The 141955-nt window shown below is 32.8% G+C and overlaps 8 protein-coding genes and 1 non-coding gene across 10 annotated transcripts in view; 5 read left to right on the forward strand and 4 right to left on the reverse strand.

The window, feature by feature from the left end:
- Nucleotides 1-205: 205 nt before the first annotated feature.
- On the forward strand, nucleotides 206-8134 carry LOC135681934 (serine-threonine kinase receptor-associated protein). Its single transcript, XM_065196600.2, has 8 exons — nucleotides 206-365; nucleotides 2039-2174; nucleotides 2332-2413; nucleotides 2985-3057; nucleotides 3842-3938; nucleotides 4421-4552; nucleotides 5698-5834; nucleotides 7193-8134. Exons 1-8 carry the CDS (start codon nucleotides 251-253, stop codon nucleotides 7393-7395), a joined length of 975 nt encoding a protein of 324 aa, XP_065052672.1. The 5' UTR covers nucleotides 206-250; the 3' UTR covers nucleotides 7396-8134.
- A 3719-nt stretch (nucleotides 8135-11853) lies between these two features.
- LOC135681940 (mitochondrial glutamate carrier 1) lies at nucleotides 11854-19859 on the forward strand. The gene is made up of 9 exons (XM_065196613.2): nucleotides 11854-12187; nucleotides 13520-13669; nucleotides 14654-14709; nucleotides 16084-16174; nucleotides 16860-16917; nucleotides 17392-17449; nucleotides 17898-18021; nucleotides 18784-18838; nucleotides 19512-19859. Exons 1-9 carry the CDS (start codon nucleotides 12177-12179, stop codon nucleotides 19857-19859), a joined length of 951 nt encoding a protein of 316 aa, XP_065052685.1. The 5' UTR covers nucleotides 11854-12176.
- Nucleotides 19860-22870: 3011 nt separating this feature from the next.
- On the forward strand, nucleotides 22871-44297 carry LOC135681900 (calcyphosin-2). The gene is made up of 22 exons (XM_065196546.2): nucleotides 22871-23348; nucleotides 24458-24523; nucleotides 25232-25269; nucleotides 25551-25596; nucleotides 25898-25962; nucleotides 26487-26553; nucleotides 27270-27389; nucleotides 28049-28123; nucleotides 28414-28448; nucleotides 29305-29365; nucleotides 30174-30241; nucleotides 32034-32123; nucleotides 33278-33352; nucleotides 33710-33802; nucleotides 34488-34581; nucleotides 35211-35329; nucleotides 35828-35937; nucleotides 37112-37266; nucleotides 37712-37831; nucleotides 38088-38184; nucleotides 38664-38746; nucleotides 40011-44297. Exons 1-22 carry the CDS (start codon nucleotides 23097-23099, stop codon nucleotides 40098-40100), a joined length of 2019 nt encoding a protein of 672 aa, XP_065052618.2. The 5' UTR covers nucleotides 22871-23096; the 3' UTR covers nucleotides 40101-44297.
- Trnag-gcc (transfer RNA glycine (anticodon GCC)) lies at nucleotides 30953-31023 on the reverse strand. Its single transcript has one exon. It is a non-coding gene; the product is annotated as a tRNA-Gly (tRNA).
- LOC148958169 (uncharacterized) lies at nucleotides 42292-45635 on the reverse strand. Its single transcript, XM_089113495.1, has one exon. The coding sequence runs from the start codon at nucleotides 45478-45480 to the stop codon at nucleotides 44899-44901; it is 582 nt and encodes a 193-aa protein (XP_088969621.1). The 5' UTR covers nucleotides 45481-45635; the 3' UTR covers nucleotides 42292-44898.
- A 177-nt stretch (nucleotides 45636-45812) lies between these two features.
- Nucleotides 45813-49045, reverse strand: LOC135681948 (uncharacterized). Of its 2 annotated transcripts, none has more exons than XM_089113496.1 (3): nucleotides 48928-49045; nucleotides 48367-48651; nucleotides 45813-47465 (listed from the first exon to the last, which is right to left on the reverse strand). In XM_089113496.1, the coding sequence occupies exons 2-3, from the start codon at nucleotides 48574-48576 to the stop codon at nucleotides 47112-47114; spliced, it is 564 nt and encodes a 187-aa protein (XP_088969622.1). In that variant the 5' UTR covers nucleotides 48577-48651; nucleotides 48928-49045; the 3' UTR covers nucleotides 45813-47111. The 2 variants fall into 2 exon arrangements, with proteins under 2 accessions (XP_088969622.1, XP_088969623.1); XM_089113497.1 differs by lacking the exon at nucleotides 48928-49045 and adding an exon at nucleotides 48776-48911.
- Nucleotides 49046-50696: 1651 nt separating this feature from the next.
- Nucleotides 50697-59231, forward strand: LOC135680943 (E3 ubiquitin-protein ligase TRAIP). Its single transcript, XM_065195200.2, has 12 exons — nucleotides 50697-51076; nucleotides 52637-52661; nucleotides 53078-53219; nucleotides 53636-53675; nucleotides 53979-54106; nucleotides 54686-54780; nucleotides 55329-55442; nucleotides 55969-56056; nucleotides 56885-56974; nucleotides 57313-57401; nucleotides 57748-57897; nucleotides 58261-59231. The coding sequence occupies exons 1-12, from the start codon at nucleotides 51010-51012 to the stop codon at nucleotides 58550-58552; spliced, it is 1320 nt and encodes a 439-aa protein (XP_065051272.2). The 5' UTR covers nucleotides 50697-51009; the 3' UTR covers nucleotides 58553-59231.
- Nucleotides 59232-60156: 925 nt separating this feature from the next.
- Nucleotides 60157-74288, forward strand: LOC135696045 (histone acetyltransferase KAT6A). Its single transcript, XM_065215315.2, has 19 exons — nucleotides 60157-60289; nucleotides 61740-62069; nucleotides 62244-62494; nucleotides 62747-62969; nucleotides 63307-63498; nucleotides 64074-64186; nucleotides 64725-64806; nucleotides 65271-65415; nucleotides 65749-65814; nucleotides 66314-66429; nucleotides 67260-67446; nucleotides 67936-68008; nucleotides 68213-68302; nucleotides 68494-68634; nucleotides 69023-69116; nucleotides 69797-69946; nucleotides 70500-70584; nucleotides 71275-71602; nucleotides 72060-74288. Exons 2-19 carry the CDS (start codon nucleotides 61796-61798, stop codon nucleotides 72666-72668), a joined length of 3219 nt encoding a protein of 1072 aa, XP_065071387.2. The 5' UTR covers nucleotides 60157-60289; nucleotides 61740-61795; the 3' UTR covers nucleotides 72669-74288.
- A 52151-nt stretch (nucleotides 74289-126439) lies between these two features.
- LOC135682494 (ras-related and estrogen-regulated growth inhibitor-like protein A) overlaps nucleotides 126440-141955 on the reverse strand; it is a 22560-nt gene continuing 7044 nt past the window's right edge. The window contains exons 4-7 of the mRNA XM_065197413.2: nucleotides 131433-131550; nucleotides 129675-129731; nucleotides 128966-129039; nucleotides 126440-128297 (exon numbers count right to left, since the gene is read on the reverse strand). Of these exons, the coding sequence (XP_065053485.1) occupies nucleotides 127812-128297; nucleotides 128966-129039; nucleotides 129675-129731; nucleotides 131433-131550 (735 nt within the window). The 3' untranslated portion in view covers nucleotides 126440-127811. The remainder of the gene's footprint in view (nucleotides 128298-128965; nucleotides 129040-129674; nucleotides 129732-131432; nucleotides 131551-141955) is intronic.

Genomic DNA, 141955 nt, shown 5'->3' on the forward strand with positions numbered 1-141955 from the left:
ATAACTGAGTGTTTTGATGGAGGGGTGTCTTAATCACTTCGTAATGACTTGTAATTTTAGCACACTACCCTCATCCGTGCCTTTTTAGCCATTTGTGCTGTATGGAGTAAAAATGACCGAGGCTTCTGGCTAAAAGACAGTCGATGATATTTTAATGTGAGGTGAGACATTCCTATGAGGAGGTTATGACATCCTGCATATTCTCAGCACCAGACCTTTCCGATATTGCGCGTCCTACGTGGGAAAGAAAATGGCTGCCATCAGACAAGTACCTCTAGTTTGTGGAGGGCACGAAAGACCCGTCGTAGACCTAAAGTTTTCTGGTATTACTGAAACGGGCTCATATATGCTAAGTGCATCCAAAGGTATTTTACGTTTTATGTTCTTCCTTCGTAATCTCCACGAAATTTACGATTTAATCTGGCGCAGTAGGCCCAATATTTTTTACATTCATTCAGTTTGAAGCTCAGAATCAGTTGTCCTGTGTTAGTATCGAATGCAAAAATAAAATATAAAATTTCAGGCATTATATCAACAACAAAAATGTGCCTAAGTACGATGAATTAAGATGAATGTAAAATAAATTAAGATGAATTAGTTTGTAAGTGTAGGCCTATTAATTAGGCTAATTAGGCTAGTGTAGGCTATTTTTTTTTCAGAAATTTTATTAGCTATTTTTTAAACAATTAAGCTAAACTGTTTCTTTTCTTTCATATTCTTGATTATACTATTATCTTCTGGTGTATAAGTTTGTTCTTTAACCATAGAGAATGCCATATTTTGTATTATTTTATATCACTAGGTCATTCCATATGTAAATTCAACAGATTTGAGTTAAGATTAACATCAAAATAGTTGCCAAGAATTTCATAAAACTGCATCTAAATCTGCTTAAGCATCAATTTTTCAAATTTAGGTATATTTTATGTAAAATCGTTTTGAGTTTTTTAAAGAAGCCAACAAAGTATGTTTTTCCTGCTTTCCTGTTTTGCTTGCATTATTACTCTAAAAGTTAGCAAACAAACCCTTTTATACTTACAAAAAACAAAGATGACTCAAATTTTGAAAAAAAAGATATTTTTCAGTTTCTGCAACATGAGATACTACCTCTATGTAGCTAAAAAATCAAATGGAACAATCCTGATCTTAATCAATTTTGACAGGCCTAATTTTTACAGACCTTTGAAATCTTACAAATTTTGCATGTGTCCCAGGCAATTGAAAAGCCAAAAACTATATAATGTGTAAGTACACAATAAAGAAGCAATATAATTAATTACGGTAGAACGATTAATCTAAGGCATCTGGAAATTTAAACTTGACAGATTTTAATTATGCATTGAGGTACAACATGGTGAAATATGGTGGCTGAGAATTAGCCAGAAACAAATTTGCTGGCAGATAGCTATAGGAATAGAAACTTAGAAGAATTTCATACTAATCACCCAAGTTTAATTCATAAGGTTACAAGAGGATTTGAAACCAATTAGCCTATAATAAACAGGCCAGTCTAGCACCAAATATAGAAATCTGCAACAAGTATGTTTGCAATGATATTTCCAGAGTTCTGTTACTATTAAAGTTAATTTCTTATTGGAGTTATGTTTATATCTATGATGGCCTGTAACTATGATGGCCTGTATTTGTTGGTGGTGGATCCCCTCTATGTAGGTGATGCTAGCATATGAGCTGTAGCATGTGCCAAAAAATGAGTTTTTTGTACTAGTGTTTTGCTGCTTTCTTTTAGATCTAATTGTTCTATGAAAACATAAATAAGTGAAACTCAACATAAAAACAGGAAGAAAAGTTTTAAAACCTAAAGCAAAAGTATTTGATGATAAAAGCTAGATTTTAAGGGAAAGATAAAAAATAAAAAACATGTAAAATAGGCACCAATTGTGGAAATTGAGCTTTTTGGGTGGTAAAGTCTCTTATTTGTTTTTTGCAAACAATTTTTTGTTGGCACAAAATTTAAAAAATTGCTTTGAAAATGAAGAAGTTTTGAAATATACTTAGCTTTTTTCTTACGTTCTTCAAGATGGCAAGCCAATGCTAAGAAAAGGAGAGACAGGAGACTGGATAGGTACATTCGAGGGACACAAAGGTGCAGTTTGGGGTGCCACAATCAATAAAGATGCCACCTTAGCTGCTACTGGGGCTGCTGATTTTTCAGCGTGAGTTGCTCATTTACTTTTAGCATATCTATGAAATAGTAAGAAGCATTTTGTAAGATTCTCTGAATCCCTTAGATTCTTCCCCTAAGACTATCACAAAATGGGGGTACTGATGCAAATTTCCTTGTTCCTCTAATGCTTTCTTATTTCTGTTTAGGAAATTATGGAATGCAATAAATGGGACCGAGTTGACAACATATGCACACAAACACATTGTAAAAGCAGTGGATTTTTCCCAGGTAAGGATGTCTAACCAAAGGGAAAAGACACTTCTTATCCCACCAGTTGACTGTTCACTTTGACAATAAGGTCTGTATTTTAAAAACAACAACCTCTTGTAAAATGCAGCCAATAGGAGTTTAGGTGGCCATCGGGACATCATGATTCCAAGCTGATACCAATACTCAACTGTTTCTGCTTTTCATGTGTAATAGCAGTGGGCTGGCACTATTTTTATAAATCCATAAAAAAGGTTCATTAAGAATGGTTTGAAAAATAATTTTGTCTGTAGTTGCTAAAACAAAACAGAATCAAGTTTAGCAACTTAAAAAAACTGCTTTGACATGCTTCAAGAAAAAAAACAATGTTCTTTTACATTGAACTGTTCTTATTCCTTACTCTGTAAAAGCTCATCATAAAAAGAATTTGGCTATTATTAAGTAAGATAGGTGATGAGATTGTCCAAAAAATGGAATATAAACCAACCCTGTAGTTTGACACTGGAAATAATGAGAGTAAAAAGATTTACTTTCTTTGCAACTTAACAGTTTTCAGGCTTTATTTATAATTTGTCACTTTGTTCTCTTCCAGGATAGCCAAAAGCTGTTAACTGCTTGTAATGACAAAAAGCTTAGAGTATTTTCGATAGAAAAAACAGATTCAGGTAATCTTATGATGATTTGTTTTTTAACCTGAAAACTTTGAGCATTTCCTTCTAATGTCAATCGGCAGAGTCAAGATATGTTTTCGAGCATCTTCTCGACATACTTAAGGCTCTGAAACCTTCTAAGAAAAGCAAGGATAAAAGGATAACGAGGATCCATTTTTAGCGTAGAATGTAAATTCCTATGTTCTGTGGTTTAAGGAAGACATGTTTACGATTGGTGCCAGTTTCTTGATGGCAAGAAGAAGCAGATTAATAACGTGTTTTACTAGGTTCTTTTTCTGACACTTTTTGTTTGGTATTTAATTATCAGATCATGGCTTAAAGAATAAACAGAATATATGTAGATGAAATCAAAAGTTACCAGTAAGAATGAATAATATTTTTATTTGCTTCCTTTTTTTGACTAGGCCTAATTAGCAACCGTTGATCCCTCCCAACGTTGTGAAGAGAAAGACGAACTCTTTGTAGATTCACAAATCAGGATTTTTATATTAATGTAGAAAGATCGCAAATCGCCTACATTGAAATATGACTGCGCTTGCCAGTTATTAGAAAAATGTTCATCGTTGAATCTTTAATTGCCCCCCCCCCTCACCCCGCATTCAGTAGCAAATTTTGACTTATGGCAAAATCACAATTCTTGGAAATCATGACTTTTGTAGAGATAACATTGCGCGGCATCTTGAAATTTTGAATTAAAGCTTTTTAACATTTTCTTTACCGAGGAGAATGCGAAGGAAAAACAAATGAAAGTTTTAGTAAAAAATATATCTTTTTTTAGACCCGCTTATTATGGATGGATTAACCGGAAATTCAAAGCGCTGTCTGTGGTTTAAAAACGATACTGTCTTCAATGGAGGTGAAGATAAAATTATAAGGTGATTGTACTAGTATATAATAAGTAGATGAAAAAATAATAAAGATTACGTTGACACTGTCATGTTTAATGTATACTTAAGAAAGTTTATGAATATGATATGGTGTAGAAGAGATTACTGGCGATAGTCTTATTTCACAGCTTCAATTGTGTAAAACCAAGCTAAAGTTCTTTGTAAGCAAAATAGAAACCTTGAAAGATTTTTTATAATGTTGTTGTGTGATGTTCAATGATGTGATGTGATGTGATGTGATGTGATGTGATGTGATGTGATGTGATGTGATGTGATGTGCTGTTACCACAGAAGTATTTTGATATTTTCACAGTATAAGAGTCCTTCCTCCGTCAAGGTTGAATCCCCCGAGATTGAATCAAAGTGGTTAATGTTTGAAATGGCTCGAATAATAAACTTTTGAACTTTTAACATAAATGTACCATGCTAGACCAAGTCACTTTTGTCACTCTTTCGTTTTCACATTTCAGTCAATGGGATGTGCGATCAGGGAGTATGGTACAACAGATACAGGTAGACTCAAAAGTGACAAATATGGAACTTTCTCAAGACATACTGATTGTCACATATGGAAAAACGACAGCTTTTTATGATCCTGAAAGGTAATCTGTTTTTAAGGGACCTTCCCGCTTTACGTCGCGTACCCTTGAGCGTGCAATACATTGCAGAAGTTGTCCAGCAACAAAGCATTTATATTTTCTATGATGACCAATTGCACTTTAATACTTTAATCTTGCATAATTCTTAAGAAGCTGCCGAAACAATCATAAATAATCATAAATTAATAGCTCAGTCAAACAGATGCTCATGAGATTGAATAAAGAAGGTCAACATGAGTGACGTAATACCTAAATAAGAAGACCGTACCCAAGACTTCTATGTGGTTCAAGGAGACTTCTTTTTCGTTATCTTCTCAAAAACGATTTTTATTGAAAGCCCGCCAATCCCAGTTTAATTTCTTCTGTATATATAATTGACACAATTGGATGTATTCGTTTGTTATTAAGATTTCTGCCTTCTTTATTTTTGCAATAAATCTGACGATTTTATCTCCTTGTCCTTGTACCGATAGTTACTTAGTTAGTGTCTTTGCAGGTATAATTTTTGTATTGTTTTATGAACCGTTATTATTTATCCTCAACCAATACCCTGACATGCTTTTTAGGCCAAAGTCGATTGGGGGCTGCCCTTCGCCTACATAGAACTTACTTATATCGAGGAGACAGCCATTGCGTGTGCCACGGCTGGTCAACCCTAATCCCTCCGTTACTGATGATGTTTAGGGGGCATCTCGCTGTCACCAAATTAAAACAAGCATTTGTGGCAAATTCAAGATTTTAGAAAATCTGCAATATTTTTAATCAATAGTAGGTTAATGTCCCTTTCCCTTCGGATTTGGTAAATCTGTAGCCACATTTGGCAGTTACTGGGCCAGATTGTGATGCTTATGTCATGCATTTGTTGCTAGACTCTCTTCATCGTCACAAGGAGACTGACTGATCTAAATCCCCGTACTAGTTAATACAATTTGTTTTGACTTTTTCCCATATTACTTTATTTGCCTAGATAAGATTTTATTTGCCTTGCTTCAATTTTATTTCATTCTCAAAATCTGTCAACAGCAACTGTTTCACTTTTCTGTAGCATTCGGTTTTTTTTGTTATTTTAAAGTCACTACTGGATGCATTGACGTATATAGAGTTGTTATTTAACGTTTTTGCCATAACTTCTTTTTCTTTAATTACAGCTTGGAGCTTATCAAACAGCACGAACAAAACTCTTTGGTATATGCTGCTTCGATGCACCAGACTAAGAAGTTCTACGTCACTGGTGGGGAAGATTTTTGCCTTCACAAAATTGACTATGAAACTGGAAATGCTCTAGGTATGTTTTTGCAAGTCAAACTTACAGATTTTCTCCTTTTTGCTTACAGTTAGGTTTTAAGTCCTAGCCTGAAATTGCTTTTTGAAGTAAATTGAATTTTGCTCTCATTAATGAGGAAAGGTGACTGCATTAACAGTCCGAGACTCGCAAGCTATTTTGCCACACGCACTCTTAGTAACAGGCGTTGCGCATGCTCGTGACCGGCGCTAGGGAACGCAAAGCATATTTAGGATTTGTGAGAGGGAGGGCTTAAAATATCTTTGGTCAAATTCTAAGGTCTGTGCAAACGGTTTAAAAGATGAACCAGTATTTGATCTCAGAACATCCCAGTTCTAAAGTTGCGTCGTAAACACACGTGATGTCGGGACACCTAACATTGTGTTTTGCGATGCTGGCGATGTTTGATCAAGGACAGACATTTCGCCCACCTTTTTATTGTATTCCTGTGTTAAGCGAACATACCGGTATGATAGGGGCTGATAAAACATCTTTGTTTTCGACCTCTTTTCTGTGATTACTCAATCCTTAAACTAAGACCCTTTTCAGCTTTTAAGCGGATGAAAAGCCCTGATTAGATGTTTTGGGATCTCAAACAGTTGTATTTAAATGCTATGTTCAGATTTTATGGGTTGCTGAAAGATAATTTTGTGACTTGTTTCAATAACCATTCGAAGGCGACGTTCTTCGTTCGTAGAGGAGCAAGTAAAATAAAGTTGTTGGAGAATGGGACTGAACTTCTGAATTCCACTAGAGGTGTTCCGTTCTCGCGCTGGCGATCACCATATAATATTGGCCATTCTTTGCACAGTATTATACACCAATTCGACTTACGACCTCGTTTTAGAAGTTTCTCCAAACTTAATTATACGACGAAGCTCAGATATGGTTTTATCGCCATAATTTTAGGCCGAATACATTTTTCATATGAGCTTGTATTTTATATGAGCTTGAGCTTGTTTGAGCTTGTATTTTAGATTTTACAAAGAAATGAAGTTTGAAAACTTGTGAGGGATTTGACCGCAAAAATCGTTACGGGGGGAAACTTTACCCCCCTAGTTGCCAATCACCGTCAAATCCCTTATAAAATCAAATGTCGTTATAAAATCAATTTCGTGAGCAATACCATTATGAAAACTTCTAAGTAGATTAAAATCATTGCTCTCAATCCGAATCTGACGTCAAAAATTATATACAAAAGAATTTGGAGAATTTTTCAAAATGAGGCCTCGTGAATTGGTGTATTGGTGAATTGGTGAGCCTCGTGCACGAACAAAATGGCTCAGGTGCAAGCCTTTAAACTTTGCTCCCAGACTGCTTGTTAAATTTGCCTGAAGAATAACCACTCTTTTTTAATCTAGAATCATTCAAAGGACATTTTGGCCCAGTACACTGTGTTGAGTTTTCACCAGACGGGGAGCTGTATGCATCAGGTTCTGAAGACGGCACGCTGCGTTTATGGCAGACAGTCATTGGTAAAACATACGGACTTTGGCGATCGTATGAAGATGACGAAAAGCCAAGCGTAGTCAACGGTGTTGAGGCAGTGTCGGAAGAATCTTAAACCATAATCTCCCTTAGTAAGAATTTCCTTTACTGGTTGCCACTCTAAATGCTTGGGGCCTTAAACAAATCTTTTTTGTCTTGAAAACATGTCCTAATATCTATGAAATCTCTTAACGCGCCTTGTAATACCCTACCTTAGTTCTCCTCTACTTGTAATACCCTACCTTAGTACTCTTGTTACCTTAGTTCTCTAGGCAAGTTACCATAATTTTGCCTTGTCTGTATTTACCATTTCAATGTGATAAGTACAGTTGTGTCTAAGTTTACCCCGAATCGATCTCCTCCATCGTTACAAGAAAGGCTCATATTCTGTCCATATTATCCGTTATCAATATTCCGTACATATTCTCCATAATTTCTTAGTTCCCTTGGATGTCCTGACTCTCGCTCGTAAAAGGGGACTGGAGGGTTATTAGTTTTCGAAGTCGGTAAACTGGACAATTTTAGTTTGTTTTTAAAAGTTTTTGTCCGGAATGCAAAACTCCTGGCGCTAGTTAGGCAAGAGTTTTCACTGTAACTTTTTTGTTTACCTTACAGTACATGACTAAAACTCTCAAAGGATACTTGTAACATAAACAATATCTATTACATTTCGCAATACTGTCTGTTTGATAGATACCCGTATAAAATAATCTTGTAAATGGGTCTACAAGAGACACGATAATTGTTGGAATATGTCTTTTTAATTGTCATTTAATTAGAGAGATAAATATCTACGTTGGGTAATTTTATGGGAACTTGAAGTTTTTTTTCTTGTTCTTTTGATAAGCATAAACTCACAATTAAATAGAATTCGAGGTACCTTGCTTGGTGGCCTTCTTCATTTCATTTTTCAGTACATTTATTGAGGGTACCCCCCTTCGATAAAGAGGACTACTATATATAGAGGACTGTGAGAATACGTAGAACAACAGTTTACGTGAAAATATTGTTGAACAAGTTTATCGAAAGCTAAGAATATATTTGTAATATTAAATAAAAAGTAAAAAAGTGACTAAAGCCAAGCTCATTTTCATTTTTCAGAACTATATTAAGTAAGAAAGAATCAGGTGCCAAAAGTTTCAGTAGATTAATTTTCGGTGGGAAAAAATTTGGTCATATTTTTGAAGTTTCGGTTTAAATTTCAGTGAGAACTTGAAAAATTTCGGTGGCAAAACAATTTCGGCAATTTCTGTAAGTTATTTTTATCTTCAACATAAAATTATCAGGAACGCAATCATAAAAAATACAAAAATCGAATATTGTGATATCAACCCAATAAATGAAACTGAAGAGTAGACAAGAACGTCATAAACTCTTATTTAGATGAGGTTTTTTATTTCATCTTTTTAACCCATATGGGAAATTAATTGGAAACGTTTACAGTCTGCAGTATTTTAGATCGCCAATCGGAATGAGTGGATTAGAAATTCTGATCGATTGTGAGTTTGAGGCATCATAAGATTGAGGCATCCTAATTGAAGCCACTGAAACGTTAGGAAGAAATTATTAAGGGAAATTATGAAGAGCCTGTAGAAGCTATTTTTGCTACATTGAAAGTCCATGGGTGTAAAACGAGATTTTTCTAGCGTTTGAAAATTTTGATAGGAAAAAGTTTGGGTTTATAGTAGATAAGCCATAGTTGCTGTTGGTGACACATCTAGCAGCGCTGTTTGACAGTTTTGATAAAGTTCGCAATGTTGTTTCGCCGCAGGATCCCCATTATATTTTAAATGTATTTGACATAAGTACAGCGAATCAAGTAATAACTTAGGCCAAATTTAATAGAGCTCGCGTGCATTAAAGGAATTGAAAACTGCTCATTTGAAACTGTATACAGGAAAACCCGGACAATTGCCAAAGATACTGCGTGAGAAAATGGTTGCTTGATTGAAGACTCTCGATAAACGATATTTATGATTTGGAAACGATCGATCGATTCGTAGCTTTTGATGAAGGCGAAGCAAAAGCTTTGTCCGCCATCTTGAACCACTGTGCGCTGCTCTGGGATTTCGCCGCTTTGTAGCCACTGTTTGTAGCCTGTGTTCCAGAGCCTCTACTTTCAAGTTAGGGGTCTGGAGCACAGGCTACCGCTTTGCAGAAGGGTGCAAACTGTTAACATGATTTTCTCTGTTTGTTTGGTCAACCATTGGTTATTTAGTGGCTGTAAGAAATATACTTCTCTCATCTAAGTACAGCATTAGAACAGAAGCGAACAGAAATGTCATGAGTATTTCAAAACAACATAAATTTTGACAAGCCTTACTGCTTCCAGTTGCAAAAACGCTACCCAACAAGTTACTGTTGGAACTTAAAAAGTCGATTACACGCTTTTGTATTAGAACATTTGGCTCCAGTTTCAGCCTGGCGCTTCTTATTTTTCGCATAATTTCGGCAAGGCGTGTTTTTTGTTTTGTTTCTGATTTTGTAATGGAATTTCATGTGCAGGGTAGTGTCCGGACATAACCTGTGCTTGATTAAGTAATTAGTGCTATTTTGCTTGTCGCTTTCCGTTTTTTCTGTTGCTATTCTTTTTTTCAATTTTTGCTTGTATTTTATTTCTTGAGTTTTGTTGAATTTCAGCCTGCATTGTTTCTTATTTTGTTCTTGTTTTTTGCAAATCTTAGCCTGATGTTTCTTATAAGGGTTGTTCCCTATAAAAATCGTGAATCTTTCTGTAATAGTCCCTATCATTACCCTTTTCTTAGGATGCAAAATTGAAAAGAGGACCTCAAATGTAGAAATCCATGACATCATAATTAAAAGAACTCTTTAGAAACAATGAGCTCAATTCCACTAACACACGACCCCCCCCCCCCCTCCCCTCTAAAGAACGACCAACATTGTTAGAGCTAGGGAATGATTGAGTTATCGGGGGCTCAAAAGTATTATATTGGGTATATCCCAAGGGAATGTCGTCGTTTTGCAAAAGAGGTTGAACTGTAAAATATCATAACTAGTTTAAGAATTAAACAGTTTTAAGCACAACGTGAAAATGTATTATCATTGTCTTGCCTTGATATATTTTCTGATTTTGTTTTGGATTTCGAATTGAACAAATATAAAACTTTTGTTCTAATTCACGCATGATTTATATAAAATATTTCCGCACACGTTCCAAAGTATAACACAAATTTAAGCAGCAGTCATAGAAATTTAGCCTCTGTTTCTCAAAGAACGTGATGTCGCGTTTTTCAATTCTTTGATCTTGGCTGTTGTTTTGATCATGATCTGAACAATCCCTCTTATTTCGTGAGGGGAAGTAGACGAAAAACTACAGTAGCATAATGAAATGTTTGTTCCTGAGCACATACCGCAACTAATTTCGATACCATTGTCTGGAATGATAACTGGCGAAATACTTCCTAGATAAACTCATCCACTTTGCTCTTATTGCGAAGATTGATACAATACAAAAACCTAAAGTATGTTTTCAGATTAAAGGCTCTATCATGTGCTTCTGGAATGACTTTGAGCATGTTGGAGCTGGAGGCTGAATGTTACTTCAATCCAGGAGATGACTGAAAAACAAAAACAAAACGAAACAAGTTCAAAGCAAGTCCAGGTGATTTTTATGATACTGTTATGTAATACAATGGCTTATTATTTGTGAAATGGTATTTCTGCCGACGTTAAGTGAGTTCTCAGCTTCGAAATTACAGTCAACGAAAACTAATAGAGAAACCGAGGGAAAAACTCGCCTTTGAACACAACATAGGGTTGCTTTAGCTTACTTGGGATTTATCTATTTGTAGTGCCAATCTTCAAAATGGCAGGCCTAAAACGGAAACATAACGCAATTTATGCTTCCAAACATCTAAAAACTTCAAATCCCTGTTGATAGCCGTACAAAGCAGTTTGTACCGGAAATCTTTAATAGACTACAGTAACCTTCTACATTGGTATTTATGAATCTTTTCTATGTATCTCTCCATAACAACCCCTTAATAAACATCTAGTCAATAAATTGTAACCTTGTTGCTGAATTACATGAGTTGGGAATTGTGCAATTCAACCGTCTACCGTTTTTGCCACTAGTATTTTTCAGCTCTTTTCTTATGCTAATATCGAATAGTCGTTTGCTAGCTGGCTTCCTATCAAAACAAGGCTACTTGATAAGCAAGGGGAGGCAGGGAGCATCGTTCCCCCAATTTTTCTGTAGGCTGTGCTTTTAGTGGTTGATAAAGGAACTCTTGTAATCTAGCCCCTTTATATTGAAGCCAAAGACGCAGATATTAGAAGTATATGCAGGTCCATATCAACATAAGCTGACTTTAGCGTAACCTGTAATAACAAATATCGCATGTATATATGTATATAGTTCTTGCAAGTTATTTTCGAAACAAATAAATTTTAGATAACTCAGCTATGCTTTTTTTAATAAGAACAATTTTATAAGAAAACGAGGGACAAATTAAGAACAAGCTGAAATTGAGGAACTGTAAAATATAATTTTGAACAAAAGGAAGAAAAATTTATGAAATCCAGTGATCTACATCAATCCAGGCTACTTGCCGGTAAATTAAGTACGGTGCACTCCCTTTGTTTTGCACAACTCCCTTTGAGCACGATTTGCCCACCCCAAGCTTTCGAAACATTGAAAATGACGTCACAAAAAGATCTGTAGAATCTTTTTGTGGCAAGTCAACACGAGACTGTGTTCACGTGATCACATGTGATGTTCAGTTCATTGAGTTATTACGCAACGCAATCTCCGGACGTTGGTGTCAAAAGGTCTTTATCGCCAAATATTTCGCAAATGCTTCAAAGAGCAGGCGACAAAATTACAAAGAATTCATAATGGAATCAAGGTAAAACTTGTTGGAAACAGTGTCGAATTGCAAAATGTGGTAAATTGTCTTTTGAAGCGCGACTTGGCCTAGGCCTGATGTCAACAAGCTGGGTATCCTAACAAATCGCTTATGAATTATTTATTTGACGTTTGTTATTAGAAATAATAGACTCACTGTATGTTAGCGTTTACTGTCGACGTGGTCGGTAATTTTTGGTAGACGTCTTCCGTAATTTTCCAGAAATGTATGTTGGGCAAAAAAATGTATTTTCCCACAGGATTGTCCTCGACCCCCAAACCTCAAACAGGAAGAATTGAACCTTATATCGATTTTGATGAATGATAGACAAAAAATACTTTAATGTCAGAAAAATATAGTCTTAATTGGATAAGCTTAGAGTATAAGTTATATCAGAGCAAGACATCATTTTTGCTTACTAGCTTATAGTTTTTCCTGAAAGAAAGCACTTTAGTATGAAATTTTTCCGCTTTTCTGGGTCATTTTTAATTTTGTATTCAAATTGTGAAAACTGCGTATTACGCGAAAAATTCATAGACACAACATTGTGTTAGGCAATTTGCTCATTTTCTGCTGTCCCAGAACCTAATTCTCACCACTGAAATATCTGCCACTTTTGAAATCTTGAAATTGGCATAGGTTAGGCGTTAAATGCAACCAGCCTGATTTTAAATGGCAGAAATTTACTCCCTGTTTAAATTTGGTGTCAATCCGGTACTTGCATCTGTGTCTTTTCAGTTAGTTAAAGCATCATAGATGCAGTACATTCCTCAGTTTAAGAAGCCTGTTTTTGAAACTCAGTGCTTGTTGAAATGCATTCTGCCCCTTTAACCAGGGTGCATTCCATGTAAACCTCACTCCAAAGGTAGGCCAGAGAAAGTCTTGGTAAATGCCAAGGTTCATTTGTAATCATAACGCCATCCAACCTCCCTGCATAATTCACAGGCCATTTATCAATACAATGGGGATGATGCAGAAGTACACACAAAAACAATCATAGAAGAGACTTAGTGCTCCACCAGTACAACATTTCACATAAATTTCTGTGTAGGCCACACAGCAACAGATGCTAGTCTCGCCAACACCATTCAAAGAGGAAAACTCCACCCCATAGATCTTCGAGATTGGCTATGTGGTCTGGCCTTTCAACAGCAAATAAGATATATAAGTGTATAATGACAGTTTAAGTAGCACATTAAAAGATTATCAGATTCAGAAATGAGATTTGAATCTCAGTTTATTAGCCCTTGAACCTAGAAGAGTTACAGAATTATATTCAGAAATGCTTATCACATCATTTCCTATTTGTACCTTATTCTGTTTCAATTGTAGCTTTGTTGCAAAGCTTCTCAATGGCGCAATAGCTGGATCTGTTGGTACAGCATGTATCTTTCCACTCGATCTTGCAAAGACCAGGTTACAGGACCAGAGAACAGTGGCCAAGGCTGGCTCTCAGCAAGTTAAGAAATTGTACAAAAATGTGTAAGCATGTTAGACTTAGTGGAAAATAAGTTTTAATGTTTTTTAATACAGTTCTGTTTGCTGGGAATAGGGTTCCAAGCATCCCCTTTTAGCCAAATTGGTTAATGGTATGAGATGGTAGTAAAAGAACCTCCAATAACATATATTGTAAAACCCTGGTATCCAGACTGTTTGGAACCTTCTGGACTTCTATTTTAGTTTATATCTATAACCCCTGCAGAGGACATTGGAATGTTCAGTTGCTTTATTGTTGTTTAGTGAAATTAACTGTTTCCAGACAAAACATCAATTCCGTACCCTCTCCCCCAAAAAACAATTTTGGTTGTAGAGTTAAATATCAAAAGCTGTCTAAATTGGATCCATTGGATGACACTAAACTTCTTAACTTGACATAAAACAACATTGATAGGGATATGAAGTATAGAATATTAAATCAAAGACTTTTGCTGTGCATTGTTGCTATGTTTCTGTATTTAAGGTTTATTTTGAAATGAATGATATGGTTAAAATTATAGTTGTTGATATGGTTGACTTAAATGAGTTTGAAAAGACATCAGTTTAAGAGACTTTCATTGGTTATCCTTTTATTAGATAATTGATTACAATCCTGGACTTTTTGCTCTTCACCAGCAAGTACAATGTTTGTAAGGATTTGCCAGTAATTGCAAGTAGGGCATTGTGGGATAACTTTCAATGTTTTGCTTTTCTGAGATGCTGTTTATAGGTTGAGTTAGGACTGTACAGTCCAAACATATCAAAAAAGTTAGAACATCCTATTCATTGGTCAAACAAGTGAGGTTACCAATTGTTGCTTACCAATCGACCTCTTCCAAAAAGAAGTTCTAGTCATCTACTGAAAAAGTTTGGTTTTATCTCCCTTAGTCTGTAATTTGCATTGTGGTCTCTTATTATACAACTGATAGAAAAACTGTGTAATGTCCATTTCTTTTGAGACATATTCAATTTACAAACACGTTTTTGCAGCTTTCATTGCATCTATGTTGTTGCAAGGACAGAAGGAATCAGAGGACTTTATAAAGGTGATTTCACTTCTTTCAGTATTAATTTGGAGCTTTAATTTCAATGGATTTTTTATTTGAAAGATTGATTCTTCTTTTCCATTTTTTCAAAGCTTATGATACCCTTTAAAATCTCTCACTCTCTAAAATTACAAGACTTGTACAACAAAGCTTTATAACCTATTTGTAAATTTACTCCAAGTACATTATGAAAAAAGCTGAAGTTAGACCATTTTGCAATGATACCATGACCTCCCCTTCATCCATTACTCATAGGACCTTTATTCCGTTTGCGTTATTCTTTGGCCCCCTTTTTATTGTCACACCATTTTAACAGCGGCACCCTTGGAGAGAAACAAAGTGATGCATGTCCATCCACACCTATGTTGTTGTTCCGATGCCTTGGAACCAGGAACCCAGGGAGATGTGTCCATCCACATATTTTCCCAAAAAAAATGCGCTCTGCCCCCTTTTTGATGAATTGTGCTTTTTCTATCTGTAGGTGGCATTTTTACATGAAATAACACTCTAAAACAAATGATGACTCTTTTTCACTATGTCCCCTAATTCTTAACACACCCCTACGCCCATGTTTGTGCCTATGGACAATAGAGTAAAATCGATTTAGAATATCGTACGAAAAGACACCAGATCCTCAGCTCAATTTGACTGCGATTGAAATGAAAATCAAGCACTCTGTGTAAAGTCCTGCTTGTATTTCCTCTTTTGAGTCCTGCTTTTACCCCCTTCTGATTAGATTCCATGTCATTAACTCGGGTTTCGAAACCAATCACCGTTGCAAGGATAATTACATTAATTTCTGACTTCAAAGTAGCTAAATAAGTACGAATGTTACGCGGTTCTGGCACACGATTTTTTCTCTGTCGGCGAAACGGGAAAAACCAGTCGTCGTCCCGTTTAGCCTGGTCAGGCATGTTTTTTACCTGCCCACCAATAACTGGGTTTTGGCCCTTAGCTTTCTAACTGAAGTGTTGGTTTCATTTTCCCACGGTCCTTTTTCAAGCAGTAAAACAAAAAATTCCGCTTTTCAAACTTTACCTTTTGAATCTGAACCAAAATAATCATTCCGTATTACATAGAATTACAGACAGTTTGACGTATATTTTAGTCAACTTACGGAAGTCACTGAAGGCTTTGTTTAATTTTTCTTATGTTCTACTTATTGTCTCCACAATAGTTTCGACCTGAAATCTTTTAAACGAATTCTTTGAGACGTTTATTGAGACGTATAACTTTACCCAACAGCTTCATAGAGCCGTTTTTTCGTTACATTTGTGACTTTCTTTGTTACCTTCATAAATGCCTCTCTTTAAATCCCTGACTTGTCTAATATCTGAGCCCCTGGATTGAAAATTGCTTGTTTGTTTATTTTAGGTCTTGGTGTAAATATCTTACTAGTAAATCCAGAAAAAGCCATCAAGCTTGCAGTTAATGATCAAACGAGAGTATTTTTTGGAGGAAGAACGTATGTATTTTGGTGTGCTTTGCTAGCATCGCTGTGTTTATTTCAATGTTTATGTCGATATACATCATGTAATATGACCCTAACCACATATTAACTTCTAACTCTTGTTAATATGCAAGTATTACTTGAGATCTTATGCTATTATCTATTCCAATCCGCCTAACAACATTACCATAATCCATTACATCACAGAATCTTACTTTGCTTTTCAATCGCTAGGATTTACATCATCACGTTGTCAAAGGAGCTAGGCCCCAGACCTCTGTAATTCAAGGACCCGAACCACGGGGTCAGAATCTTCTAGGGGCTTTAACTTGCGATTGGGTGTTTATATTACAGAGATAAAGTTATTTCATGACCTTTAGCATCTACATGATGCAAAATACGCAATAAGGGAATTCACGTCCATTTTAATGGCTGCCATTAACCAACATAAAACTGACAATAGAACAATTTTTTTTCGAGATATGTTCATGGGAAAATCACAAGGAATAAGCTGGGCATTTTCTTCATTTATCGTTTTTATACCTGGGGATAATATATATTGAATTTCGAGTAATGCAGCTCACGAAAGCATTGTTTAAAATGCTCTTGGGTCTGTGGATTGTATTGTTCGTCAAAATTATTGATACTATGCAGGGTAGCTTTGTGTGCTGTACCTGATGTACTTAAATTTTTATTGAAGGAGTTTCTTGCCTTTGCAATATGAGATGTTGGCTGGTGCTTTAGCTGGATTTTGTCAGGTGAGTTTTGCTAAGTCGTTGCTTTGGAATTTCAGAGCTCAAGCCCCTACATGACCATCCTGATAGTAAAAGCTGTGATAGTGGATCATGAAACTCGTAGCCCTAAAAAGGCTCATACTTCCTCTTGCCAAAGCAATGAAAACTTTCCTCAAATATACAACCAAAAGAAGGTGCAGTCTGTTTTGTAGTTTTCACGATTACTGGCCACGTCACCGCTATTTTTGCTTGACTATGGAGTAGGGGAAATTACAGAAGTTTTCCATTAATTGACGAGAAGTCAAACCGGAGTTATGGGAAGGAATTTAGAGCTGTTTTTATTGTTTAAGCAGCCTACTGCTATCCTATCCTAACAATAATTATTTATTTATTTATTTGCTTTGCATTTCAGTAAAATAAGCTGACCTTTCAACATATTTGATACCTTTTATTTAGTTTATTTCGATAATGTTTTAATCAGCTTTCTTTCATCTTCAGGTTTCTGTAACAACGCCAATGGAATTCTTAAAAATTCAAATGCAAGTCTCTGGAAGGAGTAAGTTTAAAATGCTTTAATATTCTTCTTAATTCAGTTGTTCAAAGTTTATAAAAACATGTTGAAGTAATTCTATGCTTTAGTCGCTTTGAGAGATGTGAATCATGGTCAATGTGCGTATAGACGATGTTTTTTATAAAAAAGGTTTTCTACAACTGGTATGACTAGCAATTGGAATACCAATGCACCCCCTATTTTATGCTTTTTCCTTGTTACCTGTTTGGTGTAACAATGGAATGTGATTTTCAATTGTCCTTCAGTGGTGGAAGATTTCAAATCATTGATGCTTCCTTGCCGTTTTCCAACTTAGGTGTTCCACTTTTTAAGATTACCACCGTAATTACTTTGTAGCCATAAATATAGCCTCCTACTTTCAAGTAGCATTGTAATCAATTAGTTTTTTTTAATGATTATTCTGTATAACGATGGCTTAATTTTTCTGCAACAGACAAATCAGTTTTAGCTGCAGATGGATCTGCTGTCTCCACGAGCGCCACCCAAGTAGCTGCTAATCTTATCAAACAGAATGGTATCGGTGCAGTTTATCGAGGCTTAGGTGCAACCTTTGCCAGGTATTTTTCCCGTGATTATAATTATATTAATGGAAACTGTTGGTTAAGTTAATTGATGTGGTCTCCAATATTGGTGTCATTTTCGATTTATTTATATTTCTTGTTTTTAAATTTTAATTTTTGATTTCTTGAGCAGGGGCTGCCCTTCAGCATAAGTTAGTTTAAAGTAGCCCCCAGATAAAAATCATTGATTGAAAAAGTAAATGAGGAAGGCCACCTTCTCTAAAAACTGTTTTTAAAACCAAGTCTCCTCCACATATTGTCATTATTATAGGATGGGCCCTATAACACCATGAACATCCCTGCAAAGGATAACAATGGGACAGATATCCTATAGGCTTCTTTCCTGGCACCGTTTCTTAGAAGCTGATTCAAATCAAAGCAGCTAAACTACCATAGCATGTAGCTAAAATAGCGGTTGGTGCATTCAATTTTGAATTTGTCTTTGCCGAACTGATACCAAATCAAACATTTGGAAATACAAACATGGCCTCTCATGCCTTTGGCCGAAATCGAGTGTTTTGAGTGGTGGGGCAAACACAGGGCAAGCACAATTCTTTTATACTTTCAAATTTTGAGGTATATTTTCCACGTCGTATCGAATTGCCCCCTCCCCCCAGCACCCGATAATTTGCGCTACTGTCTTCAATTTCGATTTTTTCTTCAATTTCGATTTTTTCCAATCTTATTTCAATGTTTTTCCGCCAGTAGTCTTTCAGGCCTGACGCAACAACCTCTATATCTTACTGCATTCTCTTCTAGGGACGTACCATTCTCTTGCATTTACTTTCCACTATTTGCCTACATAAATATTAAGGTATGTATTTAAATTTTTAGTAAGCGCATTTCGGTAACTTCGAACAGTTACAATCGTATCATGTGTTATTTAATTCGTCGGCATCGACGGATTTGTCTTTCAAGCTCATGTATCGATGTTTCGATCTCGCCCTCGAATCTTTGTATGATAGGACGACATATTTGTATGTCGGTTTACTTTGTAGAAATATTTCTCACAGTGGGTTTGATTCCTTACAAAATGGGCTTTCGTATAACCGGAGTTCTGACCCACCTATAGTAACCCCCCTGTCTAAAGTGGTGACCCAAAATGGAGTATCACGTGCAGGTTGACTGGCATCTTGGTTAAATAAGGTTTATAACTGAAATGATGTTGGAATTGCATATCTTTTGCTTTCCAACAAGACCGTATACCATGTACCAGTAAGCCAGGATTTATCATTGTTTTGGTGAACTCGGGTAATATCTGTTATGCAAATGCAATTGTGGGGATACAGATAGACAAAGTGACTTACAAACTAATACAATGCGAGTTCAACTCCCTTTTTTGATTCTTTTTTCCGTTTGTAAAAACATTCACCCTACCCCTAACCCACATCGTAGTGTCAATATTTAACCGTGCTCTCACTCCTGTCGCCATTCAGGCTCATGTGCTGTAACTTAGGTTGCAAAGGTATTTGTTTATTTTAATTTAGGGTTACGGAGCAGATGGATCAAGACCACACCCTCTTCATTCTCTCTTTGCTGGTTTATTTTCTGGAATGACTGCATCTCTTGCGGTGAATCCCTTAGACGTCATCAAAACACGTCTTCAAGTATTAAAGCGCGTTGAAGGCGAACCAACCTACAATGGTATCATCGACTGTGCCGTGAAGGTTTTCAAGCAAGAAGGAATTACTGCGTTTTACAAAGGAGCAATACCAAGAATAATCGTCATTGCACCTCTTTTTGGCATAGCACAAATGGTCTATTTCTTTGGAGTTGCAGAAACACTCATTGGGTACACGCAACCAAAGAAGATTGCCGGCAGAGATTTCAAGTGATTGTCCCTGAGGGTATGTTCGACTCACAGTTTGGAATAGTGACGAGGTTAGAATTCAGTTAGTGCCCTTGCTTGTTTATAGATTGTGGCGTCGAATTAGAATGTTTCTTCTTATTTCCTAGCCTTGCTTGGTGTCTGATGTGGTTTATTTTTTTATATAATGCTCTCAGGCCAAGTTTTCAAATATCATATTACCCACCGAAGTTTAAATTAGAGGATTGGGAAGTCATTAACAGACATTTTAATTCGAGCTCACTGATATGCTCATCTATAGAAAAATTAACCTCTGTTTTGAGCAATGATATGTTGCTATTTAATGGATATAGTTATCTCATATACCTTTCACACCGTAACTTGAACGATAGTTAAGAAACTATTTCCTATGACACTTCCTTGAGGGTTTTGTAAATTTTAAGAAGTTGTTTTCATATAATTCCTCTCTCTTTGATGCTTGTAATCAAAACAAAAAGGTCCTCCAAACTGCTTCATGTTTGCTTAAATCAAAAAGCAGTAGAAAGAATGTAAATTATGATCGCCTCAAAAGAAGAAGGTATTTTGAATTTAAGTGTAATCATAATTGAAAATTTGCCAATATGTTACGATGAAATGCATTCAATCATCGAGGCAGCCAATGCGACTTTTCCCTGTTTGTTCCCAAAGTTTTACAAGAATTCAGCATTCTTCAAACCCAAAGGCAAAACTTTCAAACCTTGGTAAAGGAACAGTAAAGAACTATCTTCTTCTTCTTCTTCATCTTCTTCTTCATCTTCTTCATCTTCTTCTTCTTCATCTTCTTCTTCCTCCTCTTCCTCTTCTTCCTCTTCTTCTTCTTCTTCATCTTTTTCTTCTTCTTCATCTTCTTCATCTTTCCTCTTTTGCAGGGCTGGAGGATATGGTAGCTCTCCATTCTTTTTGTCTGTGGCTGTTGTTACTGCCTTGCTGTATTTCATGCCAGTCCAAGCCATTATGTTCTGCCCACATCATTCTAGGTCTTCCCCTTTTTCTCTTTCCATTTATTCTCATTTCCATTTTCTCTTTCCTATTAGAAAACTAGACGTAGTCTTTGGGTGATTTCCAAAATATTTTTGATTCCAATGACTTTCCTCAGAAAACAATGAAGAATATAGGCTTAGTATTAGTTTTTTAACTTAATTATTTTTTTTTCTGAAGTACATTCTTCACTGTCACCAGTTCTGCAACCCCACTCTTTCGGACTCTGCTTATTTGTTTATTTTATTAGCACATCAAAGATTTAATAGGTTACCATTAAATTTGTGTCCCTTTCTGTTTGTCCTTTTTGCATTAAGTTTTATTAACTTTATCAATTAACATGAACCTATATTTTATCCAGGTAGATTTTATGCGTGGTTTTAGAATTTAGGTAGTTGTTGTGTTTTTATGTATTTAGGTGTTATGTATTAAATTCAGATGACTTTATATATTTTGATGCTCCCAGCTTATTTAGGTAAAGGTTTCGTTGTAATGCTAACCCCCCTTTTCGCTATCAAAAGTTGTTAAATACGTAAAGGCCATGTCTGAATGTTTAGAAATACATTGGCAAAGTTTTTTATGCTCATGGTCGAAATGAAATAAGCACCATAGATGTAAGATACGATTTCAGGTACGTTTAACTTCATAGATTTGTGCATCTGCATTATGGATGAAGCTCAATTTCTATTCAAGGTTGCCCAAATTAATTTGTGAAGACAGGATTTGTAGGGTCGGCGTAGGTGGGATTTTTGAATACACCAGCAATACCCTGTAGCTTGAAACATTTTTCAACAACCGCTGGCTAAGAAATTGTAGTTTGGAAGCTTTGATAGTCCCAAGAAAACTTTTTTAAAAGATGTAAGATAAATGACAATACCCTTTCTTATTTCGCGTTTTTCAGAGTCCTTTCCCCCTTTCCTATGAAATGATTTGAGTGTGATTCAGAAATGTATTATTCGGTGCATAGAAATTTAAAGTATTTATTCGTCTGCAGCAGTTTTGTCGTATATAAAAGTCAAAGAGAAACTCGTTACGTCAGCCTATTCGTTTTGATTTAATTAATATTTCCCATCTTTCGACCTTTTTTAGGCATATATAACTAATAATTCAGTATGCTTTTAAAGAAGAGATTCTGAGCTTTACACAAATTTTAGTTTTACCCATCCCCTTCTACCTTTCCCAAACCTTCTACCACTCCACCCTACCATAAACTGGTCCTTTTATAGTCAAGAAAACTAAATTGCCTTCTATCGAGAAAGTTACCAACAACGAAATCAAAGTGAGGTTCAGAATCTAAAAATTTCCAAAATTTGATTGATATTAATGCACAAAGAATTATGTTTATGAAATGATGTCTTGTGGAATTGAATAGTATTGTGATAAAAACAAAAATGTAATGTCTCATTTTTCTTCTATTTCTCTATCATTTATGTGAAGTTCAATTTGAATGTTTGTATGTTCAAAGTATCTTAGTAAATTACGCTAAGAATGATCCTAGTTTTATTATCCTATGGCGCCTGCAATCAAGGTGAAAGGATGTGGGGCGGCGTTTGGGGTTGGGGGCGAAGCGCAAGAAGATAGAGCAAAACAGTAGATGAAAGCTGCTAAATTTCATGAGATCAGGGAGTGGTCGTGCGAGCGTTATTGATGCCATTTATTTTTTATTTTTTTGACTAGCTTTGAAACGTGTGCCCAATAATTAGGCAGACATCAGAGCTTTTTGTGCCTTCAAGAATTTGTCCCGTTTGTCTGTCATTTTGTTTTTTTTAATACTAAATACTGTTATTGAAAGCAGTCAATCAACCAAATATATCAGGTTTCATACAGCTATGCAGGGCAAACGAGTCCCATCTAAAAATTATCCAACTTTATACTTTTGTTGAACCACTTATGTATATCGATTCCTAGCTGTTATTTACCAGGTCATTTTGAAAGGGCGAAATATGACAGCTTCTGCACAGGAGCTTGGCGTTCCGGAAGACTGGTCCGAGAAATATGCTTGTTCGCTTAGTATTTTGGTTTAGAGGGAAACGGCGTCAGTTACGAAGAGTTGAAATTGTTGTTGAACGAATGTAACAATAAAGGAATAGTTTGAATAATAGCACTTTATCTAAAACATAGATTACGCATAGGAAATGCTGGTCTGGCTTTCTGGTACATACATGGCCTAGCCATGTTCCTGCTGAAAGATATCTTCGCAATGTAACGTTGGCAACAGCAAGAATTAGGCCCAGTTTGAAGCATAAAAATGTCCTTTCCACTTGATCTAACGATAACTGGAAAGCCAACCCCAAGGACAAATGAAAGGCCTGGAAGCGGAAGAAAGCCTCAGAGGCCATTGAGTGCTAACAGAGCAAGAAGCACAAAGTCAAACATTTTTGGAGACTACGAAGATGACAGGAAAGTAGAGAAAACTGAAAGAAGGCCTACTGCAAGGGTTAAATCAGCACCATCACACAAAACAAAAGATGTCAAGTCACCATATGACTCCCTAAAAGGGGTAAGATTTGTTTGTTTCGAACATAATTATTTAAAATTGCAAATGTTTTTTAACCCGTAAATTATAACGCAGATGATAATGCTCGAATATTTTCTTTGGTTGACAAGCACTTTAAAAAACCTCCCCCTTTATATGCTGCCTGTTAAAGAAGAAAGTTTATTTAGTTGTAAATAAAGATGGCTGGATGCATAGCAGTCTTTGAAAACTCATGCAGTTTAGCCATCTTAAACTTGGTGTCCTTTTCTTACTTTGTCTGGATCTAACCCTTGTGATATTTCATGTAGCATCATTCCTCACAGATCTATGCCTGTATGTCTGCAGATCCTATTAGAACTAGCTTCTAACTGCCCTTCTTTCTTCCCTAAAGCTTGTAAATCTTGGCATGCCAAACCCTGTTTTTGCTTCCCAGAATAACCTGAAGAGGCAATTTTTCTCTGCATACAGTACAATTTATAAGACAACCATTTCAAAGAACTTTCCTTTCACGGTTGTTGGTATTTTCTTGTCACACAAGATTCAAGACATCTTTTTTCAGCATTTAACACTGACTGGACCTTCCGATCTACTCCTATATCTATTGTCTCATAAATTTGAAGAATTTTGTTACTTCTTGCAGGGGCTACCCTTAGACAACTACACCAATGTATCTCTTATGATTCTTTTATTCCTCTTCTCCCCAGAGCTTCTGTTTTGATTTTTCTTCCAGTCCTTTATTTGTTTGAAGACATATAACTAGTTGTCAAAATTCGTATATGTAATTAAAGTACTTTTTAACTTCCTAAGTTAGAATATCTGCAATCATTATTAAACGTAACGGTCTAAGAGCCAACTTTTGGTGAAACCATGGTTTCTATGTATTTTGGTTAAAAACACTGAATGCCTGCACAGTTGCCTTTTTTAGCATGTACTAAACGTTTTCACAACAAGGACAAACTGAATATTAAATAGCTTTTAATGCATTTAGCATTTAGCAAAATGCCTTCTATTTTGATAAGATCTCTTGGTTTTTGTAAAATCATAGTATTTGTATGAACCAAGATAACTAACCATTTGTTTAAAATCATTTATTTAACTTCACCTTTGATTATTAAAGTTTCATATACTTGCAGGCCTCTGTTATCTCTAAATCAGAGCTTGAGGCAGTCAAGTCAATCACAAGCACTGAAGACAATGAGGTAATTAGTTTTTCTGGCCTTATTAACTCTGAATAGAGTATGTTTGATGCTTACCTTCCCAATATTTAGCTTGGCAAATTTGGCTAGAAACCTAGTACTCATCAAAGCAGGCTTACGAAATTCAACCTGCACCCTTGGAAAATGATCTCAGATTTCAAAGATAGATGAAGGCATTAATTTGCTGATAAACCAACAATGATATTGATTAGATGGTAAAAATTATAGCAACATTGGAGTAAAGTAGGATACAACACATCTGAACTCTTTCCAGATTTGTTCCTGGCACTTTATTTTTGAAAATTGGTACAAACCAATACCAATTGGTTTCATGTCAAGAAAGACCCTTTCTAAGGAAGGTTTGAATTTGTCACTGTCCAGCCAGCCAAGCATTCACTAAGATTTGTCGGAATCTGAAGCCTTACATGAAGTAGTTAGCTTTCTGCCATTATCATTTCCCTAGCTGTGTCATTTGAAGAACTATAAAACTCACTTTAGCCCCCCACCCTATTAAGCCACCCTTTCCTAGAAGTATCTTGAAATAGATCCTTTCTCCTTGTAGAGCTTCCCCATATCTCATATGAAAATCTTCCTAATTAAAATCTCAAATCTTCTTTTCTAATACACCCCTTGTTTAGAATCACCGAATCAAGCCCTTTAGGGTTTATTAGGGATGTTATGGTATCTTTTTATGTAATATTCCTTTTTTAGGACAAAAGAGCTCAGATAAGGCACCCTGCACCTGAAGGGTATGAAATGGTTTTTTCATAAGTTCTCTACTATACCTGTAATTAAATTTTCTTGTCTCTATAGAAAGTAGAAGCACCTTTGTTGTAGCTGTTGCTCACCCATCAAGCTTTTCTCTCTAAACTTTTTTGGCACTTTCTGCACCCCATGTACCTTCTTGGTTGCTTTGATGTAGTTAACCTGATTTTCTTGGTTACTGTATGCATATTATTGTATTTATGTTTTGTTTCATTATTTCAAAGATTCTTTATCAAATTCTTCAAATTTTAAACAATTTTTCTAGTGTTCCAAAGCTTCAACTTGGAAATCTTATTGATAAGGATAACAGGGTAAGATGTTATTCTGGCTTTTTTGCAATTTGTTTTTCTTCATGTAATTATGTACTTGATCAGCCTTTAAGCTTTTTATTGTTAAAAAGTTGGTTCACATTGAGGTGTTATCTCTTGTTTTTAAACAGATAAGATGAAATATATCATCTAAACGATTTGAGACTACAAATCTTGCCATACCATGATGTACAGTTTGAAGTACAGTTTGATTTACAAATCATTATCATCAATCCATTATTAATACAAATTATCCTGCAACTTTTGAAATTTTCTTACTGCTTCAATTCTAATATTTCACCAGCTTCAGAAACCTGTTGACGATTACAAACCTTCAATTGCAACACCAAATTCAGCCTCCAGTGTTGAGTAAGTGATCTTTATGCTCACGAAAAAGTTATTCTTTTTTACTCTTTTGTGTGTATGATACATTAGAATTTGTTAGTCTGCAAAATTTAATAACATTGAATATGACGCAGTGTCATGTGCAGTTTCCCTCTCTTTTTGTATGCTTTTTATAACAAGTACCATTGACAGCTGCTAAGCATTAAATTTGTAGTTTAGATTCAATTACACACAATTTCTCTAGATTAACCAATTGGAAAAATTTGATACTTATTTGCTACTGTACAAATTATTTTGTACTACTTCTAAAGGCTTGTTTAACCAGCAGATTGGCCTTCAAATAAATCAACTGATTATAGCAAAACACAAGTATAGAAAGAGCTGTAAATACATTGATATGTAAGCAGGGTAATTCTAAGTGGTTTATTTGTATTTGCTACTCAGTGCCTGGTTATCGACCTGTAACCCAGATTGGCTTCATCCAGATCTCTTATCTTGCAAAGCTATAAGTTTCCAATTGTTTATATTTATCTAAGGATTTTTTGTAGTTGGGGAACTCCACTCAACAGCCGAAGACCCCCATCTGGAAAGAAGCCAAAGGGTGGTGGTTGGCAGGTTAGAATTGTAAACTTTAACATCTAAAGTGCAGTCCTTAATAGTTTCTGAAATATCGAATTTTTTTAAACAGGCTAGAATACCTTTATAACTCTCTGGTAAAAGTCGTGCTTGAAGAAGTAATCACGCACCAAGAACACTTAATTGTCGAAAGATGATTGTAGACTGTTGATAAAAAATTTGATGATAGTTAAATCCTTGAAAAATAGAATCTATATGCAGAAGAAGGTTATTAAAGACCTATCAACTTTATCCATGAAATAGTGGCAAAAGTCTGCATGAAAATGAAGCCTTGTAGACAGTAAGCAAAAGCAATTCAATTTAGTGGTTGCAATGCGAGGAGATGTGGCTTTGATAAAATGTACTTTTTGAATGGATTAATTTTTAACCTCAGTGTTCAGTGGTTCCTCAGAATAGCTATGTTGTAAAAACAGAGTTGTTATACGAGAGATTGTCGAGTACATAGGCCTCTCCAAAGTTTTTCCTTCTTATGGGACTGTGGAATCCGAATCATTGCGTAAACCCATTGGTTTTTAGATGCATTCGTCCGTTAAATAGGATCAAATTTATAACAATAATACGCATTTGGTAGTTGACAAAATATCTTGCCCAATTGACTTTGCTTAGAAAGCTACACTTACAGACTATTTTATGTATCTCGATTCCAAGCCATCTTTGTCCTCCAGTGATTTCTGTGTGTGTGCCTTTCTTTTCAGGTTAATCAATCAAGACCCGTAAAACCCATCTCTACTCCAAAACCTAAGAAGCACGACGATGTTCCAAGCTTAGACTTGCAACTTTCTAAGAGCAATGAGGGGTTAAAAGAGCTAACAAAGGTTTTGTTCGAAGATTGTACACATTTTTTATATTTGCATAGCTTGGGAACTGTTAAACAACGTATTCAGAAAGTCACTCTAGTCATTGTTGTACTCGGTCGTTATTTTTATTTGTTACTGCCACCGAAGATAGGTTTTAGGACACCGGGAAGTTTAACCTTTGAAAAAGGGGCAAATGTTTTTGATATTGCTGATATTCTCAGTTCTACGGAAGTTACAGTTGAATCTCGTTATGTCGCACCTTTAAGAGGGTAAGGGAATGGTCCGACTTGGCGAATGTCCGACTTATCCGGGGTTCTACTTTGAACTTGAAAAAGGTAGGAATACCCAATGGGAATCGAAAGTCAAGCTGAGTTTGTGAAAGCCCTTGTGATACGGGGTACAATTTTTGACTTGTGATACGGTGTAATGCAGTAATATGAAATAGGAATTAAAAATCAGTGTGACTAAGGTCTGAATTATCCGGGTACGACCTAACCAGTTTCAACATCGCATTATATTATTAAACACATTCTAGAAATCAGCTGGAGTCGATTACTATAGACTATTAGATCTAACAGTAGTTTCTGTGAAGAGCCATTTTATTCCCTTTATCCCCTTTTTCGTTAGTGTTTTTTCAGTCTCGGGTCAATCATCGTTTCGTTTCTTCACTGAAAAAGGTAGCAAGAATGGTGCACGAAGATTTGAAGATCGAGTATATGGGTGCCCCAAAGAAAGTTCAAGCAGCTCATGACGTAAGCACTATTTTTTGCGATCCTCAAAATAGATAAAAAACATTTCTTGATTACAGCGTTCTTATTTTTCGACTTGCTTAACCGACAGTAACCGACAGTAACCGACAGTAAGATGTTTCTGTTTGCTTCCGGTTAGAATCTGTAATCTGATTTGTGTTTCTCTTCAATCGTGGGTGTCTTGCAATGCAGCAAATATTATGAGGCATACATCGCATCATTTGTTGCTTGGTTTTTTTAATAGGTTGTGCTGTCGCGGCTGATATTACACCTTATAATGTTTTACATTCTAGGAAGAAAAAGTGCTGGAAAACCAGTTTGGAAACTTGTATGTACAAATTATGTCTGTCCTATAGTTTCATAAATGCCGTGAGTTCTCGATTTAGCCTCTCCCTCCTGGTAGCTTTTTTGAATCACGATGAATCACAGAGGAACTTTTTTCACGTTTCAATGCCCAGCGAAGAGTTCTATAGTGAGTCTAATTGTTGTGGTAATTATTTGAAAATTGCCATAAGAGTAGCTCCTTTTCAAACCATTTTTCAAGTTCACTTTGAGAAATGTTGACTATAAAGTCATTGTGAAAATGTTTTGTTAGTTTTTGTTTTTTCATTCCCCGTTGATTTTAGGATTCATTAACGAAAAAATGGTGTAGAATAGGCCATTTTGGTGTAAACTTATTAGCAATATTCGCTTGCAGCAAGGGCTAATTTGGCAGGGCCGTATTTGAGGGAGAGAATTCAAAAAAATTTATTTTTTCGGCTGGAGGTATTTTTTGAGGGGATGGAGGTACTCCCTGTTAAAGTCCTTCATGAAAATTTTAGAGGCTAAAAGCCCTTGACGATGTAAATTCGAGTTAACAAACAAAATTATCTTATTATGACAAATAGAGCATCTTTTTGTAAACAAAACCTATTACCCTTTATAGCATTATAATTATCATCACTTTAACTCGGCATGCTCTGCAATCATCAACGTAAGACCCATATGTATTGTGTCATATCAACAAATTAAACACAAAGCACCTATAGGATAGTGCCCTCTTCAAAGGTCAAAAAACTTCAGAGATTGTCATAATGCATTTTTGCGTGAATAGGTAGTCGCTTGGAAGCAAGAGCTATGGCTTCTAGCTTTTACCAGTTTGAAATCTGTTTATTGATCAGTGTTATTTTGACGTCTTTTTTTAGAGAGCTAGAAGATGATGAGAGGCAACCTGAGAATGACACCAAGAATGCTGCCATTGATTTAGTAAGTCCTTTCAGTTACATGTTTTTATCAAAGCAACATCTTATTGCTGTTTTTCTACTTATATTGCCCTTTCTACGTATTATCATAAAACGATTAAAATAGCTGTGACTTGTACCACATAGGCTATATTTTTTGCATGAATATTTTTTGTCATTGGTATATGTTTTTAACCAAAAATCTAAATTCTTCAGAGATGGCTCAAGAGTAGGGGCTCGCCCGGGATCATTTCTAGGAAAGAACTCTTGATTTTAAGAATGTGTACCTCGTTTTATTGTTCTTGTTTCATTTTAATAAGCATCAGTTCAAAATTGGAAACTACTTCATTTATTGAATGAAAATACGACCTAGAACGCTGTTGAAATAACAGATAAAGTTACATGACTTCTTTCCCAGCCTTGATTATTTTTCCACTAGAGTTATATATAAGAGTAAGCAAAAACTCTGTGTAGCAAATGCTAACTGAATTTCCTATCCCGCTGACGTGTCTTGTCCAGAAAAACCTATATTCATGGAGAAAACGACTCTGAGAAAATCTGAATTTCTTTTTTACTTCCACCCCCTCAATAATTTTTCACAATTTTAATCCAACAGTGTTTTATAAAACGTATAATAAATAAAGTTGTTTTTTTTAATGTCATATTATTGGTTTTTTGTTCTAGTCTAAATTCATGACTCCTAGTTGCAAAGCTCCACAACCTTTAAAAACTAACAGGTCTGACACGACACATTATGTTTTTAATTGACATTCCCTTCACTACAAGTCCTTGATAATGGTTGAAAATTTGACATTTGTAAATTTGTTTTGTAGAACAAGCTTGGAGAAAGCAGAAAGAAACATTTTGTCGAAGAAACTTTGCTCGTTGACCAACTTTCAAGGTAAGCAGAGCTCTACGTGCATTTTGGCTCGCATTTTGGAGCTTTGGCTCGCCAGTATGGGGTAGAATTGATTGATATGTTTATTGGGTGCGGTTCATATTCCAGCATTAGTGTTTTTATTGCGTTTCTTTTACTCAGACATGATACCAGACAGTTTCTTTTACTCAAACAATCAGAAAATGGGGTGCTTTTTTTCTATTAGTTAATCTATTAAGGGAGCCTCTCCTTAAGAAATTCCCCTTTGATTTATACAATTTTCTATCAATTTTCTATCAATTTTATTTATTTATTTATTTTTTTATTTATTTATTTATTTATTTATTTATTTATTTATTTATTTATTTATTTATTTATTTATTTATTTATTTATTTATTTATTTGTTTATTTATTTATTTATTCATTTATTTATTTATTTATTTATTAATAGCAATTTTCTGTTTCTCATCTTTTGCAATCTTGTTATAAAATCTTCGTTAATTGTTGCATATTAAATGACTTTTGTATTACATGTAGTGGAATTGTGGAATTAAATTAAATGATAAAATAAGTGAAAAACTATTTGGGCAATGTATTTATTATTTAAGCTTTGTTTTCCGAAAGAGTACAGAGAAAAAAACGCGAAAAAGCTAGAGAATGTAAGGTTTTATGTGCTGTCAGAATAAAAAGAAATAAATTGTTGTCAGTCATCACGAAAGGCGATAGAAAAAGAGTGCATTGGCGGGGAATCGAACCCCGGTCTCCCGCGTGGCAGGCGAGAATTCTACCACTGAACCACCAATGCGCTGATACCTAAAGCGACAATTTCGCCGACTTATATTTGATTTCCTAGACCACTGATGTGCAATATTATAAATATATATTGAGAATAAACTGAATTAAAGATTAAAGAAAATATACTAAATTCTTCTACATTTTTGTTCTTTATATCACAATTTAGATATAAAATCTGCTCATGAAGGTTTTATTAATCACGTAAACATTGTAGGAAACGAAACATGCTAGCACAATTAAAGTCATTCCTCAAATCTTGAATGTCCTGAAAGCCTGATAGTCGCACTTGTCTTGTAAAAAGCTCAGAAAGATAGATAAAATGTCAAATTTTCGATGAATCGCGAGTATAACTACCACTCTTATTTGATTCTTAAATTTCACCGATTTTGAACCTCGATATGTTTAATAGAATTTTTCGTATGAGAAAGTCTGCAATGATTCAGAACAGAACACATTTCACAAGAAATAGAAATTTACGCGAATTTAATACATCACCAATTTGAAATAGGTACAGAAACGGAAAGAGAACTAGATGATAGTAATGGCCCAATGGAAAATTTATCTCATCAGTAGAAGCTTCATCGGAAGAGCTCGGGAACAGAATATTGGAATTGAATAGGGCACACCGAAATCATTCGATCAAGCTCTCACGAATACTATATTAAATGTTATTTTTAAGAATATACACAAAGTAATGCAAAAGTACAGAGATACGAAAATAATCTTCATGTTGTACTTTTGCCTGTTTGACCCCTTCCCTCGGAAGTTTTTGCCCCAAATCCGTAATTTGCTCCACATCTGTGCCCCAGTCATCGAATTTTGAATAATTCCCTAAAAGATTTGTAGTTTGAATAAGCCCACCTCCATTACACTGGCTGTCATCTTGATAAAAATTCAAGTAAGATCATTTAAAGAGCCATTTTAATAAATTTTTGTTTGCTGCTGAATAGGGGGTTGCTCTCGCCCCGATTTATTTGTACGAGTACATTTAATTTGAACATTTTGCGTATTTTGTCTCAGATCAGCAATATCAGCAAAGCCATTTACTCCAAACACACCAGATCCATTGGATTCGAGGCAGAAACGACACAGAGATCTCTTCTCTTCGAGGTAAATTAAATACACTCTTCTTTTTATAAGAACAATTTTAAAAGAACACGTGCCTCAAAATTGGTCAAAAGTTAAGAACAAATTAAGAACAAGCTGAGGCTGAGACAAGCTGAATATTCAAATTTGTCAGCAAATTAAGGCTGTCTCACTCACTTTGTTGGCAAATGAGGCCTGAACACCTCCTTAGAGCGAAAAAGCTAGCAATAGCACTGCTTACACCCTATTAGATTAAGAAAATATTAAGAACAATCCAGCCTCAGATTTTCGAAAAAATTAAGAACAGTCAGCCTGAACTTAAATTTACTGGTTCTTATAAAAAAAGAGCGTATGCTACTGATTGAGTTTTTTCCATTTTTTGTGCTGTGTCCCCCAATTGGCTTCTAGCTAAATTTATTGCCAAAATTGATATTGTTTTATCAATTGGTTGATTTGTAGAAGCTAGATAATAAACTAGGATGTTGATGTAAAACTAGTCCAGTCCAATCCAGTCCAGTCCAGTCCAGTCCAGTCCAGTCTAGTCTAGTGTAGTCTAGTGTAGTCTAGTGTAGTCTAGTGTAGTCTAGTCTAGTCCAGTCCAGTCCAGTCCAGTCCAGTCCAGTCCAGTCCAGTCCAGTCCAGTCCAGTCCAGTCCAGTCCAGTCCAGTCCAGTCCAGTCCAGTCCAGTCCAGTCCAGTCCAGTCCAGTCCAGTCCAGTCCAGTCCAGTCCAGTCCAGTCCAGTCCAGTCCAGTCCAGTCCAGTCCAGTCCAGTCCAGTCCAGTCCAGTCCATAAAATAGGGTGGTTCTCTCTTTGAAAATTACATTGCTGTTGAATCAGTCAAGGCCCAGGAGACATTGTTGTGCACATGAGTTAGGAGTCTATGGATATTGCACAGTATACCTTATAGTGGCATCGTGCAATCATCCCATTAAGTAATCATTAATCTTGAATGACTCATACCACTGGTCAAATCTTCACGAGCCAATTTTTTTATAGGTTTTCGAGGACGCTGCTCTATCAGTCGCATGCTCCACTTTCAGACATGTAAAACAAAATGCATAAAAATTCTGTTAAGCCAGCGTATGTTTTGGAACAAGACAGTTTTGAATCAATTTAGAGTCAAGTTTCTCAAAGCCTTTGTCTTTCGGTATCTCAATTTGGATTTTTCTCTTCTAGCTCTCCAATCACTGGACCAAGCTCAGACAGTTCTCTATTAAAAAGATTACGATTCGGAGCAAGAATTTTAACCAGGTAATTCGAGCAGTATTTTTTCATTCTTAAATTAAAAAAATCACTTATCTGACTTAACCTTTGTATTAAAGGGTAAGGCCTGTAGTCTTCAGAAACCCAGATGCTAGGACAGCATCCTGTTGGTCCTCCAGCTTTGTATAATTGAGTTTGTTTTGTTTTAACCAATCATAGCTCCTGATGCTTATTACAAGATACTGATTGGTTAAAAGATAACCAATCAAATCCTGCTCCTGGTACATTCAATGTGGATTACGAGTAATGTATCCTTGAGACCAATAACTTTTTTCAAAGTTTAATTTACCTTTGAAGCTTAACAGCTATCATCTAAGAGCTGCATTTTTCTTTTGATCTTCAAAGAAATGGCCACGATGCTCACCGAGAGATCAATGGATTCTTTTTCCCTAACGACGGAACAATTACAATGTACGAATTTAGACAATTTGGCACAAGGTTGGTACATTTTTCTACACAGGGATTTCATTCAACAACTTCTCAATAATTGGATCATTTTTGGGTCAGCCTCTTGCCTATTTTTTCCAAAGATTTTGTTGTAGAAATTTTTGTCGTAGAACCATATTTAAATATAATTTGTGGTAAGAACATTTTAGCATCCTCATGGTACTCGTCACCTTTAGTACTCGCCACCTCAGTGTTTTCTCAGTCCTTGCTCTAGCAAACCAACCCATTATTTTGATGCATTAAATTTCAAATTATTATCATCAACGTGTATTGAAATCCAGTTGCAAAGAAAGCTCTGAACTACCCGAATAAGATAATTGATATTCGCTTGATATTTTGTATGAAAGTGTCAATTCTTCAGCAAAATAGTTGTTTTTGACTAAGTCCTTAAAGAATTCCCAATGTCCACTGCAGGTTGGCATTACGCCTTTTGTGATGTATTTTTATAATTTTTGACAACGAAGTCTGTTTGTTTCGTTTCATTTTTTTTCAAGCAATTCAATTGTTACATTGATTGTCTAAATACATTTTGTAAGATATATTGAGTTGCTTGGGGTACTTGAGAATCATTCAAATGAACTTTCGAGTCATTTACCCCTTGCTTACTCTATATAGGTAAGTCTGATAGAATTAGAATTTTATAATGAAGTTTAATGTTTGTTTGATTTTGTTTAAGGTCAAATGCCCTGCCCTTCATTCAGCGAGGATCTTACAATCACATCAAAGGACCGAGAAAAGGGAGACAGTTTACATTGCTTGATATTCAGCCAGTAAGAATTTTTTATTTTTCATCTTTGGCTCTTGCCACTTAAAGATATTTCAGTTTATTATTCTACAGAAAGAAACAGTTTTGTCTTCTAGACAGTACTCCATGAATAAGTAAATTGTCCCTTCCTAGCACAAGTGGTCGGTTGGTGTCCCAAACTTTCCTTTTCAGAATCTTTGAGAACACGTATGAGCCACGAGTTTAGCTCGATCCCACTTTCGTATTTGTCTACGATTTTGACAATGTTTTCCACCGAAAATTTACCCAATATTTGAAAATGTTTGAAATGTTTTTGGTCGCTTATTTTTAAGTGGAATTTGGAGGCCCTCGTCATCATTTCCTTGAATTGCTGTTCTAACTTATGAATGTTTTCCCACCTTTGGGATTTAATTTAATTTGGTATAAGTTCTTTATTTTTGGCAGCAAATCAGTGGCTGTTTTTCAAGGGATATGGCAAAACCTATGTACAATAAGTATTGTAAAAAAGGAATAATATGTTAAATTATAATAAATGAATTTATGTTTATCTTCTGAAAAGTTATCTTAATAAGCTACCGCGATGCTTATCTAAAATCAGATTAATTTTTTGTTTTTGAACTGATCATAATTTCCTGGTGCTACCTGTATTTTCAGGGCCGTGATCTACAGTTTCGTACAGAAAATCAAGCGTCGCTTCCGGATTCTTTGAAAGGAAAGCCGATTATTGCATTTAGAATTACCGAAGTGGACGGTACCGCCAAAGAAAAGCTATTGTGAGTTTCATTTGTAATTCTTCTCTTTTATGCAAACGATAGATGATTACTGGTAGAGGCAGTGATTGAAAAAATACCTGTTAATTGCCAAAACCAGGTATGAAAACACTCTTGGGTACAAACGGTTTTCTTTTGAAAAACAGACATAGCATCTTCTCTCTCCTAGAAATTGTTTGGGGAAGAATCCGCTACTAAAAGACATTTTTGACCAACATATAAGCAAAGGAAATCATATGAAGATATTTTTATCATAATGGAGAAGGGGTGTCATGTGTTAAGGTTAATCTAGTTTTTCGTTCTAAGAATTTTTGGCTGTGCTTTCAGATGGGACATCTTTGATATTCGTTTAACCGTGACATTTGCTAAGTTGAACAAATTTTTTTATTTTCCCTGGAGGTCTTTTTTCACGCGAGTATACTGTAGTTATCATTTGCTTCATTATAGATATAACATTTGGGATTTTATTTTTACAATATAAGTTGGTTTATAAAATTGCAGGTTTGATGGTTGCAGAACGCCACAGGAGCGTTCTGAGCGTGAATCTTGGATTGACAGCTACGAGTCTGCGGAGGAGAAACAGCGAAAGGAGATCTTGATAGCACTTAGAGGTAAGTAGTGTATTGTTGTATCATGTTCACTAGAGCCAAAAGAATATTGTTGTGCGCGCGGTGACCAGCCGTGGGGAGCCCAGTGAGAACAAAGGAAACTTAAGGACCTCATCCAATCCCTGCCTTGTTTTCACTGTTTATCTGAGAAGAGGTGTCACATGTTTTCTGGATTTTGCCTGGAGAAGAGATGGACACTGTTCTGGGCCCTTTGCGTCTTGTCCCATTCCAGCTTCGATCAATATCCTTGCATTGTTCTTGTACTAATCAGTTTCTGCTAAACCATCTTTTAATAACATATTTTCCCGGTTGCCTAGAATTTGCCGTATTTACATTAACTTCCATTGAATCTCATGATTATTCAAGGGTCAGATTCAAAAGCTGTTGACGGAAACCACTGTCGACGCTATTGGCAAATTCTTCTCAAAATCATATTAAAGATCCTATCTTTTTTTGGAATTTTTCGTGTTATCTGTCCTATTGTTTTTGTATTGCGTATTGCAACTGATGAACTCTCCAAAGTATGTACCCAAACCAAATATGCCTACGTGATAATTAGAAGCTGCATTTTTTCAAAAGGTTAAGGTTCTATGATTGATAAACCGATGGAACCAAAATTATAGCTTTGGAGTTTGTGTGTCATACTGTTTAGGATATAACCAGAATGGTTTCTTTGCATAACCGGTAGAACATGAACCATCTGATGTGGATTTCGTTGATTATATCGCCAGTATTACGATTTATAATCGCCTAATGTCATATGGGTCATTATTTAAAGGTTATGCGAATGTCTCAGAATCCCCGTATTAGTTAAGGACTTAAGTGGTAGATTTTCAGAACTTTTGGTCGAAAGTTACCATCAGCTTGGCATATTTTTGATTGAGAGCCTTCTCTAATAGCCAAAAATATTAATTGCAATTTTATTTGCTGTTACAACAATGAAAACTGTAAAATCAAATCAACCGTCGTCAGTAACTAGTCAATTAAAAAAATTTCAAGAACATATCCAGGTATTGGGTATGGAAATTACTGTTTGATATGTTCGTCATTAAGTACTCGATAGTATAGGCAGTGCTGTACACGCTTTTTATTTACAGAGCAGTGCGGTTGTAATTTGCGGTTCCCAGTTTCACGCTTATATGATGATCTGGAAAATATCTTTGTTCGTTTTTTCAAGGGTCGATTCAAAAGAAACTGAAAAAGCGCGCAGTAAAAACCGTTGTGAATCTTGGAAAGCACTTCAGAAAAATGAACAAATCTGGTGACGGTGCTCTTGACAAAGATGTGCTTATAGCAGCTTTGCATGAGTTTAGAATTGAAGTTCCTGAGGAGGTGTGCCTTGTTTATACATTCTTGTTCAAATAATGAGCTTAATTCAATAATAACATAGAATATAACAATAATTTACATCATTTGCTGCATAAAAATGTTCTTATCGGGCCTGTTTTAACACTGTTTAAGCAACCTTCATTTATTCATACCTGTTATCTCGCTTTCATAGTCAGTTTGATCTCTTCTGACGTTTCAAATCATTAATAATAACATAAAACTTAAGATGGTTCACATGGCTCGATAACTCTGAGTACTTCTATATGTTCAAAAGCTTTCTAGTTTATTCAGTTCATTATTGATCATGCATCGTGTACTTTACAGCTTCAGTATCAATAGATAATAAATTGTTATTTCTTCCTGCTTTCCAAAAAGGTATGTTTTTCATCCGAATCGAAATTTTCTCAAACATTTTATGTCGAATTTTGGAATTTTTCTTTACCTGCAGTGTCTTGATATTATTTGGCAAACAGTGGACACAAATGAGCAGGGAAAAGTTGATTATGGTGAATTTGTGAGAAAATTTCTGGGAGATATGAACGAGTATCGGAAAATGCTTGTTAGGAAGGTGAGATGATTTGCTTAAGTTTTCGTGATTTCGCTATCAGCATAGTTCAATAGTGTGTCGGAATGTTAATCATAAGGTAAAGAATATTAGGAATTTTTTGAAATGTTAAGTGAAAATGCTTTGTTTAATATTTTCTTCTTTAGAAACCTTTATTGTAGCATTTTGTTTTTGGAAATAGGGCATTGGTGATGCAACCACCCTTGATAGCATAATCCCATTATTAACCCATTAGACATTTTTGTTCCTTTATCTACAGGCATTTGCTCGACTAGATACATCTAAAAATGGCTGGACAGCAAAAGATAATCTGAAGAGATTTTTCAATGCAAGAAAACACCCCAGAGTCGTGTCAGGTGAGCCAGAGGCTCCTTAAAAGCCATGATGTATTTTTAACTGGCATTCATAATAGCTAGACTGTGAAGACATCAGCCAAAAAATTTATGATGAACTCGGATGGGAATCGCTAAACCACCGACGATGGAGTAGACGCCTTGTTTCTTTCTTTAAAATTATCAATAACTTGACACCAGACTTCACTGATAATTTGATACAAATTGATAAATTTTCACGGTTTTTTCATTTCCTGTTATATGCATCAATACTTATGTCGATGCACCGATCTTTTATCTGGTCTTTTTCTCATAATTTGCAAGACCAAGTTAACGAAAGGACTTTCTCCTTAACCACTGATATTGATTTTATTCAAGCTATGCTGTTTTATGTTTTGGACGTATATTTGTTCCTGCTTTACTTTTATATCGATTTGTTCTGTAGTTACATTCTTCTCCATACGTCAGAAGATGGCCTAATTTCACGACGTTTGTTTTTGCAGGGGAGTTATCTGAGCAAATAGTAATAAATGAATTTTTTTCGAATTTCGAAGAAACAGAAAAGAAAGGAGAGGTATCCTATTCGGTAAGTTTAATTCCTACTAATTCGTATCTTTACAGACGTTTGATTATTGTATGAGATTCATCAGTTTAAAATCAGTTTGAGAGGTTTTACTTGCCTTTCTCATCAGGCTTTTAACAAATCTTGATAGCATAAGGATGTGTGTTTCTGGGTGTATGGTGTATGTATACGGATGTGAGTCTAATGTAAGTTGTCAGGATGTGCGACAATCAGGGCTTCAGCGGTATAGGGATTTCTAGCCTGCGTACAAACTTTACTTTCCGTTGCGAAAGAGAGCCAGGGTTCTCCTAAGCAACGGAAAGTAAAGTCTGCACGCAGGCTGAGGGATTTTTTAGCTTTTTTAAGTATTCGGATTATATTAGTTATTGATTCCCTGGCTCAGTCATACCCTTTTCCTGCATTACCGGGTGCAGCTACCCCCCCCCCCCCCATGAACTTTAACGATAAATTTAATTCGCCTTGTAGTTGCCTTATTTGTTTTTTGCCATAAAATTTCCCATGAAATTATTTTGATGTATCTCAACATAGACTATTTTTAGGCATTCAGTCCCTTCTAAGAGAGAGCTAGCGTACGCCTTTCCTCAAAAGTCTTAAGGGTACCCTAATATTTATCTTGACAATTCAATATGTAATTTTTATTATGTTGGTAAACAAATTAAAACTGTGCTGGATGTATTAAAAAAAATTTAAAGTTTTACAAATGTTTTTAAAGAGTTTCATACTAAACTCATTCATAAGCTAATACCTTCACTGTTGTCTGATATACTTTTAATTTAGATCTTTTATTGTTGTTTGTACGAAGTCAAAATAAAAAATATCTTAGTAAAGAAGCCTAAGCAGCTTTTTGCTCGCACCATTACCCAAGATATTCTACCATAGAATTCTAAACGTGGAATGTACTTGTCTCTGAAAGTAACAACATGTTTATATCTATATTTAACGAGATAAAGAGCGCGATTCAGAAGTAAAAAATGTTTATCCAGTCAAGAAGGAACTAAAATCTAATGGTTTGTCTTAAATGTGAATGCTCGGTCTCTTTGTTTCTAAGGTGTAGTCTACGAAGACCCAGTAAAATTTGTAAGTTACTTACAGTGGTTAAAAGCAATTAATTCAGCCGGCGGAATTACTTGTAGTCCAAAAGGTATGAGGGGATCTACCAAGTCTGTTGAAGCCTAGAGTTGAAGCAGACCTGTAGACGTTAAGAGTCATATCTGAAAGGTTCACAAAGCTTTATTTTCCCCATATTTACCAAATGATTTCATTTCAGGAATTCGAGGATTATTATGAAGGACTAAGCATACAAGTTGACACCGACGAAGAATTTACCGCCATAATGCGAAGCAGTTGGGGGGTATGACATTTAATGATTGACCCTATTAAAAGATAAGCATGGAGATTACGTCATTCGTCCCAGACCTTCATATATAATAAATCAGTTTAGATATTCGTTATCAACTTCAGAACCTGTGCTTAAGAGCTTCGAATCTATGATCGTCGATTGTCTTGTAGCGTCTTCAGTCATCAGAGCCTTATCTCATTAGAGTCATCAGAGACGACAGTTTTCGTACTATAAAAATTTGCAAAACAGCCTTATGTGAGGTGATATAAGTATCACTTTAGTATTGCAATCATTTTCCCATCAAAACTTAGGAGACATGCTTCTTTGATAACCTCATCTTAGTATCGGTGGAACGAAATTCGGTCACTTCAGTTGCGTGCCATTGGGTATTCTCTTAAGGTATAACAGAGGTATAACACATCTATTATTTTGCCCCTGCCTCAGCTTATCATGTTGTCATGCTATCTTCGCAAATGTGTAGGAATCAAAGCTAAGGAAGTTTCTTGATGAATTATATACTATTGCAATTTAATTTTTGTTTAATTAGAAATCCCTCATTGGCATTATTTCAATTGATTTTCTCCTGCAAATCTTCGTTTACTGCATTTTCGAAATTTTGGGATTCAAATTTGTTGTTAAGAATCATATATATTCTGTTTGCTGGCATTTTTACCAGGGTTGGCGCTAGGGGGCTTTAGCCTTCCCTCAGAAGTCAAAAGAACAGACTCAGGAACAAGCCCCTTCCATGGCCTCGTATGAGGCAGATACTTAAATCAGTCAGCCCCTCTTTCAGATCAGTCAGCCCCTTTTCCAAATCTCAGTCAGCCCCCTAGTCAAAAATTTCCTAAGCTATTCGTACTTCTTAAATTATTCGATTAAATATTTGTTCCTATCATAGCGCACTGTAGTTGTCTGTCATCGATTTTATTACCCAACACTTCAAATCACCCATTATCAATGGATTTTTACGGTATTCTCGCAAAGATTCGCGTATGTTTCTGAACGTTCCAGTTTCTGACTTGCATGCACGAGTGGGATGGCGATAAAGAGAGGCATGTGTATATCATTTCCTTTTAACGTAATTGGTGAAGTATTATCGGGGATAAATGTCGAATACATTACGGTGTTAATTAATGGTAGACAAGGCCAAGTTGAATTAAGCTCATGTGTTGACTCTAATGCCCCTTTCATTCTTGGACTAATTTGAGACCTTATTAAAATTCACAAAATATCTCGAGATTGCTAGAAACCAGGGCTGGAAGTTTTGTCAGGGGGCGATATTGGAGCCCTTCACGGTGTTCTTCGTGATATTTTTGGGTTCTAGTGCCTTTCAGTTGCTCTTAGCTGTTCTTCTCTTTCATCTTTTTACATTTCCATGTTCTCGTTGCATTAAACTTAACTTTTTCTCTCCACCGAGCCATTCAGATGGTTCTCATCGCGATTTTTCCTGAATTCAGTACTGTTATCTCGAACAATATCCGCAATTTGATGAAATCTCTTTCCTGCCTGTAAGCGGCGATCATTTCATGTTGAATGTATTTTGCCAGTTTCCATCAGTATTTTCATTATTCATGAGCTGAAGTTCCTCGATTTAATTTTATTGAATGAAAGGATTTGATTGCAGTTTTCTTTAGCCACCAAATACTTGAAAAAGGACAGCTGTTTGCATATTGTACTTGGGAAAATAGCTTTTTCAGGGGTCGCGTTCAAGCCAAATTGAGTTCTGAATCCAATGCCTAAATATGGTAGGGTGTTTTCCCTTTTCATCTGCCTTGCAAGATTATTTGCAGGGTGATTAGAAAGTGATAAAGAATGTTTTGTGAAACGCGATATTGAAACGCAAAAAAATGTCTCATAATTCTGACCCCTTTCTGACCCTCTTTACCTATGTAATACTTAAAAGGGGTATTTAATACCCTTGGTTAGCAAGAAAATTGGGGGCCATGGCCCTCCAGCCCCCTGTGGTGTGTGCCCTGAGATATGGTTTTATAGACATAAACGATAGCAATGGTCTCAAAGGGGGGCTTCTCTCCCACTAAGACGTGGCATGTCTACATGAAAGTTTATAGGGATTAGCCCATAGCAACTTCTTAGATTGACTTTTCATTTGCCATCATTAGAAGCTGATAGCCCAAACATTCATGTAAATGGACTTATTTAAATCAATGTATATACATCTGTTTGAGATGTTTGAATGAAAAACGACAAATAATCATGAAAGTGATTTTAATACAATGTTCTAATTTACATCTGATAGTTTCAAACTTTCGTCTCTAAAGAATTTTTAATCGGATGAGATGTGAAAAGTTTTATACAACATACAATTGACAGTACAAGAAATACAACCAATATAATTCTTGAAAGACATTGCAACATTACTAGTGTAAAAAGTGCTTACAAATCTATGCTTTGATATTGTTTGGGAGTTTTTATTTTGATAGGGAAGATATGAAACATTAAGTGGGTAGGCAAATGGTTTTCAAGTCAAAATTTGAAGGAAATAGCAAGTAGCTTCTTACATGAAGCATTCCATTCTTTTCTGCACAAAGAACAAATTTGCAAGAGGGCCTACTCACATTTCCAAGTAGAAAATTAAATTGGTAAAAATTCTTACTCCAGGTTTCAAGAAAAGTTTTTTAAAAAGTTACATAAATGGCATTGAGATGGAAAGATCTCCAATGAAAAATAAGTATTCTTACATATCTTAGGTACCATTTTTTCAAATTATTTTGGCATTTGAATTTGCCACCTATCCAAGCTTATGAACTTGTGTTGGTCTTCCTGAATGGATTTGGTTTTTACATTAATCTCACGAGCCTATTACAGGTGAATGGATATTGATTGATAAAGTTTTGTGCACTGATATTATATAATCCTATAAAGATTTCACTCAAAATTATATCTCATGATTTCTTTTTGCACACCTACATACAGAGTAATCCTCTAACTTAAATTGATTCATAATATAATTTCTCTATAAACGATTCTACATAAAGAGCAAAGGAACAAAAAAGAAAGATTATCTACAAATGTTTGACCCAGGATCTCTAAGCTGCTTTGTTTTAAAGTAATTAAAAAGACTTAAAAACACAGAGCTTCAAGTCAAAAAATTGTTGTTGGATTCTCATGGAAATTTATAAATCATATCTCCCATGTTTTTGAAAACATAAATGGCATATCTGTCAAATTTTATGTAAAATTAAAACATTTGCAAACATGCAAACAACAATTTTCTATACAGCTTTAATAAAAATATGGGAAATTTTGTTTTACAGATTCTGGTTATAGATTTTGAAGCAGGGTTTTTTTTGTATGGAGATTGAGTTCACAAATGCTATTTAGATGTCAATATTGCTATCGCATAATATAATAAATCAGTCTAAAGCTCTTTTGATCAACCAAAATTAACTCTCTTAATTCCATTGAGCTACGATTTGTGAATAATCTACAAATGATAGCAATATAAAACAGATTTGTCTATGCAAAAATAAATTAATGAATAATAGCGACTCATGCTAAAAGTCCAATCAGCAAAAAATCTGTATAATTCTACCATTTGGAAATTAAAAAATTAATTCATAACAGTTCAATTAAAGACTAAAACTATATTGTCATAGATAATGGTATGCAACAGCCTTTGGCAAAATTTCAAATTGATTTTAGATTATTTTCATCAACAAAGGGGATTGTGCTGGTCTATACTACAGAAAGAATTTGGGTCTTGAAAGTATCAGGTCTTAAAGATGGATAAAATTTACTCATGCACAAATGCTATTTTGTGTCTGAGCCCTTGACATAGGCTGCATCTTGCTAACCATTCCATTTATTGTTCATTAACCTTCAAGAATGATAAAATATTATGATAAATAACTCAACAATCAAGCAGTCCACAAAGCTAAATTCAACTGCAATATTGTCTTTTTTCAACAAGAGTTTACCATAGCTACTGTATACCCATGTCATTTAATGCAAGTTCCTAATAAATATTAAACTACTGGAAACTATATCTTACTATCTATGTACCATTGACATAATAATCTATAGGAACTTTCCATTTCATTGGTTTTTCAAAATCTAAGGTAGATTTAATAGGGCACTTACTTTCATCATTTGGGTTTCAGAAGGAAACTTTAACTTAAATGTAATATAGCACTGATAAAGATGCAGACAGTGATTAAAAGGCAGACAGTTTATGGTATTTTTTTCTGCACAATGTTTGCAAGTCTGGTGCAGACTAAGAATCATAGACAAGTCTGCAGAGTAAGGCAAATGAAGGCACAAGGTCAGTCTAATGCTACAATCTGATATCTGAAATTGCACCATGTGGAAAACTTATGCTTGCATGCCACATTTTTGATAGAAGGATGTTTCAATTGGGAAAATGAGCCTGAGGTGACTAAGCAGATGTCAAGGCTTCTTTACTCTGCAGACTAGACCATTGAGTGTCATATGGCTTTTTATGACATGAAACATAACAAATACTGCCAAATTTCTTAGGCATAAACATAGCAGAAGTAGTCTGGGTGATTTTGACTGATTGACGCAAGCTTATTGTCTAGATGTCCAAAGACAGACCTTTAACAAAGACCGCCTGGAAGTAACCACAATCTTCTATTGTTTTCTGAGTTCAATCTTGAAAGGAATTTTAACAATGTGTTTATCCTGTTACAAAATGCGTTTTCCATTATAAGACTTTAACAGACATCTTCCACTGCAGCCAACCATATTTATAATATACAATTTACAGTGAAAGAATGTGGAATCTGGTAGACTTTATCCTTAAAAAAGACTTCTGACGATTCAGTAAATGAACAGTTTAAATCATCCTAGTATTAACACCATCTACCAGGTTTTCTCCTGTGACACTCAAATTATCATCAGTACTTTCCGACCTACGAAATCTCTTTCTGATAACTTTGAATATGCCGTCCGGAAGGCGCGAATACCATGCTCCACAACTTAGAGACCAAGTATGTCGCATCCGATCTTTAAACTGTAATTCGTTTGATCTGCCGCAATGCTCTATAACGAGCCTTGGTATCTCCCCATTTTGTCGCTTTTCAAAGTAAAACCGTACGCAAGAACCTGTGAGTTTGGAACCTTGCATTGAGTACTCAGCACCATAAACATCGGTAACGTGTTGGGCCTCCCAATACTTAATGCATTTCCATCGACTGATTTCCAAGTTTTCTGGAGACATGTTTATGTCTGGAGCACTCTCTTCGATCCATGAATTTATTTTTGCAACACCCTCTTCTCTGTCTGCCAAACTAGGATCAATTTCTAATATGGACCCGATAACAGTATCCAGATCTGGCTCGATGTCTTCGATATCTTTCGTGTTTGCGTGGTAGCGTGCATATGATGCCTCCCGCTCGAAACAAAGACAATTTCCCATTTGTCAATAGTATATATAATTCGCTAATAACTAAATTTGTAGACCATCACTTAAAACCTACTACTTTTCTTTGACAAACTTACGATTTCTAGACACCATTTCAAGCAACAAAACACCGTTACTACGCCATGTTTTCGTCCATACAATTTACACTTGAATACGCGTTTTGGGGTCTGGATCGAGAATGATCTTTCAACATCTTGTTTTGCATGTTATCAACGCCCCCCTTCTGCGGGGGATAAGACAGACATCAATATTTCATAGCTCGTGCTCTTTGGATTCATAAATGTGCAGATTTCAAAAGATAAGTAGCATTCGGTTTTATAACACCTAATGCTGAAAAAAGTTTTAAGTTGAACTATTGGGAGTTTAGTGCAGAAGTTTACCCTTAAAAACAGATCACATCACATATGCTTTTACCTTTTGATAGCTGCTTCCGAAAAGGCACGTTCCCATAATTATGAGACTTATGAAATCATTGATTTATTGTATCAAATTTTGGTTCAATGCATCATAGCCTGTTTGAAGGAAAATAGTTGCAGTGGCAAGCCTTTGTTTATATAAATGGGAGGACAATAACCTAATGTTTAAAACAATGGAAAATCAACTGGGGCTGGAGGGGCAATAGCCCCCCCTCCTAGTTAGTATGTTGAAAGGGACCCTGCAATATATGCAATAAAGCACACATAATAAAATATTCCAAAAACATATTAAGGGTCTCTGACTGCAATATCTCAAAATATTTTAAAACCTATTATCTCCAGACAACAAATTTCAAATCTGATGAAACGTGGGCTTTAAAGTACCAGAGTTGTTGCTCTTGATTTCAGAATATTGAGTGCCTTCTATTCAATTATAAGAGTTCACAAGCAGTTAGTTATATAGTTTATTTATATAGTTAGGCAAATGTTTACAAAATGCTGATTTAGGCATTTAGTGCGTTTGATGCTTTTTGTTTTCCTCAATTTTGTTGTTGCAATCTTGAATGGATGTAAGTTGAAGCATTTGGTTCAAATCTTCAAAAGGCAAAAAGCCAAATGAGAGGAAAAACACAAACTTTGTTGATATTTATTTACTTGAAATCATCATGCTATAAAAATCTACAAAGTCCCTGTTTAGATTACTTTTTTAAATGACATTAGCTGGCTTCCTTCAAATATACAGAGGGCAAAGTTATCTTTTGTTAAACAATTATCTAATTTTAAGAAATCAACATATTTACCATGAATTTAGCAGGCATTACAGCCTGCACAAAATGGGTTGAATGACTTTTGGTATAGAAATCCTTATTGAATATTGAATGGCAATGGGAATATTGGAAAGATATTACAATAGACAACTTTTCACCTTAACATGAGGGGCTGCCAAGGTTGCTAACATAACTTGGGTATTATTTTGCTGGATGAAAGGTTCAAAATTTTTCACTTTTTGGAGACATTGTAAATAAATGGATGCAATAGACAATGGATGCAAGAATCACTTGAACCTTTAACACTATTATCAGAATGTTCATTGCAGAATGATAACCATTCCACTGTTATGTACTTGTTAGTTTGATATCTAGGTGATCATTAGAACTGAAATTGTTCCCTGCAGAACAGTTAAAAACTAATTATTTTATTAAATATATACTATTTCAGCTGTTCTATTATGGCCCTTTTTGACTTATAAACTAAGCTTTCTGCCACTAGTTTTAGGTTTTCTGCAATATCGTCAATCATCAATTTCTTTAATCTTTCATATTCCTCAGTAGTTATAGAGTTTTTCTCCTTCAGTTCAAAAAGGTTGCCAAGCTGACTGATACGCATAGCGTTTCTTGAAAATGACATATTTTCTGCATTTTCTCTACTTGATTCAAGTTTTGCTTCAATGTTTTTCACTGCCTTTGCTAATGTAGCAATTTCATGTTCAGTGTGCTCATCAAAGTCACAGTCGTGTAAGTGGCTCTGTGGTTGAAAGTGTTCCTTGACTGTCTCTCCAGAGCTCTAAAAGATTGACAATAACACCAATGATAAACAATTACATTTACTTTTTACCCACAATGCAATGGTCAAGATACATTTTTAGCAGTTCATATTCTGATCTTTTGAGCTTATTTCTAGAATTAGTTCAGATAAGTTAATTTTTGTTTTCAAATCCATATCATATAACAAATAACTAAACTATAAGAATATCTGAATCAACATGAACTTGATGCTGCAAAACAGAAAATTGATAGTGATATATGAATAGAAATACAGGAACAAAATCATTAACAGGATAAGGTGTTACAGTAATTAGTTTTTAAAAGGAGAAGCTCTCTTAATAGGTAAACTAACTGGGAAGAGAGCTGTGTTCCTATTCTGAGACAATACTGATTGGCAAATTAGAAGTAAGTTACCTAATGTGCATATAATTTCAGAAAGTCAGAAACTGCAGCAATCTTGATTTATTCAAGCTAAACTTGAACATACCTCAATTTCCCAGTTAGAGTTGATTTTTACTAGGAGCTCATCTGAGCACCTACAGAGTTCAAGGTGCTCATTTTCTGAAGCAACTGATTTTTGTTCCCTACAATGCATGGTACAGGCAAAGAAGTAGTAAGCTTTGCTGGGGTACAAATTTCATTGTGGAAACTTTCTGAATATCAATTAAGATAGTCAATTGATATACTTTGTAGCCAATAAAAAGTGAATTTGATATACACTATAATTGCCTACACATTAAAACCCTTAAAAGAAATTGAGCCTTCTTGCTAATCCAGAATTGTAATTGATTTTTACAGCTCTTGATGTGAGAACCCTCCCCTTGGTCTTTTGATAGCACTTCATGCATGTAACATGTACATAAACATACAAAAAAGGTAAATTAAATAATATAAATAACTATTAAAATGGTTATACTCACTGTAAAAGCACTATAGACTGTGATGATGAAAAGTAGAGTTACAGAGATGTAAGTGAAAACAGCAGCAATGAAACTCCTTGGATGCATCATGTACCAGACATAAATCTCATTAAGTCCCATTGAGAAAACACCACCAAGGATAAGCACAGTGGAACATATCACCAATGCAAACTTTAAAACGTAGGCAGCTGCTCTCCAGAGCTGCGACATCTTTCACCTTTACACTTTGAAGGGTAAAATTATCCTGTATCATTGATCACACTTGATAAGATCATCGTAAGTTGCCTGCAATAAATGACAGTAGGAATTATACTAAAGACAGACTTCAGGCCTAGCCTGCTCAATAAATCATCAAGTTTTTGCTTACCCTGAAGGCACTTAGAAAGATACTAAATTTAAAGTTACTTACTTTTTCCATTCACACTGTACCCTCAGGGTCGGGGGCCCGGATCTACAAAACCAATGGACCTACAGGCCCAGGCCCAAGAGTTTTTTATATAGAAAATATTCCTTTTACGTGAAGTATTTTCATTAAGGCCATTAATTGGATATGCTACTTACTTGCGGTCCCTTTAGTCAAACAATGTAGTCTGTTTTAGTCGCCATATCAACATGTCCCCTTTTGTCAAGAGCTCAAACCTGGTATGGTTCGCGGTTGTTTGTGTTGGTTGAAGCTCAATGATTGAGGTGAATTGCTAGTTAGAGAATTCGGATGGAGGCTTAGTCGAAAAGGATGGGGGTAATCGACTTGGAGCATGCCTAGGGTTACCGAGGGGGAGCACAAAAAATTGTTTCCAAGTTTCAATACAAATATGGGCTTTTAGGAGACAAAATTTACATTTTAGTGTGGGGGCTTGCCAGAAGGTGGGGGTGTTATAGATAATTTTAGCTCCCAGGGTTGGGGCTTTTCTCGAGCTTTTTCGAAGAGGGCTTATACGAAGGGGCAAAAAAATGTTTGTCCAACTATTAAGATTAATAGTCGCTTAAATGATATCATTCAGGTATCAATTTTTGCTGACTTGATGTGGCTTATCTATATTAACGTTGAACCCAAAATTGCTATCTTGATAGATTCCTTTCAATGAGCTGCTTTAACCGGGGTGAGAGCAATTCCCTACATTGTTAGAAATGATAAATAATTTTGTTTACTGCGCGATCCCTCAAGCTTCAAGTTCGTGGCGTAACCCTGTCTTCAACTGTATCCTAATCTGGAAGATGGAAAATTATATGGAGATACAATAATACTGTAATTAAACTAGACTAAACACCTTAGGTTGAATTTTCATCGTTGTCATCTTTCAGAAAGCTATCTAGAACCTGTGAAGTCCTTCATAAAATCAGAAAGTATTTTCTCACAGATACCTTAAAGTGCATTGCATACTACGCGTATTTCTGTTTTGAGCCAAGTTGATAACGCATACAAAGAACCAATATTTAAGCTGTAAAAAATCAGGATCATATCTAATCAGATATTCTGTTCCCTTTCCCTGCCTTTATTTAAGAATTTTGATTTGCTCAGTTTATCAGAAACTTTTAAACTCAACTCTTAACCTTTGTCTATGAATAAGCGCAACTCCTAACACCACCCTGTTTCCACGGCTATTTCTCTTTTAGTTCAGCAATGCATAACTATATGAACACATCAATCCTACCGTGGTGATCTTAATTTAATTGGCAAAAATACACTTCGATACAATTTGGGCTCAAGCTATAGGGAATCCATCGTCTACATTTTCATTTAGGAGCAATTTGATAAAGCACCTTGACGCCATAATGAAAACTTTCGCGTTTTTTTACTTAGATATGGTACCCAAAATTAGAAAAAGGGAGTGCTTTCTCCTCGATCATTTTATCTACTAAGAGAGCCACTCTTTAGGAAATTCTCTTCTTTACAATTTTCCATGAAATTTCTGTAATTATTTTATTTATAGTAATTTTCTGTTTTACATCTTTTTTAACTTGTTATGTAATCTTCATTAATCTTTCCATGTTAAATGATTTTTGTATGTAGAGGAATTTTAGATTAAAAAGCAAAAATAGTGGTGGAGTTCTCTTGGCCCACTATTATCAAATACATTCTATATGCATTTTGTTACATTCCGCAATTAAGTTTGCATCTTCAAATTTACTTTCAGAATCTGTTTTTAATCCTAATTTTCAAATATGATTGATAAAAGTTACATCTGTTCCAAAATAAAAAGCATAATCAAAAGTATATTGTAAAATGCAAATAAAATGCAAAAATGTTTGATAACGCTGAGCCCACCCCATAGATCTCTACGGAAAAAATACTACTAACTTGTCTCGTTTTCGCTGATTGGATCTGTCTTCAAAACGAGGGATAAACTGGAACTGGCGGGAAGTTCAGTGACAGAAGATCGCAAGAAGCTAGAATCTTGTTAGAAAACGCTTGAATCTGAAATCAGTTCGTATCACAAGATTATGCATTGCATTACAAGACATTTATTTTTGGCATGTTTCTTGGGAAATTTTTTTTAGATAAATCAAGGAGCAGAACGTTTCCGATTTGCAGAATCAACAAGACCGACACCCGAAGGGCCTAAACTGATAGGTACGGTGCGTGAAAACAATATGGCTGAAATGATAATGATGTCTTGATCACGATATTGCTTAACAGATAATATGGATTTAGCGCAGTGTATTATTTGCCGAGATGTTCTCAAAATTGAAAATATCGTTGCTGGATCATGTATCCTTTCTATATTGTTCGCATGCCTATTCTCGCATGCCAGTCTGCAGAGTATATGGCATGTGCACACCGGAGATATTTTTGTGCAAAACCTCTTGCACACCAGGTATTTTTGGGTGTGGCAACTAAGATGGGTGTGGCTTGGTGTGGTCCCATAGAAAATGTCAGCTGATATAAACAAGCACAGTTGTGTATGAACAATTTGAGATATCATGAATCTTATTTGACAAATATACAAATAAAAACTTGCGCTATCTTCAACAGTATACTTCGCACGCATTTTTACGGTGAAATGCAAATTCACAAATTTTAACCACAACAGGGGAAAATAGTCGGTGCACACCAGCACACCAGACATTTTTGGTGGTGCACACCGGCACACCAGGCTTTTTGCTCGTGCACACCGGAGATCTCGCCGAAAAGTGCCATACTCTGCAGACCGGCTCGCATGGTGGTGTCTGGGTTTTGATTTGTTTAATGCTTAATGACAATTTCCCAAAAGAACCAAACCCGGTGCTAACTAGATTCAAACTAATTTTCTTATTGCCCAGGCTGAAAAGTGGAACACTTTTTGGCAAGATCATCAGTAGACCAAGCAGCAAATGTGCTACACAGCTTGTAAAAGTATATTTTAAGCAGAATGATCTTCAAGTCAATTATAAATTTCTCAATTCACCAAAAAACACTAAACAAAGCAAGGTAGTAATTACAGCTCTCATCCAAATTTTCAGATGTAATTTGCCCAAAATATAGCATGTGCCAGATTGGAAACTTTGCTGCGTGCCCGCAATATATTGCCCGCATACACATCTGCGTGCTTTTGCATATTGGCCGCGCAAAATCCCCTAGATCCCTAGACAATAGCATTTAACATTAATAACAATAAAAATAACTAAGAGTGCACGATTTCAGGTGCACAGTCTCAAATTTTCAAAATAAACTTGCCTGCCCAAGAAGCAAAGTTTCCAGTCTGGAGCATGTGCTTTTAAAAGCACAAAAACATTCTAGGTCATGTTGCCAAATTTCTGTGATTTTTATGAACTCAGATGTGCTCTTTGCAGACTTTCCTGTCTAGAATATTACTGTCTAGGAGGTTATCTAGGAAGTGGAAATAAGGTCATAGTTTTCTGTGTTTAATATTATACTTTGTCAATTTTGAAGTTTATGAGCAAGTTTAAATCTTTGTATTCTACAGTTGTATTTATATATTGGCCACAAGTAGAGGTGAAACAGGTGCCTCTTACGTAAAATGCCTCAATAACAACAGCAAGTATAGAAATTGGTAACCATTTGACATCAAATTTATGACAGTTTCATATTTTATTTATATGATAACTACACATTGTTCAACATTGTTTTACAGTTTGTTCATATACAATTGATATGTTTACAAAGCTACAAAACAGGACAAAAATCCATACAGATATAAACTTTAGCTTCTTATTTTTTCTTGCAAACACACTATGAAACAAGTTCAAGCATCAACAAAGTTACCAATCAATGTTTTAAAAATGTTTTGAATAACTTAATTAGTCATTTTTCTTAACCAATGTACCTCAGGTGGCCATACATTCCATCTATTATGGTGAGTATTTTCATTTGATATCTATTCTAATCTTAATTAATGTCCCAATGATTTTGCTGGCCATCTAAATTCCCATTGGTTAGGCTATTCAATAGACCTGTTGTTGCAAAGCAAAGTTGCCAATCTGCAATGCCTTCTTATAGAGTAGAGGAAAAATTATGCAAAAGGGTATAAAAATTATGCATAACTTCTTGATGGTTTGAAACATTTATATATTTTATATTTTAGTTAATAAGTAAGCAATTTTCTAGATTTCATACATTTTTGTAAATTCATCAAAATTTTTTGTATATATTTTGCTAAACAATGAAAAGACACCACTCCCTGGTATCAGGTATCAGACTAGGTATCATAGGTAGACTAGGCGAATAGATATCAGACTTGATTGCAATTTAAAGTAATCAATTTTCATGCAGCATCACTCAGTGGCAGAGAAATGTCAACAATTGTCCACAGTGTAGAACAAGCTTTGTAGGAAGACCCCCTATCAAACTCTTCTTTGACAGACCTGATGAAGAAGATAAGGAAGAATATTCTAATGATCCTGTATTTATGAAGGTATGAAGTCACAATTTTCAGTATACATTGTTAAGCTTTATGATAACAGCAAAATATCAAGTCAAGCTGTTTTTTGCAAGATTTCATAGTAAGTTTGAAATGCATTTTGAATATTCAAAATGTTTAGATACAGTTAACTTTGTTGTTTCAAAATTTTTAAAAACACTGGTATTACATCTACCTTCTGTGAATTTCAATCAGATTTTGACTTTCCAAATTGACTTATTTTCAGAGTGTTTAAAGAACTAATGTCATAATAAAGGGTGTTTTGTAAAATGCAAAATTCTTATATTTTTCAAATTTCATGTTCTTAATTTGTAAAAAAATATTGTAGCAGAAATAAGCAAAATTATTCCTCTAAAATTTTTTTTTCTTCTTCATATTCAATCTCGCTAATTAGAAACATGTTTTTTCAGTCCAAAATCAAGGATCTTAACTCACAACTAGAAGAAAAAGGTATTTTTAAAAACAAACTGTTATAAGACTTTCCATCTGTGGTTTATGTTATTTTATATGCATTGTTAAGCTATAACTGTAATTAACTTAAGTGAATACATTAATGCAAATTTAATGTTATAAAAATAATCACAGTTTACCCTCCCATTTAAGCATTCAGTGCAGGGACAGCAAAGGGTGTAGGTAAAATACCTTCAAATAGCCAAAAAGCAAAACTACTTCAATGGTTTGTTGAAAGGCAGATACAAATAGTTTAATTTGAATTTAAATGATAATTAGAAATGTGTGATTATTTTGTTTTAGATACAAAAATTAAAGAGGAGCAGGGCAAGGTGAAAGCCTCAAAGAAAGAACTGAAAGGAGTAAAATCAGAGCTGAATGCAGTTCGAGATGCACTTGACAAGTCAGATTCAATAAATAATGTTCTTAAGGTAATAGAGAGTTTTTACTTATTTTTGTTAACATTTTAAAAGAAATCTGGTTGATATGTACATACACTGATATTTTCAGAAGTTTTGCAATGTCAAAATACTTCACTCTCTTGTATGAGCTTGCCTTTGGAGAATTTTGGATATTATTGTTGGATATATTAGCCATGTTGGATATTGGCTGTGACTGACCAATCCTCTGTTCAACCTTTGCAGTTTTTTACTTGATTAGGTACTAGTTTTTTTTAAATTGTCCAGCTCTTGAGAGCCTACATTTCTCCTAACATATCTTCTTGCGTAAAAATGCAAGCTTTAGTTTGTCAAAAAACCCATTCCCATTCATTGTTTAAGAGAGAATTATCTTCAGTGTCCTTGGAAAATGACCTAATGTTATCCTGCTTTTTACACAACATATTATTTATCAATAAAGCAAGACATAGTGGAATAAAGGTATTGCATTTTCGAATAAGTTTTATTTCGAATTTTGAATTTCGTCACATGCGAGGATTGATGAAAACTTTGAACGCGAGTGGCTTGTTTTGACAAATAGCGGTAAATTTTTGGTATTTTAATATATTGCAGAAACAGTTGCAGTTTCTAGACAAACATAAGGAAGAAGCTCAACGGGCAAGAGAAACTGCAAGTGTGTTGCAGAGGAATCTTGATAACCTTCAAAAGTATGTTTTCAGAGTATTTATTAACTTGCATTGATTATCAAAAGGTTCTTGGAGACATTTAAGCAGCCAGTACACATAATGCTCGAATGGCCTATTTTTTGTTTACTGTTCCCCGATCAGTTTCTTTCGACACTTGCATGACTATGTAGATTGAGTGCAGACTTGCTTTGGAGTACTAAGTTATATCAATTTGCGAATATCTGTTCCCCAAAACGGTCTCCGGAATCTCCCCTCACTAACACGGTACCTCGAGTTCCTTTCAAATCAATTTTCAAGTATCTCTCCCGTCTCAATTATATTTCTATTTAGTTTTTTAATGAAACATCTTGCAATATCAGTTTCGCAAGGAACCTAGAATTAATGATAGTGGGCAGCATTGTTTGATAACAATAGGAACAAAAAGGGATTGTTTATTTGAGCCAAAGGATTTCATGAATCTTTTGCTCTGGACCGTTGACACTCAAATATTTCTCCAGCTTCTCCCTTTGCCTATTGTCTATTATCCCTTCAAGGAAAGATAACGCTACCTTTAACTTTTCTTTTGACAGCGTCGAAGAGCTTATAAAAGGAGAAAAGAAAGACGTCGATACGCTGTTAAGAAAATTTCAACACACACCAGATGCATTGGAACAAGTAGTCACTTCATTGGTTATTATGAAAAAGTAAGTGTTTGCATTAGGCAATAAATAAGTTGCGTTTATTTATTTTTAGTTATGTAATGTAAAGTAACGCCATATGTCTACAGAGACCTGGCATTGCTTGTCAAAATTATTTAGAACAACCAGTAATTCGCATTTTGCCACCCCCCTTATCTCCCCCCTCCCAGAACAATGTTGATAGTCCAGACAAATATCATACAAGTCTACAGAATAAACGTACGCCGTAATTTCCATCCTTTTGTTATAAAGCCAACATTGTTGCAAGGGGAAGGGGGTGGCTGAATTTGCCTTTGAAAACTCACATGTTTCAAGATTTTTGGCATGGACTTTGGTAGAATGTCGCCACATTGCTAGGGGTGGCACGGAAGATTGGGCCCAACCCCCCTTTCCATTTTTCGCTATCTACCCGAGGCCTATGCCTGACCCATCGAATGCTTATTGGAATAGCAAGAAAAAGAGTTTTTCCTTATTTCTAAGCTAACCAACATAGTACTATTTTGACTAAACATTGAGGTCTTTGCTTTTCCAGAGAATTTGGAAAATTAAGAGAATCAAAGGACAAAATGAGTGATGAAAGGAAATCTTTCCGGAAAGAAATGGACGAATTGCGAAGAAAGGTTTGTCGTTTGCACGAGGCCTTGTTTGCTACTGCTATCGTGATGGCTATGAATAAAGAGGCTAATAGATAATGACGTAATATCTATTTTTAGCATTTTCCTCTGTTGACTACGTATCCAGATAGAATACCATGAAATGCCTTTTAAGGCAATCAGTTAATCGTTGTTTGTCGTCAATTGTTGCCATGACACGCCATTTATTGTTGGTTACGTAGGACGCACAACCCAAAGATTGGGGGATAGGATAAAACAGCATGTTCCTTCCAACATAAGAAACAAAACTGCCCCTCAAAGAGAACAGCCTCCTCGATCTTTTAGGTCTAGAAACACTGTCAAAACAAGTGATTCTGCCATCGGTCAACATCTTTTAGACAACCCAGATTGTGCAAAACTCTATAATGACGACATGTTTCGGATAATTGGCAAAGCCCGGTCGTCCTTCCATCTAGCAGTTTTGGAAAGCGAAACGAAAAAGCCGCCCTTGTGTAGACAGAAGGAGTTCGTTTTCTCTCTTGGACTCCATTGGTAATTTTTCTTTAGGCTCGCAGCACTGATTGGTCAACCATACCGGTCTTGTGCTTGCGTTTTTCTGATTGGCCTATTTCGATCCACAACGGGGTATATATTTTCCATCGTGTTCTTTCGGAACCTTATTCTGACGTTTTATGCTCTGAAGAGTGTCAGACGAAAAAGCTTTTAGTATGTCGTAAAATGTTTGCTTTTTTCAAAGCCATTTTCAAATTCTGTACCGCAAAAAAACTGTTTACCATTTATTGTATTTACTACACCTTATCGGGATTTAAAGAGTGAATGATTTTTTCCATGCAGATGCAGGCATCTTTAAATGACAATATGGCCCTGAAGGAGCGTTTGAAACTCGCTGAATGTGATATGGAGCATTTTGAAAGAGAAAAACAGGTACATTTACGTATTTTTTGATTACACCTTAGCTGTATTTTGCTAACCTGGAGGTGCATTGATATTAAATCTACAAATGCTTAAAATTATACTTTGGAGCACATGAGTTGGAAAGTTTAACTTGCTGTAAATGATACTGTAATTTTCAAATTCCAAAGCTTCTCTACAACCGTAGCCTATAATCGCCGCCTCGTATCGATGATAAAGGCTACTGTTTACAAGTCTGTCATCAGAGCTGTATACTCTGGTGTTTCGAACAGGAAATTCATTGTAACTCAAAGTTTAACGCTTTATGTATTCGATAATAACACTGAAGATTTCATTATTTTCTTCCGCAGCGATTGTTGAAGAAAATCTCTCATCTAGAACAAGCTTTTGCCTCGCCCAGCCCTAGAGCAAGTGCAATCAAAAGACTACTGAAAGAGAGGTTAGTTTTACCCTTGTCAGCTGTTTCAGGTTTACAGTCTCTGGCAAAAGTAGCTGGATCCCGCAGTAAAAGGCGGCTGGCGTTTTCAGATTTCACACAGTTCACGTTTCTTTAATCTACATCAGTAAGAAGTGAGAATAGTGGTTTTAATAATCTGTTAAACAGCCAAACGCTACTCTACCGACTTCATACAATACTTATGCTTAAAGCATTTAGCAGGGTGCAATCGCAGAAGGCGCTCATTACTACAAACCGTTTGTCCAATCAAACTTCTGGGTACAAAGAGCTACAATTTCTGCTAGCACCCTGGCTTGTTCATTGTAAGAACTTTTTGTTTGCATTGCAGTCCTGCCCCACAGTCCGCCAAAAAGATGTGCCCTTCGTTCGCTGATGCCACTGAAAATTACGTCGATGCAAATGAAAACGAAGATGATGCACATTACGATGCTGATTCAAATGATTGTCTCAGTGATTCTTTCAACGAGCTAGCAAATGAGTAAGCCATAAGGACTATTCTTATTAGCTTTTTTGTTATGCCTTTGAAATAAACTGGAATTCCCATTAAGCAAAGGAAGCTGCATCGTAGTTGTGAAATCTTAGGAACTCTAGCAGCAAGAGTCGTATGACCCGAGACATGATGCTCTAGGGAGCTGTCTATGACGTCACCAATTTCTAAAATTGATTCCGATTTGTACTTTTACTTTAACTGTTCTGAGTAGATGCCGGATCTTAGAACCGGGCTGTTCTATACAGCAAAGGCGTAATACTTCACTTATCTGCATGTGGCCTTCTAGGAGTTATTTTGAAGGATTTACTGTTTCTTATATATTTGTTTATCCTGTTTCTGTTATTTTTTTAGAATTGGTTTGAAGATCGTGAACACAACGACGATTTCCATTCAAAACAAAAAACAACCATTCGGAAAGGCGAACATGAACCTGAAAGTGCCAAGAACAAGGCCAGCGTCAACTTCATCATCTTCAAGCTCAACTTCTGTAATTCAAAAGGGGTTTAATGGTCTTGGCGGTCAGGGTCGGTTCATAAAAAAACGGATTTCAAACAAAGTCAAAATACCGAAAACAAAAGTAAACAACTTTTTTATACCGAAGGCAAATCCAAAATTGCCAGACTTTGAACTCAGCCCGGAATGACTGTTTTGAGGTACGCCCGGAATGATTGTTTTGAGGTACGCCCGGAATGATTGTTTTGAGGTACGCCCGGAATGATTGTTTTGAGGTACGCCCGGAATGATTGTTATGAGGTACCTTTCTGCTGGGTTTAAACAGTAACGAGCTGAAGATTCCTCAATACTGGTCTCTCAATACTGGTAGAAAGTTGTAGATCCAGCTTCGAATTCGTTAAAATTATTGCAGAAACTACGGATAGCGCTCAAATTCTTGCAGAAACTCAGGGAATTCGAAAAAACTTGTACAAAGGCTGATAAAGTTGCATTAGCAAAATTCAAGTGATTGAATTACGTCTGAATGTTAGCATTTTTTTAAAAAAATTTGTAGTATTCTAGAATGAAATAGTTGTAAAAATATGTTCTTTCTCTAGATATCGTAGTTAGTCAAATAATTCAGCGGATTAGCTAAATCCACATCTCATAAATAGTAGTTTTGAATACCTTGACAAACTAAGTATTCCAACGTGAGTTAGACCATCAATTAGCTAGTGTTGTTAGCTCTTTAGGAGTGTATCATCGTTTGATATACAGCCTTGTCAAACCTGGTTTATCAAACTCCAATGAAGTCTACCTTTATTTACAGTAATTTGTAACATAGAGTGTCTTTATCTGCTGTTGTTTTGTTATAAAAATCATCAAATTTTTACTCGCTGCCTCCATAAACTACGATGCCTGTAAACATTGTGTTAACAAGAATGGTTTTGTTCAAGTTTTGAATTGTCATTTAACACTTTCAACACAAACTTTTTACAGATTTTCTCTAGTTGTTTCTACAGGTGCAAATAACTTACTTTTTGCGCAACGCCCGCCCGCCCCCTCCCCTTTGAAAGGGCCTATTTATTCCGGAAGCTTGGAGAAGTCAAACAGGTCACTGTACTCGAATAAGCTAAAATATTTTGCTTAATTTTCTCATTCGTATTATTTGAATATGAACGTTATTACTTACCGATCTGTCATAAAATATTTGATTCTGTAAAGACAGAATCTTTTAGTATACAGAACAGGACGATTCTAAGTTGCTTCTCCGAGTTTCACACTTAATGTGATCATCATTTGAGTATCTTTTTATACTTTGGCATTTGCTCCGCAATGCTTTCCTCTCGAGACTTTGCTTACGTTACTTGGGTTGCAAAGTGTGATTTCACTTGCCTTCAAAGTAAGTGCTAAAAGCGGTTTTTTCCTTTTAAGGTCGATAATTTTGATACAATGCTTGCAGTTTATAATCTTAAAACCTTCACTAGAAAAAAATAGACGCCAAAATCTTGATTGTGTCTGAAATGTGTTTCTAGCCGCCATCTTCGCCGTTTTCAGTGCGACTGTCGCTTACTTTAGAACCTGTTTTTCCAAGCATCATTTATATTTTCAGCCATTATTTCCAAGGCGCAACATTGCGCAGTGATCAGGGACCGCGGGATCGGGGGGCTCAGGGGGCTTTAGCCCCCCAATTATTTCCGAAATGTACTTCAAACCATACAAAAAATCACCTCGCTCTTTTTAACATGTTTAGCCCCCCCCCCCAAAAGAAAAACATTTCAGCCCCCTCAATCGGTAGTATGCTCCGAGGTCCTTGGAAGCGATCCCAGCTGCGCATGCGCACTTTGAACAGTTACTAGGTTGCCTAGGCCAGAGCTGGCCTGGATGTCGCAGCTGCAAAATGTCTACAAATATCAACGAATTTTTAGGATAAACGTTGACTCTGCCTGTAAGTGTTTTGTTGTTTTTCTTAAAGAGTTGCAGATTCACTTATGATGACTATAATTTGTTGTTTCACCATCTTTGACCTTAGACCTTAGTTTGGAAGACTGGGACCTAGTCAACAGACTGAAAGTGATAATTGTCAGCAGTTTGTTTTTAAAACATAGAAAACATGGAAAACACATACAGCTTCGAAGTCTTTTGTAATCATATATCTGTAACTGTTCAAGGTTTGTTTTAGGGGCACTGTTATTTGTCTTTACACTCCAACCATCTATTTTGCTCCACAGCTGCTTTTTATACACTTTACTAAAACAGTTCAGTTCAGTTCATTTCATTTTTAGAAATCCATGCATACAAATCTTTTAAAATACAGCAACATGTTACAAAAGATGAAATAAATTACATACAATGAGAGAAATAGAGAACAAGAAAAAAATATAGATGATTTTACAAAAATGAAGGAGTTTGCATGCTTGAATATCTTGAAGGAGGATACATTTAGATACTTAAGCCCAATTTTAAGTTAGCCAACTGGACAGAATCAAAACAATTTAATACTCATCATTGTCAGTGCTTTTAACCTTATTAATGCATGTACAGAAGTTTGTCCCATAGTGAAAAGTTTACCATTGTACCTTGAATATCACACCTGGCTTTTGAACTGCTGGCACAAAAACAATACTTGTATCACCTCTGTACATATGCAATGTAGGAATGGGCTTATAAATGTCAATAAAATGTCTATTATTTCAAGACATTTACCAAAACAACAACAAATGTTTAATATTGTTTATATCTGTGTTCAATAATTTGTTTCTGTAATATAATTTTGTTTCTTTGCAATGCACAAAACATTTAGATCTTGTAAAGTCATAACTTGTTTGTTAAACCAAATCACCAATGGCTTTGAAAAAAACCAAGCATTTTACTAATCACACAGTCTTAAAGCCATTATATATATACATTTATCAACTGAGAATATTTATTGCCAGAATATGTAGACAGTGTAAGTCTTCTTCAATCATTAACTCCTAAAGGCTTTACAACCAATCTTGAGTATTTACTCAAGGAGCATAAGAAAAAAAAGAAAAAAAAGGAAAATTAACTCAGGAGTACAATTAATATCATTTCCACCCAGCGCTCCAGTTTGTTGATTTCTACAAAATGTTGCATTTGGTCTTCCACTTTAAGCAAAGAACAACCTTTATTTCTCAAAACCTTTGAACAGGTTTATTTTAATATCAAAATTGCATCCGATATATTGGCATGTTATAATTCTGATAACAAGTACTAGCTAATTTGAATGGAATAGAAAGAGGTGACCTTCTTCATTGTAACTGGAACTATCTTTGTTTATTTGGTTACATGTAATTTGTTAACCTAAAACAAGTCCATTATGGTCTAAATTTATAATGATAACCTTGAACTTTCTTTTTCTACAACTTTAATGGCAGTAAGGAACTCCTGACAGCAATAACAGTTGGCAGCAAGTAGACATAAAGCTGTAGACATGGCCAGCCCTTCTCCAGCAAAAAAGGCAAAGAAGAGCCAAGATAACAACAAGTATATACCTTGGTTGTTGGCTGCAATTGCTAAAGTTAAGGGTCAGAAACAAAGACCAAATGAATCAAGGATATGTCATGTTATGACTGTTGCATATGGAGTTGCTGAGGATGAGGCCTTAGCACAGCTTGGATTAGCAGTGAAATCAGGTGCTATTCTGAGACTTGAGTCCAAGGGGAAGTCATCATATAAGGATCCTGCCGTGCATGCTGGTGTCAAAGGTATGTTGTAACATGTTTGCATTTTTCCAAGCCATTTAGATATCTTCATGTTTATTGGAGCATACACTTACTTTCATCTCTGATGGGCGTACTAACAATTATTTTTAAAGGGCTGTCCCAGTGAAAGCTCTGTTGGGGCACAAAAGTTATGTACCTATGACTTTGTCTCCCTAGCTGTACCAGTAAATGTCCATGATATGCGGAAATTTATTGAAGATGCGTTAACTAAAGATGGAAAAGAGGATGGGTATACACTTGAAGAGATAGAGAGAAATATACGCTGTGATCATCAAGAAGATTTTGACCCCAAAACAGATTTATCTGTGCAGTTGAAACTGGCTCTTAAGAGGGGAACATTAAAAGGCAGATATATTAAACAAGGAAGATTTTACAGAATGTCACCAAAGACAACAAAATCTCCAAAGGTATACTGCAGATGACTTATTTTCTTTCCCCCTAATTGTTTGATATTTTTATGCATATATTGATTATGTGCATGTCCTGTTTATTTATAATGTGTATGTCATTTATTATATTGCTAATGGTGCTGTTTATCGACTTTCTTTCAATGATTTCTTTCTGACAGGTTGAATTATTGACTATCAGCAATAGAAATTGAAATGTCTTTAGATGTTGAAAAGTTTTAAATTTATTGAGCTTAGTGTTAATTTTTCAAGATTGTGAAAAGAAAGAGGAAAATTGTAGACCAAGGCAAAGATGGAAATGATGCTGATAATGCTGATAACGAAGATGAGACAGAGAGCAGTGGAGGAAAAGATTCACAAACTGAAGACAGTAACGGAGATAATGCTGAAAAGAAGACAAAAAGAAAAGTCAATGATAAGAAAATGAAATCAGAAAAGGTTGAAGGAAAAAGAGGAGTGAAGAGACCGAAAAAAGGTTAGTTTGAATAAATGCTCTGAAATAACTTTTCTGTAAACTATTTTACGTATCATTTATTATTTTGCTAATGGTGCTGTTTAACTACTTTCTTTCAATGATTTCTTACTGAGAGGTTGAATGACTGAATATATGATATAGGAAAGGCCCTTGAACTTTAGAGACTGTATATTGAGTGTTTATTCATGCTATGTTCAATATATTTTTATGTGAATAACTTTATCTATATTCACAATATTATTGTTATTTTCAATATCAATCTTGATTCCCTGTGTTGTTATTTTTATTTCCATTATTTTGTCTGTTTTGTATTATGTTGTTTCATTTTAAAAAATAGGTGCTGATTCTCAAGAAGAAGAGAATAAAGATGAAAGCAAAGGAAAGAAGCTAAGACGAGGTAAAAAGAAGGACGGAGAGAAAAAGTCGCTAACATTATCTGATTTTTGTGGGTTTTGCAAAGGAACAAGGGAAAGAAACCGTTACGATGATGAAGAGGATTTGCTCACATGTTCAGAATGCGGAAATAGCGGTATGGAATTAATTGTTCAAGTGATTGTAATGGCTTGGGTTGGCAGTGTTTCCTTTTCGGTATCACACACAGTTAAAGAAACAAGACGTTTTTTGTACCAATAACCTGTTGTACAGATTATGGATGAATGGTCCTGAAGTGATCAAATTGTAGATAACAGTAGAACTCCACGCCTTTTTATGTATAATAGGGTGCTTCTAAGCTGCAGCTCAGTGTTTCACGCTTAATGCAATTATCAAGTAACTGTAAAACTCCACCATGGCAAATGTTTTTTATCAAATGGAACAAAAAACTATGGCTGTAATTTAAGATCGAATTAAGCGTGAAACTCTGAAAGCAACTTAGAACTATCTTATTTTGTACACCAAATAGCATATTTCGCCTATATCTTTAGCTACAGCCAGGAATTCGTTGATTGAACAAGTCTTTTTACTATCAGTTCTGACTTTGTACTATGCTTTTCAAACAAACCATTGTCCCCAATGATACCTTGTGTCTCTCAGCTGTCCTTCTTGGTCAATCATTTGAAAATTACCTGTTCTGTAGTTTATATAAAATTTTCTTTCCTTCTGCAGGACACCCAAGCTGCTTACAATATTCAAAAGAGCTGACACAAAGAGTCTCTAAGGAGCCGTGGCAATGTATAGAGTGCAAGATTTGCACAAACTGTCAGGAACAAGGAGACGCAGTGAGTGGGTCGTTTCTTAATGATTCCTAAGAGTAGATTCGGTCCTTGTTGTAACTTTGTGATAAAACCTCTTCTTTAGCCCCTATAAATACCTGCCATACATCATTTTTCATTACTAAGCTATAGATTTTAAGTAGAAGATCAATGCATTAAGTGCGTGGAAATATGCTTTATTTTTCTCATCTTTTGAAATGGTTTAAATAAACATTTATACGTTATTTTTTTAGCTCGAAGGTTTGATAATTGTTATGTGTATAGTAATCCCTTCTATGGTTTAAGTGCTCACAATTGTTCAAGGTCACTGTATTTCTGATCAAGTTATGTGCCAGTACATACGTCTTTCCATTGTCAGTAAACTGTAATTTCACTTTTGATTGATCATGGCATAAATTTCCGATCACCTTTTGCCTATTTCCGAGTTTTACATTTAATAGATTGTATATACTTTAATTGTTGACGTCGCCCTTTAGAAATTTTTGACTTGCACCAATTAGTGAAATCGCCTTATGAAATACTTAGGGGTCTTAATTTTTATCAGGCGAATTTGCTTTTCTGCGATGCATGTGACAAAGGATTCCACATGGACTGCCTGGAGCCGCCTCTTGATGATATGCCTACAGGTATGACAACCTCCGGTTCATTTTCTGGATTTGGTTAAGATTTCAAGGTTAACTAAAGATGCTGACTTGTTGATTGGGGGGGGGGGGGGGGGGGTGAGTAAAGCATTAGTAAAGATGAACCAGATCACGATTAAACTAAATGGGCGTATACTATATCATTGTTAAAATTACCTCTAGATCTGTAAAAGATTGGTAGCCGAGAGCCTAATTAAAGAAAAGTATGCCAGTTTGATTAAGCATTTCAGAGGCAAACTTACTGTTTTAATCGAGATGGAGCGGTAAAAAATATTTGAACGTAGTCTTAGTTCTGTGGCTTTATTGCTTTGTCTAAACACTCATAACGAGGCGGTGCCGATTTGCCTAGGTGCACACACACGGTTTTTTCAGAGGCACTCTCTGTTTGTCTTTATAGAAAGCCAATTTGAGTTCTAAAGACTTTAGAGAAACTTGCGTTTGCATTGTAGGTAGCTGGGTGTGCCTGGAGTGTGACAACGAGCGAGATGGAAAAAGACGACGCACGAACACGATATTATGCACGCCACCACGAAAGAAAATACGACATACGCCACCGGAGAATGATGACGAGGGATTGGATAAAGAAAATAATAGGTAAAATTTTTCATTTCTTAAATGAATTAAAAATTATTTAGATTTTTCTCAAATGGTTAAATCTTTTAACCTTTAACTTTAAAATAATTTTTTCCCAGCATTAAGTCAGATTTCACCAAATCAACTCGCCATTTTAAGATTCATGCTTAGAATGGTTTTTTAACAGTTCCGTTGACTGTTTTAATTTTGGAATTAACCCAAACCCAAACATGACTTTGGCTTTGCATTTGTTGTCGAATCTCTGATATTATTTTCAATTTCAACTAAATTTTTCGTATCTTGCATAGGATATGCTATTTTTATTTTCATTGATCTAATTTAATTCTTATTTAGTTTGTGTCCTACACCTGGCTGTGACGGAACGGGACATTTGAGAGGGAAATATGCAACACACAGAAGGTATATTTTGGTCGATTTGTTATGTTTATTGTGCTCTCTTAGTTTTTATTTTTTTGTGGCACAGATTTTAATAAAACGTCTGACGCTCTTTATTCTGAAGTATCAGACAAAAATGCATGTTTAAAAAGTATATTTGCTTTTTTCAAAGCCATCTTTCTTTGCTAAGATTGGGTATACACTAAATCGTAATTAAGGGTGTTTCAAGTCCAAGGTTACAAATGTATACCCCCGAATGCTCTTCCCATTAGCTCAACTGATGTTTTATTATTTTATAACTTTTAAATATTTAAGTGATGATATTACTCAAAGGAATTGCTGTTTGCTGACAGAAAAAACCAGATTTTCTGAAATCCTTTTTCTGATCACCATTGATATTTTTTTATCAAAACAGTAAGTCGATTAAAGTGAAATGTAAAGGATTTGCATCAAGTTTTTTCTCAATAGCTCTTAACGGCTGATATGCATTCAAGTATCAATTTTAAAAATGATTTTGTCGCAGCGTGCTCGCCTGTCCTTCAGCAAATACGGACACACCCAGGCGACGCCCCCCAAAGTCAAGAACCCCCCAATCCGCAAATGAAACAGACACCTCAAGAACACCAAGGCTGCCTCCAGGTATGGAATTGCTTTTAGTGCTAGCACGCCTATGTTAACGAATAAAAAGTATAGAGTTCCAGTGTTGGTATGACCTACAATCATTACCAAAAGTACTTGGAACACCAAGCAATTTGCGTTGTGTGTTTATATTTTTCAATCCTATTCCCGGATACTCCTATTTCCGCACCCCCCCTCCCCTAAACAATGTTGATAATTTAGAAAAATATCATAGAAGTCGCAGAAAAAGCGTACTTCTTAATCCCCTACGTCGTTTTGTAGTAAAATAACATTGTTCACAGGGGGGAAGGGGAATGGCTGAATTTGCCTTTAAAAACTGACGTTAGTGTACCAAGACTTTTGGCAAGCATTCTAGCCTTGTATTTATATCTAATGACCTGGAGATGTTGAACTGGAACCTTCGTGATTGTAGCGTTGTTGGTTTTATTCATGTTCTATCGAATAAGTTCAACTCCAATCAATTTATTATCAATAAAGCATCTCCCCTTGATTTCTGACTTTAAGAGCATCTTGGCAACAACTTTTCGCGATTTCAGATCCGTTCTCAACATGGCATTAACTTTGAATTTCCAAATGTTTCTCTTTTTTACGACTTGTTGAGACCCTCCTTCGGCAATTTAAGAAGATCTGAGAAGAATCCTTCACAGCTTTATGCTCACAAATTTTGAACTTTCAGTATCATGCCGGAAATTGAGAATCCTTTCAACAGCTTTTCCAAGCTAGAATTTTCCTTCCCCGCTTTTCCTATATCTAGAGTTATTTACTTTGAAGTAAGAGAAAACGAAACGCATCCTTGGTCCTAGGTCCTCACCTTTATTTCTACTTCGAAGGTGTCACTGAAAAGGACGTCGATTTGTTCAAAAAAGTTCAGGAACAAGTCAGTTCAGGGGTGCTAAGCAACAACACTGCGAAGACAGCTGTACAGAACCCAAATGGACGCTACCCCCCGTGCATCGAATTTGGCAAATGGGAAATCGATACTTGGTATTCATCACCGTACCCCCAGGAATACGCCAGGTATCGTGTTAATAGAACTTCCTGTACACATTTACCTCATTATCGACTGGTTAAAACCGAGCATCACCATCAGTGAAATTGAAACTGTTATTTTGATTGGTTAACTAGTATATTTGGACCAATCAGAAGAGCGTGCCGACGTCCATTTTCAACTCTCACAATGAATGTGTTACGGTCCAGTTATTCTTAGTTACAGTCAGTGTTGGTGGCCTTCCATTACGATAATCAAATCGATAATGTTCATCATTTTGTCATTCCACTACATATATACTTTCCTTGCCACCATTTTATTGTTAAAACAGGTGATTCATTTATAGTTAGATTGATAGTGAAGCGCCAAAACGCGTTGAAAATCGCCATATTCTATCATGGTTTACATAGGTTGTTACTTGATTCGGTCTCTTACTTCAAACAAGATGGATTTATATTATTCAAAGTTTTTGTAACAATTATGTTTTCAGATGTATATACTGAAATTTTCTCTTTTAGTGCACCTAAACTTTACCTTTGCGAGTTCTGCTTGAAGTACATGAAAACTCGGACGATTCTAAAAAGACATTTGGTAAGTTTGATTTTCAAACAGTTTAGTCCATAACGCAGTATTGATGATAAAATTTCAACGATCAACTGGAACTGTGCTGAACTGGAACGGAAAAAGTCAATCAGACAGAACACGAATATTTCCCAACAACCTGACTTGAGGCAAGTGTCCTTAAGTGAATGTTGCCCTACTTTGTATAGTTTTGAAATGTTTTTGTTTTTGCAGATGAAATGCCAATGGTCACATCCGCCTGCGAATGAAATCTACAGAAAAGATGACTTGTCCGTGTTTGAAGTCGATGGGGCCATTTCAAAGGTGAGCCAGTTTGGTGCCCCAAAGGAGCTACCATGATACTATTTGCTATCGCATCTTGTTATTGAAGTTATAAATATTTCAGGGCTTTTGCTGTTTTTCATTTGATCAATCTTGTAATACCACTGTGGAAAATAGCGTGGCTGGCTGTTTAGCTTTATGATAATTCATCGTTTAAATTCCATTTATTCTAGATCTACTGTCAGAATCTGTGTCTTCTTGCCAAGTTGTTTCTTGACCACAAAACACTGTATTACGACGTAGAACCATTCCTGTTTTACGTGCTGACCAAAAATGATCGAACGGGATCTCATTTGATTGGCTACTTTTCAAAAGTAAGTTAGAATTGATTTATTATAAAACCATATTTTAGCAATTCGTGCCTTATTAAAGCATTGTAGTTGGCATTGTGGGGTAGTTTATAAAAGGGTCTTTTCTACTCTCAGATCCCTAGCAACCGTCTACAAGACCCTTTCTCTCTCTCCCCTCCCCCCTCCCCCCAACTCTTATGTGCTCATCAAAACAATTTTTTACGCAATATCAGTTGAGGGAAAAAATCTTATCTTTACATAAACCCTGAAGTGTTTCTCCTTTTACTGGAAATGCTTCTTTCCTCAATTACTTATTCAAGTTCCTTGATTGTATTCAGTGTTTTGATTCTTCATTTATCTGAGGTTTGAAACATTCTGGAATTGTGCGTTGAGCTACATTTTTGCTTCGTAGGAAAAAGCTTGCCAGCAAAAATACAACGTGTCCTGCATTATGACAATGCCACAGTATCAGCGACAGGGCTTTGGCCGTTTTCTTATCGACTTCAGTGAGTCTAGATTGAATGATATTCCTTTTGCTTGTGTCTGACCCCGTCCACGTTTAAATTTTTGCACATTTTGTCATTGAGCTTGTGCCCCTGATGTAGCACATTAAATTGGAAAATCTGCTCGTTTATTTTATTGGCATTGTTTCATTGGGATGCCTATCATGTGAATATATACGTGGCCAGGAAGAGTAAATCTTTTCAGGGACGGCTAATTTCAAACCATGATCAGTCAATCGTTGTTGTTTGTTTCCATTATCTGGTTTACCTTTAACTCCATCCACTCAACCTCAGGCCATCGTATAGTTTCGATAACCATCAGCCTCTAACCAACCGAAAATCGTTGATATATGAATGCTCTTTTCTTTGCAGTTTTATCTCTAGTTGCCTCTCATTTAATGCTAAATGAACGTTTTAATACTAGAAGCCAAAGTTACATTATCAAACCTCAATTCTATCCGAACGAATAATTGACATGTAACTGTGTTAAGGATCAAGAATTAACCTGTAGTCACCGTCGGTTACTGCAAGCCTCAAAATCTTCCACGACTGTCTCAACCATTAACAACTTTAAACAACCATTCACCAACGTTGAAAACTGGTAACCACCCTGCTAATCACCGTTTACAACTGTTTACCACCGTTCACCACTCTTCTTAACTGTTCATGTTCCTCTATTGTAGGTTATTTACTGTCAAGAATCGAGAAACAACCAGGCTCGCCCGAGAAACCTCTGAGTGACCTCGGCTTGATCACGTACCAGAACTATTGGAAAAGCATTATTGTAGAATACCTTTACAAATGCATGGATACGAGGACCGTTTCAATTAAAGGTAACTTTGCTAAGGTCCGGATATTTCTCTGCATGTTGCGATTCAGCCCCCCCCCCCCCCCCAGACAGCCTCTGGGCTACCAAAATGGAGTCTTTGAGAACGACTTCAATATCTAAAGATGTTAATTCAATAAAGTTTAACATACGTTTTTTCGTGTGGACGAAGAAAATGCTTGTAAAACCACATATGTGACATAGTAGTACACATACATTGAGCACGCGGATTTGTTATATTGATTGTTTATGGAAAGGTTTGGTAAGAATGGTTCCTTTGAAAATGATCCGCATTTTCAAGGACATTCAGGCGTATACTAGAAAAGGGCATATGATTATTTTCTTAAACTACGCCATCGGATTCGGGTGGCTGTGAATTTAACGCAACTTATCTGAACTGGGGGGTCAATAGTTTCAGTCGTTGACTGCTTTTTATGTTAATAACAGATCCAGTTGAAGTGTTATGTTATTGTTTGACAATATTGATTATGTTTGACCACCCCCCCCCCCCATACCCATTCTCGATTTTGGTCCTAAAGAGGCATATTTCATTGTCACAGGGATCAGTGAGGCCACTGGTATGGATCCTCATGACATTGCAGCAGCACTCCAGCAGCTAAATTTCATTCATGTTCGGGATGGGAAGTAAGTTAATCATAGTTTTCAAAATGGATGCAAGCTTCAATTTTTGTATACATGTTGTCTGCCTTTTTATATCCACCCTGAAACGTGTAACCAAGTTAAGTTGCTATACAAAAATGTTCCACCAACGAAATCGCGCGGAATTAGTGTGAACATATCAAATAGATCTTTGAAGTAGATGCGTTTCAAAACCATAAGGTTCAGTGGTCCAGAGCTTTGCTAAAGAAGAAAAGGGTTTTGTTTTTGCGTTTGTCCAAGATGCGCAATATAAGTGATATATGAAATGGCTCTTGCTTCACGTGTTTTTTTAAAGCCATCCTGCCTCGCTGGTCGTTCCTAGCACGTGCCTCTTTCTCAGAGACTGTTGCTTCGAATATACGAAATCCCCAAGTTAAAGAGCCTCGATCTGATACGTGTAAATATCATTTTCTGGATTTTTCTGCCTGACTATCGATCGAAAGGAACAAATCGTATGGCTTTTTGCAACTTTTTAAGAACTGAATGGTTGAAAAACTTGAAACGCTGGAGTAACTATCGAATTACAGGATGGAAGGTAAGCCGTTAATAGGTTAATTTTAGGCCTAACATCAAATTTTATAGATCTACCAATTATGTTAATAGAGAACTGCTAATGTTCTTGTAAAAACAATAAAATTTGTACGCATTCTCTCAATGAAATCCTTTGCTTTCTAGACTGATAATTGTTATAAACGAAAAAGTTATGAACGAACATATGGAGAAAATACGACTTCAAAAGAGAGTTGCAATCGACGAGGACAATTTAAGATGGACTCCTTTGGTTCAAGTTGGTAACCCTGGCAACATCATGAAGGATCACGAATCAAGTCATAGTGAAGAAGATGGACCAGAAGGGGACACTAAGGAGGCACAGACTGAGCCGCAGCAATCAGACGATGAAGACACTTCTATAAAGGGAAGAACAAGTAAAAAGAAGTCAAAGAAAACCACGTTGAAATTTGATTCAGAGGAATCTTGTGACGAGAAGGAGCCTAATGACACGGTAATGATATATAATTATATTTTTCACTGGGAAAGTAATTTTTATGTCTTTGCCAGAAAAAGTGGCGCTTAAAAGTAGGTTTTCTGCTAAGGTGGCTAGTAATGTTTAACTTTGAAAATCATAGCTAAATTACATATTGCGAATTGGAAATATTAAGTTACTGTCTAATGTCTTAAGCTTACGTCTTTTAATGAACCTAACGAAACTAGGAAACATTTCACTGAAAACTTTACAATAACTAACGACCAAACTAAGACAAAAAACTAAGACAATTCGAGATTTTCCCAACCCTTTCTTGCTTCGCAAAATACTAGCATGTTCGGTAATAAAGTCAAATGAGATGTTAGATTTGGCGTATTAATTTAATTTCAAACACGATAAAGTTGCAAATAATACTCATGATTAGTCAGAAACTGTTTCTCTATTTGTTTTTCTTATACTTGATAATTTTCTTTAGAATACATTAGTAAACGGTCACGTAAAAAATTCAGATGAAGCAGCTAATTCTTCTAAGACTGGCGAAGAACTGCAAGGCGAGGCAGCAAAAATTGAGAAAGATTTGTATAAAGTTAGAGACAAAGATGAGCAAAGCGAACGTTCTGGCAGGAATCTCAGAGAAAATTCGGCTCAAGAAAATCAATCTGACCTTTGCAAAGAAGACGAAGAACTACAAAAAATTGTAGCTAGTAGACCATCTAATGTTGAAAATATAGAAAAGGTTGTTCACATGAACCTGGAAAGAATAAGTCGAACTCTAGCTGGCGACTTTTGTACGACACCAACACGGTCTATAGATACTCCTACTCGAGCAATTGAAGGACTCAACAAAGCCGTACGAGACTCGCCAGGCTTATGGAAGTCTACGATAGATCCTGTCGATTTCCCAGAATTAGAATCTTCGGCTTCAAATTTTTTTGAAATGACTCAGTTATCAGAGCAAATAGCCGCCACAGCCGACTCGATGACGTCAGAGGGTGATATAGCAGAGCTTCTTGGTGTCGCATCAGAGGCTGAGGAGAAAATGAAGAATGAAAGGGAGGCTGAACTCGATAACCATCTTGATTGAACCCAAACTTCGTCGCATTTCAAAGCCATTTTCGTTCTGTTGTTCCCGCAGCAAGTTAAGGCCTGGTACCTTAGCAGATGTAATAGCATATTTCTTCTGGTGTACATTGTGGGGAATCTTTGTAGATAAACATCGTATGTAAATGTATTCACCAGGTGTTAAAGGCATTGAGTTCCTGTTGAAAGATTTTTCCTACTTATTCAGTAAGGAAATTTTAGTCAACAAACTGAAAGGGAAAATTTGGAAGGCAATGATTTTAAAAGATCTAAACCCTGAATAACTTTTGAATGTTCATTGTTTGAGAGTCCCTGTCTTGTTTAAAATAAGGAAATGTTTGCCCGGCGTCCTTGCACGGGGGTTCCCATCTACTGTTATACAGCTGCAAGAAAATCATTAAGAACGACTCAGTGTATTTGTGTATACCCTCGCCCTTCATCAAGACTCAGTGTCTGTAACATTCATAGCCATTTTAAGTGGATGACACCATACTTAAAATAGTTACTTGTACATGAAATAGCATAGAAATTGACGGTTGTCACAAAAAGTCATATTTCACAGTCTGGGAGGTAGATGCACATACAGATTTACCGGAATCTAGTTGCTTGGCAACCAGAATGTAATTAGCCCTAGCAATGTACATAGACCTAGGACGAATTTTAAAAGTATGGGGAGGGGCACTTGTAGTCACAATAGGGGCACCTCTGTACGCTGCAAGTTGGTATTTAACCACTTTTTCTGAAATTCGGGGGGAAACGTGCCCCTGTTTCCTACGTCTGTGGCAATGTGAACTTTTGCGTATTGGAAAAACGTAAAAGGACTAGAAAGTTGAATTTTAATCATCATCATATCGTTTTTAAACTCTTCATATATTTATGTTTTATTTAAAGAGGAGCAGAGTATCCTGCTTGTTATTGTAGATTTATCTACCAAACTCTCCAGTTCCATTTAATCTCGTATTTGTCTTAAATAGTGCTCTGTTTCTAATGCCAATTGGCTTTTCATATGCCTAAAATGCAATTTCAAGCAGTCAGGGGCGTATATTTAGGAATATTAACGATTCAGCATATCAAAAAGAACAGATCCATTCAAATGTTTAATTCGAAAAATGGTTTCCTACATTGTTCGCGGACCCTCAACCCATAAAGGAATGTGAACACTGTTATTCAATCAAAAGCTCCTGGATAGTTCGAAAATTTCTCTACTTATCCTCTATTTGAGAAAGCCTCTATTTCGGACGTTCCCTCAAGCTATGATGGAAATAGGTCACTTACCTAAGAGGGATCTAGTCGCCATAGAACTTACTTCACATAAAGAGACAGCCCCCCTCTTTAAGTGAATCCCCCCCCCCAAAGTATCTTTTAACTGAAAGCATTTGCTTTACGAGCCAGAAGGCGTCCTGCTTTGATCCATGATTTAAATCACAAAGAAACGTTTAGTTCACAATTCTTTGTAGTATGTTTTTAAGTTGCATTTTTCGACTCTTGAGCTTCCTATGGTTTTTTTCTAGCAAATTTTGTTCTTTTATGTTACCTTTGTAGAGCAGTTGTTTCTTAAAGATATGCTGCCCACTTCGACATTTCCAACAAACGATGTATATATTAATCAACAGCGCTACTTGTCTTTGTGTTCTCTACCTTTTCAAGCCTAAAGATCTTCATACTATGATCAGAATGAACAAGAATTGAATTTGGTTCTGGAATCAATGTAGTTTTTTGAAAAAATGACCACTTTATAGAACGGCCGTTTTTCGATAAAAGGTAAAGCTATAGGCTTAGGAAAGTCGCCGATTTTTTTCGAAATTTTTTCTTCCAAAAACTTGTTCATTCAGTTACATGTGTTCAAAAACAACAGGGATTGAGTTTAGTTCTGGAAAATTGTTCTTTGAAAAAATAACCACTTTTAGAGCCGTCGTTTTTCGAAAGAAAGAAAGGCTATAGGCTTAGGAAAATCGCCAATTTTTTTCGAAAATTTTTTCTTGCAAAAACCTCTTAATTCAATTAGAAAAGATCCGAATCAATAAGAAATTAGTTTAGTTTTGAAATTAAAGTCGTTTTTTTGAAAAAATAAGGACTTTTAGAGCCGTCGTTTTTCGAAAAAAAGTAAGGCTATAGGCTTAGGAAAATCGCCAATTTTTTTCGAAAATTTTTTCTTCCAAAAACCTCTTAATTCAATTAGAAAAGATCAAAATCAATAAGAAATTAGTTTAGTTATGAAGTTAAAGTCCTTTTTTTGAAAAAATAAGGACTTTTAGAGCCGTCGTTTTTCGAAAAAAAGTAAGGCTATAGGCTTAGGAAAATCGCCAATTTTTTTCGAAAATTTTTTCTTCCAAAAACCTCTTAATTCAATTAGAAAAGATCAAAATCAATAAGAAATTAGTTTAGTTTTGAAATTAAAGTCGTTTTTTTGAAAAAATAAGCACTTTTTAGAACCGTCGTTTTTCGAAAAAAAGTAAGGCTATAGGCTTAGGAAAATCGCCAATTTTTTTCGAAAATTTTTTCTTGCAAAAACCTCTTCATTCAATTAGAAAAGATCCGAATCAATAAGAAATTAGTTTAGTTTTGAAATTAAAGTCGTTTTTTTGAAAAAATAAGCACTTTTTAGAACCGTCGTTTTTCGAAAAAAAGTAAGGCTATAGGCTTAGGAAAATCGCCAATTTATTTCCAAAATTTTTTCTTCCAAAAACCTCTTTATTCAATTAGAAATGATCCGAATCAATAAGAAATTAGTTTAGTTTTGAAATTAAAGTCGTTTTTTTGAAAAAATAACCACTTTTAGAGCCGTCGTTTTTCGAAAGAAAGAAAGGCTATAGGCTTAGGAAAATCGCCAATTTTTTTCGAAAATTTTTTCTTGCAAAAACCTCTTAATTCAATTAGAAAAGATCCGAATCAATAAGAAATTAGTTTAGTTTTGAAATTAAAGTCGTTTTTTTGAAAAAATAACCACTTTTAGAGCCGTCGTTTTTCGAAAAAAAGTAAGGCTATAGGCATAGGAAAATCGCCAATTTTTTTCCAAAATTTTTTCTTGCTAAAACCTCTTAAATCAATTAAAAAAGATCAGAATCAATAGGAAACTATTTTAGTTTTGAAATTAAAGTCGTTTTTTTGAAAAAATAACCACTTTTAGAGCCGTCGTTTTTCGAAAGAAAGAAAGGCTATAGGCTTAGGAAAATCGCCAATTTTTTTCGAAAATTTTTTCTTGCAAAAACCTTTTTATTCAATTAGAAAAGATCCGAGTCAATAAGAAAATAGTTTAGTTTTGAAATTAAAGTCGTTTTTTTGAAAAAATAACCACTTTTAGAGCCGTCGTTTTTCGAAAAAATGTAAGGCTATAGGCTTAGGAAAATCGCCAATTTTTTTCGAAAATTTTTTCTTGCAAAAACCTCTTAATTCGATTAGAAAAGATCAAAATCAATAAGAAATTAGTTTAGTTTTGAAATTAAAGTCGTTTTTTTGAAAAAATAAGCACTTTTTAGAACCGTCGTTTTTCGAAAAAAAGTAAGGCTATAGGCTTAGGAAAATCGCCAATTTTTTTCGAAAATTTTTTCTTGCAAAAACCTCTTAATTCGATTAGAAAAGATCAAAATCAATAAAAAATTAGTTTAGTTTTGAAATTAAAGTCGTTTTTTTGAAAAAATAACCACTTTTAGAACCGTCGTTTTTCGAAAAAATGTAAGGCTATAGGCTTAGGAAAATCGCCAATTTTTTTCGAAAATTTTTTCTTGCAAAAACCTCTTAATTCGATTAGAAAAGATCAAAATCAATAAAAAATTAGTTTAGTTTTGAAATTAAAGTCGTTTTTTTGAAAAAATAAGCACTTTTTAGAACCGTCGTTTTTCGAAAAAAAGTAAGGCTATAGGCTTAGGAAAATCGCCAATTTTTTTCGAAAATTTTTTCTTGCAAAAACCTCTTTATTCAATTAAAAAAGATCCGAATCAATAAGAAATTAGTTTAGTTTTGAAATTAAAGTCGTTTTTTTGAAAAAATAAGCACTTTTTAGAACCGTCGTTTTTCGAAAAAAAGTAAGGCTATAGGCTTAGGAAAATCGCCAATTTATTTCCAAAATTTTTTCTTCCAAAAACCTCTTTATTCAATTAGAAATGATCCGAATCAATAAGAAAATAGTTTAGTTTTGAAATTAAAGTCGTTTTTTTAAAAAAATAAGCACTTTTTAGAACCGTCGTTTTTCGAAAAAAAGTAAGGCTATAGGCTTAGGAAAATCGCCAATTTATTTCCAAAATTTTTTCTTCCAAAAACCTCTTTATTCAATTAGAAATGATCCGAATCAATAAGAAAATAGTTTAGTTTTGAAATTAAAGTCGTTTTTTTTTTGAAAAAATAAGCACTTTTTAGAACCGTCGTTTTTCGAAAAAAAGTAAGGCTATAGGCTTAGGAAAATCGCCAATTTTTTTCGAAAATTTTTTCTTTCAAAAACCTCTTTATTCAATTAGAAAAGATCCGAATCAATAAGAAACTATTTTAGTTTTGAAATTGAAGTCGTTTTTTTAAAAAAATAAGCACTTTTTAGAACCGTCGTTTTTCGAAAAAAAGTAAGGCTATAGGCTTAGGAAAATCGCCAATTTTTTTCGAAAATTTTTTCTTGCAAAAACCTTTTTATTCAATTAGAAAAGATCCGAATCAATAAGAAACTATTTTAGTTTTGAAATTGAAGTCGTTTTTTTAAAAAAATAAGCACTTTTTAGAACCGTCGTTTTTCGAAAAAAAGTAAGGCTATAGGCTTAGGAAAATCGCCAATTTATTTCCAAAATTTTTTCTTCCAAAAACCTCTTTATTCAATTAGAAATGATCCGAATCAATAAGAAAATAGTTTAGTTTTGAAATTAAAGTCGTTTTTTTGAAAAAATAAGCACTTTTTAGAACCGTCGTTTTTCGAAAAAAAGTAAGGCTATAGGCTTAGGAAAATCGCCAATTTATTTCCAAAATTTTTTCTTCCAAAAACCTCTTTATTCAATTAGAAATGATCCGAATCAATAAGAAAATAGTTTAGTTTTGAAATTAAAGTCGTTTTTTTGAAAAAATAAGCACTTTTTAGAACCGTCGTTTTTCGAAAAAAAGTAAGGCTATAGGCTTAGGAAAATCGCCAATTTATTTCCAAAATTTTTTCTTCCAAAAACCTCTTTATTCAATTAGAAATGATCCGAATCAATAAGAAAATAGTTTAGTTTTGAAATTAAAGTCGTTTTTTTAAAAAAATAAGCACTTTTTAGAACCGTCGTTTTTCGAAAAAAAGTAAGGCTATAGGCTTAGGAAAATCGCCAATTTATTTCCAAAATTTTTTCTTCCAAAAACCTCTTTATTCAATTAGAAATGATCCGAATCAATAAGAAAATAGTTTAGTTTTGAAATGAAAGTCGTTTTTTTTTGAAAAAATAAGCACTTTTTAGAACCGTCGTTTTTCGAAAAAAAGTAAGGCTATAGGCTTAGGAAAATCGCCAATTTTTTTCGAAAATTTTTTCTTTCAAAAACCTCTTTATTCAATTAGAAAAGATCCGAATCAATAAGAAACTATTTTAGTTTTGAAATTGAAGTCGTTTTTTTAAAAAAATAAGCACTTTTTAGAACCGTCGTTTTTCGAAAAAAAGTAAGGCTATAGGCTTAGGAAAATCGCCAATTTTTTTCGAAAATTTTTTCTTGCAAAAACCTTTTTATTCAATTAGAAAAGATCCGAATCAATAAGAAACTATTTTAGTTTTGAAATTGAAGTCGTTTTTTTAAAAAAATAAGCACTTTTTAGAACCGTCGTTTTTCGAAAAAAAGTAAGGCTATAGGCTTAGGAAAATCGCCAATTTATTTCCAAAATTTTTTCTTCCAAAAACCTCTTTATTCAATTAGAAATGATCCGAATCAATAAGAAAATAGTTTAGTTTTGAAATTAAAGTCGTTTTTTTGAAAAAATAAGCACTTTTTAGAACCGTCGTTTTTCGAAAGAAAAGTAAGGCTAAAGGCTTAGGAAAATCGCCAATTTTTTTCGAAAATTTTTTCTTGCAAAAACCTCTTAATTCAATTAGAAAAGATCAGAGTCAATAAGAAATTAGTTTAGTTTTGAAATTAAAGTCGTTTTTTTGAAAAAATAAGCACTTTTTAGAACCGTCGTTTTTCGAAGAAAAGTAAGGCTATAGGCTTAGGAAAATCGCCAATTTTTTTCGAAAATTTTTTCTTGCAAAAACCTCTTTATTCAATTAGAAAAGATCCGAATCAATAAGAAAATAGTTTAGTTTTGAAATTAAAGTCGTTTTTTTGAAAAAATAAGCACTTTTTAGGGCCGTCGTTTTTCGAAAAAAGTAAGGCTATAGGCTTAAGAAAATCGCCAATTTTTTTCGAAAATTTTTTCCTCCAAAAACCTCTTTATTCAATTAGAAAAGATCCGAATCAATAAGAAATTAGTTTAGTTTTGAAATTAAAGTCGTTTTTTTGAAAAAATAAGCACTTTTTAGAGCCGTCGTTTTTCGAAAAAAGTAAGGCTATAGGCTTAAGAAAATCGCCAATTTTTTTCGAAAATTTTTTCCTCCAAAAACCTCTTTATTCAATTAGAAAAGATCCGAATCAATAAGAAATTAGTTTAGTTTTCAAATTAAAGTCGTTTTTCTGAAAATCTAAGCACTTTTTAGAACCGTCGTTTTTCGAAAAAAAGTAAGGCTATAGGCATAGGAAAATCGCCAATTTTTTTCCAAAATTTTTTCTTGCTAAAACCTTTTAAATCAATTAAAAAAGATCAGAATCAATAGGAAACTAGTTTAGTTTTGAAATTAAAGTCGTTTTTTGAAAAAATAAGCACTTTTCAGAACCGTCGTTTTTCGAAAGAAAAGTAAGGCTAAAGGCTTAGGAAAATCGCCAATTTATTTCCAAAATTTTTTCTTCCAAAAACCTCTTTATTCAATTAGAAATGATCCGAATCAATAAGAAATTAGTTTAGTTTTGAAATTAAAGTCGTTTTTTTGAAAAAATAACCACTTTTAGAGCCGTCGTTTTTCGAAAAAATGTAAGGCTATAGGCTTAGGAAAATCGCCAATTTTTTTCGAAAATTTTTTCTTGCAAAAACCTCTTAATTCGATTAGAAAAGATCAAAATCAATAAAAAATTAGTTTAGTTTTGAAATTAAAGTCGTTTTTTTGAAAAAATAACCACTTTTAGAACCGTCGTTTTTCGAAAAAATGTAAGGCTATAGGCTTAGGAAAATCGCCAATTTTTTTCGAAAATTTTTTCTTGCAAAAACCTCTTTATTCAATTAGAAAAGATCCGAATCAATAAGAAATTAGTTTAGTTTTGAAATTAAAGTCGTTTTTTTGAAAAAATAAGCACTTTTTAGAACCGTCGTTTTTCGAAAAAAAGTAAGGCTATAGGCTTAGGAAAATCGCCAATTTATTTCCAAAATTTTTTCTTCCAAAAACCTCTTTATTCAATTAGAAATGATCCGAATCAATAAGAAAATAGTTTAGTTTTGAAATTAAAGTCGTTTTTTTAAAAAAATAAGCACTTTTTAGAACCGTCGTTTTTCGAAAAAAAGTAAGGCTATAGGCTTAGGAAAATCGCCAATTTATTTCCAAAATTTTTTCTTCCAAAAACCTCTTTATTCAATTAGAAATGATCCGAATCAATAAGAAAATAGTTTAGTTTTGAAATTAAAGTCGTTTTTTTTTGAAAAAATAAGCACTTTTTAGAACCGTCGTTTTTCGAAAAAAAGTAAGGCTATAGGCTTAGGAAAATCGCCAATTTTTTTCGAAAATTTTTTCTTTCAAAAACCTCTTTATTCAATTAGAAAAGATCCGAATCAATAAGAAACTATTTTAGTTTTGAAATTGAAGTCGTTTTTTTAAAAAAATAAGCACTTTTTAGAACCGTCGTTTTTCGAAAAAAAGTAAGGCTATAGGCTTAGGAAAATCGCCAATTTTTTTCGAAAATTTTTTCTTGCAAATACCTTTTTATTCAATTAGAAAAGATCCGAATCAATAAGAAACTATTTTAGTTTTGAAATTGAAGTCGTTTTTTTAAAAAAATAAGCACTTTTTAGAACCGTCGTTTTTCGAAAAAAAGTAAGGCTATAGGCTTAGGAAAATCGCCAATTTATTTCCAAAATTTTTTCTTCCAAAAACCTCTTTATTCAATTAGAAATGATCCGAATCAATAAGAAAATAGTTTAGTTTTGAAATTAAAGTCGTTTTTTTGAAAAAATAAGCACTTTTTAGAACCGTCGTTTTTCGAAAAAAAGTAAGGCTATAGGCTTAGGAAAATCGCCAATTTATTTCCAAAATTTTTTCTTCCAAAAACCTCTTTATTCAATTAGAAATGATCCGAATCAATAAGAAAATAGTTTAGTTTTGAAATTAAAGTCGTTTTTTTGAAAAAATAAGCACTTTTTAGAACCGTCGTTTTTCGAAAAAAAGTAAGGCTATAGGCATAGGAAAATCGCCAATTTTTTTCCAAAATTTTTTCTTGCTAAAACCTCTTAAATCAATTAAAAAAGATCAGAATCAATAGGAAACTAGTTTAGTTTTGAAATTAAAGTCGTTTTTTGAAAAAATAAGCACTTTTCAGAACCGTCGTTTTTCGAAAGAAAAGTAAGGCTAAAGGCTTAGGAAAATCGCCAATTTTTTTCGAAAATTTTTTCTTGCAAAAACCTCTTAATTCAATTAGAAAAGATCAGAGTCAATAAGAAATTAGTTTAGTTTTGAAATTAAAGTCGTTTTTTTGAAAAAATAAGCACTTTTTAGAACCGTCGTTTTTCGAAGAAAAGTAAGGCTATAGGCTTAGGAAAATCGCCAATTTTTTTCGAAAATTTTTTCTTGCAAAAACCTCTTTATTCAATTAGAAAAGATCCGAATCAATAAGAAAATAGTTTAGTTTTGAAATTAAAGTCGTTTTTTTGAAAAAATAAGCACTTTTTAGAGCCGTCGTTTTTCGAAAAAAGTAAGGCTATAGGCTTAAGAAAATCGCCAATTTTTTTCGAAAATTTTTTCCTCCAAAAACCTCTTTATTCAATTAGAAAAGATCCGAATCAATAAGAAATTAGTTTAGTTTTGAAATTAAAGTCGTTTTTTTGAAAAAATAAGCACTTTTTAGAGCCGTCGTTTTTCGAAAAAAGTAAGGCTATAGGCTTAAGAAAATCGCCAATTTTTTTCGAAAATTTTTTCCTCCAAAAACCTCTTTATTCAATTAGAAAAGATCCGAATCAATAAGAAAATAGTTTAGTTTTGAAATTAAAGTCGTTTTTTTAAAAAAATAAGCACTTTTTAGAACCGTCGTTTTTCGAAAAAAAGTAAGGCTATAGGCTTAGGAAAATCGCCAATTTATTTCCAAAATTTTTTCTTGCAAAAACCTCTTTATTCAATTTGAAAAGATCCGAATCAATAAGAAATTAGTTTAGTTTTGAAATTAAAGTCGTTTTTTTGAAAAAATAAGCACTTTTTAGAACCGTCGTTTTTCGAAAAAAAGTAAGGCTATAGGCTTAGGAAAATCGCCAATTTATTTCCAAAATTTTTTCTTCCAAAAACCTCTTTATTCAATTAGAAATGATCCGAATCAATAAGAAATTAGTTTAGTTTTGAAATTAAAGTCGTTTTTCTGAAAATCTAAGCACTTTTTAGAACCGTCGTTTTTCGAAAAAAAGTAAGGCTATAGGCATTGGGAAAATCGCCAATTTATTTCCAAAATTTTTTCTTCCAAAAACCTCTTTATTCAATTAGAAATGATCCGAATCAATAAGAAATTAGTTTAGTTTTGAAATTAAAGTCGTTTTTCTGAAAATCTAAGCACTTTTTAGAACCGTCGTTTTTCGAAAAAAAGTAAGGCTATAGGCATAGGAAAATCGCCAATTTTTTTCCAAAATTTTTTCTTGCTAAAACCTCTTTATTCAATTAGAAATGATCCGAATCAATAAGAAATTAGTTTAGTTTTGAAATTAAAGTCGTTTTTCTGAAAATCTAAGCACTTTTTAGAACCGTCGTTTTTCGAAAAAAAGTAAGGCTATAGGCATTGGGAAAATCGCCAATTTTTTTCCAAAATTTTTTCTTGCTAAAACCTCTTTATTCAATTAGAAATGATCCGAATCAATAAGAAATTAGTTTAGTTTTGAAATTAAAGTCGTTTTTCTGAAAATCTAAGCACTTTTTAGAACCGTCGTTTTTCGAAAAAAAGTAAGGCTATAGGCATTGGGAAAATCGCCAATTTATTTCCAAAATTTTTTCTTCCAAAAACCTCTTTATTCAATTAGAAATGATCCGAATCAATAAGAAATTAGTTTAGTTTTGAAATTAAAGTCGTTTTTCTGAAAATCTAAGCACTTTTTAGAACCGTCGTTTTTCGAAAAAAAGTAAGGCTATAGGCATAGGAAAATCGCCAATTTTTTTCCAAAATTTTTTCTTGCTAAAACCTCTTAAATCAATTAAAAAAGATCAGAATCAATAGGAAACTAGTTTAGTTTTGAAATTAAAGTCGTTTTTTTGAAAAAATAAGCACTTTTTAGAACCGTCGTTTTTCGAAAAAAAGTAAGGCTATAGGCTTAGGAAAATCGCCAATTTTTTTCGAAAATTTTTTCTTGCAAAAACCTCTTAATTCAATTAGAAAAGATCAGAGTCAATAAGAAATTAGTTTAGTTTTGAAATTAAAGTCGTTTTTTTGAAAAAATAAGCACTTTTTAGAACCGTCGTTTTTCGAAAAAAAGTAAGGCTATAGGCTTAGGAAAATCGCCAATTTTTTTCGAAAATTTTTTCTTGCAAAAACCTCTTTATTCAATTAGAAAAGATCCGAATCAATAAGAAAATAGTTTAGTTTTGAAATTAAAGTCGTTTTTTTGAAAAAATAAGCATTTTTTAGAACCGTCGTTTTTCGAAAAAAAGTAAGGCTATAGGCTTAAGAAAATCGCCAATTTTTTTCGAAAAGTTTTTCCTCCAAAAACCTCTTTATTCAATTAGAAAAGATCCGAATCAATAAGAAATTAGTTTAGTTTTGAAATTAAAGTCGTTTTTTTGAAAAAATAAGCACTTTTTAGAACCGTCGTTTTTCGAAAAAAAGTAAGGCTATAGGCTTAGGAAAATCGCCAATTTATTTCCAAAATTTTTTCTTCCAAAAACCTCTTTATTCAATTAGAAATGATCCGAATCAATAAGAAAATAGTTTAGTTTTGAAATTAAAGTCGTTTTTTTAAAAAAATAAGCACTTTTTAGAACCGTCGTTTTTCGAAAAAAAGTAAGGCTATAGGCTTAGGAAAATCGCCAATTTATTTCCAAAATTTTTTCTTCCAAAAACCTCTTTATTCAATTAGAAATGATCCGAATCAATAAGAAATTAGTTTAGTTTTGAAATTAAAGTCGTTTTTTTGAAAAAATAAGCACTTTTTAGAACCGTCGTTTTTCGAAAAAAAGTAAGGCTATAGGCTTAGGAAAATCGCCAATTTATTTCCAAAATTTTTTCTTCCAAAAACCTCTTTATTCAATTAGAAATGATCCGAATCAATAAGAAATTAGTTTAGTTTTGAAATTAAAGTCGTTTTTTTGAAAAAATAAGCACTTTTTAGAGCCGTCGTTTTTCGAAAAAAGTAAGGCTATAGGCTTAAGAAAATCGCCAATTTTTTTCGAAAATTTTTTCCTCCAAAAACCTCTTTATTCAATTAGAAAAGATCCGAATCAATAAGAAATTAGTTTAGTTTTCAAATTAAAGTCGTTTTTCTGAAAATCTAAGCACTTTTTAGAACCGTCGTTTTTCGAAAAAAAGTAAGGCTTAGGAAAATCGCCAATTTATTTCCAAAATTTTTTCTTCCAAAAACCTCTTTATTCAATTAGAAATGATCCGAATCAATAAGAAAATAGTTTAGTTTTGAAATTAAAGTCGTTTTTTTAAAAAAATAAGCACTTTTTAGAACCGTCGTTTTTCGAAAAAAAGTAAGGCTATAGGCTTAGGAAAATCGCCAATTTATTTCCAAAATTTTTTCTTCCAAAAACCTCTTTATTCAATTAGAAATGATCCGAATCAATAAGAAATTAGTTTAGTTTTGAAATTAAAGTCGTTTTTTTGAAAAAATAAGCACTTTTTAGAACCGTCGTTTTTCGAAAAAAAGTAAGGCTATAGGCTTAGGAAAATCGCCAATTTATTTCCAAAATTTTTTCTTCCAAAAACCTCTTTATTCAATTAGAAATGATCCGAATCAATAAGAAATTAGTTTAGTTTTGAAATTAAAGTCGTTTTTTTGAAAAAATAAGCACTTTTTAGAGCCGTCGTTTTTCGAAAAAAGTAAGGCTATAGGCTTAAGAAAATCGCCAATTTTTTTCGAAAATTTTTTCCTCCAAAAACCTCTTTATTCAATTAGAAAAGATCCGAATCAATAAGAAATTAATTTAGTTTTCAAATTAAAGTCGTTTTTCTGAAAATCTAAGCACTTTTTAGAACCGTCGTTTTTCGAAAAAAAGTAAGGCTATAGGCATAGGAAAATCGCCAATTTTTTTCCAAAATTTTTTCTTGCTAAAACCTCTTGAATCAATTAAAAAAGATCAGAATCAATAGGAAACTAGTTTAGTTTTGAAATTAAATTCGTTTTTTGAAAAAATAAGCACTTTTCAGAACCGTCGTTTTTCGAAAGAAAAGTAAGGCTAAAGGCTTAGGAAAATCGCCAATTTATTTCCAAAATTTTTTCTTGCAAAAACCTCTTTATTCAATTAGAAAAGATCCGAATCAATAAGAAATTAGTTTAGTTTTGAAATTAAAGTCGTTTTTTTGAAAAAATAAGCACTTTTTAGAACCGTCGTTTTTCGAAAAAAAGTAAGGCTATAGGCTTAGGAAAATCGCCAATTTATTTCCAAAATTTTTTCTTCCAAAAACCTCTTTATTCAATTAGAAATGATCCGAATCAATAAGAAATTAGTTTAGTTTTGAAATTAAAGTCGTTTTTCTGAAAATCTAAGCACTTTTTAGAACCGTCGTTTTTCGAAAAAAAGTAAGGCTATAGGCATAGGAAAATCGCCAATTTTTTTCCAAAATTTTTTCTTGCTAAAACCTCTTAAATCAATTAAAAAAGATCAGAATCAATAGGAAACTAGTTTAGTTTTGAAATTAAAGTCGTTTTTTTGAAAAAATAAGCACTTTTTAGAACCGTCGTTTTTCGAAAAAAAGTAAGGCTATAGGCTTAGGAAAATCGCCAATTTTTTTCGAAAATTTTTTCTTGCAAAAACCTCTTAATTCAATTAGAAAAGATCCGAATCAATAAGAAATTAGTTTAGTTTTGAAATTAAAGTCGTTTTTTTGAAAAAATAAGCACTTTTTAGAACCGTCGTTTTTCGAAAAAAAGTAAGGCTATAGGCTTAGGAAAATCGCCAATTTTTTTCGAAAATTTTTTCTTGCAAAAACCTCTTTATTCAATTAGAAAAGATCCGAATCAATAAGAAAATAGTTTAGTTTTGAAATTAAAGTCGTTTTTTTGAAAAAATAAGCATTTTTTAGAACTGTCGTTTTTCGAAAAAAAGTAAGGCTATAGGCTTAAGAAAATCGCCAATTTTTTTCGAAAATTTTTTCCTCCAAAAACCTCTTTATTCAATTAGAAAAGATCCGAATCAATAAGAATTTAGTTTAGTTTTGAAATTAAAGTCGTTTTTTTAAAAAAATAAGCACTTTTTAGAACCGTCGTTTTTCGAAAAAAAGTAAGGCTATAGGCTTAGGAAAATCGCCAATTTATTTCCAAAATTTTTTCTTCCAAAAACCTCTTTATTCAATTAGAAATGATCCGAATCAATAAGAAAATAGTTTAGTTTTGAAATTAAAGTCGTTTTTTCAAAAAAATAAGCACTTTTTAGAACCGTCGTTTTTCGAAAAAAAGTAAGGCTATAGGCTTAGGAAAATCGCCAATTTATTTCCAAAATTTTTTCTTCCAAAAACCTCTTTATTCAATTAGAAATGATCCGAATCAATAAGAAATTAGTTTAGTTTTGAAATTAAAGTCGTTTTTTTGAAAAAATAAGCACTTTTTAGAACCGTCGGATATAAAGTAAGGCTATAGGCATAGGAAAATTGCCAATTTTTTTCCAAAATTTTTTCTTGCTAAAACCTCTTAAATCAATTAAAATAGATCAGAATCAAAAGGAAACTAGTTTAGTTTTGAAATTAAAGTCGTTTTTTGAAAAAATAAGCACTTTTCAGAACCGTCGTTTTTCGAAAGAAAAGTAAGGCTAAAGGCTTAGGAAAATCGCCATTTTTGTTCGAAAACTTTTTCTTGCAAAAACCTCTTTATTCAATTAGAAAAGATCAGAATCAATAAGAAAATAGTTTAGTTTTGAAATTGAAGTCGTTTTTTTAAAAAAATAAGCACTTTTTAGAACCGTCGTTTTTCGAAAAAAAGTAAGGCTATAGGCTTAGGAAAATCGCCAATTTTTTTCGAAAATTCTTTCTTGCAAAAACCTTTTTATTCAATTAGAAAAGATCCGAATCAATAAGAAAATAGTTTAGTTTTGAAATTAAAGTCCTTTTTTTGAAAAAATAAGCACTTTTTAGAACCGTCGTTTTTCGAAAAAAAGTAAGGCTATAGGGTTAGGAAAATCGCCAATTTTTTTCGAAAATTTTTTCCTCCAAAAACGTCTTTATTCACTTAGAAAAGATCCGAATCAATAAGAAATTAGTTTAGTTTTGAAATTAAAGTCGTTTTTTTAAAAAAATAAGCACTTTTTAGAACCGTCGTTTTTCGAAAAAAAGTAAGGCTATAGGCTTAGGAAAATCGCCAATTTTTTTCGAAAATTGTTTCTTGCAAAAACCTCTTTATTCAATTAGAAAAGATCCGAATCAATAAGAAAATAGTTTAGTTTTGAAATTAAAGTCGTTTTTTTGAAAAAATAAGCACTTTTTAGAACCGTCGTTTTTCGAAAAAAAGTAAGGCTATAGGCTTAGGAAAATCGCCAATTTTTTTCGAAAATTTTTTCCTCCAAAAACCTCTTTATTCAATTAGAAAAGATCCGAATCAATAAGAAATTAGTTTAGTTTTGAAATTAAAGTCGTTTTTTGAAAAAATAAGCACTTTTTAGAACCGTCGTTTTTCGAAAAAAAGTAAGGCTATAGGCTTAGGAAAATCGCCAATTTTTTTCGAAAATTTTTTCTTCCAAAAACCTCTTTATTCAATTAGAAAAGATCCGAGTCAATAAGAAAATAGTTTAGTTTTGAAATTAAAGTCGTTTTTTTGAAAAAATAAGCACTTTTCAGAACCGTCGTTTTTCGAAAAAAAGTAAGGCTATAGGCTTAGGAAAATCGCCAATTTTTTTCGAAAATTTTTTCTTGCAAAAACCTTTTTATTCAATTAGAAAAGATCCGAGTCAATAAGAAAATAGTTTAGTTTTGAAATTAAAGTCGTTTTTTGAAAAAATAAGCACTTTTTAGAACCGTCGTTTTTCGAAAAAAAGTAAGGCTATAGGCTTAGGAAAATCGCCAATTTTTTTCGAAAATTTTTTCTTCCAAAAACCTCTTTATTCAATTAGAAAAGATCCGAGTCAATAAGAAAATAGTTTAGTTTTGAAATTAAAGTCGTTTTTTTGAAAAAATAAGCACTTTTTAGAACCGTCGTTTTTCGAAAAAAAGTAAGGCTATAGGCTTAGGAAAATCGCCAATTTTTTTCGAAAATTTTTTCTTTCAAAAACCTCTTTATTCAATTAGAAAAGATCCGAATCAATAAGAAACTATTTTAGTTTTGAAATTGAAGTCGTTTTTTTAAAAAAATAAGCACTTTTTAGAACCGTCGTTTTTCGAAAAAAAGTAAGGCTATAGGCTTAGGAAAATCGCCAATTTTTTTCGAAAATTTTTTCTTGCAAAAACCTTTTTATTCAATTAGAAAAGATCCGAATCAATAGGAAAATAGTTTAGTTTTGAAATTAAAGTCGTTTTTTTGAAAAAATAAGCACTTTTTAGAACCGTCGTTTTTAGGTCGTTTTTCGAAAAAAAGTAAGGCTATAGGCTTAGGAAAATCGCCAATTTTTTTCGAAAATTTTTTCTTCCAAAAACCTCTTTATTCAATTAGAAAAGATCCGAATAAATAAGAAAATAGTTTAGTTTTGAAATTAAAGTCGTTTTTTTGAAAAAATAAGCACTTTTCAGAACCGTCGTTTTTCGAAAAAAAGTAAGGCTATAGGCTTAGGAAAATCGCCAATTTTTTTCGAAAATTTTTTCTTGCAAAAACCTTTTTATTCAATTAGAAAAGATCCGAGTCAATAAGAAAATAGTTTAGTTTTGAAATTAAAGTCGTTTTTTGAAAAAATAAGCACTTTTTAGAACCGTCGTTTTTCGAAAAAAAGTAAGGCTATAGGCTTAGGAAAATCGCCAATTTTTTTCGAAAATTTTTTCTTCCAAAAACCTCTTTATTCAATTAGAAAAGATCCGAGTCAATAAGAAAATAGTTTAGTTTTGAAATTAAAGTCGTTTTTTTGAAAAAATAAGCACTTTTTAGAACCGTCGTTTTTCGAAAAAAAGTAAGGCTATAGGCTTAGGAAAATCGCCAATTTTTTTCGAAAATTTTTTCTTTCAAAAACCTCTTTATTCAATTAGAAAAGATCCGAATCAATAAGAAACTATTTTAGTTTTGAAATTGAAGTCGTTTTTTTAAAAAAATAAGCACTTTTTAGAACCGTCGTTTTTCGAAAAAAAGTAAGGCTATAGGCTTAGGAAAATCGCCAATTTTTTTCGAAAATTTTTTCTTGCAAAAACCTTTTTATTCAATTAGAAAAGATCCGAATCAATAGGAAAATAGTTTAGTTTTGAAATTAAAGTCGTTTTTTTGAAAAAATAAGCACTTTTTAGAACCGTCGTTTTTAGGTCGTTTTTCGAAAAAAAGTAAGGCTATAGGCTTAGGAAAATCGCCAACTTTTTTCGAAAATTTTTTCCTCCAAAAACCTCTTTATTCAATTAGAAAAGATCCGAATCAATAAGAAATTAGTTTAGTTTTGAAATTAAAGTCGTTTTTTTGAAAAAATAAGCACTTTTTAGAACCGTCGTTTTTCGAAAAAAAGTAAGGCTATAGGCTTAGGAAAATCGCCAATTTTTTTCGAAAATTTTTTCTTGCAAAAACCTTTTTATTCAATTAGAAAAGATCCGAATCAATAAGAAACTATTTTAGTTTTGAAATTGAAGTCGTTTTTTTAAAAAAATAAGCACTTTTTAGAACCGTCGTTTTTCGAAAAAAAGTAAGGCTATAGGCTTAGGAAAATCGCCAATTTATTTCCAAAATTTTTTCTTCCAAAAACCTCTTTATTCAATTAGAAATGATCCGAATCAATAAGAAAATAGTTTAGTTTTGAAATTAAAGTCGTTTTTTTGAAAAAATAAGCACTTTTTAGAACCGTCGTTTTTCGAAAAAAAGTAAGGCTATAGGCTTAGGAAAATCGCCAATTTATTTCCAAAATTTTTTCTTCCAAAAACCTCTTTATTCAATTAGAAATGATCCGAATCAATAAGAAAATAGTTTAGTTTTGAAATTAAAGTCGTTTTTTTGAAAAAATAAGCACTTTTTAGAACCGTCGTTTTTCGAAAAAAAGTAAGGCTATAGGCATAGGAAAATCGCCAATTTTTTTCCAAAATTTTTTCTTGCTAAAACCTCTTAAATCAATTAAAAAAGATCAGAATCAATAGGAAACTAGTTTAGTTTTGAAATTAAAGTCGTTTTTTGAAAAAATAAGCACTTTTCAGAACCGTCGTTTTTCGAAAGAAAAGTAAGGCTAAAGGCTTAGGAAAATCGCCAATTTTTTTCGAAAATTTTTTCTTGCAAAAACCTCTTAATTCAATTAGAAAAGATCAGAGTCAATAAGAAATTAGTTTAGTTTTGAAATTAAAGTCGTTTTTTTGAAAAAATAAGCACTTTTTAGAACCGTCGTTTTTCGAAGAAAAGTAAGGCTATAGGCTTAGGAAAATCGCCAATTTTTTTCGAAAATTTTTTCTTGCAAAAACCTCTTTATTCAATTAGAAAAGATCCGAATCAATAAGAAAATAGTTTAGTTTTGAAATTAAAGTCGTTTTTTTGAAAAAATAAGCACTTTTTAGAGCCGTCGTTTTTCGAAAAAAGTAAGGCTATAGGCTTAAGAAAATCGCCAATTTTTTTCGAAAATTTTTTCTTGCTAAAACCTCTTAAATCAATTAAAAAAGATCAGAATCAATAGGAAACTAGTTTAGTTTTGAAATTAAAGTCGTTTTTTGAAAAAATAAGCACTTTTCAGAACCGTCGTTTTTCGAAAGAAAAGTAAGGCTAAAGGCTTAGGAAAATCGCCAATTTTTTTCGAAAATTTTTTCTTGCAAAAACCTCTTAATTCAATTAGAAAAGATCAGAGTCAATAAGAAATTAGTTTAGTTTTGAAATTAAAGTCGTTTTTTTGAAAAAATAAGCACTTTTTAGAACCGTCGTTTTTCGAAGAAAAGTAAGGCTATAGGCTTAGGAAAATCGCCAATTTTTTTCGAAAATTTTTTCTTGCAAAAACCTCTTTATTCAATTAGAAAAGATCCGAATCAATAAGAAAATAGTTTAGTTTTGAAATTAAAGTCGTTTTTTTGAAAAAATAAGCACTTTTTAGAGCCGTCGTTTTTCGAAAAAAGTAAGGCTATAGGCTTAAGAAAATCGCCAATTTTTTTCGAAAATTTTTTCCTCCAAAAACCTCTTTATTCAATTAGAAAAGATCCGAATCAATAAGAAATTAGTTTAGTTTTGAAATTAAAGTCGTTTTTTTGAAAAAATAAGCACTTTTTAGAGCCGTCGTTTTTCGAAAAAAGTAAGGCTATAGGCTTAAGAAAATCGCCAATTTTTTTCGAAAATTTTTTCCTCCAAAAACCTCTTTATTCAATTAGAAAAGATCCGAATCAATAAGAAAATAGTTTAGTTTTGAAATTAAAGTCGTTTTTTTGAAAAAATAAGCACTTTTTAGAACCGTCGTTTTTCGAAAAAAAGTAAGGCTATAGGCTTAGGAAAATCGCCAATTTTTTTCGAAAATTTTTTCTTGCAAAAACCTTTTTATTCAATTAGAAAAGATCCGAATCAATAAGAAACTATTTTAGTTTTGAAATTGAAGTCGTTTTTTTAAAAAAATAAGCACTTTTTAGAACCGTCGTTTTTCGAAAAAAAGTAAGGCTATAGGCTTAGGAAAATCGCCAATTTATTTCCAAAATTTTTTCTTCCAAAAACCTCTTTATTCAATTAGAAATGATCCGAATCAATAAGAAAATAGTTTAGTTTTGAAATTAAAGTCGTTTTTTTGAAAAAATAAGCACTTTTTAGAACCGTCGTTTTTCGAAAAAAAGTAAGGCTATAGGCTTAGGAAAATCGCCAATTTATTTCCAAAATTTTTTCTTCCAAAAACCTCTTTATTCAATTAGAAATGATCCGAATCAATAAGAAAATAGTTTAGTTTTGAAATTAAAGTCGTTTTTTTGAAAAAATAAGCACTTTTTAGAACCGTCGTTTTTCGAAAAAAAGTAAGGCTATAGGCATAGGAAAATCGCCAATTTTTTTCCAAAATTTTTTCTTGCTAAAACCTCTTAAATCAATTAAAAAAGATCAGAATCAATAGGAAACTAGTTTAGTTTTGAAATTAAAGTCGTTTTTTGAAAAAATAAGCACTTTTCAGAACCGTCGTTTTTCGAAAGAAAAGTAAGGCTAAAGGCTTAGGAAAATCGCCAATTTTTTTCGAAAATTTTTTCTTGCAAAAACCTCTTAATTCAATTAGAAAAGATCAGAGTCAATAAGAAATTAGTTTAGTTTTGAAATTAAAGTCGTTTTTTTGAAAAAATAAGCACTTTTTAGAACCGTCGTTTTTCGAAGAAAAGTAAGGCTATAGGCTTAGGAAAATCGCCAATTTTTTTCGAAAATTTTTTCTTGCAAAAACCTCTTTATTCAATTAGAAAAGATCCGAATCAATAAGAAAATAGTTTAGTTTTGAAATTAAAGTCGTTTTTTTGAAAAAATAAGCACTTTTTAGAGCCGTCGTTTTTCGAAAAAAGTAAGGCTATAGGCTTAAGAAAATCGCCAATTTTTTTCGAAAATTTTTTCTTGCTAAAACCTCTTAAATCAATTAAAAAAGATCAGAATCAATAGGAAACTAGTTTAGTTTTGAAATTAAAGTCGTTTTTTGAAAAAATAAGCACTTTTCAGAACCGTCGTTTTTCGAAAGAAAAGTAAGGCTAAAGGCTTAGGAAAATCGCCAATTTTTTTCGAAAATTTTTTCTTGCAAAAACCTCTTAATTCAATTAGAAAAGATCAGAGTCAATAAGAAATTAGTTTAGTTTTGAAATTAAAGTCGTTTTTTTGAAAAAATAAGCACTTTTTAGAACCGTCGTTTTTCGAAGAAAAGTAAGGCTATAGGCTTAGGAAAATCGCCAATTTTTTTCGAAAATTTTTTCTTGCAAAAACCTCTTTATTCAATTAGAAAAGATCCGAATCAATAAGAAAATAGTTTAGTTTTGAAATTAAAGTCGTTTTTTTGAAAAAATAAGCACTTTTTAGAGCCGTCGTTTTTCGAAAAAAGTAAGGCTATAGGCTTAAGAAAATCGCCAATTTTTTTCGAAAATTTTTTCCTCCAAAAACCTCTTTATTCAATTAGAAAAGATCCGAATCAATAAGAAATTAGTTTAGTTTTGAAATTAAAGTCGTTTTTTTGAAAAAATAAGCACTTTTTAGAGCCGTCGTTTTTCGAAAAAAGTAAGGCTATAGGCTTAAGAAAATCGCCAATTTTTTTCGAAAATTTTTTCCTCCAAAAACCTCTTTATTCAATTAGAAAAGATCCGAATCAATAAGAAAATAGTTTAGTTTTGAAATTAAAGTCGTTTTTTTGAAAAAATAAGCATTTTTTAGAACCGTCGTTTTTCGAAAAAAAGTAAGGCTATAGGCTTAAGAAAATCGCCAATTTTTTTCGAAAATTTTTTCCTCCAAAAACCTCTTTATTCAATTAGAAAAGATCCGAATCAATAAGAAATTAGTTTAGTTTTGAAATTAAAGTCGTTTTTTTGAAAAAATAAGCACTTTTTAGAACCGTCGTTTTTCGAAAAAAAGTAAGGCTATAGGCTTAGGAAAATCGCCAATTTATTTCCAAAATTTTTTCTTCCAAAAACCTCTTTATTCAATTAGAAATGATCCGAATCAATAAGAAAATAGTTTAGTTTTGAAATTAAAGTCGTTTTTTTAAAAAAATAAGCACTTTTTAGAACCGTCGTTTTTCGAAAAAAAGTAAGGCTATAGGCTTAGGAAAATCGCCAATTTATTTCCAAAATTTTTTCTTGCAAAAACCTCTTTATTCAATTAGAAAAGATCCGAATCAATAAGAAATTAGTTTAGTTTTGAAATTAAAGTCGTTTTTTTGAAAAAATAAGCACTTTTTAGAACCGTCGTTTTTCGAAAAAAAGTAAGGCTATAGGCTTAGGAAAATCGCCAATTTATTTCCAAAATTTTTTCTTCCAAAAACCTCTTTATTCAATTAGAAATGATCCGAATCAATAAGAAATTAGTTTAGTTTTGAAATTAAAGTCGTTTTTTTGAAAAAATAAGCACTTTTTAGAACCGTCGTTTTTCGAAAAAAAGTAAGGCTATAGGCTTAGGAAAATCGCCAATTTTTTTCGAAAATTTTTTCTTGCAAAAACCTCTTAATTCAATTAGAAAAGATCAGAGTCAATAAGAAATTAGTTTAGTTTTGAAATTAAAGTCGTTTTTTTAAAAAAATAAGCACTTTTTAGAACCGTCGTTTTTCGAAAAAAAGTAAGGCTATAGGCTTAGGAAAATCGCCAATTTATTTCCAAAATTTTTTCTTGCAAAAACCTCTTTATTCAATTAGAAAAGATCCGAATCAATAAGAAATTAGTTTAGTTTTGAAATTAAAGTCGTTTTTTTGAAAAAATAAGCACTTTTTAGAACCGTCGTTTTTCGAAAAAAAGTAAGGCTATAGGCTTAGGAAAATCGCCAATTTTTTTCCAAAATTTTTTCTTGCTAAAACCTCTTAAATCAATTAAAAAAGATCAGAATCAATAGGAAACTAGTTTAGTTTTGAAATTAAAGTCGTTTTTTTGAAAAAATAAGCACTTTTTAGAACCGTCGTTTTTCGAAAAAAAGTAAGGCTATAGGCTTAGGAAAATCGCCAATTTTTTTCGAAAATTTTTTCTTGCAAAAACCTCTTAATTCAATTAGAAAAGATCAGAGTCAATAAGAAATTAGTTTAGTTTTGAAATTAAAGTCGTTTTTTTGAAAAAATAAGCACTTTTTAGAACCGTCGTTTTTCGAAAAAAAGTAAGGCTATAGGCTTAGGAAAATCGCCAATTTTTTTCGAAAATTTTTTCTTGCAAAAACCTCTTTATTCAATTAGAAAAGATCCGAATCAATAAGAAAATAGTTTAGTTTTGAAATTAAAGTCGTTTTTTTGAAAAAATAAGCATTTTTTAGAACCGTCGTTTTTCGAAAAAAAGTAAGGCTATAGGCTTAAGAAAATCGCCAATTTTTTTCGAAAAGTTTTTCCTCCAAAAACCTCTTTATTCAATTAGAAAAGATCCGAATCAATAAGAAATTAGTTTAGTTTTGAAATTAAAGTCGTTTTTTTGAAAAAATAAGCACTTTTTAGAACCGTCGTTTTTCGAAAAAAAGTAAGGCTATAGGCTTAGGAAAATCGCCAATTTATTTCCAAAATTTTTTCTTCCAAAAACCTCTTTATTCAATTAGAAATGATCCGAATCAATAAGAAAATAGTTTAGTTTTGAAATTAAAGTCGTTTTTTTAAAAAAATAAGCACTTTTTAGAACCGTCGTTTTTCGAAAAAAAGTAAGGCTATAGGCTTAGGAAAATCGCCAATTTATTTCCAAAATTTTTTCTTCCAAAAACCTCTTTATTCAATTAGAAATGATCCGAATCAATAAGAAATTAGTTTAGTTTTGAAACTAAAGTCGTTTTTTTGAAAAAATAAGCACTTTTTAGAACCGTCGTTTTTCGAAAAAAAGTAAGGCTATAGGCTTAGGAAAATCGCCAATTTATTTCCAAAATTTTTTCTTCCAAAAACCTCTTTATTCAATTAGAAATGATCCGAATCAATAAGAAATTAGTTTAGTTTTGAAATTAAAGTCGTTTTTTTGAAAAAATAAGCACTTTTTAGAGCCGTCGTTTTTCGAAAAAAGTAAGGCTATAGGCTTAAGAAAATCGCCAATTTTTTTCGAAAATTTTTTCCTCCAAAAACCTCTTTATTCAATTAGAAAAGATCCGAATCAATAAGAAATTAGTTTAGTTTTCAAATTAAAGTCGTTTTTCTGAAAATCTAAGCACTTTTTAGAACCGTCGTTTTTCGAAAAAAAGTAAGGCTATAGGCTTAGGAAAATCGCCAATTTATTTCCAAAATTTTTTATTCCAAAAACCTCTTTATTCAATTAGAAATGATCCGAATCAATAAGAAAATAGTTTAGTTTTGAAATTAAAGTCGTTTTTTTAAAAAAATAAGCACTTTTTAGAACCGTCGTTTTTCGAAAAAAAGTAAGGCTATAGGCTTAGGAAAATCGCCAATTTATTTCCAAAATTTTTTCTTCCAAAAACCTCTTTATTCAATTAGAAATGATCCGAATCAATAAGAAATTAGTTTAGTTTTGAAATTAAAGTCGTTTTTTTGAAAAAATAAGCACTTTTTAGAGCCGTCGTTTTTCGAAAAAAGTAAGGCTATAGGCTTAAGAAAATCGCCAATTTTTTTCGAAAATTTTTTCCTCCAAAAACCTCTTTATTCAATTAGAAAAGATCCGAATCAATAAGAAATTAATTTAGTTTTCAAATTAAAGTCGTTTTTCTGAAAATCTAAGCACTTTTTAGAACCGTCGTTTTTCGAAAAAAAGTAAGGCTATAGGCATAGGAAAATCGCCAATTTTTTTCCAAAATTTTTTCTTGCTAAAACCTCTTAAATCAATTAAAAAAGATCAGAATCAATAGGAAACTAGTTTAGTTTTGAAATTAAATTCGTTTTTTGAAAAAATAAGCACTTTTCAGAACCGTCGTTTTTCGAAAGAAAAGTAAGGCTAAAGGCTTAGGAAAATCGCCAATTTATTTCCAAAATTTTTTCTTGCAAAAACCTCTTTATTCAATTAGAAAAGATCCGAATCAATAAGAAATTAGTTTAGTTTTGAAATTAAAGTCGTTTTTTTGAAAAAATAAGCACTTTTTAGAACCGTCGTTTTTCGAAAAAAAGTAAGGCTATAGGCTTAGGAAAATCGCCAATTTATTTCCAAAATTTTTTCTTCCAAAAACCTCTTTATTCAATTAGAAATGATCCGAATCAATAAGAAATTAGTTTAGTTTTGAAATTAAAGTCGTTTTTCTGAAAATCTAAGCACTTTTTAGAACCGTCGTTTTTCGAAAAAAGTAAGGCTATAGGCATAGGAAAATCGCCAATTTTTTTCCAAAATTTTTTCTTGCTAAAACCTCTTAAATCAATTAAAAAAGATCAGAATCAATAGGAAACTAGTTTAGTTTTGAAATTAAAGTCGTTTTTTTGAAAAAATAAGCACTTTTTAGAACCGTCGTTTTTCGAAAAAAAGTAAGGCTATAGGCTTAGGAAAATCGCCAATTTTTTTCGAAAATTTTTTCTTGCAAAAACCTCTTAATTCAATTAGAAAAGATCCGAATCAATAAGAAATTAGTTTAGTTTTGAAATTAAAGTCGTTTTTTTGAAAAAATAAGCACTTTTTAGAACCGTCGTTTTTCGAAAAAAAGTAAGGCTATAGGCTTAGGAAAATCGCCAATTTTTTTCGAAAATTTTTTCTTGCAAAAACCTCTTTATTCAATTAGAAAAGATCCGAATCAATAAGAAAATAGTTTAGTTTTGAAATTAAAGTCGTTTTTTTGAAAAAATAAGCATTTTTTAGAACTGTCGTTTTTCGAAAAAAAGTAAGGCTATAGGCTTAAGAAAATCGCCAATTTTTTTCGAAAATTTTTTCCTCCAAAAACCTCTTTATTCAATTAGAAAAGATCCGAATCAATAAGAAATTAGTTTAGTTTTGAAATTAAAGTCGTTTTTTTGAAAAAATAAGCACTTTTTAGAACCGTCGTTTTTCGAAAAAAAGTAAGGCTATAGGCTTAGGAAAATCGCCAATTTATTTCCAAAATTTTTTCTTCCAAAAACCTCTTTATTCAATTAGAAATGATCCGAATCAATAAGAAAATAGTTTAGTTTTGAAATTAAAGTCGTTTTTTTAAAAAAATAAGCACTTTTTAGAACCGTCGTTTTTCGAAAAAAAGTAAGGCTATAGGCTTAGGAAAATCGCCAATTTATTTCCAAAATTTTTTCTTCCAAAAACCTCTTTATTCAATTAGAAATGATCCGAATCAATAAGAAATTAGTTTAGTTTTGAAATTAAAGTCGTTTTTTTGAAATAATAAGCACTTTTTAGAACCGTCGGATATAAAGTAAGGCTATAGGCATAGGAAAATTGCCAATTTTTTTCCAAAATTTTTTCTTGCTAAAACCTCTTAAATCAATTAAAATAGATCAGAATCAAAAGGAAACTAGTTTAGTTTTGAAATTAAAGTCGTTTTTTGAAAAAATAAGCACTTTTCAGAACCGTCGTTTTTCGAAAGAAAAGTAAGGCTAAAGGCTTAGGAAAATCGCCATTTTTGTTCGAAAATTTTTTCTTGCAAAAACCTCTTTATTCAATTAGAAAAGATCAGAATCAATAAGAAAATAGTTTAGTTTTGAAATTGAAGTCGTTTTTTTAAAAAAATAAGCACTTTTTAGAACCGTCGTTTTTCGAAAAAAAGTAAGGCTATAGGCTTAGGAAAATCGCCAATTTTTTTCGAAAATTCTTTCTTGCAAAAACCTTTTTATTCAATTAGAAAAGATCCGAATCAATAAGAAAATAGTTTAGTTTTGAAATTAAAGTCCTTTTTTTGAAAAAATAAGCACTTTTTAGAACCGTCGTTTTTCGAAAAAAAGTAAGGCTATAGGGTTAGGAAAATCGCCAATTTTTTTCGAAAATTTTTTCCTCCAAAAACGTCTTTATTCACTTAGAAAAGATCCGAATCAATAAGAAATTAGTTTAGTTTTGAAATTAAAGTCGTTTTTTTAAAAAAATAAGCACTTTTTAGAACCGTCGTTTTTCGAAAAAAAGTAAGGCTATAGGCTTAGGAAAATCGCCAATTTTTTTCGAAAATTGTTTCTTGCAAAAACCTCTTTATTCAATTAGAAAAGATCCGAATCAATAAGAAAATAGTTTAGTTTTGAAATTAAAGTCGTTTTTTTGAAAAAATAAGCACTTTTTAGAACCGTCGTTTTTCGAAAAAAAGTAAGGCTATAGGCTTAGGAAAATCGCCAATTTTTTTCGAAAATTTTTTCCTCCAAAAACCTCTTTATTCAATTAGAAAAGATCCGAATCAATAAGAAATTAGTTTAGTTTTGAAATTAAAGTCGTTTTTTGAAAAAATAAGCACTTTTTAGAACCGTCGTTTTTCGAAAAAAAGTAAGGCTATAGGCTTAGGAAAATCGCCAATTTTTTTCGAAAATTTTTTCTTCCAAAAACCTCTTTATTCAATTAGAAAAGATCCGAGTCAATAAGAAAATAGTTTAGTTTTGAAATTAAAGTCGTTTTTTTGAAAAAATAAGCACTTTTCAGAACCGTCGTTTTTCGAAAAAAAGTAAGGCTATAGGCTTAGGAAAATCGCCAATTTTTTTCGAAAATTTTTTCTTGCAAAAACCTTTTTATTCAATTAGAAAAGATCCGAGTCAATAAGAAAATAGTTTAGTTTTGAAATTAAAGTCGTTTTTTGAAAAAATAAGCACTTTTTAGAACCGTCGTTTTTCGAAAAAAAGTAAGGCTATAGGCTTAGGAAAATCGCCAATTTTTTTCGAAAATTTTTTCTTCCAAAAACCTCTTTATTCAATTAGAAAAGATCCGAGTCAATAAGAAAATAGTTTAGTTTTGAAATTAAAGTCGTTTTTTTGAAAAAATAAGCACTTTTTAGAACCGTCGTTTTTCGAAAAAAAGTAAGGCTATAGGCTTAGGAAAATCGCCAATTTTTTTCGAAAATTTTTTCTTTCAAAAACCTCTTTATTCAATTAGAAAAGATCCGAATCAATAAGAAACTATTTTAGTTTTGAAATTGAAGTCGTTTTTTTAAAAAAATAAGCACTTTTTAGAACCGTCGTTTTTCGAAAAAAAGTAAGGCTATAGGCTTAGGAAAATCGCCAATTTTTTTCGAAAATTTTTTCTTGCAAAAACCTTTTTATTCAATTAGAAAAGATCCGAATCAATAGGAAAATAGTTTAGTTTTGAAATTAAAGTCGTTTTTTTGAAAAAATAAGCACTTTTTAGAACCGTCGTTTTTAGGTCGTTTTTCGAAAAAAAGTAAGGCTATAGGCTTAGGAAAATCGCCAATTTTTTTCGAAAATTTTTTCTTCCAAAAACCTCTTTATTCAATTAGAAAAGATCCGAATAAATAAGAAAATAGTTTAGTTTTGAAATTAAAGTCGTTTTTTTGAAAAAATAAGCACTTTTCAGAACCGTCGTTTTTCGAAAAAAAGTAAGGCTATAGGCTTAGGAAAATCGCCAATTTTGTTCGAAAATTTTTTCTTGCAAAAACCTTTTTATTCAATTAGAAAAGATCCGAGTCAATAAGAAAATAGTTTAGTTTTGAAATTAAAGTCGTTTTTTGAAAAAATAAGCACTTTTTAGAACCGTCGTTTTTCGAAAAAAAGTAAGGCTATAGGCTTAGGAAAATCGCCAACTTTTTTCGAAAATTTTTTCCTCCAAAAACCTCTTTATTCAATTAGAAAAGATCCGAATCAATAAGAAATTAGTTTAGTTTTGAAATTAAAGTCGTTTTTTTGAAAAAATAAGCACTTTTTAGAACCGTCGTTTTTCGAAAAAAAGTAAGGCTATAGGCTTAGGAAAATCGCCAATTTTTTTCGAAAATTGTTTCTTGCAAAAACCTCTTTATTCAATTAGAAAAGATCCGAATCAATAAGAAAATAGTTTAGTTTTGAAATTAAAGTCGTTTTTTTGAAAAAATAAGCACTTTTTAGAACCGTCGTTTTTCGAAAAAAAGTAAGGCTATAGGCTTAGGAAAATCGCCAATTTTTTTCGAAAATTTTTTCCTCCAAAAACCTCTTTATTCAATTAGAAAAGATCCGAATCAATAAGAAATTAGTTTAGTTTTGAAATTAAAGTCGTTTTTTGAAAAAATAAGCACTTTTTAGAACCGTCGTTTTTCGAAAAAAAGTAAGGCTATAGGCTTAGGAAAATCGCCAATTTTTTTCGAAAATTTTTTCTTCCAAAAACCTCTTTATTCAATTAGAAAAGATCCGAATAAATAAGAAAATAGTTTAGTTTTGAAATTAAAGTCGTTTTTTTGAAAAAATAAGCACTTTTCAGAACCGTCGTTTTTCGAAAAAAAGTAAGGCTATAGGCTTAGGAAAATCGCCAATTTTTTTCGAAAATTTTTTCTTGCAAAAACCTTTTTATTCAATTAGAAAAGATCCGAGTCAATAAGAAAATAGTTTAGTTTTGAAATTAAAGTCGTTTTTTGAAAAAATAAGCACTTTTTAGAACCGTCGTTTTTCGAAAAAAAGTAAGGCTATAGGCTTAGGAAAATCGCCAATTTTTTTCGAAAATTTTTTCTTCCAAAAACCTCTTTATTCAATTAGAAAAGATCCGAGTCAATAAGAAAATAGTTTAGTTTTGAAATTAAAGTCGTTTTTTTGAAAAAATAAGCACTTTTTAGAACCGTCGTTTTTCGAAAAAAAGTAAGGCTATAGGCTTAGGAAAATCGCCAATTTTTTTCGAAAATTTTTTCTTTCAAAAACCTCTTTATTCAATTAGAAAAGATCCGAATCAATAAGAAACTTTTTTAGTTTTGAAATTGAAGTCGTTTTTTTAAAAAAATAAGCACTTTTTAGAACCGTCGTTTTTCGAAAAAAAGTAAGGCTATAGGCTTAGGAAAATCGCCAATTTTTTTCGAAAATTTTTTCTTGCAAAAACCTTTTTATTCAATTAGAAAAGATCCGAATCAATAGGAAAATAGTTTAGTTTTGAAATTAAAGTCGTTTTTTTGAAAAAATAAGCACTTTTTAGAACCGTCGTTTTTAGGTCGTTTTTCGAAAAAAAGTAAGGCTATAGGCTTAGGAAAATCGCCAATTTTTTTCGAAAATTTTTTCTTCCAAAAACCTCTTTATTCAATTAGAAAAGATCCGAATAAATAAGAAAATAGTTTAGTTTTGAAATTAAAGTCGTTTTTTTGAAAAAATAAGCACTTTTCAGAACCGTCGTTTTTCGAAAAAAAGTAAGGCTATAGGCTTAGGAAAATCGCCAATTTTTTTCGAAAATTTTTTCTTGCAAAAACCTTTTTATTCAATTAGAAAAGATCCGAGTCAATAAGAAAATAGTTTAGTTTTGAAATTAAAGTCGTTTTTTGAAAAAATAAGCACTTTTTAGAACCGTCGTTTTTCGAAAAAAAGTAAGGCTATAGGCTTAGGAAAATCGCCAATTTTTTTCGAAAATTTTTTCTTCCAAAAACCTCTTTATTCAATTAGAAAAGATCCGAGTCAATAAGAAAATAGTTTAGTTTTGAAATTAAAGTCGTTTTTTTGAAAAAATAAGCACTTTTTAGAACCGTCGTTTTTCGAAAAAAAGTAAGGCTATAGGCTTAGGAAAATCGCCAATTTTTTTCGAAAATTTTTTCTTTCAAAAACCTCTTTATTCAATTAGAAAAGATCCGAATCAATAAGAAACTATTTTAGTTTTGAAATTGAAGTCGTTTTTTTAAAAAAATAAGCACTTTTTAGAACCGTCGTTTTTCGAAAAAAAGTAAGGCTATAGGCTTAGGAAAATCGCCAATTTTTTTCGAAAATTTTTTCTTGCAAAAACCTTTTTATTCAATTAGAAAAGATCCGAATCAATAGGAAAATAGTTTAGTTTTGAAATTAAAGTCGTTTTTTTGAAAAAATAAGCACTTTTTAGAACCGTCGTTTTTCGAAAAAAAGTAAGGCTATAGGCTTAGGAAAATCGCCAACTTTTTTCGAAAATTTTTTCCTCCAAAAACCTCTTTATTCAATTAGAAAAGATCCGAATCAATAAGAAATTAGTTTAGTTTTGAAATTAAAGTCGTTTTTTTGAAAAAATAAGCACTTTTTAGAACCGTCGTTTTTCGAAAAAAAGTAAGGCTATAGGCTTAGGAAAATCGCCAATTTTTTTCGAAAATTTTTTCTTCCAAAAACCTCTTTATTCAATTAGAAAAGATCCGAATAAATAAGAAAATAGTTTAGTTTTCAAATTAAAGTCGTTTTTTTGAAAAAATAAGCACTTTTCAGAACCGTCGTTTTTTGAAAAAAAGTAAGGCTATAGGCTTAGGAAAATCGCCAATTTTTTTCGAAAATTTTTTCTTGCAAAAACCTTTTTATTCAATTAGAAAAGATCCGAGTCAATAAGAAAATAGTTTAGTTTTGCAATTAAAGTCGTTTTTTGAAAAAATAAGCACTTTTTAGAACCGTCGTTTTTCGAAAAAAAGTAAGGCTATAGGCTTAGGAAAATCGCCAATTTTTTTCGAAAATTTTTTCTTCCAAAAACCTCTTTATTCAATTAGAAAAGATCCGAGTCAATAAGAAAATAGTTTAGTTTTGAAATTAAAGTCGTTTTTTTAAAAAAATAAGCACTTTTTAGAACCGTCGTTTTTCGAAAAAAAGTAAGGCTATAGGCTTAGGAAAATCGCCAATTTTTTTCGAAAATTTTTTCTTGCAAAAACCTTTTTATTCAATTAGAAAAGATCCGAATAAATAAGAAAATAGTTTAGTTTTCAAATTAAAGTCGTTTTTTTGAAAAAATAAGCACTTTTCAGAACCGTCGTTTTTTGAAAAAAAGTAAGGCTATAGGCTTAGGAAAATCGCCAATTTTTTTCGAAAATTTTTTCTTGCAAAAACCTTTTTATTCAATTAGAAAAGATCCGAGTCAATAAGAAAATAGTTTAGTTTTGCAATTAAAGTCGTTTTTTGAAAAAATAAGCACTTTTTAGAACCGTCGTTTTTCGAAAAAAAGTAAGGCTATAGGCTTAGGAAAATCGCCAATTTTTTTCGAAAATTTTTTTTTCCAAAAACCTCTTTATTCAATTAGAAAAGATCCGAGTCAATAAGAAAATAGTTTAGTTTTGAAATTAAAGTCGTTTTTTGAAAAAATAAGCACTTTTTAGAACCGTCGTTTTTCGAAAAAAAGTAAGGCTATAGGCTTAGGAAAATCGCCAATTTTTTTCGAAAATTTTTTCTTCCAAAAACCTCTTTATTCAATTAGAAAAGATCCGAGTCAATAAGAAAATAGTTTAGTTTTGAAATTAAAGTCGTTTTTTTGAAAAAATAAGCACTTTTTAGAACCGTCGTTTTTCGAAAAAAAGTAAGGCTATAGGCTTAGGAAAATCGCCAATTTTTTTCGAAAATTTTTTTTTTCAAAAACCTCTTTATTCAATTAGAAAAGATCCGAATCAATAAAAAACTATTTTAGTTTTGAAATTGAAGTCGTTTTTTTAAAAAAATAAGCACTTTTTAGAACCGTCGTTTTTCGAAAAAAAGTAAGGCTATAGGCTTAGGAAAATCGCCAATTTTTTTCGAAAATTTTTTCTTGCAAAAACCTTTTTATTCAATTAGAAAAGATCCGAGTCAATAAGAAAATAGTTTAGTTTTGAAATTAAAGTCGTTTTTTTGAAGAAATCAGCACTTTTTAGAACCGTCGTTTTTCGAAAAAAAGTAAGGCTATAGGCTTAGGAAAATCGCCAATTTTTTTCGAAAATTGTTTCTTGCAAAAACCTCTTTATTCAATTAGAAAAGATCCGAATCAATAAGAAAATAGTTTAGTTTTGAAATTAAAGTCGTTTTTTTGAAAAAATAAGCACTTTTTAGAACTGTCGTTTTTCGAAAAAAAGTAAGGCTATAGGCTTAAGAAAATCGCAAATTTTTTTCGAAAATTTTTTCCTCCAAAAACCTTTTTATTCAATTAGAAAAGAGCCGAGTCAATAAGAAAATAGTTTAGTTTTGAAATTAAAGTCGTTTTTTGAAAAAATAAGCACTTTTTAGAACCGTCGTTTTTCGAAAAAAAGTAAGGCTATAGGCTTAGGAAAATCGCCAATTTTTTCGAAAATTTTTTCTTCCAAAAACCTCTTTATTCAATTAGAAAAGATCCGAGTCAATAAGAAAATAGTTTAGTTTTGAAATTAAAGTCGTTTTTTTGAAAAAATAAGCACTTTTTAGAACCGTCGTTTTTCGAAAAAAAGTAAGGCTATAGGCTTAGGAAAATCGCCAATTTTTTTCGAAAATTTTTTCTTGCAAAAACCTCTTTATTCAATTAGAAAAGATCCGAATCAATAAGAAACTATTTTAGTTTTGAAATTGAAGTCGTTTTTTTAAAAAAATAAGCACTTTTTAGAACCGTCGTTTTTCGAAAAAAAGTAAGGCTATAGGCTTAGGAAAATCGCCAATTTTTTTCGAAAATTTTTTCTTGCAAAAACCTTTTTATTCAATTAGAAAAGATCCGAGTCAATAAGAAAATAGTTTAGTTTTGAAATTAAAGTCGTTTTTTTAAAAAAATAAGCACTTTTTAGAACCGTCGTTTTTCGAAAAGAGTAAGGCTATAGGCTTAGGAAAATCGCCAATTTTTTTCGAAAATTTTTTCTTGCAAAAACCTTTTTATTCAATTAGAAAAGATCCGAGTCAATAAGAAAATAGTTTAGTTTTGAAATTAAAGTCGTTTTTTGAAAAAATAAGCACTTTTCAGAACCGTCGTTTTTCGAAAAAAAGTAAGGCTATAGGCTTAGGAAAATCGCCAATTTTTTTCGAAAATTTTTTCTTCCAAAAACCTCTTTATTCAATTAGAAAAGATCCGAGTCAATAAGAAAATAGTTTAGTTTTGAAATTAAAGTCGTTTTTTTTTGAAAAAATAAGCACTTTTTAGAACCGTCGTTTTTCGAAAAAAAGTAAGGCTATAGGCTTAGGAAAATCGCCAATTTTTTTCGAAAATTTTTTCTTTCAAAAACCTCTTTATTCAATTAGAAAAGATCCGAATCAATAAGAAACTATTTTAGTTTTGAAATTGAAGTCGTTTTTTTAAAAAAATAAGCACTTTTTAGAACCGTCGTTTTTCGAAAAAAAGTAAGGCTATAGGCTTAGGAAAATCGCCAATTTTTTTCGAAAATTTTTTCTTGCAAAAACCTTTTTATTCAATTAGAAAAGATCCGAGTCAATAAGAAAATAGTTTAGTTTTGAAATTAAAGTCGTTTTTTTGAAAAAATAAGCACTTTTTAGAACCGTCGTTTTTCGAAAAAAAGTAAGGCTATAGGCTTAGGAAAATCGCCAATTTTTTTCGAAAATTTTTTCTTGCAAAAACCTTTTTATTCAATTAGAAAAGATCCGAGTCAATAAGAAAATAGTTTAGTTTTGAAATTAAAGTCGTTTTTCTGAAAAAATAAGCACTTTTTAGAACCGTCGTTTTTCGAAAAAAAGTAAGGCTATAGGGCTAGGAAAATCGCCAATTTTTTTCGAAAATTTTTTCCTCCAAAAACGTCTTTATTCACTTAGAAAAGATCCGAATCAATAAGAAATTAGTTTAGTTTTGAAATTAAAGTCGTTTTTCTGAAAAAATCAGCACTTTTTAGAACCGTCGTTTTTCGAAAAAAAGTAAGGCTATAGGCTTAGGAAAATCGCCAATTTTTTTCGAAAATTTTTTCTTCCAAAAACCTCTTTATTCAATTAGAAAAGATCCGAATAAATAAGAAAATAGTTTAGTTTTCAAATTAAAGTCGTTTTTTTGAAAAAATAAGCACTTTTCAGAACCGTCGTTTTTTGAAAAAAAGTAAGGCTATAGGCTTAGGAAAATCGCCAATTTTTTTCGAAAATTTTTTCTTGCAAAAACCTTTTTATTCAATTAGAAAAGATCCGAGTCAATAAGAAAATAGTTTAGTTTTGCAATTAAAGTCGTTTTTTGAAAAAATAAGCACTTTTTAGAACCGTCGTTTTTCGAAAAAAAGTAAGGCTATAGGCTTAGGAAAATCGCCAATTTTTTTCGAAAATTTTTTCTTCCAAAAACCTCTTTATTCAATTAGAAAAGATCCGAGTCAATAAGAAAATAGTTTAGTTTTGAAATTAAAGTCGTTTTTTTAAAAAAATAAGCACTTTTTAGAACCGTCGTTTTTCGAAAAAAAGTAAGGCTATAGGCTTAGGAAAATCGCCAATTTTTTTCGAAAATTTTTTCTTCCAAAAACCTCTTTATTCAATTAGAAAAGATCCGAATAAATAAGAAAATAGTTTAGTTTTCAAATTAAAGTCGTTTTTTTGAAAAAATAAGCACTTTTCAGAACCGTCGTTTTTTGAAAAAAAGTAAGGCTATAGGCTTAGGAAAATCGCCAATTTTTTTCGAAAATTTTTTCTTGCAAAAACCTTTTTATTCAATTAGAAAAGATCCGAGTCAATAAGAAAATAGTTTAGTTTTGCAATTAAAGTCGTTTTTTGAAAAAATAAGCACTTTTTAGAACCGTCGTTTTTCGAAAAAAAGTAAGGCTATAGGCTTAGGAAAATCGCCAATTTTTTTCGAAAATTTTTTCTTCCAAAAACCTCTTTATTCAATTAGAAAAGATCCGAGTCAATAAGAAAATAGTTTAGTTTTGAAATTAAAGTCGTTTTTTGAAAAAATAAGCACTTTTTAGAACCGTCGTTTTTCGAAAAAAAGTAAGGCTATAGGCTTAGGAAAATCGCCAATTTTTTTCGAAAATTTTTTCTTCCAAAAACCTCTTTATTCAATTAGAAAAGATCCGAGTCAATAAGAAAATAGTTTAGTTTTGAAATTAAAGTCGTTTTTTTGAAAAAATAAGCACTTTTTAGAACCGTCGTTTTTCGAAAAAAAGTAAGGCTATAGGCTTAGGAAAATCGCCAATTTTTTTCGAAAATTTTTTTTTTCAAAAACCTCTTTATTCAATTAGAAAAGATCCGAATCAATAAAAAACTATTTTAGTTTTGAAATTGAAGTCGTTTTTTTAAAAAAATAAGCACTTTTTAGAACCGTCGTTTTTCGAAAAAAAGTAAGGCTATAGGCTTAGGAAAATCGCCAATTTTTTTCGAAAATTTTTTCTTGCAAAAACCTTTTTATTCAATTAGAAAAGATCCGAGTCAATAAGAAAATAGTTTAGTTTTGAAATTAAAGTCGTTTTTTTGAAAAAATCAGCACTTTTTAGAACCGTCGTTTTTCGAAAAAAAGTAAGGCTATAGGCTTAGGAAAATCGCCAATTTTTTTCGAAAATTGTTTCTTGCAAAAACCTCTTTATTCAATTAGAAAAGATCCGAATCAATAAGAAAATAGTTTAGTTTTGAAATTAAAGTCGTTTTTTTGAAAAAATAAGCACTTTTTAGAACTGTCGTTTTTCGAAAAAAAGTAAGGCTATAGGCTTAAGAAAATCGCAAATTTTTTTCGAAAATTTTTTCCTCCAAAAACCTTTTTATTCAATTAGAAAAGAGCCGAGTCAATAAGAAAATAGTTTAGTTTTGAAATTAAAGTCGTTTTTTGAAAAAATAAGCACTTTTTAGAACCGTCGTTTTTCGAAAAAAAGTAAGGCTATAGGCTTAGGAAAATCGCCAATTTTTTCGAAAATTTTTTCTTCCAAAAACCTCTTTATTCAATTAGAAAAGATCCGAGTCAATAAGAAAATAGTTTAGTTTTGAAATTAAAGTCGTTTTTTTGAAAAAATAAGCACTTTTTAGAACCGTCGTTTTTCGAAAAAAAGTAAGGCTATAGGCTTAGGAAAATCGCCAATTTTTTTCGAAAATTTTTTCTTCCAAAAACCTCTTTATTCAATTAGAAAAGATCCGAATCAATAAGAAACTATTTTAGTTTTGAAATTGAAGTCGTTTTTTTAAAAAAATAAGCACTTTTTAGAACCGTCGTTTTTCGAAAAAAAGTAAGGCTATAGGCTTAGGAAAATCGCCAATTTTTTTCGAAAATTTTTTCTTGCAAAAACCTTTTTATTCAATTAGAAAAGATCCGAGTCAATAAGAAAATAGTTTAGTTTTGAAATTAAAGTCGTTTTTTTGAAAAAATCAGCACTTTTTAGAACCGTCGTTTTTCGAAAAAAAGTAAGGCTATAGGCTTAGGAAAATCGCCAGTTTTTTTCGAAAATTTTTTCTTCCAAAAACCTCTTTATTCAATTAGAAAAGATCCGAGTCAATAAGAAAATAGTTTAGTTTGGAAATTAAAGTCGTTTTTTTGAAAAAATAAGCACTTTTTAGAACCGTCGTTTTTCGAAAAAAAGTAAGGCTATAGGCTTAGGAAAATCGCCAATTTTTTTCGAAAATTTTTTCTTGCAAAAACCTCTTTATTCAATTAGAAAAGATCCGAGTCAATAAGAAAATAGTTTAGTTTTGAAATTAAAGTCGTTTTTCTGAAAAAATAAGCACTTTTTAGAACCGTCGTTTTTCGAAAAAAAGTAAGGCTATAGGGCTAGGAAAATCGCCAATTTTTTTCGAAAATTTTTTCCTCCAAAAACGTCTTTATTCACTTAGAAAAGATCCGAATCAATAAGAAATTAGTTTAGTTTTGAAATTAAAGTCGTTTTTCTGAAAAAATCAGCACTTTTTAGAACCGTCGTTTTTCGAAAAAAAGTAAGGCTATAGGCTTAGGAAAATCGCCAATTTTTTTCGAAAATTTTTTCTTCCAAAAACCTCTTTATTCAATTAGAAAAGATCCGAATAAATAAGAAAATAGTTTAGTTTTCAAATTAAAGTCGTTTTTTTGAAAAAATAAGCACTTTTCAGAACCGTCGTTTTTTGAAAAAAAGTAAGGCTATAGGCTTAGGAAAATCGCCAATTTTTTTCGAAAATTTTTTCTTGCAAAAACCTTTTTATTCAATTAGAAAAGATCCGAGTCAATAAGAAAATAGTTTAGTTTTGCAATTAAAGTCGTTTTTTGAAAAAATAAGCACTTTTTAGAACCGTCGTTTTTCGAAAAAAAGTAAGGCTATAGGCTTAGGAAAATCGCCAATTTTTTTCGAAAATTTTTTCTTCCAAAAACATCTTTATTCAATTAGAAAAGATCCGAGTCAATAAGAAAATAGTTTAGTTTTGAAATTAAAGTCGTTTTTTTAAAAAAATAAGCACTTTTTAGAACCGTCGTTTTTCGAAAAAAAGTAAGGCTATAGGCTTAGGAAAATCGCCAATTTTTTTCGAAAATTTTTTCTTCCAAAAACCTCTTTATTCAATTAGAAAAGATCCGAATAAATAAGAAAATAGTTTAGTTTTCAAATTAAAGTCGTTTTTTTGAAAAAATAAGCACTTTTCAGAACCGTCGTTTTTTGAAAAAAAGTAAGGCTATAGGCTTAGGAAAATCGCCAATTTTTTTCGAAAATTTTTTCTTGCAAAAACCTTTTTATTCAATTAGAAAAGATCCGAGTCAATAAGAAAATAGTTTAGTTTTGCAATTAAAGTCGTTTTTTGAAAAAATAAGCACTTTTTAGAACCGTCGTTTTTCGAAAAAAAGTAAGGCTATAGGCTTAGGAAAATCGCCAATTTTTTTCGAAAATTTTTTCTTCCAAAAACCTCTTTATTCAATTAGAAAAGATCCGAGTCAATAAGAAAATAGTTTAGTTTTGAAATTAAAGTCGTTTTTTGAAAAAATAAGCACTTTTTAGAACCGTCGTTTTTCGAAAAAAAGTAAGGCTATAGGCTTAGGAAAATCGCCAATTTTTTTCGAAAATTTTTTCTTCCAAAAACCTCTTTATTCAATTAGAAAAGATCCGAGTCAATAAGAAAATAGTTTAGTTTTGAAATTAAAGTCGTTTTTTTGAAAAAATAAGCACTTTTTAGAACCGTCGTTTTTCGAAAAAAAGTAAGGCTATAGGCTTAGGAAAATCGCCAATTTTTTTCGAAAATTTTTTTTTTCAAAAACCTCTTTATTCAATTAGAAAAGATCCGAATCAATAAAAAACTATTTTAGTTTTGAAATTGAAGTCGTTTTTTTAAAAAAATAAGCACTTTTTAGAACCGTCGTTTTTCGAAAAAAAGTAAGGCTATAGGCTTAGGAAAATCGCCAATTTTTTTCGAAAATTTTTTCTTCCAAAAACCTCTTTATTCAATTAGAAAAGATCCGAATAAATAAGAAAATAGTTTAGTTTTCAAATTAAAGTCGTTTTTTTGAAAAAATAAGCACTTTTCAGAACCGTCGTTTTTTGAAAAAAAGTAAGGCTATAGGCTTAGGAAAATCGCCAATTTTTTTCGAAAATTTTTTCTTGCAAAAACCTTTTTATTCAATTAGAAAAGATCCGAGTCAATAAGAAAATAGTTTAGTTTTGCAATTAAAGTCGTTTTTTGAAAAAATAAGCACTTTTTAGAACCGTCGTTTTTCGAAAAAAAGTAAGGCTATAGGCTTAGGAAAATCGCCAATTTTTTTCGAAAATTTTTTCTTCCAAAAACCTCTTTATTCAATTAGAAAAGATCCGAGTCAATAAGAAAATAGTTTAGTTTTGAAATTAAAGTCGTTTTTTGAAAAAATAAGCACTTTTTAGAACCGTCGTTTTTCGAAAAAAAGTAAGGCTATAGGCTTAGGAAAATCGCCAATTTTTTTCGAAAATTTTTTCTTCCAAAAACCTCTTTATTCAATTAGAAAAGATCCGAGTCAATAAGAAAATAGTTTAGTTTGGAAATTAAAGTCGTTTTTTTGAAAAAATAAGCACTTTTTAGAACCGTCGTTTTTCGAAAAAAAGTAAGGCTATAGGCTTAGGAAAATCGCCAATTTTTTTCGAAAATTTTTTCTTGCAAAAACCTCTTTATTCAATTAGAAAAGATCCGAGTCAATAAGAAACTATTTTAGTTTTGAAATTGAAGTCGTTTTTTTAAAAAAATAAGCACTTTTTAGAACCGTCGTTTTTCGAAAAAAGTAAGGCTATAGGCTTAGGAAAATCGCCAATTTTTTTCGAAAATTTTTTCTTGCAAAAACCTTTTTATTCAATTAGAAAAGATCCGAGTCAATAAGAAAATAGTTTAGTTTTGAAATTAAAGTCGTTTTTTGAAAAAATAAGCACTTTTTAGAACCGTCGTTTTTCGAAAAAAAGTAAGGCTATAGGCTTAGGAAAATCGCCAATTTTTTTCGAAAATTTTTTCTTCCAAAAACCTCTTTATTCAATTAGAAAAGATCCGAGTCAATAAGAAAATAGTTTAGTTTTGAAATTAAAGTCGTTTTTTTTTGAAAAAATAAGCACTTTTTAGAACCGTCGTTTTTCGAAAAAAAGTAAGGCTATAGGCTTAGGAAAATCGCCAATTTTTTTCGAAAATTTTTTCTTTCAAAAACCTCTTTATTCAATTAGAAAAGATCCGAATCAATAAGAAACTATTTTAGTTTTAAAATTGAAGTCGTTTTTTTAAAAAAATAAGCACTTTTTAGAACCGTCGTTTTTCGAAAAAAAGTAAGGCTATAGGCTTAGGAAAATCGCCAATTTTTTTCGAAAATTTTTTCTTCCAAAAACCTTTTTATTCAATTAGAAAAGATCCGAGTCAATAAGAAAATAGTTTAGTTTTGAAATTAAAGTCGTTTTTTTGAAAAAATAAGCACTTTTTAGAACCGTCGTTTTTCGAAAAAAAGTAAGGCTATAGGCTTAGGAAAATCGCCAATTTTTTTCGAAAATTTTTTCTTGCAAAAACCTTTTTATTCAATTAGAAAAGATCCGAGTCAATAAGAAAATAGTTTAGTTTTGAAATTAAAGTCGTTTTTCTGAAAAAATAAGCACTTTTTAGAACCGTCGTTTTTCGAAAAAAAGTAAGGCTATAGGGCTAGGAAAATCGCCAATTTTTTTCGAAAATTTTTTCCTCCAAAAACGTCTTTATTCACTTAGAAAAGATCCGAATCAATAAGAAATTAGTTTAGTTTTGAAATTAAAGTCGTTTTTCTGAAAAAATCAGCACTTTTTAGAACCGTCGTTTTTCGAAAAAAAGTAAGGCTATAGGCTTAGGAAAATCGCCAATTTTTTTCCAAAATTGTTTCTTGCAAAAACCTCTTTATTCAATTAGAAAAGATCCGAGTCAATAGGAAACTAGTTTAGTTTTGAAATTAAAGTCGTTTTTTGAAAAAATAAGCACTTTTTAGAACCGTCGTTTTTCGAAAAAAAGTAAGGCTATAGGCTTAGGAAAATCGCCAATTTTTTTCGAAAATTTTTTCCTCCAAAAACCTCTTTATTCAATTAGAAAAGATCCGAATCAATAAGAAATTAGTTTAGTTTTGAAATTAAAGTCGTTTTTTGAAAAAATAAGCACTTTTTAGAACCGTCGTTTTTCGAAGAAAAGTAAGGCTATAGGCTTAGGAAAATCGCCAATTTTTTTCGAAAATTTTTTCTTGCAAAAACCTTTTTATTCAATTAGAAAAGATCCGAGTCAATAAGAAAATAGTTTAGTTTTGAAATTAAAGTCGTTTTTTGAAAAAATAAGCACTTTTCAGAACCGTCGTTTTTCGAAAAAAAGTAAGGCTATAGGCTTAGGAAAATCGCCAATTTTTTTCGAAAATTTTTTCTTCCAAAAACCTCTTTATTCAATTAGAAAAGATCCGAGTCAATAAGAAAATAGTTTAGTTTTGAAATTAAAGTCGTTTTTTTTTGAAAAAATAAGCACTTTTTAGAACCGTCGTTTTTCGAAAAAAAGTAAGGCTATAGGCTTAGGAAAATCGCCAATTTTTTTCGAAAATTTTTTCTTCCAAAAACCTCTTTATTCAATTAGAAAAGATCCGAGTCAATAAGAAAATAGTTTAGTTTGGAAATTAAAGTCGTTTTTTTGAAAAAATAAGCACTTTTTAGAACCGTCGTTTTTCGAAAAAAAGTAAGGCTATAGGCTTAGGAAAATCGCCAATTTTTTTCGAAAATTTTTTCTTGCAAAAACCTCTTTATTCAATTAGAAAAGATCCGAGTCAATAAGAAACTATTTTAGTTTTGAAATTGAAGTCGTTTTTTTAAAAAAATAAGCACTTTTTAGAACCGTCGTTTTTCGAAAAAAGTAAGGCTATAGGCTTAGGAAAATCGCCAATTTTTTTCGAAAATTTTTTCTTGCAAAAACCTTTTTATTCAATTAGAAAAGATCCGAGTCAATAAGAAAATAGTTTAGTTTTGAAATTAAAGTCGTTTTTTGAAAAAATAAGCACTTTTTAGAACCGTCGTTTTTCGAAAAAAAGTAAGGCTATAGGCTTAGGAAAATCGCCAATTTTTTTCGAAAATTTTTTCTTCCAAAAACCTCTTTATTCAATTAGAAAAGATCCGAGTCAATAAGAAAATAGTTTAGTTTTGAAATTAAAGTCGTTTTTTTTTGAAAAAATAAGCACTTTTTAGAACCGTCGTTTTTCGAAAAAAAGTAAGGCTATAGGCTTAGGAAAATCGCCAATTTTTTTCGAAAATTTTTTCTTTCAAAAACCTCTTTATTCAATTAGAAAAGATCCGAATCAATAAGAAACTATTTTAGTTTTAAAATTGAAGTCGTTTTTTTAAAAAAATAAGCACTTTTTAGAACCGTCGTTTTTCGAAAAAAAGTAAGGCTATAGGCTTAGGAAAATCGCCAATTTTTTTCGAAAATTTTTTCTTCCAAAAACCTTTTTATTCAATTAGAAAAGATCCGAGTCAATAAGAAAATAGTTTAGTTTTGAAATTAAAGTCGTTTTTTTGAAAAAATAAGCACTTTTTAGAACCGTCGTTTTTCGAAAAAAAGTAAGGCTATAGGCTTAGGAAAATCGCCAATTTTTTTCGAAAATTTTTTCTTGCAAAAACCTTTTTATTCAATTAGAAAAGATCCGAGTCAATAAGAAAATAGTTTAGTTTTGAAATTAAAGTCGTTTTTCTGAAAAAATAAGCACTTTTTAGAACCGTCGTTTTTCGAAAAAAAGTAAGGCTATAGGGCTAGGAAAATCGCCAATTTTTTTCGAAAATTTTTTCCTCCAAAAACGTCTTTATTCACTTAGAAAAGATCCGAATCAATAAGAAATTAGTTTAGTTTTGAAATTAAAGTCGTTTTTCTGAAAAAATCAGCACTTTTTAGAACCGTCGTTTTTCGAAAAAAAGTAAGGCTATAGGCTTAGGAAAATCGCCAATTTTTTTCCAAAATTGTTTCTTGCAAAAACCTCTTTATTCAATTAGAAAAGATCCGAGTCAATAGGAAACTAGTTTAGTTTTGAAATTAAAGTCGTTTTTTGAAAAAATAAGCACTTTTTAGAACCGTCGTTTTTCGAAAAAAAGTAAGGCTATAGGCTTAGGAAAATCGCCAATTTTTTTCGAAAATTTTTTCCTCCAAAAACCTCTTTATTCAATTAGAAAAGATCCGAATCAATAAGAAATTAGTTTAGTTTTGAAATTAAAGTCGTTTTTTGAAAAAATAAGCACTTTTTAGAACCGTCGTTTTTCGAAGAAAAGTAAGGCTATAGGCTTAGGAAAATCGCCAATTTTTTTCGAAAATTTTTTCCACCAAAAACCTCTTTATTCAATTAGAAAAGATCCGAATCAATAAGAAATTAGTTTAGTTTTGAAATTAAAGTCGTTTTTTTAAAAAAATAAGCACTTTTTAGAACCGTCGTTTTTCGAAAAAAAGTAAGGCTATAGGCTTAGGAAAATCGCCAATTTTTTTCGAAAATTGTTTCTTGCAAAAACCTCTTTATTCAATTAGAAAAGATCCGAATCAATAAGAAAATAGTTTAGTTTTGAAATTAAAGTCGTTTTTTTGAAAAAATAAGCACTTTTTAGAACTGTCGTTTTTCGAAAAAAAGTAAGGCTATAGGCTTAAGAAAATCGCCAATTTTTTTCGAAAATTTTTTCTTGCAAAAACCTTTTTATTCAATTAGAAAAGATCCGAATCAATAAGAAATTAGTTTAATTTTGAAATTAAAGTCGTTTTTTTGAAAAAATAAGCACTTTTTAGAACCGTCGTTTTTCGAAAAAAAGTAAGGCTATAGGCTTAGGAAAATCGCCAATTTTTTTCGAAAATTTTTTCTTCCAAAAACCTCTTTATTCAATTAGAAAAGATCCGAGTCAATAAGAAAATAGTTTAGTTTTGAAATTAAAGTCGTTTTTTTGAAAAAATAAGCACTTTTCAGAACCGTCGTTTTTCGAAAAAAAGTAAGGCTATAGGCTTAGGAAAATCGCCAATTTTTTTCGAAAATTTTTTCTTTCAAAAACCTCTTTATTCAATTAGAAAAGATCCGAATCAATAAGAAACTATTTTAGTTTTGAAATTGAAGTCGTTTTTTTAAAAAAATAAGCACTTTTTAGAACCGTCGTTTTTCGAAAAAAAGTAAGGCTATAGGCTTAGGAAAATCGCCAATTTTTTTCGAAAATTTTTTCTTGCAAAAACCTTTTTATTCAATTAGAAAAGATCCGAGTCAATAAGAAAATAGTTTAGTTTTGAAATTAAAGTCGTTTTTTGAAAAAATAAGCACTTTTTAGAACCGTCGTTTTTCGAAAAAAAGTAAGGCTATAGGCTTAGGAAAATCGCCAATTTTTTTCGAAAATTCTTTCTTGCAAAATCCTCTTTATTCAATTAGAAAAGATCCGAGTCAATAAGAAATTAGTTTAGTTTTGAAATTAAAGTCGTTTTTTAAAAAAATAAGCACTTTTTAGAACCGTCGTTTTTCGAAAAAAAGTAAGGCTATAAACTTAGGAAAATCGCCAATTTTTTTCAAAAATTTTTCTTCCAAAATCCTCTTTATTCAATTAGAAAAGATCCGAGTCAATAAGAAAATAGTTTAGTTTTGAAATTAAAGTCGTTTTTTGAAAAAATAAGCACTTTTTAGAACCGTCGTTTTTCGAAAAAAAGTAAGGCTATAGGCTTAGGAAAATCGCCAATTTTTTTCGAAAATTTTTTCTTCCAAAAACCTCTTTATTCAATTAGAAAAGATCCGAGTCAATAAGAAAATAGTTTAGTTTTGAAATTAAAGTCGTTTTTTTGAAAAAATAAGCACTTTTTAGAACAGTCGTTTTTCGAAAAAAAGTAAGGCTATAGGCTTAGGAAAATCGCCAATTTTTTTCGAAAATTTTTTCTTTCAAAAACCTCTTTATTCAATTAGAAAAGATCCGAATCAATAAGAAACTATTTTAGTTTTGAAATTGAAGTCGTTTTTTTAAAAAAATAAGCACTTTTTAGAACCGTCGTTTTTCGAAAAAAAGTAAGGCTATAGGCTTAGGAAAATCGCCAATTTTTTTCGAAAATTTTTTCTTGCAAAAACCTTTTTATTCAATTAGAAAAGATCCGAGTCAATAAGAAAATAGTTTAGTTTTGAAATTAAAGTCGTTTTTTTGAAAAAAATCAGCACTTTTTAGAACCGTCGCTTTTCGAAAAAAAGTAAGGCTATAGGCTTAGGAAAATCGCCAATTTTTTTCGAAAATTTTTTGTTCCAAAAACCTCTTTATTCAATTAGAAAAGATCCGAGTCAATAAGAAAATAGTTTAGTTTTGAAATTAAAGTCGTTTTTTTGAAAAAATAAGCACTTTTTAGAACCGTCGTTTTTCGAAAAAAAGTAAGGCTATAGGCTTAGGAAAATCGCCAATTTTTTTCGAAAATTTTTTCCTGCAAAAACCTTTTTATTCAATTAGAAAAGATCCGAGTCAATAAGAAAATAGTTTAGTTTTGAAATTAAAGTCGTTTTTTTGAAAAAATCATTACTTTTTAGAACCGTCGTTTTTCGAAAAAAAGTAAGGCTATAGGCTTAGGAAAATCGCCAATTTTTTTCGAAAATTTTTTCTTGCAAAAACCTCTTTATTCAATTAGAAAAGATCCGAGTCAATAAGAAACTATTTTAGTTTTGAAAATCGCCAATTTTTTTCGAAAATTTTTTCTTGCAAAAACCTTTTTATTCAATTAGAAAAGATCCGAGTCAATAAGAAAATAGTTTAGTTTTGAAATTAAAGTCGTTTTTTGAAAAAATAAGCACTTTTTAGAACCGTCGTTTTTCGAAAAAAAGTAAGGCTATAGGCTTAGGAAAATCGCCAATTTTTTTCGAAAATTCTTTCTTGCAAAATCCTCTTTATTCAATTAGAAAAGATCCGAGTCAATAAGAAATTAGTTTAGTTTTGAAATTAAAGTCGTTTTTTAAAAAAATAAGCACTTTTTAGAACCGTCGTTTTTCGAAAAAAAGTAAGGCTATAAACTTAGGAAAATCGCCAATTTTTTTCAAAAATTTTTCTTCCAAAATCCTCTTTATTCAATTAGAAAAGATCCGAGTCAATAAGAAAATAGTTTAGTTTTGAAATTAAAGTCGTTTTTTGAAAAAATAAGCACTTTTTAGAACCGTCGTTTTTCGAAAAAAAGTAAGGCTATAGGCTTAGGAAAATCGCCAATTTTTTTCGAAAATTTTTTCTTCCAAAAACCTCTTTATTCAATTAGAAAAGATCCGAGTCAATTTGAAAATAGTTTAGTTTTGAAATTAAAGTCGTTTTTTTGAAAAAATAAGCACTTTTTAGAACAGTCGTTTTTCGAAAAAAAGTAAGGCTATAGGCTTAGGAAAATCGCCAATTTTTTTCGAAAATTCTTTCTTGCAAAATCCTCTTTATTCAATTAGAAAAGATCCGAGTCAATAAGAAATTAGTTTAGTTTTGAAATTAAAGTCGTTTTTTAAAAAAATAAGCACTTTTTAGAACCGTCGTTTTTCGAAAAAAAGTAAGGCTATAAACTTAGGAAAATCGCCAATTTTTTTCAAAAATTTTTCTTCCAAAATCCTCTTTATTCAATTAGAAAAGATCCGAGTCAATAAGAAAATAGTTTAGTTTTGAAATTAAAGTCGTTTTTTGAAAAAATAAGCACTTTTTAGAACCGTCGTTTTTCGAAAAAAAGTAAGGCTATAGGCTTAGGAAAATCGCCAATTTTTTTCGAAAATTTTTTCTTCCAAAAACCTCTTTATTCAATTAGAAAAGATCCGAGTCAATTTGAAAATAGTTTAGTTTTGAAATTAAAGTCGTTTTTTTGAAAAAATAAGCACTTTTTAGAACAGTCGTTTTTCGAAAAAAAGTAAGGCTATAGGCTTAGGAAAATCGCCAATTTTTTTCGAAAATTTTTTCTTTCAAAAACCTCTTTATTCAATTAGAAAAGATCCGAATCAATAAGAAACTATTTTAGTTTTGAAATTGAAGTCGTTTTTTTAAAAAAATAAGCACTTTTTAGAACCGTCGTTTTTCGAAAAAAAGTAAGGCTATAGGCTTAGGAAAATCGCCAATTTTTTTCGAAAATTTTTTCTTGCAAAAACCTTTTTATTCAATTAGAAAAGATCCGAGTCAATAAGAAAATAGTTTAGTTTTGAAATTAAAGTCGTTTTTTTGAAAAAAATCAGCACTTTTTAGAACCGTCGCTTTTCGAAAAAAAGTAAGGCTATAGGCTTAGGAAAATCGCCAATTTTTTTCGAAAATTTTTTGTTCCAAAAACCTCTTTATTCAATTAGAAAAGATCCGAGTCAATAAGAAAATAGTTTAGTTTTGAAATTAAAGTCGTTTTTTTGAAAAAATAAGCACTTTTTAGAACCGTCGTTTTTCGAAAAAAAGTAAGGCTATAGGCTTAGGAAAATCGCCAATTTTTTTCGAAAATTTTTTCCTGCAAAAACCTTTTTATTCAATTAGAAAAGATCCGAGTCAATAAGAAAATAGTTTAGTTTTGAAATTAAAGTCGTTTTTTTGAAAAAATCAGCACTTTTTAGAACCGTCGTTTTTCGAAAAAAAGTAAGGCTATAGGCTTAGGAAAATCGCCAATTTTTTTCGAAAATTTTTTCTTGCAAAAACCTCTTTATTCAATTAGAAAAGATCCGAGTCAATAAGAAACTATTTTAGTTTTGAAATTGAAGTCGTTTTTTTAAAAAAATAAGCACTTTTTAGAACTGTCGTTTTTCGAAATAAAGTAAGGCTATAGGCTTAGGAAAATCGCCAATTTTTTTCGAAAATTTTTTCTTTCAAAATCCTCTTTATTCAATTAGAAAAGATCCGAGTCAATAAGAAAATAGTTTAGTTTTGAAATTAAAGTCGTTTTTTAAAAAAATAAGCACTTTTTAGAACCGTCGTTTTTCGAAAAAAAGTAAGGCTATAAACTTAGGAAAATCGCCAATTTTTTTCGAAAATTTTTTCTTCCAAAATCCTCTTTATTCAATTAGAAAAGATCCGAGTCAATAAGAAAATAGTTTAGTTTTGAAATTAAAGTCGTTTTTTTAAAAAAATAAGCACTTTTTAGAACTGTCGTTTTTCGAAAAAAAGTAAGGCTATAGGCTTAGGAAAATCGCCAATTTTTTTCGAAAATTCTTTCTTGCAAAATCCTCTTTATTCAATTAGAAAAGATCCGAGTCAATAAGAAAATAGTTTAGTTTTGAAATTAAAGTCGTTTTTTAAAAAAATAAGCACTTTTTAGAACCGTCGTTTTTCGAAAAAAAGTAAGGCTATAAACTTAGGAAAATCGCCAATTTTTTTCGAAAATTTTTTCTTGCAAAAACCTTTTTATTCAATTAGAAAAGATCCGAGTCAATAAGAAAATAGTTTAGTTTTCAAATTAAAGTCGTTTTTTGAAAAAATAAGCACTTTTTAGAACCGTCGTTTTTCGAAAAAAAGTAAGGCTATAGGCTTAGGAAAATCGCCAATTTTTTTCGAAAATTTTTTCTTTCAAAAACCTCTTTATTCAATTAGAAAAGATCCGAATCAATAAGAAACTATTTTAGTTTTGAAATTGAAGTCGTTTTTTTAAAAAAATAAGCACTTTTTAGAACCGTCGTTTTTCGAAAAAAAGTAAGGCTATAGGCTTAGGAAAATCGCCAATTTTTTTCGAAAATTTTTTCTTCCAAAAACCTCTTTATTCAATTAGAAAAGATCCGAGTCAATAAGAAAATAGTTTAGTTTTGAAATTAAAGTCGTTTTTTTAAAAAAATAAGCACTTTTTAGAACCGTCGTTTTTCGAAAAAAAGTAAGGCTATAGGCTTAGGAAAATCGCCAATTTTTTTCGAAAATTTTTTCTTCCAAAAACCTCTTTATTCAATTAGAAAAGATCCGAGTCAATAAGAAAATAGTTTAGTTTTGAAATTAAAGTCGTTTTTTTGAAAAAATAAGCACTTTTTAGAACCGTCGTTTTTCGAAAAAAAGTAAGGCTATAGGCTTAGGAAAATCGCCAATTTTTTTCGAAAATTTTTTCTTGCAAAAACCTCTTTATTCAATTAGAAAAGATCCGAGTCAATAAGAAAATAGTTTAGGTTTGAAATTAAAGTCGTTTTTTTGAAAAAATCAGCACTTTTTAGAACCGTCGTTTTTCGAAAAAAAGTAAGGCTATAGGCTTAGGAAAATCGCCAATTTTTTTCGAAAATTTTTTCTTCCAAAAACCTCTTTATTCAACTAGAAAAGATCCGAGTCAATAAGAAAATAGTTTAGTTTTCAAATTAAAGTCGTTTTTTGAAAAAATAAGCACTTTTTAGAACTGTCGTTTTTCGAAAAAAAGTAAGGCTATAGGCTTAGGAAAATCGCCAATTTTTTTCGAAAATTCTTTCTTGCAAAATCCTCTTTATTCAATTAGAAAAGATCCGAGTCAATAAGAAAATAGTTTAGTTTTGAAATTAAAGTCGTTTTTTAAAAAAATAAGCACTTTTTAGAACCGTCGTTTTTCGAAAAAAAGTAAGGCTATAAACTTAGGAAAATCGCCAATTTTTTTCGAAAATTTTTTCTTGCAAAAACCTTTTTATTCAATAAGAAAAGATCCGAGTCAATAAGAAAATAGTTTAGTTTTCAAATTAAAGTCGTTTTTTGAAAAAATAAGCACTTTTTAGAACCGTCGTTTTTCGAAAAAAAGTAAGGCTATAGGCTTAGGAAAATCGCCAATTTTTTTCGAAAATTTTTTCTTCCAAAAACCTCTTTATTCAATTAGAAAAGATCCGAGTCAATAAGAAAATAGTTTAGTTTTGAAATTAAAGTCGTTTTTTTGAAAAAATAAGCACTTTTTAGAACCGTCGTTTTTCGAAAAAAAGTAAGGCTATAGGCTTAGGAAAATCGCCAATTTTTTTCGAAAATTTTTTCTTTCAAAAACCTCTTTATTCAATTAGAAAAGATCCGAGTCAATAAGAAAATAGTTTAGGTTTGAAATTAAAGTCGTTTTTTTGAAAAAATCAGCACTTTTTAGAACCGTCGTTTTTCGAAAAAAAGTAAGGCTATAGGCTTAGGAAAATCGCCAATTTTTTTCGAAAATTTTTTCTTCCAAAAACCTCTTTATTCAACTAGAAAAGATCCGAGTCAATAAGAAAATAGTTTAGTTTTGAAATTAAAGTCGTTTTTTTGAAAAAATAAGCACTTTTTAGAACCGTCGTTTTTCGAAAAAAAGTAAGGCTATAGGCTTAGGAAAATCGCCAATTTTTTTCGAAAATTTTTTCCTCCAAAAACCTCTTTATTCAATTAGAAAAGATCCGAATCAATAAGAAACTATTTTAGTTTTGAAATTGAAGTCGTTTTTTTGAAAAAATCAGCACTTTTTAGAACCGTCGTTTTTCGAAAAAAAGTAAGGCTATAGGCTTAGGAAAATCGCCAATTTTTTTCGAAAATTTTTTCTTCCAAAAACCTCTTTATTCAATTAGAAAAGATCCGAGTCAATAAGAAAATAGTTTAGTTTTGAAATTAAAGTCGTTTTTTTGAAAAAATAAGCACTTTTTAGAACCGTCGTTTTTCGAAAAAAAGTAAGGCTATAGGCTTAGGAAAATCGCCAATTTTTTTCGAAAATTTTTTCTTGCAAAAACCTCTTTATTCAATTAGAAAAGATCCGAGTCAATAAGAAAATAGTTTAGTTTTGAAATTAAAGTCGTTTTTTTGAAAAAATAAGCACTTTTTAGAACCGTCGTTTTTCGAAAAAAAGTAAGGCTATAGGCTTAGGAAAATCGCCAATTTATTTCCAAAATTTTTTCTTTCCAAAAACCTCTTTATTCAATAAGAAAAGATCCGAATAAATAAGAAAATAGTTTAGTTTTCAAATTAAAGTCGTTTTTTTGAAAAAATAAGCACTTTTCAGAAGCGTCGTTTTTCGAAAAAAAGTAAGGCTATAGGCTTAGGAAAATCGCCAATTTTTTTCGAAAATTTTTTCCTCCAAAAACCTCTTTATTCAATTAGAAAAGATCCGAATCAATAAGAAATTAGTTTAGTTTTGAAATTAAAGTCGTTTTTTTAAAACAATAAGCACTTTTTAGAACCGTCGTTTTTCGAAAAAAAGTAAGGCTATAGGCTTAGGAAAATCGCCAATTTTTTTCGAAAATTTTTTCTTGCAAAAACCTTTTTATTCAATTAGAAAAGATCCGAGTCAATAAGAAAATAGTTTAGTTTTGAAATTAAAGTCGTTTTTTTGAAAAAATCAGCACTTTTTAGAACCGTCGTTTTTCGAAAAAAAGTAAGGCTATAGGCTTAGGAAAATCGCCAATTTTTTTCGAAAATTTTTTCTTCCAAAAACCTCTTTATTCAATTAGAAAAGATCCGAGTCAATAAGAAAATAGTTTAGTTTTGAAATTAAAGTCGTTTTTTTGAAAAAATAAGCACTTTTTAGAACCGTCGTTTTTCGAAAAAAAGTAAGGCTATAGGCTTAGGAAAATCGCCAATTTTTTTCGAAAATTTTTTCTTCCAAAAACCTCTTTATTCAATTAGAAAAGATCCGAGTCAATAAGAAACTATTTTAGTTTTGAAATTGAAGTCGTTTTTTTAAAAAAATAAGCACTTTTTAGAACCGTCGTTTTTCGAAAAAAAGTAAGGCTATAGGCTTAGGAAAATCGCCAATTTTTTTCGAAAATTTTTTCTTCCAAAAACCTCTTTATTCAATTAGAAAAGATCCGAGTCAATAAGAAAATAGTTTAGTTTTGAAATTAAAGTCGTTTTTTTGAAAAAATAAGCACTTTTTAGAACCGTCGTTTTTCGAAAAAAAGTAAGGCTATAGGCTTAGGAAAATCGCCAATTTTTTTCGAAAATTTTTTCTTCCAAAAACCTCTTTATTCAATTAGAAAAGATCCGAGTCAATAAGAAAATAGTTTAGTTTTGAAATTAAAGTCGTTTTTTTGAAAAAATAAGCACTTTTTAGAACCGTCGTTTTTCGAAAAAAAGTAAGGCTATAGGCTTAGGAAAATCGCCAATTTTTTTCGAAAATTTTTTCTTGCAAAAACCTCTTTATTCAATTAGAAAAGATCCGAGTCAATAAGAAAATAGTTTAGTTTTGAAATTAAAGTCGTTTTTTTGAAAAAATCAGCACTTTTTAGAACCGTCGTTTTTCGAAAAAAAGTAAGGCTATAGGCTTAGGAAAATCGCCAATTTTTTTCGAAAATTTTTTCTTCCAAAAACCTCTTTATTCAACTAGAAAAGATCCGAGTCAATAAGAAAATAGTTTAGTTTTGAAATTAAAGTCGTTTTTTTGAAAAAATAAGCACTTTTTAGAACCGTCGTTTTTCGAAAAAAAGTAAGGCTATAGGCTTAGGAAAATCGCCAATTTTTTTCGAAAATTTTTTCTTTCAAAAACCTCTTTATTCAATTAGAAAAGATCCGAATCAATAAGAAACTATTTTAGTTTTGAAATTGAAGTCGTTTTTTTAAAAAAATAAGCACTTTTTAGAACCGTCGTTTTTCGAAAAAAAGTAAGGCTATAGGCTTAGGAAAATCGCCAATTTTTTTCGAAAATTTTTTCTTGCAAAAACCTCTTTATTCAATTAGAAAAGATCCGAGTCAATAAGAAAATAGTTTAGTTTTGAAATTAAAGTCGTTTTTTTGAAAAAATAAGCACTTTTTAGAACCGTCGTTTTTCGAAAAAAAGTAAGGCTATAGGCTTAGGAAAATCGCCAATTTATTTCCAAAATTTTTTCTTTCCAAAAACCTCTTTATTCAATAAGAAAAGATCCGAATAAATAAGAAAATAGTTTAGTTTTCAAATTAAAGTCGTTTTTTTGAAAAAATAAGCACTTTTCAGAACCGTCGTTTTTCGAAAAAAAGTAAGGCTATAGGCTTAGGAAAATCGCCAATTTTTTTCGAAAATTTTTTCCTCCAAAAACCTCTTTATTCAATTAGAAAAGATCCGAATCAATAAGAAAATCGTTTAGTTTTGAAATTAAAGTCGTTTTTTTGAAAAAATCAGCACTTTTTAGAACCGTCGTTTTTCGAAAAAAAGTAAGGCTATAGGCTTAGGAAAATCGCCAATTTTTTTCGAAAATTTTTTCTTCCAAAAACCTCTTTATTCAATTAGAAAAGATCCGAGTCAATAAGAAAATAGTTTAGTTTTGAAATTAAAGTCGTTTTTTTGAAAAGATAAGCACTTTTTAGAACCGTCGTTTTTCGAAAAAAGTAAGGCTATAGGCTTAGGAAAATCGCCAATTCTTTTCGAAAATTTTTTCTTTCAAAAACCTCTTTGATCAATTAGAAAAGATCCGAATCAATAAGAAAATAGTTTAGTTTTTAAATTAAAGTCGTTTTTTTGAAAAAATAAGCACTTTTTAGAACCGTCGTTTTTCGAAAAAAAGTAAGGCTATAGGCTTAGGAAGTGCCATTTTTTTACAAAACTTTTTCTTGTTAAATATTTTCTTTTCTAATTTTCTTGTCTCAGTTAAATATTAAAGACGTTTACATCGCATGAGGTGTCCTTTATTCCATTTGAAAAAAATATTCCGTTTAAATGACGTGTAGCATAGAGTTTGAAGGAAACAAAGAAAACTTTAGAAAGATTGAGAAAATTTTAGGGTCTGTTAGATTTTCCTCTTCGAAAATATAAACAACATACTCGATCTAGAGAGCAACGTAATCTTCGAGCGTAGACAAAAAACTCCGCTGTTTATGCTCGCGAGGAATCAACAATTTGCGTTGAAAAATATCTGCTTGAATTAAACTATTACAAAGTGAAGAATGGGCGGATGGAATTCGAAGTACAATAATTGCATATTCTACAGTTTAAGTTTGAGTTTGAATGAGATACCTTTTTAGGTTCACTTTGCTTTCCATTATTTCCAATAATCCGCTTGGGTCGGCAAGTTGGACAGGCGTCACGCAGCCATGTTTGTTTTCGGAGACAATCTCGTATCAGAATTCTCCTTCGTTGCGTCTATTCATATGGTAGTTAGCCTAGAAGTCACAAATTTTGAGCATCAACTTTGGTATATTTCTTTAGAACTGAGTACTGAGTTGAAATATTTAGAAGCCTTTATTACACATCGATGGCATGAGCTGCTGCAGAGTGGTAGGCCAATGGCCGTTACCCATAAACCCTTCTTTCCTCAATTCAGTGCTTTATACCAGTTGAAATTGCTAGAAAATAGATTAGATTACCTGGACAGCTGTTTAGATTAGCTGGACACTACTGGAAAAACAGGAGTCATTCTTCATCCTAGAAACGAGAGTCATTAAACCCAGAGGGTGGGGAGGGGGTGGGGGTGACGAGCCAACAGGTCCCCCTTTTCAAAGGATGGATTACTTAGTTCAAAACGCATTTAAATGTCATATGCTCTTAGCACAAAATTGACTTTTCCTTTTTCAAATATAAACAAAGCATCAATGATAAGAAACAGAATTATGAAATGAAAAAGAGAAATAAAAGGTTTTAGATATCAATGGATAACATGTCGACAATCATTTTGTCATCTAAACCATAATTTGGATCTTATATACGGATACTCAATGCCACAGCAAAAATTAAAGGCCTAAAAAATTTAACGAAAAGAACAATTTTCTCATGGTTAATCCCAGTAGTTTTCGATGAAGATATGTTTTCTTCTACCACAAAATACTTTTCAAATGGAACCCTTTTTTCTGAAACATCTCATTGACCAGCAATGCCCAGAATACATAAAACAAACGAAACACATTTATATCACGGCTCAGGACATTTCTATAAAAAATACAAACACCAATATGAAATAGTAAATTATACAAAAATTCACATTCAAAATATTTGCAAATACTTCTCTCTTTATATTACAATTTGTACATTTTGACTTTATTAAAAATGTAAGTGATGGTCGAAGGTTCTAATAGATTCTACCATACGAACCAAATACCGTCTCAGAAAATGCTTTTAATCTAACAGCAATGGCTAACTGATGGGCCTAGACGCTATACTAAGAAAAAACAGAATCAATCATCCTTAAAAGGAAGAAAGTCTGCAAGTGTCATTGATAGTTGCAAATATTTACTGTTAGGCCAAATACGCGCAGATTGCAAATAATCTTCAATTTCTATAGGCTTTATCAATATGGCAGCGCATCCTTTTCACTCCATAGCAACGACTCTAGGTGGGTTGTCTTAGAACGAAAGGTTACGAAATGTAATACTAGTGACGTCACAAAGGTTATAATGATCAACAGAGTATAAGCCAGAGACTTGACTTTGAAATTAAAAGTTGGCTTTGAATAGATCTTTTGTTTTTACATTTGTTAATGACACAAGCTTGAATCACTGGTAGCAACTTTTTCAGACGCATTTCAGCAAGGCAGTCTGTCAAAGGTTCCCTGTTTAGAAAATTTTGCTGAGGGATAACAAAGCTTGAAAATGATGTATTTTTGCCATGACACTGACAACTGTATCGTGAGCCACAACAGCAAAAAGATTGGTCTGCAACGTCCAATATAATACTTGACTTTTTCTTCAAATGTATTGCAAGTTTAGGTTTATAAGCAATATGTAGATAAATCTAAAATTGTTGGAAGACGAAATAAGTTAAAGGCATTTGTCGAATAAGCCATTCGCTGTACTTAAAAGCATTTTTTGTACAGTTGAAGGAGATATGGTTCCAATCTTTCTTCCCCAACAAGATACTTCAACAGGAAGTCTTGAAAAGTTCAATTGAGCATCTCGCTTTGATTTGTGATATCGGGTTCGTGGTTAGTGGGAGGAGTTCTAGTTCAGTGATACGATCTATCACACCAAAAACTGTTTCACATAACTATAAAATTATCGATAAATAAAACAACCACGTCTATTTTGTTATCTTTAACAATTTCAATGTATCTGAACAAACAACTCGCAGATATTGTTGACGAAAAACGTCTAGCTCTTCTTTTGAAATCGTATAGGTTGTTGTGAAACAAAATGGAGTAGGGACATCTTTTCATAAAGTCATGACACAACGTGGCTCAACTCAGGGCTTACTCGAGACCACGAACAATGAGTGGATGAGCTGCAATAGATTAGAGGCAATTGGCCACAGATTATTATCCCACTCCCTTCCAGAAACATGACGTTTCTCTTTGTCAGTAATTGACAACGGCGTTATGCAGAAAGGATTTAAACGGTTAGAGTCCGTCGACTGAGCCTCGGCGTCATCATGACAGAACTTATAGTGTCCTTCATGAACTGTCGTATCGTTGTCTTTGGACTACCTGGTCCACTGCTTGATAACGATTCATTTGAAATTGAAAGTCTTCTACTCGCATCGTGTTGTTTCGCTTTCTCCACTACTAGAGCTTCGACAAGTAATTTCATAATGGTATTGTATACATTCTCGTAACCCTCCGCTGCCGAAACTTCGTTGAACCGTACGCCGTAATGCACCGAAAGTCGTTTACCCTCCTTTGAAGAGACCTCCCGCAAATGTCCTAGGTCTTCTTTGTTTCCAAGTAATAAAGTACATCCCTGCTCCAGTGGTTTCGATTCGTGGATCATTTGCAAAATTTTTTCGGCATCAAGAAAACTTTGTCTACTTGTAACTGAATAAACAACAATTATGGCTGATGCCCAGTTTATCAGTTTCTTTGGCTCTGTCATCCAATACTAAAATAAAAAAAGACTCGCGTGAAAGAAAAAGTTTGAAAGAAGTGAAAGATTGATCGTTAAGGAATATATTTGAAAGAAGCCTAGGTTACTCTCGCCTTGATTCTGTTGCTTAAAAGTTGGACAAGAATTCACATGAAAAATATTTTGAAACTCGAATATAAGCAACAAAACTACACTGTGTGAGAAGGCAGCAAAAGAACTTTGTTCATCCATGTATGTTACAAAATTACATCAATGCACCAATTTGGTTTAGAAACTTCGCCTCTTTGACCACAAAGGGATGTTGTTAATTGGTTGTGCTTTACTTCTGAGGCGATGGATATGCGACATACATTCAAAGAGGGGATACAAGAAAAGGAGATTCGGCATTGTAATAAACTGGCATCAAAATTTTTATACCAGGTTAAGTTCTTGAAAAAGAGCCATTTTTTCAGTGCCAGACAGTTGAATGTTTATTATTCTGTCACTTTTTGATGACATGATAGGCTCAAGTGTTTCTATTCTGCGTATAAGGGAAACCTTTTGTCCTCTGAAGTGCCAATTACTACTTTCTCGTGACAATGAGCTGGGGCGGTAAAATGGTGTTTCGTGTGCCATCCTGCAAAGTCATCGTTGCAGAAAATGAACTGCAGTAAATTAACAAATGTTTAGATGCATTTACGTACCATTTTTGAAGTATCTTTGACATCCAATGCTATTCTGGTGTCAGCGAGAAATATTTCCCTTTGAAACCGAGAATCTGTAAATGAAGAATAATCTAAAGTTTTACAGATCTTCGTATATGCACGAGAGATGAAGGCTTAAACAGAGACTGGCAATATCTAAAAAAAATCTAATATCAAATGAAAAGAAAGGGACATAGGTATGAGAACCTGAATTCACATATGAGCGTCCAGAAACATCAAACGAGAAATGTCACATGCGCTTATTTAAACTTTCGAGGATGTGGAAGTGATTTTAATCACTTATAGCGATTTCATTTTCACAAGAATCAGGTGGCCTAGCAATATTTCAACTAAACAAGGAACTTTTCACTTTCAGAAATATACATGGATCCTGATGGAGAAACAAACTCTTTCTATCCTTTGAACCCCCCCCCTATCACCCCCACCCCACCTCAATCTGACGCTCCAGGCGCAGCCCAGAAACAGTGAATACTGGCGTTTCGCAGCTCGTTCAAGTCTCCTTCATAACTGCAATGAGGTCGCACATCTAGCCCAAAACCGGACAATGCAGCAAATTTTAAACGAAAGCGTGAATTTCGTAAAATACCACGTGCCCAAAATAGAAATTTCATCCAATAATCCTAAACATTGGTGCGAATGGAATAAAAGGGTAAATTCCAAAGGATAATTCAAAAAGACTTTATCTTACCGCAACAGGAATCATATTCACCAATAAATCTTCGCGTAAGGAACCGAACTGTTAACGCTGGAAGAGAAAAACGACATTAGACCTAAAATTTTAGCATTCAGTTAGACCTGAAACAAGATTTAAATAGTTCAAAGTTAAAGGCGAAGAGGTATGGAGGGGTACAATGTCTTAGAAAAGGGGGCACTTTCCTTAAAATTGGCGGACAGTGGCCAAATGACCCAAAACCTTATGTCCCTCGTTGGGCGTGAGAAATTCTAACTGATAATAAAAACAGGGGTCCGCCGAAACAAAGTACGCTTAAAGGAGGCAAAGCATCAGATAGCAACCCCAAAATGAAGAAAATAACTCAGTTGATTTGTATTCCTTAATTGATAACAGACGCCTGACCTACAGCTTATCCCAACGAAGTTCAATTTGGATTCCGATGCAGCTGTGAATATAGCCAGCTTGCGGCATTGCAGCTGCGGTGAAATACCAAAGAGGGCATACTTCGTCGGTAAATATGGGAGAAATTACGGCAACAGTAAACAGGAAAAGCGTCAATCAACATAACATCAAAACAGTAAATAATGTTCTGACACTGTCTGGCGGTGTAGCTTCAAGAGCCATCGGCAAATATTTTGACTAGCAAAAATATGCTGTTGTGTAATACGAGTTGGAGCAGTTGCGGGCGAACACGTGATTTTATTTGGAAATCTGTTTGCGGTTGTTTTGGATTTTATGCTATTTAAATAAAAGACAGAATTCGAGGAATCTGGACGGTTTTTCTACGTTAACGGGTCAATCCATTCAAATGCAGTCAAAATATGGAAAACGATTACAAGGTCCAAGACTACAGAATCCACTGTCTGATCTCGTTTAGGGGTTCATTGTTGATCGACAAAAGTGGCCTACAATGCACTGGAGATGGGGCAGAGTTCCTGTTCCTTCTTACAAAGTTTCAAAGAAAATTGTTGCCAGAAAAGCTCCTACCCTTCGCCTCAACATAGCACTCAGCTTTCAGCTCAACGTAGCTTTCTCTTAAGATTTATGTTCGGTACACCAAGGTTTTCACATGAGATGGACCAAAAATTGCACAGAGTTTTCAAATATTTTGAAGCGCACTACCTTATGCTGACATTGTCAGTAACAAGCTGCATTAAGTAGGATTTAGGTCTCATGTAAAGTAGGAAAGCAATATAACGCCAGACATCCAGTTTTGTTGACTTTTAGCTATTGTTTTGACGCAATGGTTTATAAAAGGATAAGCTTAAGGTAACAGGCTGAAAAGATTAATGGATCGTTTGCTTTCGCATTGAAGCGGGCTTCAAAACACGTTTTGATATTCTTGCATAAAAAATTACCATCTTAAACAGAGTGTGAGAATCCCGTATGCTTAAACGGAGTCACGAAACCACAAAACTGAAGAAAAAATAGCTGCTTGCAATAATAGACATCCATCTCAAAGCTAGCTCATATCAACGGTCCATAGTCTCTTCAACCTTGTAAAAAATATGGTGCCTGAAACAGCAACCGGACTAAAACAAATAGCCCCTTCAATAAAAGGTACCATGTCATCCAGGTACTCTTGTATTATGCAAGGTGTTGGGCTCCAAAAAAGAAAATGGCGTGAAGGGTTCAGAATGGGATCAGTCCTTTTGCTAGCGCTCAAATGTGGCTAATTCGTGCCACTTCAAGATCTATGTATGGCTCTCCATATGACACATTACAGCATCGATCAGTCAAAATTAACTGAAATAACAAAGAAACATATATTACCTGATTTTCCAGTGCGCTCTGAGCCAACCACAGCAAGCCGTATGTCGTTATCTGAGCTATTATGCTTCATTTCCTCGATACAAGATGCTGACTGGACTGACAGCCTCTTCACTACACCCTGCAAGTTGAGGAATCAATTAACAAACAGGCTAAAAGTAACAGCTCAAAAAACAAAACGAGGGACTATCGTTGAAGAAACAGGCTCAGGTTTTGTTAGATCAGATCAGGTTTGACTTTGGTTTAGGTTTGAGTGCGATTAAGGCTAAAGTTTTAATAGCTAAAGAGAAATCACACAAAAACAGACGTGCTGTAGAGTACACTGTTGAGAATACACATATTTTGCTTGCACAAACAAAGTATATATTCTTTTTTATATAAGACAATATTGCTAATCATTTTTCAGCTTTCCAGCTATTTTGCATTGCAATCAATCTCTAAAACTAGGCAGTTCATTTCAAGAAGCAGTTCACTCTTGCAAAAAAAATACACGAGGTTTCAACAATAACAAATGAATTTCTAGGAATTTCTAAGTTAAAACAACCGGACTTCCACCAGAGATACATAAGATTTCAATCGAGTGATTTGCCCCTCGGTTTATACAACAGACTGACCAAGACTGTATCCTTTGAATTCATCTCAAACTTAACGTGGAGACGAACCGACTCAATCGTATTTGCAGAAAAGACAAGTTTCTAGTCCAACGGGCATAAAAAATCCTGATAATAACCACAATGCTACAAAAAGCTCTCTAGGCCATGTAAAATCTAAGCTTGTTATGTGCTGGTTTTTATGTTTTTTTAATATCTTTATCTCTGTGAGATCCTTTATGAGTTTAGATCTAATTCTTTGTCTGACATTCCGAAAGTATTTGGAACCGGTGTATAGACGAGTCCGAGACGGTGTATAGTAAAACGATTGGAAAGTGTATCAAGTAATATGGTGCAAAACGAAAAAGATCAAGCAAGCATCGAAGAAAGAATTTCGGTTGATTCTGAATATTTTGCAACAATCGCCAGGTTGACGAAAGGTGGAAACCATTTCAATCATATATACTCAAAACCGTAAAGGAGGTATCGGATGATTTCCAAATAACTTCACTCAGAAATGAAACAGAACATTTCACAGCAAATGTTTGCTAAAAAGAAACACGTTACCGAAAAAACCAGTTATTGCTCTGTTTTCTTTGATTGCTGTGAGCTTCTAAACCAAACCAGCTGCTACTACAAATATCGAAACAAACTCTTCTCTTATCACGTCTCTTTTCACTACGAAACACTGCAAGTTGTAATTTTTCTGCGATCTTCTGAACTCTGTCTGTAACAAAAACCTCCGTTTTCTGTGATGTGATCCGTCTTAGAACTCGTGTACACACATAATAAGCGTGTTTTCAAATAACCATGCTCACTTGATCGTCGCCGCAAATGTAAAGTCCGAATGTTTTGTGCAGAGACCATACCATTCAGGTATGACGTCAAAGAGGTCAATGGATAGGAGACACGAGGATCAACGAACAGACATTGCGCGGCGCTGAGATTCTTTGATGCGGAGTAGATTGGGAACAACGACTTTTCGGACGCAAATTGTATTCGAGAAAACAGTTAATCGGGCACTTCGTCACGAAAAAGGAAGCAGTAAAATAGATTAAAATCCAAACAATCGAAGTTTGCGAGGTCTCCAGAGATTGTATCGCAGATTTAGGCCAATTTCATACATTCTATTATGAAAACAACATACATTCTCAGTGAGTCATATTATCATTATTTGAAAAATGTTTCCTTTTGCGAACCCATTCACTTAGATAATACACTGTTTTGCCAGGCTGAAGTAAAACTTACTGATAAAGCATATTTATGCAATTTAATGCAATTATTTGAATATTTAAAGGTATTTAAAAATATAAGAAAGGCAATAAATAGGACACAAGACCATCTCGGGTTTCAAAGCTTCAAACCCAGAAAAAACCCACACATTTTGCAAGATTTTCGCACTCCTTCCGGCGCGAGTGAACTGAATCCCAAATTGCCTTGTGCAAGAAACGCTTTTTTGGAAGAATTGGAACCATCCTCGGTTCCGATTTTTGTTCAAACCTGTGTCAATAACAAATGATCATAAAACCTTATGTTGGAACAATAACAGAAAATTGGAACAATAACAAACCTTTTTATTTGCCCCGAATAGCCAGTAGGCGTTTGGAAATCGTCTGTTTCAAAGCCTTTCTGGCCAAACATTTAACCCCGATTATCTTCTCGAAACCAAAAAGGATCAGTCACAAGGTAGATTCCAAAAATGTTGTAAATTTGCCTCGAAATCTTGTTCTCGTCAATGATTACATAACTGTCCACAACCGAATATATGTTTTATAACGATGATGATGATGATGATGATGATGATAATAATTATTATTATGTTTCTTGTTTGATACAAGTGTATAAGCAGTTTTTATGCATCAAAAAAGACGCCATCATAAGTACATAGAATTATTTGGCGCCTGTCCACAGTGAAAATTTTATAAACGTTTTCTGAAAGCTGTTCTTATTTCGTGCTGGCATGGTGTCTCTCAAGGACACATGCAATCCAGTATGGAAGTGCTGCGACAGGTTTCCCTTCCATCGTTTCTTGATGGATGTCCTTTAACTTTCCTATTTCTCTACATTTCTCTACACTGGTTCGGGACGGAGCAGGGCCTTGGGGCTCAGCCCACTTGGTAATTCCAAGAGATAGCCAATATCATTTCTGATATTTTCTGAAATACACTATCAACTCCGCCAAACCCCCTCCCCCACTTCCCCCTAAAACAATGGCCAAACCTAAAATGAGTATGATACCCATGCCATACAGTGAAACTTATTTGATTCTCATATACCGTGAGCCTTTGAATAAGCTCCCACCTTCAGATAGGCCCCCGTCAAATGGGCCCCTACCCTAAAGTATTTTGTGTGTGAAATCAGCCCCCACTCTTAAATAAGCCCCCATTTATTGAGACATGCCTCGATAACAATAGGTACAGTATAATATATCTTCAATTCCGAGCATACTGACCAGGCTGCTGTTAAATAAATAATCAAATCAGTAATTGAGAAAACTATATCTGGCTATTTGTTCTTAAATTCCCATTTTACATTGCCTACAGCAGGGGGAGTATTTTACATCAAGCAATCTTAAGGTGTGTCACATGAACTTTAAAGAAACACCCAGTTTTCAAGGCAAAACCCGATACATCGACACGCCTTATTTCGGATAAAAAGGAAAGCCCGAGCTCAATGGCTTTCTGACAGCCCCTTACATACGTATTCTTCGTCACTAATTCCACATTCTCTGCCTCCACGTTTCCACGTTTGTCAGCAAATTGGAATGAATGGATGTGAATTCGCTTGAGAAAGCAGCGTAAGAAATGGTTACACTAACTAAAGCCTTTATTGATCATTGCAACAATAATCGAGGGCTAGATAAGAAATCATGCCGAAACATTGTGTTTAAAAATAAACAGATTAATATCAATGTCCTCAAAGTGAATCAGGGATATTGAGGTTTATTTATAATAACTCAAGATAGTATCTTTATAGTACGCACACTCGTATGAATGACGGGAAAGATTTCAGTGACAAATGGCTGAATTGTTTGTAGCTTAGTACTCATTTCGGTAACACGTGGTGATTTTCTCAAGGAAATTATTCATCAATGGTAACCTGTTATGCACCTTTTCAGATCATCGAGTTTATCCTTAATATTTTAATAAAAAACACGAACTGTAAAAGCACCCTGTGCAAAAATTAAAGAATGAAAGATTTTCCGTGAAAAAATTGAAGTTTTCTGAATGATATTATATATTTAATCGTCATTTTATTGTATCTCTAATCTAATAAATCAAGCTACTAATATACAGTTTACTCCGGTAAAGCTAGACTCCCAAGGGGCCTATCCCAGTAAAGCGAATGTCCCGGTATGATAAGGAAGTCCACAGGAAAGGCACCGATGTAGTGCTATCAAAATAAAGGGGGTCCTTGCACAAAATGTTGCAAAAAACAATAGCAAAAGTAGAAATTTGCAAACTATCGGCATTAACAAGGGGGGCTCAGCCCCCTGAGCCCCCCTAGCACTATGCATCTGGGGACAGGGAATACCTATCCCATTCAACTAAAGTACCACTTATCCGGGGTTCCATTTATCCAGAGTATTCTATATCGTAAATCAAAATAAAGGGCTGGCGCAAAAGATTCCCTTGCGCAAAAGATTACGTGTATAAGGGAATCTTTTATTACAAGAACCAGTAAATAAAGTGTTTAGGCCCTATTTGCAGATAAAGTAAGTGCGTCAATCACAAACACGTCAAGAAGGGTTTCATAAAATGAGTAAGATGGCCTTAACTAAAGATGTGACATTGATGTTCCATTTACCAAACATTTAGCTGATAGAACATGTTTAAAGAGATGTCATCTTACTGGAAATCTTTTTAGCAAGATAAAGTTATAGTCTGCAAGATGCCAAATCTCTTTTGACATGTGAGTGAAAGGCTATCAAGGGTACATGATCCAATTACTCCCAGCATTGATCAATTGGTTGTCAGGATTCTTAACATTGATAAGAAAATATGACCAAAACCAAAAATTTCTAATAGTTTATCAGAAGAGGTCTGCAAGTTCCTATACGTATTTCCTAAGCTACGAAGCCACACGCAAAGAATCAAAACCGATTCTTGGTCCCTGTAACTCAATTAGTAACCTTGGTTCTTCAATACATCAGCAGGCTTTCTCTAACTTATCGATTTCACGAAATCTAACCTCCAAAATCTATTAAGACTTTATGGCCACCAATAACTCTATTTATTTGTCTATCAAAATATCCCCGGAGCCACATCTAATTTTCCAACTACTAAGCAATAAATCTAATTAAAATTATGATGTAAATTGGCGAAAGGTTAAAAGATGAGAAAGCCATACAAAAGTATACATTGACTAATAGAATCACGGTAAGTACTGAAAGGAACCACTAAATTAGCCAATTGGCACATTGCTTGAATGGTTGAAATTTAGCACTTTTGCTTTTTTAAAAAAATATCCTCAATCACGATAAACTATCAATTTCAAGACGATTTTGACGATTGCATCCATCTTTCGTTTCCAAGGGCATAAATAGTCATCAAGATATCGAAATAAGACAAATATGATACTACAACTAACAGAAATTATAAATAATGTGAAACATTGATTTAATTACCTTGGGTTTAAATACATGCCTTTGCTAAGAAATTCGCCTCCACGGTAGAAAGCAATAGAAAGTATGAAAAAGAGTGATTGGCAAAAATTGAATTTTTCCTTAAGCTAACAATCTATGCCAACAAAAACTAAATTAAATGATATAAAGCCTACAAGCAAGCCTTATCATTTTTTCAGCAAAAACGCCAAAAAGCCACTTAAAGCTGGATGGTAACTGGGAAAAAAGGAGGTTGAGGTCCTCTTGTTACAGAAGACTGAACCCAAAGAGATAGCACTTTGGTCTCCTTGTCACTATCAACTTTAAGGAGATTTTCAGTATTGTGAGATAGCTAACACTTGTTCTAGCCAATTTCAGGAATTTTCTTACTGTAACAAATGACTTCTTCACTCAAACGTCACGAGGTGGGAAATATGGGACTCCATCCTATAAGACCCCGTATCTGGGCCTCTGTGGAAGTAACCATTTCATTGTGCATTGAAGTAGAAGCCATAATCTAAGATTTATAAAGAATTGTAACAAACAATCTTTCAGATAAAAAAGTACACGAATAAAATTTCTTGATTTTAGAGAAAAGGTCTTTGCAGTAGATTGTTCTAGTTGAAAATCGCTGCATGTTAAGAATCTAGGCCGTCAGTCGGTAGCACTAGGCGTCAACATACTATATCAGTTTCAAATCAGCTTAGATTTACATGAGCCCAGTTCTTTATCGAAGATCATTGAATAAACACAGTGGGTAATTTTCCCCTTAATTTAATGCCAACACTAGCAATTTCCGATACATCCAACAAAAATAAAGTTACAAAGATACCTTATCAGCTTAGTTATTTCCATTCAATAACAGAAAACGGACATTCCTAGTCTATCTCTAGTCTGGAACGAAAGCTTTAGGCCTTTTAATAACCTTGGGTTACAAACAAAACTCCCCGCAATTAGCAAAGGTGAACGTCAATTAGAAAAGACAAAAACAGAATTCCAAAATCTTGGCAGCAGCAACAGTTACCCAGCTTCTTTACAAACTTATAGATTTTATCAATTTCAGTTGTTTATCGGGAAAACTACTTCAAATAACAGGTCTGCGACGAAAAGGTAGCGCCAGTGATCTAGCTCTGCTAGTAAAGTGTAGCCAAAGTAAATTCTGCAAAGAGGGCCCTGAGAAAAGTCCCAATGTACTACTGTATAAATATACGTTTTCATATTGCATTTCGAGTACAGTACAATACAATTTTCTATATCAAAATAAAAGATCTTGACTCGTGTAGACTTGTTCGTTGCCTCTCTTAAACTGAGGGGTTAGCGATTACAAGAAGCCAATCAAAGCACCTTTTCTCTTTCCTCTTGTGCTATTTTTTAGCCACATCTCAATATAACTAGCCTTCTGCTTACATTGTATAAGATGTTGCTTTAGAGGATTAAAGAAATTTTCTTAAAAGCTAGTTGTTGAAAGAGATCAAAATTGGCAGCTCAAGATGTTTTTAATATTCAAGTGCAAAACCTTATGGAGAATGTGATTCACAGCAAAAATTAGCCAGCATGATGACGTCAAAAATGCAAGACTTATGTGCGAAGTATATTAGAGCTGATTAAAGAAAAGTGTAATTCTTGTTAATGTGCAGCAAAGCCATACAGAAATTTAAGGAATTACAAGGACCTTTGACTCCAAGATGACAATGTCACTTTTGATTCATTTTTCAAGTAGGATTTGGAAGTTTAGGAGCAAAGCAACAAACCAATCTGGCCTAATGCAATTACAAGATTTTGACATTTCTTAACTAAAAACTGAATAGAGGTTTTCTTCACTTTTCAGTTGGTCATATAAAGAATGAATGCTATGCTTGTTGGCAAGGAGATCTAAAATATAGGAGATTCACAAGTGACAGTTTTACGAACGGTAGGGTAAAAAGTAGCTAAAAATGGTTGAGGCAAAACGAATGTATGTCATCATAATTGGGAATATGGCCAAAGTCTATTTTTCCTGGAACTTCTATCTAATTATTCCATAAATTAAAACGGCCATCGACCTTTTTGTGCTGGTTGTTTAGTATGGATCTCGAAAATCTTGCTTCATTTAAATAAAACTGCCCAAATTGAATCTAGGGTGCAATTAATTTTGTCTGACAAGGGGGGGGGGGCTGCATGTTTTCTCCCTTGGCGTTTTTGTTTGACTCAAATACATTTTCAAAATGCTAAAAAATAGTATTCCACTCAGAACGATACATAATTGGTTTTAAAAGCCGTTTTAAAAGTATCTTGTTCCTTGTAACGAAAACCATTAATCAGAGAAAATGTATTCAATAGGTAGAGGCTTGGATTGTCCTACCAATGACAAGCAGTGATTGATAGTGGCAATCTTTGGTCATTTAGGCTACTTAATAACAGATTGACAAAAAGTCATCTTGTGATTGTGGCAACAAGTTGAAGATAAGCGAACGAAATTGTATCTTTGCTATGCAAAACATTCGATTCGATACTATAGATTTCGAAATTATTAACAGAATATAATTTCACTGTAAACAAGTATGTTTTGACAATATTATGTCAACGTCAGTATTCCCCTCTGTGTCGTCATTACTTGTATCAATGACCTGCGTCTATGCAGAGCGTGATTACATTTGAGAAACATTGTTACATTGCGTGTGTTGGGCATTTTCCGATCGTGCAGACAATTTTATACCGTAACCTCAACCTTTAATACATGATTAACAAAACGGTATCCAGAGTTCGTGGATAACAAATAAAAACAATAAACAGATAAACTATAAATCTGATATCATATGTCAAGGTAGGAATTTTAATCGGTTTTTTTCCAAGGGCAAAATGCAAGCACGCAAGGGGCAGTTGAGGGGAAAAAGGAGGGGGAGAGGTGGGGAGAGGAGGAGGGAGGGGCGGGGGTGATAATGATATCCCTATCAGGTAGACTATCAAAAGCAATTAATAATTTTACTACACAACTTTACTTGGAAGTGTACAAAATGAGGATTCATTTCGTTTACTAATACATAGCTTTTCATAAGAATACCTAAATTTTTTGTTGAGCCTCTATATTTTTAATTTTTTACTTTGATCCTAAGATTATTCCTAATTTATTCTTGAGCGACATAAGGTATAACGGCGTTGCATTATAAATTTAATGACTCCAAAGCCAGATAATTCTATTCCAAAACATATACCGTGAGACTCGCTTTTACTTTATAATTCTTGATTAAGTTTGGACCTTGTATTTCCCTAAAACTATTCTTAAATTTCAGGAATTTTGAGTCTCAATATTCTTTTAGACTTAATTCTTATTATAGATAAAGTGTGTATGGTTTTTCAGTTTGATAATGCTTGACAAAAACAGAAAGGTGTCTGGGTACAGAGTTTCTTGCTTTTTAAAGCTCTTTGTCTGATTAAAACGCTTGACTTGATGAAGCTTCTTTGAGGACATTTAACGAAAATGGGAGCTGGAACACGCTAACATTACAACTTATGGGCCAAGATTTCTGGCAATAATTGTATTAAGCACGATGCATATGTGGTCTTTTTGGGAAACCTAAAAAAATGCAGTCCATACAATCCTTACGAATAATTGATCTGCCTTCGTTAAGTAGCAAGGCTTAATGTTTCACACAGAAGAGATTAATTATTATAGAATCTATTTGAAGGCTCTTTAGAGACACGTTTATTCGTTTCACAGATATAACAAGTGACTTTGATAAATTAGTGAAGGAGACACAAGTTAGAAAAACAGGAAATGTGACACTCTCGTCATGTCCTGAGTAGATCTTTTACTTTAATTTTGTTGCAATCTTGAATCGAGGAGTGGATTTACTCAAATCCTCAATTAGATGGAATTTTTTCTATGTGCTAGAATGAGAAAAGCTGCCAATTTTCGAAAACATATAGCGACTCGCATCAGTGGTGTAGTGCTATCAAAATAACAAGGGGGCTCTTGCACAAAACGCAATAGTAAAAACAGAAATTGGCTAATTTTCGGCATTAACAAGGGGAGCTCTTCCCCACCCCCCAAGCCCACCCCAACGCTACACCCCTGCTCACAATGCAGCCAACGACATGCAATAATTAGAAAACGATTCTGCAGCAGAACAAGCGGCGACAAGCCCGAAGTTATGACAATATAAACATTAGCTAGACTGTATGAACAAATTATGGTCCATATAATTTCGTGTATTGATATATTGTAACGAACAGCCATTTAAGGGTTGGCTAGTTCATTGCTGATTGCTCCATAGTATCATTCTATTACCCTTATTAGGCAACAATTACAAAAGTTAGAGCTGTAGTAGGACTCGCATAAACATAGCGTCTTTTTTGTTGTATTACGAAATTTGAAAAGATATGCTGTGCTATTCAAAAAATACGAGAACGTTTGTAGAACGTTCACCTATGTTACTGTTGGTGGCGAGGGGCAATTCGTTCCTGCAAAAAAGGGTATGAGATTTCCACGAAAACAAAGGAATTTTCAGAGATTATTATAAAACAGTAGGATTTCCACCAAGGGTGCCCTTCGGTTGGTGGAGAGCAGCCCTTTCCTGGTAACGTGTACTTCATAAAAAGAAAAAGCAATAGGATCTATTCATGATACTGAAGACATGTTGTATTTATGGGCCAGTAACACATTTTGAATTGATAATCTTGGTTTGAAAACATTGCTTTCATCCACTGGCAATAGCAAGTGGAAAACCGTGAGGAATTCCAATCTTTGACGTCACACTATTATTTTTAAAAGGCTAACTAATTAAATGATGGGGATCCAAAGCACAAACAAATCTATTTATAGAAGGTGGATGTTTACGTTTAACAGAACAATAATGGAAGCCATCTTTGATAATTTAAAGACATTACGTTTAATTGGCAGTCATTACCCTGATTGTTGCTTGGCAATAAGTGATTGAAACGAGCAGACCGCTATACTGAAAATCGTAAGTGGTGCGAGTGCGCTAAATGGTAGGCTAGATTATAATATATATTTTGTACAAATCAGCAATTTTAAAAACTTATCTCATGAATCATTTGAAAAAATTGGGAAATTTATTGAAAAAGTGAACAATTTTTCAAATATAAAGAAAACAATAAAATGCGTGCTATAGTTATTTAAAGTGAAATGATCTTACTGATATTAGCTTTGAGCTAATGTAACAATGGTAATACCCAACGATATGGGAGGGCTGGGCTGTTTATGTTTGTGTGTAGGTAGAATAAGGGACAACAAAATATGGGACAGGAAAATAAGGGACGGGAGAATAAAATGATGAAAAGTATGGGGCAGGAAGCAAGACAGGGACCAGGCGTGACAGTGGAAGAGAAAATGG

Source organism: Rhopilema esculentum, chromosome 17 (genome assembly GCF_057945365.1).
Source record: "Rhopilema esculentum isolate cy_ngs chromosome 17, ASM5794536v1, whole genome shotgun sequence".
NCBI lineage: Eukaryota > Metazoa > Cnidaria > Scyphozoa > Rhizostomeae > Rhizostomatidae > Rhopilema > Rhopilema esculentum.

Coding starts and splice junctions, on each gene's coding strand:
- LOC135681934 (XM_065196600.2), top strand. CDS start 251: ATGGCTGCCATCAGACAAGTACCTCTAGTTTGTGGAGGGCACGAAAGA. Junction 3,939..4,420: donor GGTGAAGATAAAATTATAAG/GTGATTGTACTA, acceptor TTCACATTTCAG/TCAATGGGATGTGCGATCAG. Junction 4,553..5,697: donor GCTTTTTATGATCCTGAAAG/GTAATCTGTTTT, acceptor CTTTAATTACAG/CTTGGAGCTTATCAAACAGC.
- LOC135681940 (XM_065196613.2), top strand. Junction 16,175..16,859: donor GTATTTTTTGGAGGAAGAAC/GTATGTATTTTG, acceptor TTTTTATTGAAG/GAGTTTCTTGCCTTTGCAAT. Junction 17,450..17,897: donor AATGCAAGTCTCTGGAAGGA/GTAAGTTTAAAA, acceptor TTTCTGCAACAG/ACAAATCAGTTTTAGCTGCA.
- LOC135681900 (XM_065196546.2), top strand. CDS start 23,097: ATGTCCTTTCCACTTGATCTAACGATAACTGGAAAGCCAACCCCAAGG. Junction 28,449..29,304: donor GAAAACCAGTTTGGAAACTT/GTATGTACAAAT, acceptor GTCTTTTTTTAG/AGAGCTAGAAGATGATGAGA. Junction 38,185..38,663: donor ACACCCCAGAGTCGTGTCAG/GTGAGCCAGAGG, acceptor TTGTTTTTGCAG/GGGAGTTATCTGAGCAAATA.
- LOC148958169 (XM_089113495.1), bottom strand. CDS start 45,480: ATGGGAAATTGTCTTTGTTTCGAGCGGGAGGCATCATATGCACGCTAC.
- LOC135681948 (XM_089113496.1), bottom strand. CDS start 48,576: ATGTCGCAGCTCTGGAGAGCAGCTGCCTACGTTTTAAAGTTTGCATTG. Junction 47,466..48,366: donor CAGTCTATAGTGCTTTTACA/GTGAGTATAACC, acceptor TCAATCTTTTAG/AGCTCTGGAGAGACAGTCAA.
- LOC135680943 (XM_065195200.2), top strand. CDS start 51,010: ATGGATTTAGCGCAGTGTATTATTTGCCGAGATGTTCTCAAAATTGAA. Junction 54,107..54,685: donor CAATAAATAATGTTCTTAAG/GTAATAGAGAGT, acceptor AATATATTGCAG/AAACAGTTGCAGTTTCTAGA. Junction 55,443..55,968: donor TCATTGGTTATTATGAAAAA/GTAAGTGTTTGC, acceptor TTGCTTTTCCAG/AGAATTTGGAAAATTAAGAG.
- LOC135696045 (XM_065215315.2), top strand. CDS start 61,796: ATGGCCAGCCCTTCTCCAGCAAAAAAGGCAAAGAAGAGCCAAGATAAC. Junction 63,499..64,073: donor TTCAGAATGCGGAAATAGCG/GTATGGAATTAA, acceptor TTCCTTCTGCAG/GACACCCAAGCTGCTTACAA. Junction 64,187..64,724: donor GTCAGGAACAAGGAGACGCA/GTGAGTGGGTCG, acceptor AATTTTTATCAG/GCGAATTTGCTTTTCTGCGA.